The following is a 144179-nucleotide window of genomic DNA, read 5'->3' as shown; positions in this document are numbered from 1 at the left end:
AACATTTACCCACACCACCATCTTTAATCATTCCTGAGAGATATGGAATGTTGGGTGTTGACTCAGAGCAGCTGACCTTGAAATCTCTGTTATTCTGTGTGCCACAATGCAATGGAAAAAAAAGGCTTTTATGAATTGAGCTAGTGTTTATGCATAGTCATTTAACAATTGTGGCATGAGGTCAATTGTTTGGAAGAATAGAACTGTGTTAACTTTAATTCTTTGATCAAACTGGCCAAGAAGCAGTGTGAACTGACCATTTTGCTGGACAAATACATTAAATAAGTACACGTCAACAAGGTAATTTTTTGTCATTGAGTTAATTTCTAGTACAGGATTTTCAAAAGATGAGAGTCCTATCTCCTAGTGCTTTTGAGATTTTTTTGCTATTTCTGAAGTTTGAAATGTGTAGGGAACTGTCACAAAATAAACCTCAATGATACAACTTTGTCTTTGAATAGGCATGGTGAGATAGTCAAATAACTGACTGATCACTCCAATTCAGATGAAGTCCCCATTAGGACAGAAAATCAAATACAGGTCAATACATAATAAACCTGAGTTTACCATAGGTCAGAAGTCACAAGAGTTTCACTGCATCCTACTGGTGAGCCAGAATGAGAAAGATTAACAATGACAATGTGGTTCTCTCTCCTCAGGAAGTTTCAGCCTGTGATCTTATCCATGCCACACATTTTTTATTATTTTTGATAATTACAGAATACAGGGTTAGTAGAGAAAACCTCAAAAAAGATAGGTCAAAAGAAGAAAATAACATACTATAAGTCAGCATTTCACAAATAATCACTGTTAATGTTATAATGCACTTACTTTCATGCATGTATATTTTGGGTATATGCCTATGCATGTATTTTTTATAAATAGAGATAGTAGAGTTACATTTGAAACTGCTTTTGTTTATCATGCATATAAATATTTTGGCATTATTACATATTGTTATTACATAACTTAAATGCCAACAATATATTCCTTTCTATAGATTTAGTATTATTTAAACAACTCCTTATATTGTAAATGTAAGTTGTTTTCAATTTTTTTCTATAAAGAATATAGTGATGATGTCCATGAAGTTCATCTTCACATATGCATCTATAAATAATTCCTTAGACTAAATTCTTAAAATGGTAGTTTAAGATTAAAGGGTAAAAAAAATTCTAAGAGTGATGACAAATAATTGCTAAATTGTTTTTCCACAGAAGTTGTACATTTCATCTTTACCACAATGTATGAAAGTACCCTTTTCCTATATCTTCACCAAAATCACAATTTATTTTTATTATTTTTCCTTCTGATGATTAAAAATGCTACATTTCTTTCATTTCTATTTCTTTGTGCATAAATTAAAATTTTTATTAATGCATAAATTTATCAGTCATTTGAAATTCTTCGTGAATTTCCTATTCTATGTCTTTTGTCCAATTTTCTTGGGAAAGATCGGAGCTTTTCATATAGGAAGCATAAGAATACTTTTGTCTCTATGTTTTAAATATTTCCTCAACCTGGCATGCTAATAAATTTCAGGGTCGAAATTACTTCAATGTTTCTATTCTTATGACATTTATCTGTTATAAAACACACCCATTTGTTTTTTATCACCTATGGAATTAAGGCAATTCCTCAACTTATAGATGTTGTTAACAGTAATGATAATAGTGATTACTGGTATGATAAAATATTTGTACAACCCATGGAGTTTATAGTGCATTTACAAAGCACAAGTATAAAGCACTAAGCAGTGTGGTGCTCCCTATGTAAGTCGCTACATATTATAAGCGTTACCACAAACCACATTGTATTATACTTAAAAAAAAAACAGATTTATCTTATAACATTAATATGTTCCAGGTGAAGGAATTGAGACAAGAAAGCTACGTGGCTTGCTCAAATTCACAGAAAGCAATTAAAATAGTTTCTTCTGACTAATCCATTATTACTTTCCATTTTGTACCCTACCACATGATAGTCCACCAGTTAAACCCGCTCTATATTTCTAGTATTATTTCTAGTTCCTTTCAATAAGCAAGTCTGGTCTCCCTTCAGCAGGCCTAACGCTCAGGTGTGATTTTCATTTTAGCAACTTGCACTTGCTTAGGCAGCAGCCAACTCCCCAACTCCGTCCTTTCGCTGCCTCTCCACACACACAAATACTACCCACTTCCGAAACCGTCTCAAGTTCACCTGCTTTTATAAAAATGTCCTTCATTTCTTAGATCTAGAGTGACCTAGGACTTCTTCTTATTTCTGTTTTACATATGGTTGATAATAATGATAATAGCTAATACGCACTAACCATTTTCAGGTGAGGAAATGAAAGCACATCACATTCCATATGGTTCTTTTAGGCTCTGCATGTTCATTGGTATAAATCTTGACCTCCCCATTAGCTTGCAGGGACATATCAACTTATTTATATTTCTACCAGCAACAAGTACAGCAGTTTACATACTCCAGACACCTTATAAATAGCCACTGAGCAAACACTGTCTACACTGTCACCAGATTATTCATTTTGCAGCTCTTTTACCTGCATAAATGGTACATATACATTGTATGAATCAGTTAATGATTATAATGTGCCTTAGGTAATAAATGATAGTTAAAAATCCTTTACTTCATTAGCTACTATTATCTTATTACCAAAGATTAGATTTAACTATGTTTAAGATTGGGAAAATTTAGTTATATGACTAGCATAAATCTTGTCCACCCTTGCCCTTGCTTGAAAATTGATCACTATAAGCAATTGTTTGCTCACATTTGTTTTTGTGACTCATGAGCAAACTATTTCCCTCAGCTGATGATAACACATCATAACCGCCCCAGATATGTTGTTCAAAGGAAGTTATATCAGTTTAAGCTCCCATAGAGGATACACTAATCATATAAATAAATTATACATGGGTACAGGAAATTACATTATAGCAAATTGGACAAATTGAGTTTAACAGAAGAAAACATAATTGTGTAATTTAAGGAAGGAATAAATATTGACCAAAATGCACATTTTTACAAGTAATGTTATCTCTGATCAGCAATAAACATGTTTCTTGATCAATATTTGTAGTTTGATTCATTTCCTGCCATATAGAACTTGATGGGCTCGTCAATATACACAAAAGTTGTTGTTGTTTTTTTAAGGGAACTTTGTTTTAAACTAAGCCTTTCTAAAAGTTCTTTTTTTTCCCTTTCTTTTGTAAGTTACCTAAATATCTGCAGGAATAGTATTACAGTAGATGGAGGGATCTAATGAAAAAGAGAAATTTGCTTGAGATATGGAGAGAGGCAAGAAAGACTTCTAAGATTTTGAATCGTGAAGGATATTTTGGACTCAGCGAATAACATGAGAGTAAGACTGGAAGTGTACATGGTATTGTTGGAGTGATGAACCTGGTAAATTACTGACCCAGAGAGTATAAGGAAAGAGATATAATGAAGCACCACTGGCATCATGTTTTTAAGAGCCTTAAATGAAGTACTCTGGTGCAAAGACCTTATTTTTTATGAAATGGAAAGTAAAAAAAAAAAAGCAAGCAGAGGATCATTGACATCCCAACAGCCTGCGAAGTATATAAATTTGTCTTATCTGCAAATGTGAAAAGTACAATATGGATAGGCAATAGGCCAAAGGACAGTAAAAGAATGAAAATTACATAGAAACCCTCAAGTATCTGCCTTAGTACCTTTCTAAAGCACAATGATTCTCAATGATCTTTCCGGAATCCAGAATTTCAATGTTGTGGATGAACTTGACAAAATGCAAACATAATTAAGAAGCAATGACTTTCAGAAGTTGTCTCCAAGCATTGAACCAGGCACCCACTGAAGTCCTATCGTCTCCATCTGTGAGCCAAGATTTGTTAGGGTTGCTTTGATAGTGGAGGTTTCTTGATCAATATAATGTCTCTTTAAGAATGGAGCTCAGGGCCATAGTTGGAGTGCAAGGCAGAGACTGACCACTATTGCCATCAACACACATGTGGTGACCTCTGGATCCCACAAGCACAGACATTTCTGCTCAGAACAAGAAGCAAGAATGGAGACTGACTTAGAAATCAGACTAAAAAATAGATTGCTTCTTGTAGGAATACAAAAGTCAACAGAGATTATACAGAGGAGTAAATAGAATTATATAGGAATTTTTTTTAAAAAATAGTCCCAACTACATCCAACTCAAATGAGGTAACCATCCAGCTTAGGTGGCAAACCCCCAAGGCAGAGGTGGTTCAGTGAGAGTGGATTGAAGACAAAGCCCCGAGAGAGAATTCTACAGTATCTATCTTCGTCCCACTGAGTTTATGAACCCAAATCCGATTTGAGCAACTGAAGAACTCCTTGCTAGATGGGATACTATTTTCTGCAATAATCTGTCCTTCGTGCTAAGATTATCAAAAATATTAGACACATAGGTGTCCAATAAGGCAGCCCCAGGACACAGATGTGAAAAAGAAAGAATGAGAGGAAAGGGAAGAACCGTGAGGGATTTCAGTAAAAAGAGCTCCTTCTTAACTTGGGACTTCTTTGCACAAATATGTTCTTTTTATATGTATATACACATAACTTTATTGTAAGAAAAATAATTACAAAAATCCAACATCAGGAAATAAAAATGTTATCAATATTAAAGTGTTCATTAAAAGCAACGATCATCAAATATATAGATAATGCAGATGAGATTGAGAACTTTCTTGAAGAAGAATCTATTCCTCCTTAACATTGTATTTTAGTTTAAGATACCATCAATGAAAATTAATTTCTTTAATCTATTTTTTGATCAATAATTATTTGAAGATGATCAACAATTGATCTGGGTTCATCTCACATGAACCAATACTGCAACTGGCCATTCCTGAGAAAGGCACCGTCAATGTCACTCATTCTTCTTTAAATAGAGGATTTCATCTATAACAACCACTGTGTTATATGATGAAGTGTTTTCTGATAAACGTTAGAATGACCCAACACAATAGATATCGTTTCCATTTTACTGGAATGGGAACCGAGACTTAAATGAAAGTCACACAGCTAGTTAAGGGTGAGCGCCAGTCTCAGTTCAGTATTCTTCTTCAGGAGCTCTTGCTCTTCCTCCTCCTTGTTTTCATGTGACAATCTTCCTCAGGGAGAAAAATAATTTAATCAACTCTTATCAGATATACCAGAGCATAAACAAAGTTGTGTACTGTACTTCAAAGTGTTTACTTCAGGGGGCTAATTACCTGTTTCAACTTTGAACTCTTTTGTAGAAACTGCCTTCAGAGCCTGTTCACAAGCTGTAGAAGACAGTGGGTCTCGAGCTTGTGGTCAATCCCCCTCATAACTGGAATAAGCAGCTGCCTCCTTCTCCACGGGAGTCTGGGGGCGTGAAAAAGCCACAGCGTCTCCCTAGATGTCTCTCGCCCGCAGGGTGAGGGCTGAAATCCCCTACACATACATATTTCCAAAATAAACGTGCGATCTTTTGAGATGTGCTGGTTTTACAGATTGTAAAAGTGATTATGTTCATCATATAAAATTTTCAAAACACCAAAAAATGGGAAAATAGTTGTGAAGATAAATTATGATTTCATCACCCAGAAATAATCATGGTAAGTACTTCAAGATATTTTCTTCTATCCTGTTAATAATATAAATGTCTATAATTTCTAACAGATCATGAAATCTAGCTGCGTGTCTATTTTATTCATTTAATGATACAATGAGTCTTTTCCTTCATAATTAAACAAACTTCAAAATGTGAAAATAAAAACAGAGTTACATCTATGTTCATCAGTTGTAATGAACGTCCCACTCCGGTCAGAGATATTGATAATGAGGGAGGCTGTGCATGTGCAGGGGTGGGGTTACAGTGGGAAATCTCTGTACCTTTCCTTCAAGCATGCTGTGAAGCTAAAATTGCTCTAAAATATAGTTTTATTTTTAAAAAAAATAACAGAAAGGAAGGAAGGAAGGCACGAAGAAAGGAAAAAATCTTACCATAGTAAATATGAAGACATGATCACTATATAGTACAATGTGATAGTAATGTATCAATAAATATATAGAAGAGTTGAAAGAATAGACCATGCCTATTTGAAAACTTGATTTATAACATAATGAGCATTACAAATCAGTGGGAATGGATGAACTATTTAATGTGTTGTTCTAGGATAATTGGTTATCCAAGTGAAATCAAATCCCTACCTTAAACCACACACAAAAAATGAATTCCATATGTATTAAAAATGTATACATTAAGTGGCAAAAAAATATAAACCTTAAAAGAAGCTGTAAGAAAATATCTCTCACCCTGGCTGGTGTGGCTCAGTGGACTGAGTGCCGGCCTGTGAACCAAAAGGTCATCGGTTTGATTCCCAGTCAGGGCACATGCCTGGTTTGCAGGCCCTGTCCCCAGCTGGGGGCAGGCAAGAGGCAACTGATCAATGTCTGTTTCATACATCAGTGTTTTTCTCTCTCCCTTCCCTTCTGCCTAAAAATAAATAAATAAAATCTTTAAAAAAAGAGAAAATACCTCTAAGTAAGGGTTTTTTTTTTCCTTTTTAAAATAAGGCATCAAAAACAAATCCATAAAAAATATATTTAAAATTAGGCATGTGTTTTCATCAAAAAACAATAACATGTATGTGTTAAATTCTCACTTAATGTCGCCAATAATTTCTTGAAACTGCAGTGAAACAATGTATAACAAAACCAATTTTACCATAGGCTAATTGATATAATCAAGAGTTAAGTTCCTATAGCATCTCATCAACATTATAATGAAACAACACTAAACAAAAGAATGTTATTCGAGGACCTGCTATGTGTGTGTGTGTATATATATATACCTACTTATATATTTATGTACATAATATATGAGGATAGATGTGTTAAATATATACAGATATGTATTAAATATGTATATAGATTTAAAATAAATAAAGTTTGAGTCTGCTTTAGCGTACCATAACTGTTCTACCTTGGATACATTTTCCTCAAGTTAGTGATGCTGCCCACAGCTTGTGGGATCCGTGACATTGTGGATGGGGGAGAGACATTCACACTGAATACTGAGTCCTGTGGAGGAAACGGACTCTCAAGGGGAGCAAAAAGCCACGGCCTCTGCCAAGACCAGCCTTTATTTCTATCTCTGGTCACATTACAGGATGGTCCTCAGTTACTACGCACAGGTTCACTTTAGGCAGTTACCTTTCGCAGAAAACAAAGGAGCCAATGCCACTAATCACATCATAGAAAAGGCATATTTGCAAATGAAAAGGCAAAAGTAGTTGAACCTGTTACACTCCTCCTTGGAAGGTTTAACATGGATTTTAGAAAGTTACTTTGCAGTGAATATTTGCTGCAGTTCAGGGTGAGGGAGTTTTTAGCAAAAAGCAAGTCTCAAAGCTGCCTAGGCACATTGCAGGCCTGATTCCCCACAAGAGAACCTATCTGTGGGTGTGGGTCTTGTGCATCTCTGAATGGGAGCTGGGCCGACACCACACAGAAGGGTCTCCTACAAGTTAGTCTGATAAATTCCTGTACTACCTCTTATATATAGCTAACCCTTTAATTCTGAGGATGCTTGCCCGATGACTGCCTCCCACCTCACTTGGCCAAGCAAAGTCAGTCATCTATCCTTTGTGCCATGCCTATACTCTGCACATTCCTCCATTAGAACACCCACTCCATGATTCAGGATTCACCCTGACAGAGCCATAGTCCAAACTCCAGTCTGACCATTGCTAAGGTTCTATCATTCCTAGCTGCTATGCAATAGCATACATATTGTGAACTGCATTCATTACATCAAAATTGTTCTTTTTTAAAAAAGGCCATCTTGTTATCTATTGCTGCATAATGAATTACCCTGAAATATAATGGGTTAAAAGAACCCGGTTTATAATATTTCATGACTTTGTAGCTCTGGAGTTCAGGAAGGGCTCTGCTGAATTATTCTATTCCATGTTGCATTAACTGAACTTGCTTGGTGGTACTTAGCAGAGTACTCAGCAAGACAGCTTCATTAAATGCCTCCTGCTTGGGTAGACAGGGCTGCTAGGCTGGGGCCAGCTGGGACTGTTGACCAGAGCACCACCACGTGCCTCTGTAACTTGGCAGTTTTTAGAGTGCTCAGACTTTTTACACAGAGACTCAGGACTCCCAGAGAGAGTGTTTCAAGAGATAGAAATTAGAAACTGCCAGTTTTTTTAAGTCCTTCACTCAGAAAGTGGCATAGCATCGCTTCTACAATATTCTGTTTGTTACAGGGTGCAGCCAGGAGGACCCCAAATAGAGATTTGCAATGGGGTCCAGAACTCAAGGTATCTAGGAAATATTAGAAAGATATATAAGATGTCCTCACCCCTTCCGCCCAACAGGTATGGGTTGGGGGAAGGGACAAATGGAGCAGCGCCATTGAAAGCTGTTTTTGCATAGCAACAGCTTTGCAGCTAACCTCTGGTGTGGTCATTTAACATATCTATAACCTTTAACTGGTTACATAGATATGTTAAATAGCTGTGGCCATGCTCTGAGCCAGGGGAATGGCAGTAACTTCCCCACCAAGATGTAACTGAGGGGGCAGGTCCCCTGAGTTACAGCACCTGTGTGGGAGCCTAGAGAAGATTGGCTCCATGACATGGGGCCAGACCTGCCCAGACTCACGATGGCAACCCAGTAAAGCTGGAAGGATATGAGAGTGCTGGCAGGTGTAGCCTATTGTGGGAGGAGCCCAAAATGGGGCTGAAGAGGAAGATTGGTGTGGGGATTTAAACCCAGACTCAGCAGCCATTGCAGAGAGAGGACCACAGCCAGTGCAGAGGGAGAACCACGTGGCTTTGCCAGAGTGGGGACTCCCACGGCCATTGTGCAGAGAGGACTACGCAGCTGTGCCAGTTCAGAGAGAGGACCGCTCAGCTGTGGCACTGCAGAGAACCATGTGGCTGTGGCAATAGAAAGGAGAACCACACGGTTTTGCCAGAGTGGGGACCCCCACAGCTTTAGAAGGGGGAATCACCACCCGGCTTTAGCAGAGATCCCGGCGACACAGCTGAGGGTGCTGGGAACCCAGGGAGGCCTACCAGCTGAGCACAAATTACTGGGAAGAACTGGGGGCTGCCTGAACCACGAACTTCTATTTCTTTTCCTGAGATACGGTACCCCAGACTTCGTAAAAGGGGGAAGGAAGGACTGTGTGTGTTTGTGGGTGTTTTAAGGGACTTTAGGATTTTGATGAAAACATTAGGTCACTACTTTAAGTCTGCACAGCATTAAATAAACATTTCCTTTCCCTTTCATGAATCTCTGGCATTGAGAGATGTCTTTCCTCTGGCAGCGGGCAATTGAGCCTGGTAGGGGGGTCCTTTCGGTAATAGTATATCACCCCATGGCCCCCTATGTTCTGTAACATGTTGGTTAAAGGAGTCCCAGAATCAAGGAGAAGGGATATAGGTTATACTTGTCATTAAGAAAAGCATCAAAGAATGGGCAGCCATCTTCAATCTGTCATGTCATAGGAAATGTTGATGTAGATTTGAAGATTTTTTGGTAGGTTTTTAGCTATGTTTAAACAGACAAGGAACTAATATCTCTAGAAGGGCACCGTCCTCAACAACTTTCTATGATAATGGAAATATTTTCTGCATGGTCGAATATAGTAGCTATATGTTACATACATGTGACTATTGAGCATTTGAAATGTAGGTGTGACCAAGTAACTGAATTTTAATCTTAATTTTTAATTTAAATTCAAATAGTCCTAAGTGGCCAGTTGCTTCTGTATTTGGACAGCATCGCTCTATAACATAAAATACATTCCTGTAAATCAACAAGAAAAGGACAGAAAACCAAAATAAAAATGGCCAAAGGATATGGACAGATAATTCACAGAAATAAAAACTCAACTGCCTCTTAAATATATGAAAGGTATCCAAGCTCAAAAACAGTCAGGAAAATAAAAATCAAAATAGCAACACATGTTACAGTTATCTGAATAACAGAAGTTAGAAAACCGGAAAATGCCAAGTATTGGTTAGAAACATAAAGAATTACCCTCTTTCACTGTTAATGGGAAGACAGACTGGAATAGCTATTTCTGAGAGCAATCTGGCAATACCTGTTCCGATTAAGTAATCATATACTCTGTGATTCATCGTAATCTCTGAGACATGAACAAGGACATGCCTTGGAGCAGGAAGGTAGAGACAAGTTAGGTGTCCATTACTGGAGGAAGGGAAAAGTAAAATATGATCGATAAATATTTTGGAATATTACATAGTCCTAAGAAGCAATGGCTACAACCAAAGTACATATATCAAAATGAATGGATATTAAAAACAAAATGCTTAGTTTAAGAATCAAGAAACATTGTCAGCCCTATAGCACATTTTTGAAAAAATAAAATTGTATAAACATATGAATTAGCAATAAATATCCTATATATAGGTGTGTGTCAGGTTATATATATCCTATCAGGATACATCCAAGTTTAAGGGTACTTGATTTTTAAACACATTGTTTAAGAATGCAAATGCGGAGCTTCCTGGGGAAGATCTGAAACAGACACTGAACCAGGAAGGCGAGGACAGACCAGAGAAAGAAGCAGGCCACTCCAGATCGACAGGTGGCACTTTTATTAAGAAGGAAACTTACATACGAAGCTTGTCTTGACAACTGCAAGACGTGTAGATGTCCACATCCACCAGCCAGAATCTTAAAAGTTTGTATAGAGGCCTTAATGAGGTTGGGTCTCGGTGTACCATCTACATGGTACCAGCAACACACTGCTGTCTCAGGCTACATCTCTGAAAACAGGTCACGCTGTGGATATGGTGGGAAGAGAATTTATTGGAAGGACAGGAAGGGAATACCTAGGGAAGGCAGTGTAGAGAAAGGAGGGAGCCAGGAGGAAGCTTGCACCACTAATTGTTAACAATAGTTAACAATATACTAAGGACTATGATTATTGCAGTCTCCTGGATTTGAGGTTTCCCAAATTAATCTCTGTATCCCCATGCTTATACAACATCTTGAACATAGTCCTTGATAAATGCCTTCTGATGGGTTAATTAATAAATTAATTAACTAATACCGTTAGGAAGCCCAGATGAAGAGGATTATAAGAAATGAGATTAAAACCGCTGGTAAAAGAGGGTTTGCAGCCACTCTACACCGTTCTCTTTGTGGATACCACTCCAGTGCCGAGCAGAATTCAGGAGCTGCCCGACTATCCGTTCCACTCTGTGAGGCAGAACTGGAGAAAAAAGGTCCTAATCCCTGGAACCTGTGCATGTTATATGGCAAAGTCTTCACACATATGACTAAACTAAGGTCTTGAAATAGGGATACTATCCTATCTCAGCAGGACCGAAATACAGCCACGTGTATCCTTATATACGAAGAAGACAGAGAAACATCTGACACACACCCAGAGAGGAGGTGATGTGAAGACTGAGGAGAGAAAGAGTTGAAGGCAGTGAAGGCGGGAAGTAACAAGGAATGGATTCTCCGCCAGCCCTCCACAGGAGGAGCACAACCCTCCCAATGCTTTGATTTTGGTCCACTAGTACTGATTTTAGACTTCCGGTTTGCAGAATTGTAAGAAAATAAATTTTTATTGCTTTATAAGCCACCAAGTTGGTGATAACTTGGGACAGTAGCCACAGGAAACTATTCATAATAACTAATCACCAAAGGGGACATGAAAGATGCTGAGAGATTGAAGTATTTGCTCAAGTTCAAATATACCTCTCCGGACTGGTCTGAGGCTTACATGCATTATTCAAGGTGGCTTCCCCAGTGGGCAGAAACAGTGAAGAGAAATCACCCAGTGATGAGATTAGAAATTCAATATAGCCAGTGGTTTAGAAATTAGAACATTCTTAGTTTTTTATATCCTTTCTGCTCTGGACCAAGAGAGACAAAGTCCCTGCTCCCTTTTCTACAGGTCCCCGGTTCTTAATCCTAGTCTTAAATACCACCGCTTCCCCCAAGCATTTAGCACAGGAATGATATCACCTTTTAATATCTCTGCAGCCCCTGCACACAATCTCCCTGTAAGCCTCAGACATCCAAATGTATGACATTAAACACAAAACAATGACACTATGTCAGAGGATAGTTGCTGTTTTCTAAACTCTGCTTTTCTCTCTGGTTTATTGTTCTTGACTTGTCAGAATCACCTGGGATGTTCTAACGTTTACTGATGTGTGAGTCCCATCAGCTGAGGTTCTCATTTAGTTAGATGAGTCTGGGGGGCAGCCTGGGTGCAGGGAGTTTTAAGCACTTCCTGGATGGTCTCCCCTGCAGCCCAGGTTGAGGATTGCTGGTCCTTTCTTTTCCTTTCTTTCAAATCTGCTCTAGGGAAAAGAAGGGATATGATCTCAATTCAACACTCTTAAAAGTGGAAACAAATCACCATATTTCCCTAATGTTGGGAAATGTTGATAATTTAAACCTAACGTTTATTTGAAAGGTGAACAATGTCTAATCTTATGAAAGGATACACAGTCATTGAGTAGATACAGGAAGACAGGGCTATCCTTGAGCCTCCTGGTTAGACCATAACTGGCAGTAAACCCAGCTTCACCCACAGTTCCCTTGACCTGCCACACACTGCAATAGTGCTGAAAGCCCAGAGCCCAGGCTCTTGGTCCAGCTGAGGTCACTCACTCGACAGGAACCCCATGAACCTTTCTCTCCCAAACCAATTCCGGTCATAGCACAGCAGCCTGAGATTTCTGAAGGGGGTAAAAACAGCTTGCTACTCAGTTTGCCGTACCAATGACCTAAGTACATTTGTAAGGGTTGTGGAACTTAACATCTTCATTTTTCCTCCTATGTTCTAATTTCCTGCTTCTCCTCACTATTTATGTTCACCTGTTACCCAATTAGCACCCCAGTAAGCCGAACTCTGTAGTTGTTTTACCTCAGTAATTAACCCTCTCCAGACTCCTCCTCTGCAAAGAGCTCCTGATTAATGTAAACTGCTCAATTATTCACCTAACAACAGGAAGCTTCCCACAGCCCACCAGGAGGAGAACAATTTTTTTTCCTTACATTTCCAAACGTGCCCAGTATTGGCTGAGAAGAAAAATTTCCCTGAAATAATCTAGAGGACTTGGTTGAGATTTATGATAAGGGCATGCATTTATAAAATGCCATCACCTGCCTACTGGTTTGGAGATGGTCAGCATCTGTAGTCGAAGAAAATGCTAACTTGAACAAGGAAATTCAGTAGCTTTTAAAAAATTCTACAAATAGCTGACATGAATTTCTAATTAATGACCACAGTAACATATAGGAAAGATGTAAAGAAAGAAAGGGGGGAAAGAAAGAAGAAAAAAAGAGGGAAAAAAGGGAAGCCAGGAGAGTAGATACTGATACCCCATATCTTTAAGAGATGGATGGTTTAAGCAATATTTTCTTACAACTGAGTGTATTGTGACTCCTTGACATAGCTTTCCTGTTACTAAAAATATAGTGTAATATGTTTAACAAAGAAACTTCAATTAAACATTACTTTTCTAAAAATTTCTGAAAGCACTTCAGAATTTCAAGTTCTTAAATATACATTAATTACCATGAACAACAATTTTGCAAGGTAATAAAGTGGGAGGCAGTAGCAAGTTCATATCTATTTGTTTCTATGGTTCACATCTAAAAAATTGAAATTTATGGTAGGTCAGAGATGTGAGGACAACACCATTTTCCAGTAAGGTATATATCATTATGTAAATATCAAAGCAGGTCTTAGCCATATTTGTACCTGTTATAAAGAATTGCATGTAACTAACTGCCTACATATTCTAAATGTATATATTTAAGGGGGAAACATCACTTTCTAATCTAGACCAAAATTTATCGATCACTTTTTGTTGTATTTTTCCTTACACACACTTTATTCATAAGGTAATTACCCTACAACCGAAAAGAAAAAAGGCATACAGGACTACAGAAGCCGTGTGAATAATTGGATGGAAGACTATAAAGAAGGTGACTTTAATTTTATCTGGAAAGAAAATCAGTAAAAGTTAAAATTTCCGGTACAAAATTGCCTTTTGGACAACTGAGGCAGAGATGCTTCCAAGAGTCGAGTGAAAGTGGCCCTCCGCTTACAGGAGTTTCCCGAAATGTCCCCACTGCAGACAACCGCGGAAGCCAGGCATATTCGAAGTCTGCTGGACTCGGCTCTTCCTGTCATGGATAGCCTCCCTTTTCCAGAAGCCTTCTTTAACTGAGATTTTAATCCGACCTAAACTTGGACGAGGAACAAAATAGTGAAAGACCCTCCTGCATACTAAATGTCTAAACCCTGTAAAGCTATTTGCAGACAAGGGGTAGCGGCTAGTAGCTGGGACTTTCCTGCTCCGACGAAAGCAGTTTGCAAGCCGCAGCATCCAGGAGCAGAGAAGAGCAGTTACCTCTTCCGATGAAATTTTAACAATTCACTAACCGAAAAAGACTGCATAAAGGGATGCTGGCTCAGGAGCATCTAAGCAGCAACAAATTCTGGGAGAACGAAGGATTGAGAAAGGGGAGATGGGGCCACTCGGAGGGAATAAAAAGGGAAAAGGAAGAGGAGGGAGATTTGATAGAAACGGGAACAAAGAGAGGAGAGACAGGAAGGTAAAAGAGTTGAAGAGATTAGAGGACCAGAGAGAGGAAAGGGGAGAAAGGATTTGAATACAATTCAAATCTCTAATCTGGTTTTACTTTTAATCTCCTTTGCAGGGAAGGTTTGAATGTAAAATGCTGATGGTTCCACATTTTTTTTCTAAGCACCCCTAACTGACCAAACCGTGTGTTAAAAACAGTTTCCCTCCTGGAAGGGATTATGCCCTTTGACTTTCAAAGACATCTCTCCCCTTCCCAACATCAATAAGGTTTGATGGTGTGTGCGCGATGCTGTGGAGCGCAGCAGGGCGTCTGCAGAGCAGGGAATTTCGCAGGAGTCTGCCCGGCTGGCTGGCGCAGGGGAGGCATTGTTTTCGCAACACCCTCATCTCGGACAATGTAGGCATATTTGTTTGTAAATATACATCTGATGTATGTGCCCACATAAATAAATAAGCTTAAATATAATATCCAAATGAACAACGGGAGAAAAAGTGTCGATTTTTGAGTGTGTCAAATAATGTCTGCAAACAAAGTGTTTTGCAGCCGCCGCCGGCAGCCCCGGCCATCCCTGAGGCCACCCTGCCATCTAGTGGGATGCTGCCTGAACTCCGCCTGCAGCCTCAGTCGGCCTCATTTACCCTCACAGCTGGAGACAGGGAAGCGTCTTCTCCTAAACGTGTTAACTGAGCAGTGTCATGCACTAGAAACAAATTAATATATAATTCTTCTGTGTCTTAAGGTCATTATTGTCGAGGCATAAATTAATGGAGCTATTCCAGTTCATTCATTTCGGACTTTGCTTCTGCATGTCTGAGCACCTATGTGAAAATGGGCTTCCCCTCAATGCAGAGCAGGGAGACAGAAGGAGGCCTAAAAGTAGTTAAGACAGAAGAGATGAGCAGACACTATGGCCTAAAAGCCAGGCAAGAGTGAGGCCTTTCAGAGGCAGCTGCTTTACCCCTCAGTACCCTGAGCCTAGCTTCAACGAATTCTCACCCAGTGGAGCTGAAACAGGAGATGATGGTGGGCTGGCGAGGAGGCCACATCAGAAGGCAGTACTGTAAACTGACCTGGTTCAGCTTGGTATGAGGCACAATGTCCGGTTACAGGCAAACAAGGGCACCGCTTTCTGAGCACAGGTCTGACCAGCCTGGCTATTGAAGAGGCTATAAGGATGGTCATCTGTCCTTATCCCAGAGACAGGTACATTTTTATCACTGTGCCCCATACAGGTGAGTTTCCAGAACACGTACAGTGGTATTCCCCCACTGTGAAATACAATACCCACAGCAATAGAAAGGGAAGACCATGGGGTGGAGGTGGAGTGGGATGAAATCCTCTCCCACACCTAATTTCATTTCTTTTCAGGATGCATAAGGGCACAGGCACTTGAGCAAGGGGCTACACCTACTTCTTTTTCCTTTACTTTGGTATCTTCGGAGATTCTGATGACATTATAGAACTCTGTCCTTTCCTCAAGTAAAAAAAAAAAATTAAGATTTTATTTACTTATTTTTAGAGAGAGGTGAAGGGAGAGAGAAAGAGGGAGAGAAGCGTCAATGTGCGAGAGATACATCAGTTGGTCACCTCTCACACAGCCCCAACTGGGGACCTGGCTGGCAACCCAGGTATGTACCCTGACTGGGAATTGAACTGGCAACCTTTTGGTTTGCAGGCCGGCATTCAGTCCACTAAGCCACACCAGGCAGGGCCTTAAGTAAACTTTATAGCAGCCAGGGTTAGGTGTACATGATCATATCATGCCAAATTTGTGTTTTCATCAGGGGTTATTGTTATTCATATAAATTCAGGACTCTAAATCAAAAATATCTAAAAATGCCTTCAGGCTTCTATTCCTGGCAAAATAAACAGTGTTCTTTTGAAGTGTGTATGCCCTGTGAGGGCTCCTCTGGATGGGGGCCTTTGCGTGTGCATTATAATCAGAATTGTTTAATAACTGCCCTAGAAAAGCAGATCTTGGGTCAGAACCATGTCTTCTCCCAACCTCTCTGCCAAGTGATTTAACCAAAACCATATACTATACTATTGACAATGCAAATGCTGCAAGATAAAATACTCCAATGAAACTGCAGTGCCTCATAATTTAGTTACAAAGAAAAGATTTACTCACATAAAGTAAAAATAGGCTATGCAAAATATTAAATCAAAATTTCTGAACCATAACTATGCCTCTGCATCACCTACAGGACTTCATATAAATGCAGAGGATCAGGCCACCCAGAATTATAATCTCTGGATGCAGCCTCTTTGTTTTTGCAAAGTTCCATCGCTAATTCTGATGCAGAGCCAAGGTGAAAGCCAATGATTCAATATTTTTAAAAAGGAAGAAAGAAATCCTTGCATGGGAGATTCTGTTGAGCAACCGGAAATGAGAACAAGCATATGAAATGCAGTCCCAGGTGGTGCAGCATGGACTTGGCTGTGTGTGGCTGAGAGGTGAAATCAATGCAAGTGAGGGTTAGTATAGACACAGGAAGTGTCCTGGAGATGGCAGACCTTCAAGAATGGGTGGGAGATAAATAGAGCAAGAACAAAAGAGCAGGAATCTAGATGGATGCAGGCATCCTGAGCTCCTGCAGGAAAACAGCCTGTAAGTTCTAGGGGTCACAGAGAGCTGCCTGGAGAAACAGAAATGAGTGTATTTGAGAGCAGTGAGACCAGCCCACTTCTGGAGCAGAAAATGGCCAGAGGACAGCCATCAGAGTAAAAAGAAGAAAATACTAAACAGTCCAGAGCATGGCCCATATGCAATCTCAACAAGTGCACACATTTCGCTTTTGTCCAAGGCTTCCCTGATGGCCCTACTTCGGCATATTTTGAATCCCTGAGAAGTAGATGGTTGGTTTTTCCTATCATATTGCTACCTGGGAGCTAAAGATTTCCACTTCTGGGTAAGATAATGCACTCTGCTGCATTAAGCAGACAATTAATTTATCCTCCTCGCTGCCTACTACCCACCCTTAATGTACTTCAAAAGGAAAATAATGCTTACCTAGCTTTAACTTGCACAGTGCCTGGAAGTAAAAAAGGAATGCGAGAGATGAGACTAAGATTGCTGCACTGAGAATCACCCTGCTCATCATTGGATCATCATGTCAAATACAACTTCATAATATTGTTACAGAGATATCAGAGCAGATGGGTAAGAAGGATCTTCATGTGAGGGAGTAGAGTGTTATTACTTCATTTCATCTCTATATATCACAATTATAAAACGTGCTGAAATTCAGCTGGGTGACCAGTACATTGACTTCTGACAAATGGCAGGCTTTCAGGTGTCCGAGGTAATCAGAGTTATCCCATAAATGTGTCCAAGATGAACAAGACTAGGCTTGGATTTGTGAAAATCAGTTTGTCCACTTGGGATTGCAATGAGTCAACATCTTAACTGAAAGAACGTAGTGATCTACTTGGCGAGGGAGTTAGAATCTTCCACAAGAAATACTACCTGTCCAGGTTGGTATAATACTACCTGTCCAGGTTTGTTATATGAGAACATGGGCTAGAAGTTGATGGTCTCACAAGATTCCTGCCAGCTCTTAGATACATAATTCTGAAGCAATTTATTTTATTTAAAGAAACTTGAGTGGACTCCTCTGGCCTATATGGTTAAACTCCTTAACAGGCTACTCAAAGCCCTTCACCATTGAGCCCAAACCTGGTCAAATTTTTCTCATTGTCCTCCTATATAAATTCTGTTCTAATGATGTTGATCTATGTAATGCCTTCTTTATATGCATTATGTAATTGTGCTTTCACACACTGCCCCACATTGTTCCCTAGTTGTCAGCCACTACAAACCTCTCCACCAATCAAAAGCTGCCCCAAACTCCAGATCAGGCCCTACCTCTTCCAAGGAGTCTTCCTTGAAAGTCTCAATATGAAATGCCTTCATATGAGTATTGGTAGTGCTTGATACCTCCACCACCATATCACACATTACATTACATGGCTAATTATCTATGTATATAGACCTCTTCTCCCTTTCTAAATATAATTCCTCAAGATCAAGAGCTATGTTTTAAATAACCCATCCTCTTTTCAGCATCTAATGCAGTACTGTCCCTAGACTGTATGCATGGTAGGGTCCAGAATCAGCCATTTGTTCACTATATTTGTAGAATTTGACATAGCACCTGGAGATCTACACAAAGGCAAATGACACTTTTCCTTTTGAGTTTCTCAGATACAAAGAACACCTGCTCCTACCTACTCTGTAGAAGTACAGATCACATTAGACAAATGCAAGAAGAATGGAAATGTCTACAAGTTATTTTCAGTATGATAAAAGAATAAAACCACCTTGTTCACTCTTTAAAGAGAAAAAAGAACATTATATTTTCTCTTAGAGTGAATCTTTACATGGTTAATAATCTCCAATAAAATGTATAGATGAAAATTGAAAATGATATAGAAATATCAAATGAAAACAATTCAAGTTACAGGATTTGATCCATAATTGTTTTTGAACTTTGGGTAATTATTAAAAAAAAACAGTAGTTCATGCCCATTTAAAAAATTACTCCATTAACAAATATTTATTCATGGAACCTGCTCTATAGTGAAAGACAATTAGTAAATCCTTATTCTGTGTAGGGTACACTGAAAACTGCCTCCGCAGGAAAAAAAAATAGGGAACAGAGGTTTTCTATTAAAAAGTTAAAGGGAATACTACAACATTGGACTCAACCTTGGTCAAGTCACAAGTTGGGATGGACTTCTACACCTTTGAAATAGAACATATCAGCATGGATTTAGTTGAATCACTGGGAACTATGAAAATGGGAAATTTTATGTAAACCACGGTAAAAACAAAGCCATGGCATTTAAATAAGTAATATGCTTTTTACTGAATCCATCTTGGCCTCTTTCATTTCTAGAAATAATTTTCACAAAGAAGATCTGTAAAGCAAGACCTTGGCTGTGAAGGGCAGCAATACATGACAGGGGCAAGCCACACTAAAATCCGTAACTGGAGATCACTGTGGTGATCTCCCAACAAAACAAGAACACCTGCCTCTCACCCCTTCTTCTCTTCTCCACTCTCTTCCGGCCTCTGCTCATGGTAAAGAATTTGTAGTGTTGCCAGCCTTGCCACTTAATGACCTGAATGTATCTACATAATGGCCTCCCGATACTGGCCATTACGGATGAGGTTCACGTTATTTATAAATTAGCTCTTTTGTTCCTGCACATTTCTGAGTTTATCATCATTAAGAAGGAGAAATGTTTCTCAACAATAGGCCCAGGCACTATGGTGATAGACACAATAGTAATGCTTAGATACACGGATAGGCACGTTTCCATTTTGGCCTTTTGTATCCATCTTCACTTGCCCCAGATATGCCATTTTCTGATTCTCAGGACGAAGAATGTTTTGAAATGCATTTGCGTATTCATGGATTGTTGGCTGTATTCACATTTTTATATTCAGCTAATATTTAAATGTATTTAGGAAACAGGCCTCAATTTAGATTTGCAATGTGGTATGAAATGTCATAAAGGGAAATCACTTTCAGGCTGTTAGATCTGGTGCAGCTGGGGAGACAGAGAAGTTCAAAACATCTGTCAGCCCACAACATTTCCACACACCCTTTTCACACTCAACAACATTGAGTGATGTGGCTGCTAAACCAGAAAATATAAATACCTGTAGAAACACTAGAGCAAGGGAATAAATCTAATTTTCAGGTATTTTATTTAAATTCTTACCAGTTCACAGGCTAAGTTCTTCCTGAAAGACTAATATCTTCCAGATGTGGGCTTGTATCTGTGCCAGTTTTAAGACTGATTTAATGTATGGCTGAGAAAGGCCAAGAAGAACTTCCCATAGGAGGAAAAACATGAAGAAAAGTTTTGAGGGAAGCAGCTGTTTTGAGAAGACATTTAGTGCCTTCATAGGCACCTAATACATTAACTCTCACTTTCTTATTTGCCTGTAGGCAATTAGCCCAGTGGATTCTGTACAGAGTGAATAAGATCTAACCCATAAAGAAGTACAGGTCCTAACTTTACACGTGTTATATCTTGGGGCCTCAGGCTAAGCTCCATATCACAGTTAGTCATATTGCAAAGTCATCTGACCAAGAGCACAGTCTGATTCTATTACTTGAGAGAATAGTCTATTGATATGGAGATAATGGTGACATCTCTTGTCCATAAAGAACACTGATATATCTCTTTTATAGCGAATAAAATAGCCAAACACATCAGTGTATTTAGTAAAATGTTGATGATGAAGTTGACAACAATGCCATGATGATGAGGGTGATGGTTGTGATGTTAACGAAGAGGAAGTTCTTCCCGGAGAAGAACTGTCTTTGCCTGGAGAAGGGCAAAGACATTGCTTGCCCTTTAACCAGTAAAGGGCAAGCAATGTCTTTGGGGTCACCCCATCCAAAAAATAAATAAATAAGTAAATAAATAGACACATAGATAAATAAATAAATAAATGAAATGAAACAAGAAAAACACAAAACAAAAACAAAACTTATTTTACGTTTTATGTTGCCAATGATGTGTGTATATATGTATGCCTAACTGACAAGGAACTCAGCCAGAATGATCAGCTGAACCTGGTGTCAGCATCCAAACTCCAGTTGTGGCCTGAGATAAAGGATGCCCTATGGTGGTATGTCCTTTCTTCAGATATAGCTGCAGCTCAAAGTCAGACAATGAACAAGTCACGGCCCGTCTCTGGAAAAATTAACATTGATTAGAGAAAAGATCACTCAACAAACATCCCTGGCCCACTCATATGATCCCAGAGACACATAATCTATATTCATAAAGCATTTAGGATAATTAAATATCAGGTTCTAGGACAGTGCAATACACAATTACTCACTGAAATGAGGACTCTCCATTCAGCTAAATGCACTTCACAGTTGTGGGGAGAAGAGGGCCTTGGAAAATTTTCTTCATAACTCTGCCCAGGGTAGTGAGTTTGCAGCACTCATATTCACTATGCAATTTCCCTTCCACAGGCAGCATTTAGAGCCAGCTAACAGATTACAAAGAACAAAGACAACTTTGCAGCTATGGAAGATTCCAGATTCTACTCAGTGGAAACCAAAAAGTGTTACAAGTATCACTGTTTATCCAGAATTAATTGTAAAATAACTCTAATTAGTTATCCTCCTTTAAATATGGCATTTATTTCTTACCCAAAGTATAAGATCTTCAGATCAGGGATTATGTGATGTATTCATCTTGTATTCTCATCATCATTTAGCATAATACCTTGCAATGAGTAGATAATTCAACAAATATGTGTTGATTGATAGCTGAATTAATATTTCTGATGTGCAGTTCTGATTATAACATTATCATACACACACACACAAAATTGTCAGTGGCTTCCTGTGGGCTGTAGAATAAAGTATGAACCTCTTAAGTGATTTTGTATCTTGTAACTGAGCCCAAACTCACCTTTGCAACTTCTACCTTTGCAACTTTAACTTCCCAACATTGCCCTCTTAGAGTTCCTGGGGGGTTTTTTGTTTGTTTGTTTTGTTTTGTTTTGTTTTGTTTTGTTTTATGTGTTACACTTCCTTCAATATCTTGGTTCAATTTATTTCCTTCATATGAAGCATCCATTTTCTCAGTATCTCATAACTTCCCTGATCAAATGTTACTCCCTCCCTGTGCCCTTCCCTAATTCTCCCTGAGGCTTTTAGCTTGAAAAGATCATTGCTTTCCTTGAATCCCCATACAAGATTAGACATATCTCTCTCCTGGCTTCTCACATTCTACAGAGTCATCTTTATGTACGCTATATTTCCTCTATCATTCTGTCAATTGCTCAAGGGTAACACCTACCCAAAACATTTGGTTCATCTTCGAAAGTCCCAAGACTCTTAGTAACTTTGAATCCCTAAGGCTCTTAGACAGAGAGGTTCCTAGTAAGTATATGTTGAATTAATTTGCTATTGATTAGTTATAAAAGAGGTAAAAATTTGGGTAAACATTCTGATGGAGTAAATAAAAATGTTCTCTTCCTTTTGATACAGAATATTGGAATCATATTCTGAATTCTTCCCAATGGTGCGATTTAGCTCAGAAATCACTTATTAACTGCCATTCTTTGGAATTTTTAAGAATCAATTCAGTCATGGCTCACCCATATCCTAACACATGGTCCTCTACTCTATTTATGAAAGCCTCTACCTCACCTGCTACTGTATTAGAGTTTCTCCTTCTTTACTCCATTCACCCAGCTTCATGGCCAACTTAGTATTTATTCCATCTTTTTATTTTTGTCTTGCCCATGTGATTAAACAATTCAAAACCTGGTTAGCTGCCTGGCAACACTTTTGTCTCTCCAGTTTGGCCCAATACAGTGGCTGTTTGATTTACACAGAAAATAAGAAAAATCATGGGTTTACTCTCTAGGTACATGGATTATCAGTATTTTGCTTCCTAGAAGAGGAAGAAAAAAATAATAAATACAAAAGTCACTCTCAACATACAGGGTGGGGCAAAAGTAGGCTTACAGTTCTTCATAGATTTCTGAACAATGAAAGAGGTTCATAGATTTCTGTGATCAACTGTAAGCCTACTTTTGCCCCACTCTGTATGTGGTATGGTAAAGTCTATCCCTCTAAAGCAATACACACCCTCTGCTTACTAGGTCCCTATACAGTCTCCTGTAGGAGACGGTTCTGCGTGGCATGAGCTCAGCTCCCACTGGGAGATGTACAGGACCCACACCCACGGATAGGTTCTCCCATGGGGAATCAGGCCCACAATGAGCCTAGGCCGCTTTGAGACTTGCTTTTTGCTAAAAACTCCCTCACCCTGAACTGCAGCAAATATTTACTGCAAAGTAACTTTCTTTTTTTTTACTTTTATTTTAATCATTGTTCAAGTACAGTTTTCTCCCTTTTACTCCCATTCCAGCCCACCCACCCAACCCTCCCCACTTCCCTCCCATTACCACCCTCCCCCTAGTTTTTGTCCATGTGTCCTTTAAATTTGTTCCTGTAAATCCTTCCCATTCTCCCCTGAAATTCCCTCTTCTCTCCCCTCTGGTCACTGTCAGTCTGTCCCCTCTTTCAGTGTCTTTGGTTATATTTTGCTTGTTTCTTTGTTTTGTTGTTTAGGTTCCTGTTAAAGGTGAGATCATATGGTATTTGTCTTTCACTGCCTGGCTTGTTTCGCTTAGCATAATGCTTTCCAGCCTCATCCATGCTTGAAACAGCAGAAGGAGAAATCAAGAAAAAAATCCCATTTGAAATAGCAAAAAGAAAAATAAAATACCTAGGAATAAACCTAACCAAAGAGGTAAAAGACCTGTATTCAGAAAACTACATAACACTGAAGAAAGAAATCAAGGAAGACACAAACAAATGGAAACATATACTGTGTTCATGGATTGGAAGAATTAATATCATCAAAGTAACTTTCTAAAATCCATGTTAAACCTTCCAACGAGGAGTGTAACAGGTTCAACTACTTTTGCTTTTTCATTTGCAAATATCCCTCTTCTGTGATGTGATTAGTGGCATTGGCTCCTTTGTTTTCTGTGGAAGGTAACTGCCTAAAGTGAACCTGTGCATAGTAACTGAGGACCATCCTGTAATGTGACCAGAGATAGAAATAAAGGCCTGTCTTGGCAGAGGCCGTGGCTTTTGCTCCCCTTGAGAGAAAAGCCATGCTGTCCCTTTTCCTCCACCAGACTCGGTAGTCCGTGTGAATGTCTCATTCCATCCATAATGACTCGGACACTATGGGTCGGTATCTGCATCAGTCCCCCAAATTTCTGGACTTCTCTTAGAAAACATATGATAAATTTTTTTCTAGGAAGGCCTCCAAGAAAGCACTAGATTCTGACATCCTCAAGAGGATGACTGTGTATTATTTGTTGCCACATCCTAAGTATCTAGGACAGTGCCTATGATACACTGGACTCTCTATAGATACATAATAAATGAATAAGTTTATATATTAATGAATCAGCGGGTATTTTCTATAGTCCTTCACTTTAAAGAAGGTAGTCCATGTGGATTCATACTTTCCTTCTCCTGCTGAGCATGACACGTATAAGAGCTCTGCTATCTATTTGTACAAGATTCACTCCTCAAAATCAGACAGCTGTAGCCTGCAGATAAAGAGGGAAATGTTGAAAGCAGGAGAGAAGGCATAGGAGTAATGGGCTTAGAAAAGGGACTACAAACAAGGAAGAAATGTATAAAATTATAAAAATGCCTCTATTTGCACAGTAGTTTGCTATATTGTCCAATGTGCTTCTTGCATGCATTTTGCTAGAGTCTCATGATGATTGGCAATGCAGCCAGAATAGGTGTTATTCCCCCCACACCAGTGTTCTGCCACATACATATTGCCTATTATATTGCAGATGAGAAACCTGACATCTACTGAGTTGACCCAGCTAGTGGGTTGCAGATCTCCTAATTCCAGATTTCAACTCAGTGTTTATAATGACTCTTTTTCAGCTGGTAATCCGACAACAATCCATCGTGCTAACCTTCCATCTTGACAGCCCCTGGTCTCTTCTTTGTTTTGAGTTCAGCTGGAATGAGGGATCAAACAAGGACCACACATCCTCCCCTGAAATACTCTTAACTTTCCTTATATTCAAGAAGACTTTCATGCTATTTTCTTGACTGTCAGTTTCAAGGTGATAACCCCCCCCCCTCCTTGCTTCTATCCTATGTACTCCCAGTTACTCGGCTCATTTATTGAGAATGAATAATTGAGTCCAATTACTACACCCATGGCTAAGCAAGTTCTGAGGAATCCCAGTGAAGCGGAGATGGCAGCACCATTAAGGCTAAGAGCGTGTAGCATAGCAGTCAAGTGCTGTCTTTAGCACAGTGTGTCTGAAAAGTGTTTGGTTAAATCAGGCATGGAAAATGCCTGCTCTCCACAAGATTGCTACATTCTTCACTAAAAGAAATTTCTGAGGTTGTCTTCTTAAATCATTTTGAAAAGAAGAGCTTGTCACTTAGATTTTTGGAGTGTTTGTTTGTTTTGTTTGTTTGTTTTTGTATTTCAAGGTGCAGATCGTGATTAGGTAAGCCTATGAGATCTATCTGCCAAGATAAAGACCTCTCTCCCTCCAGGGCTGTAGTCCACCTTAGAGAGCTGAGAGTGCCTGGGAGTTCAACCTCATTAAGTCCCTTGCCAAGTACCTGTATTCAGGGAACAGAGATCCCACTACAGGACCGCTTTTGCCAAGCTGTCCTCTTATACTTTCAGGGACACCCAGCGGGCTCTCGGAACCTCCAGCATTGTGAAATTAATTTGCAAAAAGTCCTCTTGACCTCTCCTTTCTGCTTCTTCTCCCTCCTTTCTTTAGCAGCATGTTCTAGACCCCTTCAGCTTCACTCTCCCTCAACTCATCAAGCCCCTTTTGAACTTGGCATCCAGAAAGATGTGATTCCAGGCTGCCAAGTTTTACCCCAGCTTCCTTTGCAATATAAGATGCTACTTACCTCTCAAATAGCTGAGGATTCTTCCTACCAATGCTTGGTTAGGCTGCTGACCTCATTTGTTAAATGGGCATGTGCTGCACAGAAAAGTTATTGTGACGATACACATCAGATTGCAGCTATGGAGTTGTTTTGGCAAATACATGAACATATACAGTACAGGGAATTCCAGGCAGATAGAGCAATTCTCTAGAAAGGATTGAAAACCAGATGCCTAATTGCGGGTACAGGCTTCCAGGAGGGAGTGCTCAGATAGCCGCTGATCTCCTTGCCCCCATTTCCTTACCTGGAGAGTGAAACAAGCAAAGTTTGTGCTCTTTTCATTTGTTTCTACAAAACTCCCAAGGATAGTGCTCGACATAAAAAGAAAGAAATGAAATCAGACCTCATTTCTTCCCCCGCTTTTCCTTTCAGATCCCTGATTTATTTATTCCTTGAGATGAGTGGCATTTGAAATTAAAAACTCCAAACCCAGAGGAATAAAGGCTAGAAAGATGTGAAGATATGCCAACCAGAAAAGAGCAAGTTAGAAAAAGCAAAGGAGGGGGAAGCAAGGACAGAGAGAGAAGAAAATGAATGAGATGAGAGCAGGAGGGGTGGAGATGTGGAGGGAGAGATGGGAGGGGGGGGAGGAAAAGCAGTGGGGACAGTGAGTGATCAAGGGCAGATGACAGAGAGGGGCGAAGGAATGAAGGGAAGCCAAGAGGAGAAAATTGAGAGGGGGGAAACAGCAAAAGGGATGAAGGAGGGAGAAAGAGAGGGAAAATACAGGTTGGGTGACTGATGCTTAATTTTGACTCAAAGGTAAATTGTCATTTTAAAGCACATGATGTCTTCATTTTCCACAGCTAAGATTTAAAAGACAGAAATTCAATTTAGTTGCTCTTTTCTCTAATAAAAAATATGTTTTATCCCAATGGTAAAAATGTGTTTCTTTCTGCCGATAAGTGTCAGCAGCTAATTTGAAGACTTCAATGAAACAATGCCATTAAATAATTTAATCTGGAGAGAAGCCACTGATGTCTGTGAAATAATGTATAGATTTCAGATGAATCAAGTTTTAAAACGGAAAAAAAAGTGTAAGAAATAGGCTTTGGGGAACAAAGAGGCATCTGCCACCAAACGAAAAGGAAATACATTATGCCCAGGAAATTGAAAACAGCCCGACGAGCACCTACGCCAACACAGTGTTGGGTTAAAGCACACAGCAGGCTTCTCTAACCACCGGGAGACCATTGCTGAGGACAGAGCTCCTGTGAGATGAAATCTGGGTACCAAATCAGAGCCATTATTCTCTCCCCCAGTACAAATCTGTACATTCAGTAAGAGCTCCCAGAGGTGTTCATGAAGGGTGACCTCCCCATTGGGGTGGCCCTGAGGATCTCCAGAATAAATGAAACAGAATCTGGACCAAGTCTTATCAGATTAGAGTTCTAATTCAAGTTTTGCCACTAACTAAAACTATATTCTGTTTAATGCATTTATTCCCGAAGTGTTTTGGTTTTTCTTTTCACTAGTAAACTTGGATGATGCTACTTAAAAAACTATAAAAAGCATCATGGAAACAATAAAGTTACTCTCTACACATAACTTCTCTCTCGTTAGTCATTTACTTATCCTTTCACTCATCGGTGTCTCATCAAAAGCCAGGCAATTATTTCTACTAATTCTGAAGAGACCTATTTCTTTCAACATGCCATAAAATGGTCCATAGACCAAAAGGTTTGAGAACCACTCACTCTGGGGCTCTCTCTTCCCTCCCCTCCATTAGTACCACTATTAATCATCTAGGCCAGTAGTTTTCTACTCACGCTGAGCATTAAAATCACCTGGGGAGCCAAAAAACAAAACAAAACACAACAAAATAAAATACTGATGTCTGGGCTCTACTCCACACCAATTAAACCAGACTCTCTGGAGGTTGGCACAGGCCTTCATATTTTTTCAGGCTTCCAACATGATTCTAGTGTGTGTGTTGAGGACCCTGTACCAGGCACATCATGGAAGTTCATTAACAGAAATACATCTGACCAGTTCCTTTCAAGCAAGACCTGAATGAAAAGCTGACATGGAGAATCTCCTCAAGAGCAAAAACCATACACCTTCAAAATGAAGCAGCTAAGAACAGAGGACAAGGAGACATTCAAGTTATTAAAAACCTAATCTTTATCTTCTGCCTAATGGTTGAAGCAAGACACATCTCTTCTAGCTCCTGTTTCCACAATTCTTGGAGTTGGCACTTTACATTTTGACTCCAGATAATCATAACCCAAGGCTGAGTTAGAGTAAAAATTATCCCGAATTCATCCTCATAGTTTCAACCCAGATGGGACCTGGTAAGTAGACATTACAAAGTACAAATTCTCTCAAATGGCACAGGGAAGTCAACAGCAGCCTTCTGACAATAAACCAACCAAATAAGCAGACGTTGAAATACGCAGAATTGACTCTGAGTTTATCCGGCCACTTTCCAGCCATGTGTCCTTGAGCAAGTCACTTTACTTTTATCTGAGCCTCAGTTTCTCTATTTTTAAAAAATAAGGATAACAATGACTACTTTGAAGCATCATGAACATGAACATAAAGACTGCACATATCAAGGACAAAATAAATCTTGACAACTAGGAAGATGACCATGATCATGACTTAAGACAGACAGCTTTCTGTTAGAAAGATGGTCTGCTGAATAACTGGTTAGTATTTTGAAAGACATCTTATATTTGGAATTGAAATTGTGCACCAGAAAATAGAAAATTTGTGAATAATATTTATCAAGCTACTACAAATAACAAACCTTGGATAAAAGTTTAAAAATCCAGTTGGTTGTTATATACTATTAACATCTGAACACTAACCCATCACCACAGGCTTTGCTTGTATAGGTGTTTTCGCATTTAAAAAAATACACAAAGATTATAATCTGTAAATACCCAGACAAGTATTTGTGGCAACAAAAAACTGTTTCCATCCTCGTCTCCATTTCTGCCCCTCAATGAATTATCTGCAAAGCCAAGAACCCCCTTCCCTAGCTTCTCTGTGACTGAGAGAGGCTGAGTGACCCAGTTCGGGCCTTCTACTTTACTGTTTCTTTCTGTCTGGATTGTGGATATAATGGCTGGAGACACCGTAAGACAATATTGGAAAAGCTAAGACAATCACAGAGAATTCAGTCTCAACATCACTAAACCACTGACCCAATGCCTGGACCTGCTTACCTCTGGATGTTTTGTTGTGTGAAAAAATACAATAATGTTTGCATAATAAGCAGGGGTAATCAAGTTTGTGTAAGTTGCAGCTGAATGCAGTCCTTGTTGAAAAAAATATAATAGACTAAATCTAAAAAAATCATAAGAATTTGGAGTCTAAGTGGCCATCACCTACAGATCTCAAAACTGATGAAACTGAACACATAATACTAATCTATACATCCCAAAAAAATGAACTTTTCTATACCCAAAGCAGAAACAAATTAAAAATTATTTGGAAAATGCAAAGCAAACTGTACTAAGAAAACACAGGCTTCATAGCTTTTCATAGTGTCGAATCATAAGCCACTTTTATCTTATGTGCTTAGAGTACCTTTTATCCTGATATTTAAGGCCTTTCCTCATCTGAATCTATTTACTTTATTTTGAGATAAGCAGGGTATCTTAACTGTCTCTTGTACATGCCATGACTGTTTATGCCTTTGGGTATGTTCTCATCTTTGTCACCAGGAAACGTTGCACCTCATGCCTTTCCATTTATTCAAATCTTCCATATTATTCTCATGTTGCTCCTCTTCCCTGAAGATATCTCTGATTCTTAAGTCATTAGTGCCCTTTCCCTTTAGTTTTTAAGTCACTTAGTTAAACACAAACACACATACACATGCACACCCCGACCACCTTTGCCATATGTCTAGGTTTGTATTCCCCTGGCTGAAAATCTGCAAAGGCAGGGTGCATCACATAGTTGGCCCCTCACCCTCACTGTGCTAGGTTTATTGTTGGAACTGCACCTTCATGTTAAGAGGATACTTTTGTGGATTCTTAGATAAATAATGTGGATTTTTAAGGAATCTTTAGGAGACTTTGCTTCTGCTCTTATCTAATAACTCTGTTCAGAATTTCAGAAATTATGGTAGGTCTTTGGAAGACACCCTTAGAAGGTAGAAATGCCTGGCAGCATTCACCTACACATTGTCCTAAAGAACCCAGGCACCAGAAAAAGTGACATTGTCTGTGTGTGGCACATTGGCCAGGCAGCCACTCTGTGCCCAGGAGGGGTCCTGTGCCCCAGAGAGCTTTCCTACTAAAGAAACTTTTGCTTTTCATCTCTCTCTGCACCTCTCCTACCAAATCTCCTTTCTGTCAACTTGTTCTCTTTCTCTTTTGCCTCAGTGCAGTTTTTTTTCTGTTTACTTCTCCCTTTACATAGCATTTCCTACTCTGCCTTTCCTTTTGCTTTTCTCTACAAAGTTCCACTCACTGACCATTGCCTTGAATGTATTTTTTTTTTTTACTACCTGGCTTCTCATCCATTCATCATTCTCCAAGTTGGATTTTTCAATCTCCTTTCTACTTGTTAGGTAGCTTATGGATAACACCAGGTATTTTTAGGGTAAAGAAAACTAAGGTCCTGATAGGAAAGGTATTTGTTCAAGGCCACAGAAAGTTAGTACCAATGAGCACGGACACTCTGCCCCCATAAAGACCATGTCACTGACAGGTCCCACACACCAGCTCAGTTGTAACCATACATAGCAACCAGATATCACAAATTTTAGATGGTCGATCTGATAAAACCATTTTACAGATGAATGAAAATAAAAAGAGAAGAGGGAAAGGGAATTGAGGAACTTAGAAAGAAACAGGAATGCAGAAATGAAGAAGTTCCTCCTTTCTTAGAAATAGAGCTAGTAGGGTATTAGATTTACTAGTGAATTTGAACACCCTTTCCCACCCTACTCTACCATGCCTCTCTTTTAGCTGGGGATTTATTTCAAGGCCTTACCAATCATATGCTAAAGCCAGTACATCACTAAAACATCTTCTGGGAGGACAGGAAGAGATCCAATCTAGGACTGAAAGCTGCAACTGTCATAGATAAAAAATACCCTTCCGTAGGCTGCTATTGAGTCAGACAGTTGGAAGAATTACTGCAGAGTTGTCTGGGCTTCACGTGAGTTACTAGCTAGTACTTTGCCCAATGCCAGGTGTCCCCATTCTTAGGGATCCCCAAGAAGAATGCAATTGGGCTCCTCCCATAATCACTCCCTAATGACCCAACAATGCTATTAGTAGAGACCACCCCAGAAAGAACTGGCTAAATGATTTCTACTGGAAAAGACAGGAGCTATTAAGAACCAGATGTCTTTACTCCAAACTGTATATTAACCACACTCCCAGGATTATTGAGGGAAGCACTAGCCAGGGAAAAAATACCTTTTGAAGAAGAAAGCTATTCTCTACCCTGCCATGAAAAGGTGTGTATGGGATACATGACACCATTGCCATCAATAAGCTGTTATAAAAGTCCATGGCCAAATGCACATTCATTTGTACATTTATATCCTGCCCACAAGAAATTCCCGGTTTTGCCATGGCCAGATAGCTCATCGGTTAGAGTGTCATACTGCTATGCCAAGGTTGTGGGCTCAGTCTGAGGCTCATTGGTTGCTACTTGCATGGGCAGTAGAGGCACACGAAAGAAGCAACCAATGAATGAAATAATAAGTGAAGTGACAAATCAATGCATTCTCTCTCCCAAATCAATCAATAATTAAAAAAAAAGAAACTCCCAATTTTTAGTCAGAAAACCTCAACTGTCCTACTTAGAATTCCATGTGCCTACTGACAACCCCAGTACAAACAGTACCCCCTTGTGCCCTTAGCCTTGTCATGTCAGCATCTCATTCATGCATTCACATGTGTAAATACACATGCACATACCACAAGCATGTAGACATACTTCTGAGTAAATGTCCTGTGTTAAATCATCCAGGCCTCTCTGTTGCCTAGGATAATTTATCCTAGGATAAATTCAATGTTTGTGTCTTTCATTTATGTGGCACAGGTTTACTTTTTGTCAGTAAAAAATTATAATTTTATAATTTAGACAACAGACTGAGTGGATATTCACTTCCTGGGATAGTGCTGAGTCAGATTGCTCATTCAGGACATAATCTTTGTATCCTGTGACCCGGTATATAATTACAAACCTTTCTTTGGGAAATTACATTATAAAATGTAATTTATAATGTAATTTATGAAATGGCAACTCAGTAGGAATGAGGGCTTGTCAGAATGCCATCTTACATGATCAGGGTTATAGTTTTTTAAGCCACCCCTTACCTGTGTCTTCAGGTAAGGGGTGGCTTAACCAATCATTAGAAAGAAAGAGATGTTTTAGTGCCTTTAAAATCTAAAGAAATATGCAATGAGCTACATTTAAATCTTTAAACTGATGGCTCCAACTTCAATATTTGAAACATTAGTATTCTTAGCATAATGTCCTATGCCCCCAGGATGTTAAATACACAAGGACCGTTATGTACTTGCAACTGCAAGGTCTCTCTCACATACCTATACACCTTAAACTTCCTCCCTCTTTTTACTAACCTACAAATTCTGCAACCTTTCCTCTTCCTGCACAAAAGGATATCAAACAAATTGCAGGTCTTGATATATGTCGGTCCCTTCACTCAGGAAAAACGACATGGCTATTTTATTAGACGGGAGGTCTCAAGAGCTGAACCCCACAGACAATCTCGTAAATTACCAAGAGCCACACCACCGGAACAACAATAAACTTGAAATGGGTTAAGTGGTTTTGTTTCTGCCTCTCCCCACATCTCTCTGTAGATCGTCTTGTAACCATACAGCTCAGTGAATTTGTAATCACTGATACCTGAATAGCTGGGTCCCCAACTCAACACCAGTACAAGTCACCCTGATCTACAATCAATATTGATTGCATCTTTGAATAAGACTCACTAAAAAGAGTTCATAGTAACTATCTAAGGATTTATGTATCTGTAAATACATTTCACTCCTTGAAATTTTTCATATTTTCAACTTACAATGATGTAATCATTTTTTTAAAATCTTTAACTTCTCCATTTTTATGGGTAATAATATTTCCTTTTCTTTGAACTAAACTTGCAGCTTTAAGGAATGACCTCTGATATGAGTACTCCACATTGATCTTGTCGGGATCGATCAAGAAGACAGCTGGCCTCAGATCAGTGATGTTGCAGCCCAGTGTGCCTGCTGGGTACATCTACAACTCCAGCCTAAAGAGCAAGCAGAGGATTTAAAGAAAACTCACCTGCGAATGCCAAGCGATTCTAGCTCGTCTCCTTAGTTCACTCCCAAGTATGAAAGATGTGTCTGCATTCAGACTTTAACTGCATGTACAGCACAAGTTAGTCTGCTGGCTACAAAATGAGCAGCAATAATAAACTCTCTAAATAATAATCCAGTCCTCAAATCTAACAGTCTTTCCATTGCTTCAACATGTCCTCAGAAAAGACCAGGACTGCGTGACCCCAGGTTAGGCATGGGAATGGAGGTCCCATTCTCATCCTCTACAATCAAATGGCCTTCCCTTTGTTTGCAACAGATGTTACCTTACCTAAAGAACTTTCTCTGACCCCATGTATCCACCTCTACAAGACCAAAAAGCAAATCCTTCTGTGTCTCTGGAGCCTTATGGTTCTGGTCACACATATCACAAACAGGCTTTTCTGTTATTAAGCTTGAGATTTGCTTCTATGATTAGATGGTTCATCATGACAGCTATTCCACTCTTCCAGGAAAAACAAAATTGGAGAATGATTATCAGGTACAAGAGTACCCTGCCTGGGTTTCCAGCCAGTTTCCAACAATACTTTCCTAATAACTTTGGCAAGTCCTAACTCCCCATGCCTCAGTTTTCTCATCTGTAAAATGGGGATAGTATAATGGCCCTGACTCTAGAGAGCTGTCATGACATTCTCCACATAAAAAGCTTAGCACCACACTGGATATATGCTAACTGCTCCAAAAAAAAGTAAGAGCTTATTATTACTCACTGTAGAATTGGTTACCATGAGTCATGCTGGGAATAACACAAGGGACAAAAAAGACATTATTTCATATTTGCTATAGTACCTCACCACCTGTTTGCTGCACAAGAACTAGAAAACTAAAAACTTAAAAATATACTTATGCCTGACTGTGTTCAAAATCTCAAGCACAATACATTTAGTGAACTACTTATACACAGCTTTACCCAAATCACCTTCATCTTCAGGTTTCACTCTTGTAGAAAGTGATATAGGATTCCAGCCTATAGCAAACCGATGAATCCATTTTATTTGTTCCTAATTTGGGGCTTTGTAAGCCCAAACATTGGGCAAAATTAAGTGATTATATCATATTCAAGCTGGGAGTTGGGAAAACAGACAAAAGAGCAAGGAGGGAGCTTAGGAGTGGTCAAGAGTCTAATGAGGAGCAAATTCCAAACAAGTCACAGAATTGAAAGAACATGGCCTTTCATGGATGCCACAAAGGAATCATTTCGGTTTGAAATCTCTTTTTTTAAATACAATAATTTGGTGAAGATGGAGTCACAGGGCTTGGAGAGGAGCGTGAGGAGGCCTGCAGGAAACGCAGGTGGCTGGAGCCAAACGAAGTGGAAGACCCAGCCCCACGCAACCACTTCTCTGAAAGGCTACAATTGCCTTATGCAAAGTGTGATCAGACATGTCAGTGAGGAGAGCAGGAGGGCAGGAGGCAGCTGGAGGAGCCGAGATTAATGAACAAGCCCAAAATGAGAAAGTGCAACAACTGGAAACCCTTGTGGTGACATCAGGAACAGAGCCAGAGAAGACAACCTTGTTATCACATCTGCTCTGTCATTATAATTAAATGCTAATGTGCGCCTCTTGTTGGGTTACCAGGGTGGAATTCCAAGTGGGGGAGCCCCTCACCACTCACCCAGGCCCCCAGCCGCTGCCCTCCTCGTTGAAGCTGAGGAATCGTTCCGGGCCCTAATAGGCTGGGTGTCTGGAGCAAGTGTTAATTTTGGATTACATCTGAGCGGAAATAAGATGAAGGTCTGGGGAATGCTTTGCCTTCATTCAGATGTTTCATTTCCATTTACTAGCACTGCAGAATACCCAGGGAGATGTTTTCATTCCAATTTGGAAGATTTCATAAACCTCCAAACTTTTAGGTATTGATCCAAGCTCTTGAGCTTTGGAAGCATGCACACATGCTCTGTGGGAGGACCTGGAAGCTCCCAAGGAGAGGGTGGGTAGTGGACCACATCTAGGCAGACCTGCCCGCTCTCAGACAGCCATCTCTCTGCTCATGCCCAAGTTGGCTCTGCCCAACCGGGAGGCCCATTAGAGGCACTCAGAACCATTAGCTCCGATTGGCTCTGTGCTGAGTAAATACTCTTGTGTCCAACTAGAAACTAGGGCAGCTGCCTGGGTTGTTATTTTTTTTTCTTCTTTTAAAATCAGCAAAGCATAATTCTCAACCCCAAATGGCTCAAATGCGCCTCTTAATAAGTATACGGTGTTATGTATTCTGCTAGTGGAGGTCAGCATTAATTTGAATTGTGCTACACTCAGTCTCCTTTCATTTGGTTTTGAATATCTCAGATTTTGTTTGATTTTGGGCAGGGTCATTTGCAGGGAGGATGCCAGTAATCAGATTTCAATCATTAGAAAGTAAGATATCCATACCTGCAGGAAAAAGCCTCTGTTTATCATCTTTGGAATCTGTGAGTTAAATAGCAGTTGTTTGTGGAGCCTCCCTAAGGAGGTTTTGAAAAACAAAGCACTTCACTCAAAGAGAGCAGGGAGGGTAGGGAGTGACGCTCTGCTCATGCATTATTCAGCTCCGCTTCAGTCAGGGAGTATCTGGTGATCGTGGCGCCCCAGGACCTGGGCATTACATGGCTAGGTTTCCAGGGCAAGAAATAGATACAATGGACCTAAAAGGAATTTAACTAAGAAATAATATTTGCCTCTTCTCTTATATTTTTGGTTAATCGTGTAGTTAATTAGAGAATAGAGAATCTATGGGCAAGCGTCTCTTGTGATAAAAAAATTATCCTAACACCTTGCTAAGATTTATTTCTACACCCAGAACAAGAGAATAAATACCAAGTGGCACAATCCTGGGGTGCCTGGCATGTTTAGTTTGTAACTGACATTTAGAGATATCGCACTAGAAGAGGCTCAGTACAATCAAAAACTACCCAGACAAGAGTTAGGAACAAAGTGAGTGCTCAGTAAATGGTTGTGTTGAATTATGGGTGCTTCTGATTTAGGTTCTTTTTATTCAGTCTATACTTCTCACCCTACATTTGTTTTTCCTCAAGCTGCCCTCTACAGAAATGGATGGGACAAAACGATTCTTACCATAAATGATATAAGCAATTAGATCCCTGGCAGAGACCATTCTAGATGCTCACCAAATGCACTTCTTCTTTCTAGATAAAGCTAACCTGCATTTCCCAGTTTCCTTGGATCTCACTGGAGCCAGAGAAATGTCAAGAAAACATGGTTACTTGCAAACTGAGATGGCTAAGAACAGAGGGGTCTTCTCCCCTGCTTCACTGGTAAGCTTGGAGGTCCCCTGCTGAAAACGGCAGTGACAAAAAATGGAAGGATTTTGAGTTCCTGATTAACCATATGGAGCAGGGCCAGGTCCCTCCCATCTTCTGCCAATCATGAGTGAGGAATGAACTTCTAATGTGTTAATCCACTGAGAATTGAGAAGTTTTGTTACAACAGCTAGGATTAGTTATGCTAGTATGGAAATGGAAACTTTGAAATAAAGAGCTATTAAAACAAAAATAAAGTGGCTGGCATTAATGTAAAAGCTGAAGCTGGAAAGATGGTGATTCATGATATACAAGTGGCACACGTGCAATTACCTGGAAGGAAGATTTTATACCTACTGAGCCTGTAGCTCTAAGGAAAGTGCTTGAAAGGACAGTAGGCATTTGTACATTTTGCCATTATTGCTGAATTTGGTTAGCAATTATAATAAAATGAGGGGTTTAAGAGAAATTGGTCAGTTTATGAAAACAAGTAAAAGAATAGAGTCTGCAGTGAAAGACAAACACCATATGATCTCACCTTTAACAGGAACCTAAACAAAGAAACAAAACAAAGAAACAAGCAAAATATAACAAAAGACACTGAAATAAAGAACAGACTGACAGAGTTCAGAGGGGAGAGGAGAGGGAATTTCAGGGGAATTTCAGGGGGAAGGGGGAAGGGTTTACAGGAACGAGTATCAAGGACACATGGATAAAAACTAGGAGTGGGTGGAAATGGGAGGAAGGAGGGGAGAGCTGGGTGGGTGGATTGGGATGGGAGTAAAAGATAGAAAATTGTACTGCAACAACAATTTAAATAAAATTAAAAAAAAAGAGAATAGAGTCTGTAACCACACAGAAACTCCATTTCCTTAACACAAGCCCTTTTCTTTTCTGTCTAGCTACCGCCTTCCTTAATCATTAAGCCCTTAGGACATCAGATTCTGGTCACTATCAAAGTCTCTCAAGAACAAAGCCTCAGGTCTGTTGACCCCAGGAACACTTTCAAGTCAAACAAAAGATAGCATGTTGAGTTCAGCTGTGTTTCAGCTTCAGGCCGGGAAAGCAGAAATGACCCTACTGACCACACCCTCATGAAACCAGACAGAACAACGCCATGGCCTCAGGACCTGACACAATGATAAACCCCTGCCTACCCTGGCCCCAACCAATCAGTAGAGCCCAGGACCCCAGCTCCTTTAGCCACCATGATGAATGATTCTTTCTCTATATAACCCATCCCCTGGAAGCCTTTAGGGAGCCAAGTTTTTGAGCACTAGCTCATCTGTGACTCCAGGTTTGGTGCCATTTTCTCAACTAATAAACCTTTAGTTTCTTGGCTGCACACTCCTATTTGCATTTGATTGGGTTTCAAAATGTGCAGGCAAACAGACCCCTTTAGTTCAGTAACAAGTCCAGAAATACATGGACTTATATTAATTGACCACTTCTTGGGCCCCAGAAAGTAGGAAAAAAGACCAAATAAGTATTTGAGCAACAGAGTCTCACTAAGACCCAGCTTTGTGGAAAACATAAGATTAAAGATAACCCAGTAGCATCAAGGAGCTGCCATGAAACTGTGAGAGGAAAGTATGACATGGAGAAAACAAAGAAATAATGCAGGTCTGAACTCTATCTAGGGAGACACTTCGAGTGCCTCAGTTACTGGCCTGTCAGACTGACTTTAAGCAAAGAGATCAACAGCCTAAATTTTCAAGGGACTTGTGTTGCTAGAGAAGCCATAAACCAGGACTAAAATAACCCCTGGATTGTCCGAGATTTAAAACAATCCTTGTGACCTCTGCCTTCTAAATGGGCTCTGAAAGCTCCACATCTCCAAGGACATATATCCCAGTGCTTACACTGATGTTTTATGTGTCAACTTGACTGGATCAGGAGATGCCCAGCTATCTGGTTAAAAGTTATTTCTGGCTCTGACTGGTGTGGCTCAGTTGGTTGGGTGTCATCCCCCAAAGGGAAAGGTTGCCAGTTCGATTCCCAGTCAGGGCACATGCCTGGGTTATGTGTTGGCAACCAATCAATATTTCTCTCTCACATTAAGGTTTCTCTCTTTCTCCCTCCCTTCCCTTTCTCTCTCTAAAAAAAAAATAATAATAAACCTTTTCTAAAAAGTTATTTCTGGGTGTGTCTATGAGAGTGATTCTGGAGGAGATTAGCATTTGAACAGACTCAGTCAAGTTGAATGGTAAGCCTCATCCAGTCTGTCCAGGGCCTGGATAGAACAAAAGGGCTAAGGCAGGGGGAGTTTCTCCCCACTAACCCCAACCACCCTTTTTCCTGCCTCCTTGCTTGAGCTGGGACGTAACTCATCTTCTCCCCTCAGAATGGAATTTACTCGTATATCATCGACTGCCTGGTGTTCAGGCCTTCTGACTCTGACTGAATTACACCACCAGCTTTTCTGGGCCTCCAGCTTTCAGTCAGCAGATAATGGAACTTCTCAGCTCCGTAACTACAAGAGCCAATCCCTCATAATAAATCTCCTTTATATCTTATTTCTTCTTTCTCTGCAAAACTCTGATACACCTATCTCAGGTGTTACAGGGAGGATAAGGAACAGGAAGATGCCCTTCCCCCAGGGGTGGTGCCAGGAGCCAGGCAGGTAAAAGAACAATGGAAATACTCCCAGAAGACAGAACTAGAGTCTCATCAGGAATTCCCCCACAGCCACTGTGGAAAACTTCACAACTTTTGACCTGAAGAATTTCAATTTACTGTGGACCAATAAAATCTCTGTGTTTTGTGGTTTTTTTCCTTTCCCAAAGGGGAGTTTTAATTAACATAATCCTATCCTTATTCAACCACTGTGTATGGTTTTGATGTGAGAGGTGCACAGGTATGTTTGTCTCTTCCTGCAGAGCCAAAAGAGCCACATCGATGCTCAGTGGGCATAACTGGGTGGGCAGCTCTGCTTGCAGTGACTGGATGGAATCTATCTGAGTTACCTGTTTAAGAAGAGATGGCATGCAAACCAGGCACAAGGCCAGGCAATTCCCACAGCTGCACCCTGAAACAGCATTGACTAGTGAAAACTTCCAGAGACAGAGTCAGTACAAGGTGTATAGGTTCCCGTAGTCTCTTCAATATAGAACAGTGCACAGAGATCTAGAAGGGCCATAACTCAGGCACTGGGGAACACCAGACCTTCCCCCAGCCCAATCAGTGGATAGGAAACCATTATGATAGAAAATGAGAGAAACTTAACCCCATCCCTTTCCTGTTGGCTTGGCAGTTATGGTTAGGAAAACACTAGTGCCTTGCTTGGGGTGATTGTGTGTGGTGCTAGGTTCCAAGCCTTGGAATTTACCAAGTTTGATTGCATTAGGTCTACAGAGATTTATAAGAAGTCAACTCCTCTGCAGGGAGGCTGGTGTTATGGGTTTAATTGTGTCCCCCCAAAAGATATGTTCAAGTCCTCACGCCCAGTACCTATAAATGTAAACTTTTAAAAAAGAGGGTCTTTATAAATGTAATCAAGTTAAAATAAGGTTATATTGGATTAAGATGGGTCCTAATCCAATTTCTGCTGCCCTTATAAGAGGGACATTTAGACACAGAGACAAAGATACACAGGGTAAGTCCATGTACAGATGGAGGCTGAGGTTGGAATGATGCATCTACAAGCTAAGTAATACTAAGAACTGTCAACAACCACCAGAAGCTGGAAAAGGCAAGGAAGAATTCTTTCCTAGAAACTTAAGAGGGAGCACAGTCCAGCCAACAACTTTATTTTGGACTTCTAGCCTTCAGAACTGTCCAAGAATAAATTTCTCTTATTTTAAGCCACCCAGTGTGCAGCACTTTGTTATGGCAGATCTAAGACACTAATACAGTCAGCTGGCAGGGAATTCGTCTTGGACAGATTACCCCTACCTCTTAAGGCCAAGCATGTTTTAGTGCAGGAAAAAGTGAGACACGGGGGCAGACGAGTTACCAGAGGCCAGTCTCTGTCACGGACACTGCTCTATATCTCTTTACTGCTACACACACAGCCAGCCTACATTTCCCAGTCTCCCCCACAGTTATGTGGTTGTGTGATTGACTTCTAGTCAAAGAAACATGGGAGTACTGTTGCAAATTCCAGGCTTGGCATCCCACAGGTGCCATGATTGTTTATGCTGTCTCTTGCCCTGTGCCTCGCAGCAGATGTCAACACCCTCCATGGCCGAAAGAGCGACACAGTGAACATAGCAGAGCCTCTGTCAACCGGGACCCTTGAGTGACTGCAAGCAGCAGAGCCTCACTGGGCATCCCACTGCTCACACTGAACTGACACAGAAGTGAGAAATGAACTTGACTGAGTTAAGCTCAATGGTACATGAAGGATAGTTCCTACCAGCTCAGAAAAACCAGTGGTTAGTTAGCATCTCTTCCCAACCCCATATGCAGTGGCATAACATTGTTAACTTAAATCTTCACATCAGTCGTGATGGGAGCATTTGCTCCATAAAAACAGCAGCTGCTACAAATCAAGGCTTTTTTCCTCCTTTTTGTTTGAATAGCCAGTTGTTAAGTATTTACTGTCATACAACTGGTTAACCCTCTGAGAACTGAAGGTATTTGTTATAGCAACTAGCATTAATCACACTTACTAATAAACTTCAATAATTTTACTTCGGGTGGGTGACTTTGATACCTAAAAATACAAAGCATAGTGGAATTTTAGAATCTTGGAGCTAAAATAACTTAGAAATTACCTGGACCAATTCACTTATTTCACCAATGAAAAAAGTGAGAACAGGAAGTCCTTCCCCGTAGAATCTAGGTCTCCACATGTTGTCATGGATAGTCTACACGTAATCATGGTAGTCATAGATAGGTCTACAGCAAAGGGGCGATATGATTTGGTTTAAATGTTAAACTCGCATTCAGAACACTGGTGGGGAACATAGTGAACAGGACTGAAGTATAAGTGGGGGACTGGTGAGGAGGCTGCTGTAGAAGCTGAAAGGGGAGGTGATGGTGGCCCGGCCTTGGGTGGAAGAGTGGAGACGGAGAGAAGCAAACAAGCCTACAATATAATTTAAAGTCAAAATCAACATTGATAGTCTTGGCTCTCTGCACTTGCTGCTGGAGAGTGAGTTTCAGAAATTCAGGGACCATGTGGTGGGGCTCAACAAGCATCCTTATGCCCAGCATGAGTGCTATGATAATAAGAGATCGAAATTAAACCTACCAAGTAGCTAATATTTTTATTGCCTGCTATATTCCAGGCATTTTACATAATTAGTTCTAACTCTTACAGAAACCCAAACCATGGTATTAATATTTCCGTATTAGAGACTTGGTGAACCTCAATTGTTCAAGGTCACACAACTAATAAGTGGTGGAGCTAAGATTCAACCCAGGTCCACGTAACTCCTAAATTTCTTTGTACTTAGCACCTCCCTCTTTAGAGTGGGTTCTCATTTGACTCAAGACTAGAAGGGCACAAACCAACATAGGTAAGAAAAGTTTACCCAGACACTATGTCAAACAGTTGCAAAAAAATGAGAGTAACATTGTTTATTTTTTTTTTAAGATTTTATTTTATTTTATTTTTAGAGAGGGAAGGGAGGGAGAAAGAGAGAGAGAGAAACATAAATGTGCGGTTGCTGGGGGTTATGGCCTGCAACCCAAGAATGTACCCTGGCTGGGAATCGAACCTGGGACACTTTGGTTCCCAGCCCACTCTCAATCCACTGAACTACACCAGCCAGGGCTGTAACATTGTTAAAATGGGCTTACAAATTCACCTTTACAAAGATATCATTAATATTCCTAATTTCTTTTATGACAAAAGTGATAGTATACATAAAGCATTCTGTAAATTTGGGCTATTATCACAATTTTATCATTAAGGAAAGATAGAGAATACTAACTAGAAAAGTTGAGTATTCAAGATATTTAGCAATTAACAAAATACCTTTCTTTCTTCTTTTCTTACTCCATTCAAAACATGCACATCATCCAAAAAAATGTAACTGCCTAGGCAGTCTGCTGGGGCAGCTCCAGATTCATTAGCAGATGCACGTGTATACAGTAGCCTCTCACCCTGAAGTAATGAGCCATGTACCATCTCAATGTGCATGTAAACACATCTGTGACTATCCAACCTGGAACTGTCCAGTCCAGTTCTAACCCCATTTCTTAGCTACGATGCTGTTGTTTTCCTAGTTGAGCAAGGATATAGCAGACAGACCAGCTTGGCAACGAATTTAAAACCCAAGAATTCCTCAAACTTTGCAGAGTTTTCTTCCCTCTCCAAAGTTCTGGAAGCTACAGACTGCCCACTTTCTGTGTGTTCACACATAAGGTGTTTGAAATATATACGTGCTTTGGCACAGTAAAATCAGCCTGAGCTTCAGAAAACTGATGCCATATAATTTTTTTGAGTGCTCACAATAGGCTAGGCACTCTTCTAAATATATCATTTTGAGTATTTTATTTAATTATCACAATAGTTCAACCCAGTGGACACCATTATTAACTTTATTTTACAAAAGAAGAAACTGAGGGTTAGACAGGTGGGTCACTTTTCCCAGGTTTCACACCTAATGTCAGATGGAGACAGGATTAAGGTCCTGCTGTTTAGCATCCAGAGCCTGAGCTTTCATGCCTTGATCTCCTTTGCAGATCTAGGGCTTCAAGGATGCTAGGGGAAACCAACACGGTCCTCAGCTTAAATCTTGCCCGGGCTCTCTGTATTGTTGTCTGCCACATGCCCTCCCCTGTAGCCTGTTCGTTAAGGCTCTGACAAGATGATCTGTGGATACACAACCTAACCCATTGTCCTCCTCTTCATGTGGCCTGAAGAAGCTCCATCCTTTCTCCCTCCTCCTCTCAGGACTACACCCATCTTTTTGTGGTGTCTAGAAGATTTCGGACTTCTTGAATGCTAGAATTAAGTCTATGAAGTTCTTTTAGTACCATTATTACATTGCTGTATAGAAGTAGGCTTTATCAGCTCTCCCTTTGCTAAATTTCTCTATATTTTTTGGCTGAGACTTTTTCTTAGAAAGACAGCAGTAATATCCACTGCCCACCATGTTAATCATAAATGCATAATATTAGCATTAATCAGCCAGTGTTTACTATAATCTATAGCAAACACTACTTTACAGGAATAGGCAGCATCTACAAAGAGAATAAAACACATGTAAAAACACAAAGTACATACAAACAAAAAGTAAACAGCATTGGAAAGCATTGCATAATCAGGTTTATTTTTAATAGTGACTTGAGATATTTGCATTCTATGTATATTTTTGGAGAAATATATAATAAGGCAGCATTGTATTACCAACAAATTCAACAGGGTGAGGCTTAAGGTTGGGGAAAGAAAGCTGGAAAGAATATTTAGCCAAGCCAATCATGCTTGCTTTCCAGATCTTCTTCAAGTCCCACCATTTATCCAGGATGTCCCCCCAAATGTATAGCAGTCCTCACTCTTTCCTTTGTTGGAGGAGATAATTGGATATAGTTTTGAGCTACCCTAAAATTTATTTATTTTAATCTCCAGTGTCTTTGAAGAACACACAGGTAAAGGAGGATTTATACATAGTTACTCACAAAATACCTTTGATGATTCTTTCCAAATGAGAGACACTTTCTGAAATATCTTTCAAACCCAAACATGTCCCAGTCTCCCAAATTACCCAGGAATGATCCTTTTGTTGGCTCATCCTTGATCATGCACATTAAAGGCAAAAAGATAAAACATGCTCTCAAGCATTGCATAGTGGATAATTATATTTTTAAAGCGCTTCAGTTACATTATTTTAGCATCTGGGTAATTAAACTGAATGGCGATTCTCAATTAGCAGGTTTTCCTTTTGTCTCTTGGATGTAATATCTTCATGGATAGGCAAGTGTTTCCCCTCTTTGAGAAGCTATATTTATGCCTATTCAACTGAGAGAAGTGTGGTGTGGGCTTTAACAAAGAAGTCCATTCGTGAGGCTGTGATGTCGGGGTTGGGGGGGGATGTTTGAAGTTGCCCATCAGCCCCCGTGGAGCCCTGAAAAGTAATGCCTCTTTCTGAGGAGAGACTGACAGCAAATAGCAAAGGTGTGAAATGAGAGATGAGATTTTCTTTGGAGCTTGTCCAGATTTAGATACTCTTCTAACCTGCTTCTCCCTACCTGCTACTAGTTTTCCCCACCTGTAGACGCCAGCCTGGCCAGCCATCAGTGAGTGCTACTCCCAAAGGGCATCCCTGATGATTAAACACCTGTGGTGAGCAGCGCCTCCAGAGTTTCTGCCACACTTGACTGAAATTTCCTTGGGTTGTGTGGCAAAAACTTAAAGTTAAATTTCAGTATTAACCAATGATCCCCCATGATTATGGGAAACATAACATTACATTTTGATCAGCTTCTATCCTTTTGATCTGATACCTGTGCTTTTTATTTGGAAATTATTGCATTCAAGGTACAACTCTTCACTGATTGTTTTGAAGTGGCTTGAAGATATGGCTTATAAGAAATGTTACAGCATAGAGTTCAAAGAGTTATTGTCCCCAATCTTATCAATAACTAAACCAGTCATGATGCAGGCCAGGTGATTTTATTGCAAAGTTTCTTGCACACACCTATAATATATTCTTTCTTGTTTTGGTAAAGGGGAAGTAGTGTTCAACATTCTTGTAGTTTGAGATGAATAATGCTGTGTGAAATCTGAAATAGAAAAAAAATGAATCAGAAAATTATTCCATTTCAGCTTGTTTTCAGGATTGAGGCTTATAGCCCTCACTCTGTGAATAAGCACTGGGAGGTGGCTTATTACAATTTTTTTCAAAGATTTCTGCATAGAATGCTAAGCTCTCAAAACATTCTGCTAAAAAAAAAGTCATGTGGGAAAGTAACTTTGAGAGATGTGGAGATTCACACAGAACATTGTATATTAAAAGTGAAAATTGAGAATTCCAATCTGTTTAACTATGTTTGAGCCACTCCTTTCAAACCTATTTGAACCTAGAAAAAACATGTATGTATATATTTTTAAATTAATGATTAATCCCTTTGATTAATATTATCTTGAATTCTATTATTAAGCATGATATCCAGTACCAGAATGTGTTTCCTGATAATACCAAATTTTTCTGAAAAATAACACAATCTATATTCAATTATTAACACTACCATACCAATTAGGTCTTCAAATCTTCTCCAATAGGACAAAAGAAAAGAGTTGAGGAGATGTGAGAGGCTGGGGATGGGGTGAGGTATACAGTCACCCTGATGAATTCTGAGCAGAAGGAATTAGAGCCAGGAGCTGAGAGAGATATGGGAGAAAATTGGCAGCAGTCAAAAATCTACTCCCTTCTTTTTCCTACTTCCACATGGAAGAGCATCTGGGAAAAGAGAAACACAGACACGTTTTCCATTAGGCCTGTAGTTTACCTCTATCCACCTGACATACCTTCTGACACTGCTATCCTAATGCTTCCTCCTTATTTATTCAAAAAGAGCTTGTTGAAGACCTACCATATTCTAGACATCATGCTTGGCACTTGGATGCAAAAGCCAAGTGAGACAAGATCTCTTTACTTCAGAGAGAAATACAATTAAAATCTATAACTCAACTCTAGTCCATGATTCCTAGAGTTCCCTCACCTTCTAGGAAATAAAATGCTATTAGAGTAACATTAATTTAAAAAAAAATCCCCCCTCTGCTTATGGCTTTGTCCCTTTACCCCTCTGCTTATGCCTTTGGCCCTACCAACTATTTTAAAATCACTAAATTTCTTCACTGTTAGAGTATTCATTTCTAACAAAAAAAGACCAAAAATGATTTCTCCTGAGAACTGAATATAAACCTGTTGAATTATGCACTCAGATTAAAAGAACACTAAGTGCTATTCCCATAATTACAAGAGATCAAAGGGGACTAAGCAAATTGCCCAAGGATGCTGAATTTGTGTATTAATTTATTAACATATTCATTTATCAAAAAATGACGTATGAAGTCCCACTTTGTATAATCATGGACACTCTATGTTCTCAGTAACAAGGAGGACCATGAAGTTGGCGTCACCATTGCTGGTCCTGAATAGTCTCATAGCAGAGAATCAAAGGCAGATGGGCCGGGTCTGTTTAGTCATAAGCCAGTGTTCTTTTCACGAAACCAAGTTTGCATAATCTGAATTGTCAGCTCAAGTTTGTTTGGAGCGCTAACATAATGGGTTAGAAACCATTTGAAAGTTTAATGTAGCTAGAATTCCCTCACAGGCAAAACAGATAGGCAAAGGAATCTAAAAAGTAAATAGACATAGTCTTGTACACTGTGTGGATTTGGGGCTCACCACTGGTAAAAATTAGCAAACAGACTATGATGGTTTCAAACACCTACTCTCTGCAATGTGCCATGCAAGAGCCATGAGTAACTCCAAGAAGTATAACTATGAATTCACAAAATTAAACTTCTGTTGGAGAGCTAAGAAAGTAAACATGGCTATAAAAACATGTGAGCATACAAATGCCCTGGCCCAGCACCCAAAGGGCAGAGCAAAATCACAGGAACCTAAAGGAAGAAGAGACTTCTCAAGGGTTGGGAGGGTTGGAGAGAGTGGTGGTTGGATTGAAGCTGAAACATGAGAAATGAAGCCTGTTTAAAGAAGAAATTACAGCATTTGAATCAGAATATTTGACCGGCCATTCGAAAGTTGTCATTATCAAAGTGATTTGCATATCTAACCTGTAAGGAGTTTTGAGAAACTCTTGGGGCCTTTTTCACAGCCCCTTTGGAAACCACAGCCACAGTGCCTCAATTCCAAAGGCAGCCAAGTGAATCCCCAGGAAAGCCACCACTCTTTGTCCCCTTTATTTATCAGGACTGGTCATGTTGGGAATAAAAGCACCATGACTTCTTGCTAGCTTCTTTGCAGTCCCCACAGAAAAGCCTGACCAGGTGTCCCAGCAAATAGCAAATGGGTGGTGAGAAAAAAAAAAGCAAGAGAGAGAATTCTGTCTCACTCTCTCACCTTTTTTTGTTCAATGTTAGCATTTTTATCTATAAAGAAACTTTCCTTTAAGAGTGGCCTCAAAATTACTGCTAATTTTCTGCAAGTAAACTGTTCTTTGAAATACATCATATACCATTTTCTCCCCCACTCCCCACTTTTGTAATGTTGGCAATGCGTAAGCTGTGAACATGTAAGTATAGTGGCTTTTGAATTCTGCAAGGTAAATGCAGAAAATGACAACTTAAATGGAATCATTAAAGGAGAGGTAGGTAATGTCTGAATGCTACCAAGCCTTCTTTGCAAAGCAATAAAGTCTTTATTTTCAGTTCTGATGCTTTGCACCTTTTCAGGCAAGCTGACAACCTATCATTTCTTACTTTCCCCCCCGCATTTCCAGCATGAACTCAGGGGCCTCATTTCTATCTTAAGTTACAACCTGTTGATTGGTGGAAAGGGAAGAAATGTATACAGTTCCACCCTACATGGTTATTTCCTGGCAGTGCAGCAGCTCTGTCAGCTTATTCAAAGACATTACGTGTGAGAAAGTCACAACAAAATTGCTACCTGTCCATGTACTGGGTGAACTGCAAAGTGCAAGTTTCAGAGCAGTGCCGGGACGGACCCCGGAGACCACATCCTGGTTTTGAAGACTGCCAAATGTACATACAGAAGAATCATAGTAATAGTTTGCATTTCTTTACATTTCTATGACTCAGTTCAACTTTCTTTGTGCCCCCCTGGTCTTCTTATGAAGAACAAAGTTTGATGTTTTTATCTCCATGAGGATAAAAACACGACAGACTTTAATCTTCAGAAATACAATAAAAATAGATGATTGCAATGCTAGGTGTTCAGAACATGGTATTTGGTTTGGGTTTTGTTTCTGGCTTGTTTGTTTGTTTTTACTTTATTTTACCAACCATATATAGCACTATGTGCCACGTATTTTCTAAATTCTTTTCAAATATTAACACATTAATCCTTATAACAACTCCTGAAGTCACTACTATGATTATCTTTAATTTTATAAATGAGGGAACTGAGGCGGACGAAACAGTGGAGTTAGGACTCTGACCCAGACCCTCTGTTTCCAGAGCCCACGCTCTCAACACTTTCACTGTGTTTTTCAGCACAATGGGAGGCATGCTGCAAAAGAAAGAGAAACAAACCCAGCTCTTGCTCTTTGATTTTTCACTGTTGACTTATTCACTCACTCAACACATGACTGAACAAAGTTTTATTGAATAATCACTACTGGCAAGAAGCTGTATTCAGTGTTTGGGACATCTAAAGAAATCTAACAAATGCTCATTGATCCTCATTATTTATGGATTTCGTAATTGCAAATTGTCGTAGTTGCCTACCCACCTGCATTTCTCAGCTGAGGTCAATTAAAAAGATGCTTTGCCATCTTTTGATCATCATACAAAGATGACCAGTGGGTAGAGATACAACTCTGGCACCTGTTACTGGAGTCGCCTGAGGCAACTCATTTAACAATTCTGATATATTTTCCCTAGGAACAGTGATTCAGTATTTGCTAATTTAGGGGTTGGGTAACTTTATAGAATATAAATACCAAAATAAAAAGAATCTACTTACATCTCCTGCATTCAAGTAGCCCCCACCCTAAGTGAGAGGAAAAAGCAAAGATACTACCGAAGATCATTTAAATAAGTAGGGGTATGTTCAGTGTGTAAGAAAGGCATGCTTCTAAAAACTAAAACTGATGCACTGGAATGGTCAGTGAGGGCTTCCATGGAAGATGGAATTCAAGATCTGAAGCCACAAAAGCCCAGAAGTAAATAAAATCCTGGAGAGTCTCTCTGGCCTTGGTTTTTTTCCGTCTTCTTGTCTTGTATTAACAATGTAATCAGATCCCTTTTAGATGATGTAAGTTATTATACCATTGGCTAAACTAATTGAAGACTCAGATATAGAAATTTTAAAATTTCTATCACATTTTTATGATGAAGCAAGTGTTGCCTTAAATTTTTAATTGGAAAGACTTAGTTGTCAAAGAAGTGAAGCACCTGGGAACATCTGTTGGTAATTTGTAAAACTCACAGATACACCGTAAGAAGCTTCATAAATAGGCAGATGCTACGTCTCCTGTTCAGGACAGCTTGACTCTGGGCCTTTGTAACTGCAACCACAGGGACCCGCAGGGAGACGTGCTGCCTGTCCCTTGCCTGGAAGAAATGACCCAGAGACTTAGGAAAAAATAACCCATAGTCTTGAGAGACTCTGGAGATTGTAGGAAAGCCCCTCATTCCTTACTGTTGTTTTGATGGGTTACAGCTACCATCAAAGGGTTGAGGTTGGAGAGCAGGGAGAGAAACATCAATTGTTTGCCTCTCATACACTCCCAAACTAGGGATTGAACCCATGACCTAGGTATGGGCCTTGACTGGGAATTGAGTCTGCAGTCTTTTGGTGTACAGAACAACACTCCAACCAACTGAGCCATCTGGCCAGGGCAAATGTATTCTTTTGATGTAAAAATATGTTATAAGATATTTGTTTGACCTTGTTGCTAGGTATAACCAGTCATAAAAGAGCCATGTAGGAGAACCACCATGGGACCTCTGACCTATGAGATACCCCTAGGGATTTACAAATACAGAGAACAGGCGGGGTGTCCTAGATTGGAAAAGTAGATTGAGCAGGCTTGAAAGAATTAGCATGTTAGGGTCAAAGTAAGATGTAGCTAGTAAAAGCTTGAAACTGACGTGCCCTGTTCTGAGCCAGATTAGTAAATAAGGTGAAGCGGGAATGAGTTTGTGAGTATAAGGCCCATGGTGTTTGTAGGGCCCAGTTTCAAAGGCAGGTGTAGTTATTGTACCAAGCTGAAGATGATTTGCAAAGTTATTGTAAGGTATCCCTTCCTTCTCTTGACCCTTCTAATCTGCCCCAGATAGGAGATTAACTTCTACAATATTAACTTCTCAGTCTATAATAATTTATTACTCTTTATCTTTCTTGTTGAAACAAATGGACTACTTGGGTGTGATTATTCCCAAAAGGGTCAAAATATTGGGTTACAGTACTGATAATGCAAAGTACTCCCTAAATCACTTTGACCACAATGCCATGGATATTGCAAGCAAGAAATACATGCACACACACAAACACACACAACGAGAGGGAGAAAGAGTGAAAGATAGTGCTGTGTATGTGTGCACAGAGGTCATCTAACAAATTGTTTTAACTCTTCACTCACTTGGTTAACAAAAATCTTTTTTTTGCATAACTGATATTGAGTCCATAAAATAAAATATGCGCAAGGGAATATGGTCCTGACAGGGTAATCATAATAGAAAATGAGCTGATCTACTGGTAAAACAACACTGTGTCCGGAACAACAAATCAGAGTCACAGTGCAATTACTGTTTTCAGAACATGCACCGAGACCCATTCCCCAGCAACCCAGCGACAGCACGCATTATTATCTCCCCGCTCACTCAGTACCAGGTATTAGCATCATGTCTTACAACTCTGGAGACTAAACCAATTAAGGTACAATTTAAACAAGGCACTCATAAATATTGTACCAAGGTGGTATTGACACATTTAAATATGAAGGAAAAATAGAATAAGGCTTCTAAAAATAGGTAATCCATCTTAGGAGAAGAGGTTCCATGGAGCGACTTCAGCATTATGAATAAATATGCATAATCAAAGCAGTAGCCCAGCTCCCATCTCTCTCCTACTCATTTGATATACCTCTCCATGTCATATCCATTTTCATATAAACAACACAATAATATAACATCTGCATTGCTAAATAACACCACTATGTTCTAATTCCCTTGGAATGGCATGAATAAAATCTTTCTACTCCTGTTTATTAGAATTTATTGGTGACAATCCTTTGCAAAATAGCAGAAGGTATAATTATTTCTGGTACAACCCTAAGTTGGATATAGAAATTCAACAGGGTTTACTTTTGACTTCAAATGATCCATCACTTGATAACGCAGAGGGGAGGCAGCCAGGGGAGGATGTGAGCCTCCATAACTTCCCTCTAAACTGCTGCCAGGGTACCCCACGCAGTTAATGTTATATACACACACTGTCAGCTCTATAATACAATTGTGCTTTTCGTTATCCATGTAGATCTTTGAATACAATGTTCTGTAGGGAGGAAGAAACAAAGTGTTTCAAGGTTTGGGCAGGAATTTTACTGAAACAAATATCCGGAAATCTCTCTGACTCATCATGGGGCTCCTACCACTTGCTCCTACTATGTTCAATTATATTTGTTTGGGACATCTGCCAGATTTGGGTGAGAATGATTTCACAGTCATGCAAAATGAAAAGTAATGCATCGTTTCGGTAATTCCCTCACCTAAGCTGCTTATATATGCACAGTTCTCATCCTCAGAGGAAATAATCTATGTTAAAGGTATAGACAGTATTGGATGTACACGGAGCTTTTCTCACTCTTCAGTGTGGTTATTCAGAAGGAGGAAGAAGAGGGAAGTTGTTATTCTGGGCTTAGTTCTGAGCAATGAGAAAAATAAACTAATAACTTAGAAATAGTACAGAAAAGAAAGTGATTATATCAGCCTAGAATTCATGACATTAAAAGAGAGGAGTACTTGGAGGTGTGTATTTTGGGGGGAAATTTACTGTCAGGAAAAATAGAGATATGGTGCGCGGGTGAGCGTTTTTTAAAAGAATAAGGCTTGCAAGAGTTGGAAGTATTTTTACATTTCAATGTATTATGTCTTTGAAAATTATCTCAATTTTAAAAGTAGGCGAGAGGTAACATTCAAGAGCAATTTGTACCAGTAACGATTCCTCTGATGAGGGCATATCACAAAGACGGAAGGAGGGACGCATTTCAACTCCCTGAAAACTGAGCTATCAAAGAATAAAATGGGTTGTCTCAGAAAGTGTCAAGGGAAGAAAAGAGAAGTGGCCTACATTACGTTAGGTTTCCTTCAACTTAAAGATGCTATTATTTAAGTTACGCAGAAACAGATTTTTATTCAACATTTCAAAAGTGCTTTTAGACAGTGCCGTACAATAACTTACATATTGGAATGGTACCTTGTAATTTAGAAGTTTTTTGACATGGATTATCAGTTTTCACTACAACCATGAGAGCTCAGCATATAGATGAACAGACTGAGCCCTACAGAGATGAGTCTGTGGTCCCAGGGTACCACACTGGCAGGACCCAGGGCACAAGTACAACTGGAGACTCACGTACCTTATACCTAAATACTTAAAAGTTATAAGTCAAGAAACAAACAGTTAAATATGTCCAAGTCTCTTACTTGGGAAGTGTACCTTCAAACCACAATATAAAAAAAGTACTTTTTAATGACTGAAAGTTGGCAAAATATAAAATATGACTAAATTTAATTATTATTAATAATTACTATTATAAGTCTGTAATGTCCTATGCATGGACTCACAACATTTAAAAACATATTCATAATCATGTTATATATTTATTCCACAAAATGTATTTTCTTGACTTCATTTAATAAAATTGCCATGTCATTACTAATATTTTTACATAATTTGGATTCTATTGCACATAATGATTTAAATTTTAAAATGTAATTGGATTCAAAGTAAATACATTTTAATGCATTTGGATAGAATGCAAATTAATACAATGTAAAAAATTTAAAATATTTACATATTTTTAAGTTTATTTTCTTCTAAAATATCAAAAACTAAAAGTAAAATAGCAGTTATAATAGTGAATTAAATTTTTGAAGCTATTATTTTATAAGCTGAACTATTTGATAATTTGAAAATATAATATTAAACATTGCAAAAATATTTACTGTACCAATTCTCATCTAATTGTCATTATAAAGAATCAGTATCATTCTCCATATGTTATATCCAGCTAAAACTATCTACATGCACATTTGAAAAATATAGATTGTTTAATACTGCAAAAGTTTCCAGCCACCATGACAATTTTTGAGTACCTCCAGAATCACAAAGTGGAACCTAACAGCAATACAAAATAGACCCCGATTGTATTGCAGAAATTGATTATCCCCATGCCTTCTGAGAGAAAAGACTTAACATGCTAATTAGTTTGTCTTTTATCTGAACTACATGCTTTCTCCGCTCCAGTCTTTCCCATATTCTAAAGCACTGTCTGCCTCTGGCATCCAGTGTTCAACCTACAAGCTTTCATGGCACTCAAGAGTGCTCCGTGTATGCGGACACAGGGAGAGAGATGAGAGGACTTTCCACAAGGCCTGAACGGTGTTAGTCATGAAAGCAGATGCTCAGAGTCATGGATCACGCTACCAGTACCAGACCCCAAAACAGAGGCACCCACTTTAAAGTTACTTTACCGTGTTGCATGTGCTTGTGATTCGTAGGTTGCTCTGAAACACATAGCCCCTTTTTCCCTGCCTAAGGATTTGGTTGAGCCAGAATTAATCAAAGCAAATGCCCTTTAAATGGACCACTGCAATATTCAGTGCTGGTGAGATCCCTGTGAATAAAGATACCAAAGCAGAGATTTCATTTTTAAAATCTACACAAGCAGTGAAGTGATTTGTAATTTTGGTTGAACTATATGATGTCCAAGGTCCCCTGAAGTATTATAATCAAGGCACAGTTAAAAAATGCTTCTATGCCAATAGCAGAGTATATATGCTTATTTAACTCACATTGAAAGGTGACTTGGAGTAAAGTTCTATCAAGAAAATTTGGTGATCAGCCATAACCTAGCATAATGTCAAAATAAGGAAACCTATTATTTTAAGGGACTCAGTGGGGCTCATATATGGAGATGAGAAATTTTTCAATCAGAAGTCTGAATCAGGTCCTTTTTTGTGGAGACCCCTCTGATATCCTGTCCTTTCTCCATCTACAAGGAAATTCCTTTGAGATGAAAGTCGAGTTTCAGAGTGGGCTCATGCACTCATAGCAACCCTTATTTACACGGATAAAATACAGTTCACTGAGGACTTGACTCATTAGAGCAGAAATCAACTGAGTCATTTTAGAAAGATTTTAAGGACCATTTGTTGAAACAAAAAAGTTGTAATACTCTCAGTTACCCCAAATGCATACCCAAGCAAAACCTTCTCTTCCCCAGGCCCCATCATGAACCAGAGACTAGTGGAAGCAGCTGCACTCTGAGCCAGGCTGCCCGAGCTTGGAGCCCAGCATGCACGACCCACAGCAGTGTGAAGCTGGGCCAGTTACTTAACTTCTCTGCTTCTCCAGCTCTTCACCTTTGAAGTGGAGGTGCTAACAGTGCCGGGATAGCAGCACCACACAGATGCAGGGATGCTGCGTTGCTCACACTGCGTTTGTGCTAATGGTGCCCTGGAGGAGTGTCCCTGCTGCTTGGGGCTGTATGAGGACTATACCAGTTGATCCACTTAGACCAGAGCCTGACCCCTAATAAACACTGAGTGAGTATAAATTATTGTCATGGTAGATTTGGTTAAGACAATGGTCAAAAGGAGGAAGCAGAGAAGAGCAAGAAAAACAAAAACAGAGTCACCGTACTGATTGAATATCCAAAGAGAAGAAAATAAAGCTGCTAATTGCTTTTCTAATCTATAAGTGTCAATTGACACATGGAAAGGAATAAGTGCTCCATCGTGAGTCATCCACATCATCCTCTCAGAATACAAAAATGAAAATGACTAGGGAATCAGAGAGCCTCCTGCTCCAGTAGAAAATTAAATGACCAAATAGTGAAGCTTTTTCTTTAAAGCATAAGCACAGGAAGTGGCCCATCTGGAGCTCGAGGACTTGGGGAGGTGAGTGTGACTGTGACAGCTAATGGGGAACGATTTATGATCAGAGCCCATCGCCAGCATATTATTCACCAACTGCTGACAGGCCCAACCCTTGACAGTGAAATGAGTGGGGATGATATCAGTCACTCTCTGTCAGTCCAGTTGCAAATCTCGTAGTCAGCAGTGGAAATCTAGAAGCAGAAACGGGAAAGGGAGAGGTCGACAGGTTCAGCCATGGCTGGGGGTGCCCCTGATAGGAGGTCAGAAAAGTGAAATGAAGACGGCGATATTAATTGAGGCAGCAGTGAATGTGCAAGTCAGTACTGACCAGGACCTGTACCAGAGGATCTGAAGGGCAACACCAGGAGAAAAGCAAGGGCTAGCGTGTTAGAGAAAACTGGTTTTAAATCCCAGCTCTACTACTTAATAAATGGCCTTGGGCAAGCTACTTAATATCTCTAAGCCACCATTTACCCATCCATAAAATAAAGATAATAAAATCCCCCTCACAAGGAAGAGTTGTAGAGATTTATTAAGATAATGGATAAGACACGTCTGGTACGATGTCTGGCAAGTTGAAGATACGCAGTAAACCTTAATCCCTGTTCCAGGGGCTGCCCTAGGGGGCTCACAGCCAAGGGAGATGGGGGCGGGGGAGATGCAATTAAATACATGACAAAACAATGTGCTAGAGATGAGAACAGGACCTCAGGAGGACACCAAGGGACGTCCCTAGCCCAGCCTGGAGAAAGCAGGAAGCAGCAGAGGAAAGAGAGGCTCAGGGAAGGCTCAGGAGAAGGTGTGGGCTGGAGAGCTGAAGTCAGCCAGCAGGAAGGACCGAGAGCATAAGGCAAATGCCAAGGCCTGAGAACAAGAGAAATCTCAGGAGTAGCTGTCCTGGATCTCAGACCTGCCTCAAATTCTGGAAGTCACAGCTCCAAATCTACCTCCCCTTCTTGCCTTGATTGTCTGTCTGATTTTGTCTGTTGGCTAGTCACTGTTTAACCCACTGTTAAGAAATAATACCTATCTTTCTGTGACAGAATAGTAAGAAATGAGGTCCTCGGCAAGTGGAATAGGGAAACTGAGACAGATAGCTGAACACAACGGCTGAGCCCTTTACAGCCAGATACAAAAGGTCACCTCCCTAGAGATAACATCTAGGCCCCAGTTGTATTTCAGCTTCAGGCCCAGAAAAGCAGCAAAATCAAGTGGGCAACTCCAGGACAGACTGCCTTGCCACTGACCAATCAAAGGAGACCATAACCCTGAAAGGGCACACCTGAAAAACTGTTGAATATTCTGCGGAAACCCTTCCCTGAGACCTCCCCTAAGATTCCTTCCTGCAAGAAAGAGATGAAAATCTCAAGACAAAGGACAAAGCATACGGGCTGTCCCTCCAGGGAATAGCCATCACCATCTTCCTTTTTCCTCTTCCCCCACTTCTTTCCTCACAAGAACACACCTCCTAAACTCTAAGGCAATGGGCAGCTGGCAGCTTGCCCCAGGCTAATCCCCTGAACCCTTCCCTAAGTCCCTTTTTCTCTGACTTCCCAGTGAGCTAAGGTAGCCCAACCTAGGCTCTCCTGTTGTTTCTTCTATGCTAAATGTTTTTCACCACTCTCGGCAGGCCCATTCTCTCCCCTGAGGACACATTAATAAAACTCTTAGTCATCCATTTTCATCTCGCTGATCTGTAATTCTTTCCTGCATCAGTGAGAAGAACTGAGCTTCCAGTAACATCTCTACCACCGGTAACACAGTATTACAATGACATAAAAACAAGATTAGCCTATTTGACTATGTTCAAGGTCAGCACACTGGCTGATTTGGCGAATGCTGAACAGGAAAACCTGCATGGTTGCAGCTCACTGCGCTGTTGCACCTGAAGGGTCAGCACATAACCGCTGCTCTCCTGCCCCTACTCAAACAGTAACGAGGTGAAATAAATAAATGCAGGTTGCTCTGCAAGTTAACAGGGAAAAGCCAGGTGTCCTTCTCAGTGCTCCACTTTCGGATGGAGCCTCCAGTGAGTGCAGAGAGGACACTGAGTATTAGTGCTTACTATAAAATAAAAAACAACAACAAAAAAACCTCACCCAGACGTCTTCTTATCATCCCTCCTAATTTCCAACAAGAGACACTTTCAACCTGATTGATGAGTCTGAGATATAAAGCCATTTTCATTTTTCTTACTAGTGATCAAGGTCACTGTGTGTTACACATCAAAGCCCAAGTATAGAGGCAGCAAACCCAATTGCTGCCCCAGTGCTAGCACCCAGGGTAGGGCCTGTCCCTCTGTAGTCCATTCAGCCACCCTGCATCTCATTTGCCTTTCTAACTCTCGACATGGTTAATAAGCTAAGCAGATATATTCAGGGCCTCTAGTCTAGAAATGGCTCTTCCATTCTTCTCTAGCTTCCTTCACTGCATCTGCTACAATCGGAGCAAGGAAGGAACAGACTGGGAAACATTCTGGATCCAAAACCACCTTGGCAATGCTTGACTATTTGAGATTCAGAGGAGAGGATGGAAGAAGCAAGGACTTCCCTGGTTCAAGTCACATTCAACTTTCCTTAAAGCACTATACTACAAATTAAAATATAGTAGTCCAGATATCAGCAGATACTATTTTATCTTCCAGTTTTTACTGTGGTTAGTTGTGTATATCTTTCCCCATAGTGATTCCAGAGGGAGGTGAGTTTAGAAAATAAATGAGGCATGAAAGCCTCATCCTAAAATCCCTAACAGTGATAAGGACCGAAATGAGATGTTATAAAACACAAGACTAAAGTTAAAAATATAGAAACAAAGAAAGCAAATATGTTACCTATTTAAAGAGATTACCTGAAAATCAGAAAGAAGAGTGATTATAAACATTTTTTGTGATCAATAACAGGATATGTTAATTTTATAGATAGTCAGTATATGCATCTTAAATATTTATAATATCTGGGAATATTTGAAGGTTATGTAGAAAATCAATGAATGGATTAACCAATAATTGTTTGGGGAGGGCACCTATTTTTAGACTACTGGAATATTGGAGAATGCGGAAGTAGTCAACAAGAATGTTTGGATACTTCCTAAATGCAAAGCATTATCCTAAATCTAAGTAATTCAAAATAAAAGCCTCCACCTGGATGTAACATGGTTAGAAACAAGCTTATTTAGAAACAAGAGCATTTCCTTTGGAGTCAATAGACTCTAGTTCAAGTCAAAATGGCGATAGCCAAATTTCTCAAACTCTACTGAACTTTAAGTTTTCTCAGCTTAGAAAGGGATGAGACCCACCTTATGGGGCTATTATCAGAAGTGAAGAAGATAATCTATGTAAAGTTTCTAATGGTGCCTGGATTATGACAGAAGCTCAAAACCATGAAATAGCTTCCCCTTTTCTTCCCTAAGTAGATTAAATTTCACTCAGGAGGTAGTTGATGAATCATACAGTGCAGAATATGTCAAGGACCAAATAAGCAAAGCAGAGAAGTCAGGGTTGCAAAATTTTGAGAATGCCAGTCCATTCGGAGTGGTAAGGGAATGATTCTGCAGTACGGTGGAAATTGAACTAGAATTAAATCAGGGAGAGGGTTGGAAAACACTTGCTCTTCGGTCACAAACTCCTTGTGAAAGGGGTACTGACACAGTAGCAATTTGGAAGAGCTGACCCAATTTCCAACTGTTAGAAGAAGCAGGGAATTCAAATTATTTACCATGGCTTATGAGTGAAGACAGTCAAGGATGCCATGCCTGCCTGCTCTGTGTCCTGGCAGAGAAGGAGGAGGAAGAGGGAAGGGAGAAAGGAGGAAGAAAGAGGAAAATGAAGAGCAGAAGTAAAAGAGGAGAGCAAGAGGAGAGGAAGAAGAGGAGAAAGGTGATGGGTGTCATGGACAACACAGCTGTAGTTCAGAAGGGTACATGTTACAGGGGCCCATTAAATCCAGTTGTTTCATCATTGTGTCACCAGATTGAGCTGCTCTGGGGAACATTTTGTGATGATATATGAGCAGGGTGAGGCTAGATAACTAAACCTACATTATATAGCACACGAGAACTTGACAAAGCTTTAGTCACTTGAAAGGACACCATTGATCTGGGCCAAGAAATTTTAAAAATGAATATTTCATGTTGGAAAGACATGTTAAATATAATGTTAGAAGAAAATTTTGCTATAATTATTGCTCCATATGTTACTACCTTCGAGGGAAAATACATACATGTACAGTGAGAATGATCCCCATTATGGGTTTTCAGATTCATCTTTTAAAGTGAACAGAGGAGCTTTATTAAATGATTGTTAACTGCGGCCCTTTCAGGGGAACAGCCCCAGCACCACAGTCCACATGGAGAAGACCAGGGAGAGATGACCAGCTCTCCAGAACGACAGCGCATGGAAAGCGTCATGGATCACACAAGCTGGAAGGGGCATCCAGAGTTTACTAGGTCCATTCCCCTTTTCCTAGGCCACTTCACTTGCTCTTTCATGAAAAAATAATGTTTTACATGCAAGGTAGAGCTAAAGACAGAGTAAGTATTATTAGTAGGTGATAGAAGCAGGAGAGAAGAAAGCCCGACTGCATTAGTGTAGTCCATTCCTGCCTCCCCAGTACTCAGGAGAGCATCTGACACATGAGAAATACTCAGTGAATGTTTGTGGGGGGAAGGAATGCATCCCACACAGCTTGGGGTCTCTCTTCACTATTGATCTTGGAGTCCTCCCAGGAAATTTAGGATTCAACCACCATCTCTGTGGACCAGAATTTTGGCCATAGAGTTTCTCAATTTCCTTTTTTACAGTCTAGATTTTTTAATATTTCTTCTATAAAATCAGGATTTGTGTGTGTGATTACCACACACCCCAAAGGCCAGCTGAAAACGTAACAGCTTATCCTATTACGACTCACAGCCAATTTTAAATCAAAAGGCTGGCAGGATTTCCTGAAGAATAATTATCTTTGCAGTAAATACAATACAGATATCAAAGCTTTCTTAATAATTAATAATTTACCTCTTCCATTAAACCTTTCCTGAGAGAAGCAGCCCACATGGTTCTTTATTTCCTAAACTTCTATTGCAAATTTTATCTATAATGGCTAGGGAATGACTTGGCTAATTAGTGTCCTGTAATTTTTCTAAATGTTTACAAAGATATGTTTTGACTCCCAAACATGCATGGAAGCTCTTGGAGGAGGACTGTACATTCACTATGACTCACTTAAGCCACACAAAATTACTTGTGTAATTTTGACCAAGTATGTTATACTGGTCTGGTTGGACATCATCAATATGTATATAATAAAACTTCTGAAAATCAGTCAGTCATACAGATACTCCAGTGCCACTTGTTGCTAAACCCTGAGGAAGTACCTTGCCCACCTTCAGAGGGACCAACACACACAGGCTTCTCTGACCTACTGAGAAGTGAGCAGAATTCTAAAGGCCAAGGCCAGAGGAGCTTGGGGAAGGCAGGGTGAAAGTGGAAAGAGGGTGTAGCATTCACACAGACCCAAGAACAGGACCTATGAGTTCAGGCTGGGGCACGATAAAGTGGAGCAGGAGAGAAAACAAAAGCCTATCATGAAAGAAATAAAAATAAGACAAAAATAATTAGTTCTCTATAATTCAGAAAGATAGAGGCTTTTAAAAGGAGGGAAAACTCAAATCTTCCCTTAAAACATAATTTTAAATGATATGCAATGTAAATTGGTAAACAAAATATTATTCAATGTGGACTTTTTAAAAGAACACTTAGAAAATCCAGTGGGATCTCTGACAGATTTTTTACCCATTTGAACACTATTTGTTTGAGTACTAAGGAGAAACTTACCTACATGATTTTAAATTGCACCATTTTAGTTGATAGATTCTTTTTTAAATTTTGAAATAATACTGTCTCCTGAGTCCTATTAGTCCCAGCTCTGTCTCCAGGGAAAATTAAGTACAAATTCACAAAGTAAGAATTGCTGTGCACCTTGTGTAGGGAGGGCTCTCTTCGTACCTCAGTCAGAACCTTAAGGAGGCACTTATGGGTGAACCAGAATGCTATCAGTTTAATGCCATCATTTGATTCCACCATGTAAGGCTTTCGACCTAGTAAGAATTTTTGTTCCAAGAAATAACTAAATATTTCTAAAAAATCAACAAAGTTAAATTGAAAAAGGCTTACACTGCACACAGTAAAATTAATAGAAAAATTGACTGAAAAATCCCATCACATTAATACACTCCAAAACTGTAAAAATTGACCCAGGAAAATTAGACTTAGTAGAAATAATCATTGCAAAGTCAAACTGTCAGTGGTTGAAACTGCACTGTGAAAAAAAGGTGTTATCAACTAAAAATTGACAGAAAAATCTAATTTTCTTGCCCAAATTTTGATCTGGAGTATCTGACCCAGGGAAATTGGATCTGGTAGGAATAACTGCCATAAAAGAAAATTCAGACTGGCAGGGGCATTATTGCAAGGATTTTTATAGATGATTGATGAATCAAATCATTACTATAAATTTTATGCATGAAGAATTATTCTGAAGAAAACATTTTTAATTAAATAAAATAGAATTGGAAAAATAGTAAATGGTTTAACTGCATTCTATAGAAAATTGAACAAGGCGTTAAATTGGCTTGAGTTCATTCTCAAAAGCCTTTTTCAACAAAAATTCATTGATTAGAATCCATCATTGTTGGTATAATTCTGATTTATTAACACAAAGTTCAACTATCATCACTGTCTAAACATTGGGGTCAAACTAGCACTGGGTTATTCACATTGTTCTCCAAAGAACAAACACGGAAAAGTCATATCCCTATAAATAGGCTTCTAGCAATGTTTAGACCAATAAGTGACAAATCCAACATCCATATTAAGGAAATAGTATGGTCTCTCAAGTCAAATTCTGGTTTAGAAATAGAAGGTTATATTAAAGGGGCATTAATATTGCTCCAAGGTGGCCTCCATAATGTTCTTATATTTGAGTACCCCAAATTTAATAAAAAATTATTTATCATGCATCTCCTTGTGGCAGATCCTTTATTAAATGCTGAGACTAAGCCATGCGGGCTTGTCCCAGTCCCGGGATGGAGAAACTAAGAGAGCTACCCCTAGGATCATCTGAACTCGGGGCTGTTCTCAACCAAGTTTCACTGTGTGAGCTCCCTCCCACCAACTCTTTCCATAAGAATAAAAACCTGTGCAAATGAACACCAAGAATGTTGATAAGTGAGACTGTACTTGACAGACATCATTTAGGTAAAACCAGATATACTTAATATAGCAGTTAGTTATATGTGTCAATTTAACTGGGCTGAAGGATGCCCAGATGGCTAGTGAAATGTTACCTCTAGGTCTGTCTGTGAGGGTGTCTCCAGAAGAGATTAGCATTTAAATGGGTAGACTGAGCAAAGATTGCAGTCACCTGTGTGGGTAGGTATCATCCAATCCTTTGAGGGCCTCAATAGCAACAAAAAGGCAGAGAAAACGAATACTTGCTCTCTGTTTGAATAGGGCCATCCATCTTTTTCTGCCCTGGGACAGCTGTACTCCTGGTTCTTAGGCACTTGGACTTAGCCAGGACTTACACTATGGTCTCCTCTGGTCCTCAGGCCTTTGGGTTTAGACTGGAACTATCTCACCAGCTTTCCTGGCCGTCCAGCTTGCCAATAGAAGATCATGGGACTTCACAGCTTCCATAATCATGTGAGCCAATCCCTCATAAAATCTACCTAGCTGTCTGTCCATCTGTCCATCTATCTACCTACCTACCTATCCATCTATCTATGAATGACACAAAAGAAAGTAATCATGTTCAGGACCCAAATTACCAACTGGAAAATGGAAGTATAAGGCTTCAGACCCCCAAGTGATAGGATAGTGGACTATGAGTTGTGGCACCTGAGGGAATGAGAGCCCGATCAGACTCTCAATAGGAGCAGTTTGATCCAAAGAACCTGGATATTCCCAGAGACATCACCTGGGTCAGATACTCTCAGCAATCCTGGGCCATGCCTACACACTTTGACTACAGGATACAATACAGGACAAGGTCGACATTCAGACAGCTTTCTGGCATCTCTCTAAGACCCCATGACAGTATAGTCTGGTCCAAGTACATTTTGAAGTCAATACCATAGAGCCAGAACCAGGGTCAGTTGGACAGATATCTATACCATGCTAGCAGGCAGCTAGCAGGCCTGTCCTTGGAAGCAGTTTGTGATACAAAGTAAAAGAAAGAAATTACTCATCTCTCTTATTTATATAGAGTTTTATGAGGAAGACTTCCAATTACCCCTCATTATTCATCCTCTCTTTGTTACATGATAGTTGAATTATTGGCCAGGCAATTGACTACCCAGCTAGAAACACATTTCCCAACCACACAACTAAGTCCTGGTCAATGGAATATTAGTTCAATTGACGCTGGCAAATTTGGATTGTACCCTGAAGAAAAGGATAAAGCCCCTTCCTATAGAAGTAATAAAAATATAGATAGCTAGCTTGAAATATGTGGGTGAAGAAGATATCTTATTAGGAGGGGAGGGGACAACAAAAAAATACTTCTCAATAACATTCTCAACCACATGGACTTTCCCCAAACATTCTGGGCCCCTTATAGTTTTGTGGGCATTCAAAAATTCCAGATCGGCTTGAACCTTCACATGAGAGAGATATTGATGTCTATATTCATTGAATCAATGTTATTTGGGGCCCTTATTAGAACTAAATTTCTATCAAAACCAATTGAGCCATATGAATTTCTTAACAGCAATGGTTATACCTTAAGAAATTCTCTGTGTAAAAAAGAGTATAGTACAAGGTGTCCATACTGGCTGCATCTTGTCCATATGCCATCCCAAATATAGCTTTAGAATTTAATGAACTTCATTATTTGTGCAATTTGCTTGAAATGGGCTAGATTAATTCATCAAACTTTCTGGTTGACGGAATCATTTTGTGCTGTATAGGGATTAACAGTCTTCAGAAAAATAATGCAATTTAACCCATAGATTTTACTGGATATAACTTAATCTTTAACAAATCAGATAATACTTCACAGTCTTGTTATCACAGGGCTATGATTCTAAATACCAATAATTTTTAAAATTAGTAGGGTTATAATTAGTTAGGTTCTGCTTTTTGACAATGGAAGGATGATGAAGAACAGAGTTTATCCTACAGTATGCAGTTATTAAAATCCCTAGTTCATCAAGTACTTATTGAGCACCTGCTGGATTCCATGTCTGTCTTTACCATTTAACTGTTATACAAACTTGTACATCTTGTTGTCATTTTTTTTTGAACTTTTACGTTTTCTTTGAAAAAATGAGGGGGTTACAGAGAGTTCTGGGCTACAGCCATGCTAACTTTGAAAGGCTGGGATGCTAAGAACGGGGATGAGGCCACAGAGCCATGGTTCCTGCCATGGCCTTGACTCCCTCGTCTTCCACGGGCACTCATTTGGAAGCCAAGTGTCTACAGTTGGAGCTATTTCCTCAGCAGTAGCATCCTATAACTGCTCCTCCACAGCTTCTTTCATACACTGAACTAACAACCTTGCCCATGCTGAGGCTTAACATGGGGCATCAGAGCCAGTAGCCACGACCGGACATTACCTCCTTGTAATGTGTGCTCTTGGAAAGAAGAAACTTTTCAATTCCAACTTCCCTCCCTCTGTTAGAGAAATTGTTTGCTAATAATACTGCTGATCTCCAAACAAGGTCTTCCCAGGGTGCCCAGCCTCTTCCCCACATTCCAATAGGCCAGAGGTCATTCTCTGCTCTGCCAAGGCTGTGTTCATCTGGCCACAGTGAGAAGGCTAGGCAGGTTAATTAGATTCTTCAGGCAGGGTGAGAATCCTGTTGCTCAAGATGAAGCAGATTTGTGGGTGAGTTGGCCAGACTCCTCTGTTTACTTATGTTCAGAACTGAATAACCCACACATTGACAAGCTGGTTCCATCCAAGTCAGAATTCTTCCTCCAAGAGTAGCCCTTTGGAGGGATGGGGCAGTGTAACAGTTATGTGATGTGACAGTGTAGCCGCAAGATCAATGTCCCTGGAACAACAGTTACAAAGCTATAATTCATGAATTAACTCTTTAAAATAATTTATGGTTCTGGACATTATTACCTTTGGAATCCCAATCGGCCAATTATTAGCTAGCAAAATTTAGAGTAGCTACTTAATTTATGATTCTGCTCTGGAAATGGAGAATCGGTATCTCATGTGGTTATCTTATAAAGATTAAATAAATTATGGTATGTAAAAAGCTTAAAATGGTGTGTTAAGTATTACACATTGTTTTTATTTTATTAATGTGAGATAACAATTTTCAAGTACACGAGTACAAGAGGCAGCGTATGAAGAGTTCTTGATTCTCTATATGCTTCAAAAATAAAATCAACAATTTGGAGTAAGACAGACCTGACCTGGAGTCTTATCTCAGGTACTTTCCAATGACATGACTTATGTCACATTACTTAACCCTGCTGAGCCTTGATTGTTGGCCTGAAAATGTGCATATTAATGGCTATCTTAGCAAGCTGTTGAAAGTACATGTGAAATATCAGGCATGCAGTGTGTACTACAAGAGCCATAGCTGTAATTACCATTTAGCCCTCTATCTTCCCCCAGAGGAAGCAGTCTGGCTTCACTGTAGAATGAATGTGGCTTTTGAAGGTAGAACCCCCTTTCTTAGGATACAAGCACAATAACATTCTTGAGAAGATGCTTCTCAAAATAACAACACATACAACAAAATAGAGTTCTTGATTCTCTAACTGCAAACAATTTTAAGGATCCTAGAAGTAAATAGAGTTTAGCTCTTACTAGAGATTTTTTATGATTCTCTCAAGGGTCTTTTGATGTCAACAGAAAAACTGAAAGGTTAACTCAGAGCAGTGGGATGGGGCTATAGAATGGAAATTAAGATATTCTGCTTCTAGCACAAACCAGGTAAAAGGTAACCCAAACCTGGAGCATGTGGTTGAAGAGCAGAGGTATTACTGTAATGCTAGTACTTTCCTTACTTGGATACCATATCCTTTTCCAGGTAGCTCCTGATAAAGAACTACATGTTCTCACCCTGGCTGGTGTGGCTCAGTGGATTGAGCACTGGCCTGCGAACCAAAGGGTCACTGGTCCGATTTCCAGTCAGGGCATATGCTGGGTTGTGGGCCAGGGCCCCAGTAGGGGGCACCAAGAGGCAACACACATTGATGTTTTTCTCCTTCTCTTTCACTCTCCCTTTCCCTCTCTCCAAAAATAAATAAATAAAATCTTTAAAAAAAACCTACATGTTCTAAATAAGAATACTAACATCCCTAAACTTCAAAGATGTCAGCAAAAGCATTTCCCATTCTAACCATTAAATTTAATTTCCATGGAAAATAAAAATAGGCATTAAATGGCATGAACTCAGCTGTCCAAGGCACAAAGTTTTTAGACATGTAAGATGAAAGAAAACATGGACCAATATGTACAAGCTTAAGGTCTTTTCTGATTATGTACTTTCCCACTTATATATGATGTACATGTATTAAAGACAAAGTATACATATAAAAACAGAGCCATAAATAACACTGGAAGGCTATATAGAAGAATATTGGGCTAAGAAACATTTTCCTATGTAAACCTAAACCCAGAAAGCATAAAAGAGAACATTATAACTTACTACATCATACAACTTATAAACTTCCATAAGACCACTAAACACACAATGAGACAAGAAACATACTTGGACAACGTATAAAACAAAAAAAGAATTAATATCTGTAATATATAAAAATTGCTTCCAGTTTGTAAAAAAGAAAAGTAACCCAATAACAGCCAAAATATATTAATAGACAATTCACAAAATAAGCATAAACTCAGAGGTAAATACTCAATTTCTCTAGCAAGCAGGGAGGTACAAATTATAAACAACCACTAGAATCTATTTTGCACCTCATATATGCAAAAATCAAAAATATTTTCCTTGTAAGAAAGCAGGGAAACAGTCCATCTATATACTCTGGGATAGTTTCAAACATCATTTAAGGAGGGCAATTTTGCACCATCTGATATGTATACCTTTTTGCCCAGAATTTCTATTTCTAAGATGCAAATTTAGAGAAATACACAGGTGCTCAACATTACATAAACAAAGATATTTATTGGCATATTTTTATACTAAGAAATAAAATGAGACCATCTAAATGTCTACTAATATAGCTTCTGGCCAAGATGGAGGGGTAGGTAGACACACTTTGTTTCCTCGCATGACAAAAACAAGGATAACAAACAATTTTAAAAAAAAAACCAGAACTGCTAGAAAATTGAACTGCATGGAAGTCTGACAACCAAGGAGTTAAAGAAGAAATATTCATCAAGACTGTTAGGAGGAGTGGAGACAGGCAGCCAGGGCAGAGAGGAAGCACAACAAGGAAGCAGCTGGTGGACCAGGCACTCCCACATTCATCTGCAGATAAACCAGGAGGAACAACTGGGGAGCAAGACAGACTGCCCAACCTAGGGTTCCAGCACCAGGAAAAGAAAGTTTCAAAAACCTCTGGCTGTAAAAATCTGTGAGGGTTGAAGTGGTGGGAGAAATATCCAATCTCATAAGGAGCAGGAGGAGTGGGAATGGAAGAGTAGAAATAAGCAATAAGAAGCATAATTGGTAGGTAGAAAATAGAAAGGGGGAGATTAAGAATAGTATAGAAAATGGAGAAGCCAAAGAAGTTATATGTATGACCCAGGTACATGAGCTAAAGTGGGGGGAATGCTAGAGAGAAGGGAGTACAGGGCAGAAGGGGATAAAAGGAAAATAATGGGACAAGTGTAATAGCATAATCAATAAAATATAGTTTTAAAAAATAAATAAATATGTACTAATAGAGAGAAGGTCAAATAAATTATAGTACATGTGTAACAGAATACTATGTAGGACTCCATACTGATCTGGAAATAAATCTAAGCTTTTGTAGCAGTTTTTTTTCCTAAAACAGGTAAGAAGATCTCTGATCCCACATTTTTCTCGCAATGAAACTTTGTCTTTCTTCCTACCTAGAAATGGGGCTATGTTCCCTCTCTTTGAATTTGGGTAGACTTGTAACTATTCTGACTAACAGTGCATAGTGGAAGCAGTGCGACCTCCAAGGCCAGGTCATAAAAGAAGATGCAGCATACACCTGGCTCTCTCTCTTTTGGGGTATATTTACTCTGGAGGAAGCCACCACCATTCTGTGGGTGAGCCCAAATCATTCCATACAGAGAGACCAGGTGGAAAAGCCTACATTGAGAGGAACAGAGCCATACCATTCTTTAAACACATGAGGGGTTAACATTCAGATGATTTCAGCTTCCAGCTCTCAAGTCCTCCAAGCCCCACACACGGGGAAGTAAAGATATACCTTCTATATTGTGTTTTTTCCAAATTTCTGACACACCTATTCCATGAAAATAATAAATGGTTGTTTTCTGCCATTAAATTCTAGGCTAATTTACTATAGAGTCAAATAACTAGAACAGATATTTTATATGATCAACATCAAGTCTCATCTATATATGCAGTATAATTCCATTCATGAAAAAATATTAATCCAAATTATAAATGTATGTATAAGCATAGAAATATATGCATGTTCCTATATATCTGTATGTGTCTATGTGCTTTTGTATAGCTCTAAGTACACAGACAATTGTCTGGAAACACTCATGATAAGTTGCAAATTGTTACCTCAAGAGATAAAAGAATAGGGGCAAAAAGGTAAAATAAACTTAAAACTTTGGCTGTATAAGTTTCTATATTGTTCAAATTTTGTGCTACCTGCATGTAATTTAAAGGAAAGAGGAAAAGAGAAAGGGAGAAAGCAGGAAAAGAGAAAGGACAAACAGCTTAGTCCAAAAATTGAAACGTCTAGTTAAATTCATGAATAAATAAAATTTAGATCAAAGTTAGGGGAGAAAGGAGGACATGACTAAAACTTATAGAGAATAGGAATACCAATACTACCACTTATGAGCTATATAAACTTCAAGTCATTCAACCTTTTCTAAGCTACAAATTTCCTGACTATAAAATGAAGATAGCACTGTATTGTTTTTAGGGTTGCTAAAAGGATGAAATAACATGCAGCATTTAAAACTCTAAATATAATGCCTAAAATATGCCATGTTTTCAATAAGTGGAAAAGTTCTCTTCACTTTTCTGCTTGAAAAAAAAATAGAAAAAAAGGGGGCATTCAAGTGAGCAAAAGGGTAGAAGCGGTAATTCAAGTGACAGGAAGAATGTACAGATCAAGCTAAATAAAACGTGAGTCTGGTTTAAGGTGTAGGCAGAGTTTCATAAAGGAAAATATGAGCTAATCATATGCAAATGTGTACATGTTATTGTAACTAATCCTTTGTTCCCCGCAGCTCAGACGTGTTCAACCATCATACCTATTTGTGTCGCCCAAGGTGTAATTGTTAGTGTTGCAGGGTATGAGCACGTGGCTTTCTTGATTAAGGAAAAAATCAAATTTCTTCTCCCCTTATATACAAATCAGTATTTATGGCATCTTGGCTTCTGACCACCTAACAATAATTCAGCAAATTTCAAATCTAGGTGTTCTGAAAAAGACAGAGTCCAAAGGGAGAAGAATGCACTTGAAAACCCATTAGAAACATGAGCTGTGTCCTTTGAAGGCGCAGCTCCCCCACTCCCTGTTCTGCCCTGAGTATAAGACCTTCTTCCAAAAGGTTGAATAAAAAGGAAAGATAGACTAATGATTAAAAAAAAGTCAGTCACAGTCTTGCCCCGATAGCCCACCCATCATACTTTCAAATAAGCTGATCACTTACAGTAGAGGTTATTTAGAACAAAGTAGAGCTCCAGAGTCCATTTATTTGAATGTATTTCCATTTCAATCACTGCTTCAGAAGTCGCCTCTCCTTCCCGTCACATAAGGTGAACAGATGTGATTTTTAAGGACTTCCTTCACGAACTTCTGCTATGAAAAAAATAGAGCTGTCTGGGTAGGGGATTTTTTTTACCCCATTTGGGGCATAACATTCAAAAATTAGTTCTTTTCTGATCCTACTCTTTTGAGGGCATTGTATTTGAGTTGCCTATCAATAAATAGCCTCAGTCATAGGCTGTTAGATGAGTGAGTTTTCCTGTCCTCTGTGCATAAATAGATTAAAGCTGTCTGCTCAAGTGAGGAAGCAAAGAATTTTTGAAATTTTTTATTTCATTTGGCATAGTCATTTGTTTACAAAGGAATTCCTCTAACACAATTGGAACATCAATTAAAGTTCTTTTTTCCAGCAAATAAGAAAGTATGGACATATCTAAAGAGAACTAACTACACAGTTCCTTGTGCAATAGGTATTTTTGTGATAGCCTTCTATTTCAAATAATGAGCCTGGAGCAGAGTTGATGTCTGCCCTAAGACTAAACATGGATAGAGATATTGTACATTATGAACATTTAGCCATTCATCCATTATTTCTCATGTATTATGAAAACATCAATAGCAACATTGAAAAGCAAGCTACAAGAAAAAAATGTACCATAATTGTTAACCTTTTCTATGGCTAAGAAAGAACAATGACATTATCAACCAATGTCTCATTTTTGAGCATTTATTATCTTGTTATCCATTAGTATCACCCTGGACACCAAGAGAAGACAAGACTCCTACTTTCTCAATGAGAAGATAAAATTGACACACATGCACACAAAATAAATACATGCACACAAAATAAATACACGTACACACACACATGCACACACACACATATATAATTATTCCAAATAAATGAAAAATAAATGGAGTGCATTTATAGGGACAAGGGGTGTATGGCAATTCTTTGCACCTTCCGCTCAATTTTGTTACAAACCTAAAACTTCTCTAAAAATAGTCTACTTATATAAGTAGATATGATGATATATAGATACATGATAGATAGATAGATAGATAGATGATTTAAAAAATAAGGAGGTAGAGTTCATTTAGAATAAAGGTATGCAGACAGTCATAGAAGGCTTCCTGGAAGAGGTGCACCTTGATTTGGAACTTGAGCAGGAGGTATAATTGGTATAGACTTAGTGAAAGCAGAGCAATACAATGACTGAAAAAGCCCAGAATGCTTAGACTTCATAGAAATTATCCTCATACTATCAAAAAGAGCATATTCGAAAGTACTTGGAAATAAGTCGAAAAGCAGATTAACTAGAAGGTAAAGTTCTTGTTTCAAAATTATAACATCAATCATCTTACTAATTTATGCTGTAACATACCTACTCAATTAGGGTCAAAATGCAGGACTAATTAATAATGAGGTTGAAGCTCTCAGAGCCACGGCATGTGATTTCAGAAAATTTAGCAGGAGCCTTGAGCAATGTTCACCCCTAACACGAGGTGCTCCAGCCAGCCTGAAATACATCTAGCACAATACATTTGGAGATACTCAACAATCCAACTTCTATTCAGCGGGACTAAAGAAATGAGGTCGTTTTTCAGAAAAAAAAAGAAATATTCTTCAAAAATTTTTCTTGGAGGAAGGAGTTCAAGGAGAGAGGTGCCAGGAGCAATGGAAGCAAACAGAAAAAAAAAATAACCATGTAATGTAATTTGAAGGATAGGAAGGAGGTTTGTGCATTTAATTATGATAACACCCGTTTGTCAGAAAAGCTAAACTCAACAAGAAAGTCCTTAATCATTAAACACTGTCATCCCAGGAAAGTGCCTTCTCGAAAGTGCCTGTTTGATAGATTCTGGATGACAAAGAGAGCCTGCAGACAAGAACCTGTCAGTCCAGCTGCATGGAATATCAGAGAAACCCCCTGAATACGGTATGTGTGTGTATTTTCATTCCCCTTCTTGCTTCTCACCCTTTGTCCTTGAAAATTCTTTCCTCTTGTTATCTAAAACAAATTGGCAGTGCCCAGTTTGCTCCACTGCACATTTTCCTCCCAGTACCTTCTGCTTATTTCCCTGAAGGTTTTAGTCATCTTCACAGTCTGCTTCCAAGGGGGGCTGTGTTATTGAAAACCATTCTCAAGCTACCATCTCTTTCCAGAATGCCCCTCCATCCCCACCTTTATCTAGCCTCAGAATAGAAGCTTCTAAACTAGTTGCATAGGTTGAGAGGCAGTTAGAGGCCACCTGCCTGGCCCAGATACCTGCAGCCAGGACCTGTGCCGATAAGGAGGTCAGGCTCTAATTGGTCTCTTGTTGATTTCTGCCACTTCCCCCACTCTTCACCAGCTAAGCAACATGGCAAATAGTTCATCAGACATACACAGTGGTTTACTTCTACAGCTTGCAATCTGCTCCTCTAAATCAACAGCCTTTTCTTGTTCCCACCTGATTTCTCCCAGAACACAGTCTTTAAAAATACCCTAGTGATTTAGCATTTAAATTGGGAACATTTATACCAATAAGCTATTGAGCTAAGCTATTGAGATGGGGTGGCAGTGTGTGGGAGGGAACCATAGGCAAATACTGAAAAAGTCCCCAAAGAGGAAAAATAGTTCCATGTCACCCAAGAGGGTATTAGTCAGAACAATGAACTGAGACTGAGAGAAAATGAATATATGCCCTGTTGCAAGGGAAGAGTTCCTAACTGAGAGTCAGTGAGACCACAGGCTGGCTTCCACGGGGAAATGGCAAGAACGGCAGCAGCAGGTTCAGCGAAGACAGACGCAACAAAGTGCCTGAAACAAAGCAGAAGTGACATTCTATGCAAAGGGCCCTATTTTGTCAGCACATGGTAATGGCAGATTTCCCAGTCTGGACATCTGTCATTCTCATACTTTGATCGGGAGAAAAACTGCTATTCCTTTTCTGTACATTTGGTGAAGAACCTCTGAACCTGGGGTGGCTAGCTGCCATTTTCCTAAATACATTTCTATGATAAAGTCTTGGTATTTCACAGAATCATAGGTCTTTGCTGGGTCTTTGCCTTCTTTGAACTCGTATGCCATTTGACAGTTAATCATACCTTGTCTTGTACCACCTTTGCATGACATATTTTCCACACTTATATTGTTGCTGATTTGTATTTCTTACCTTCTTAGTGCTCTAGTAAGTTTTTTGAAGATACAGGACCCTTTATTCCTCAGAACTTTCAGTATTGGATTTTCTACATGGTAGCCAATCATAAATATGCCCCCAAATCACAATCACCAAATGTTATTATAAATAAAAATGGGCATAAATCACTGTCCATGCACAGTGTGTCAGGGAGAATGAGTATTAAGAAATTCATGTAATGTTCAGAACCATGCATTAGGTATCATTGTCCTCACAGAAGAGACTAGGGTTTAGAGAAATTAAAAAAATATATCAAACTTACCTAAATTCTCCCAGTTAGCAAGTGACAGAGTTGGCATTCCAACCCACATAATGCTGTTCTGGATCCAAAGGTCAGAGAATCCAAACTGTATTATTTTATAGCACATACAATAGCTAACTTTTTTTGAATGTCATGCAATACACATTGGGCTAAATGCTTCCTGTGTGTTAGCTAGCACATGATGCAAACACTGTTACTATGTGAACTATAGCCAGTTTGCAGATGAGGAACCAACACACAGAGACATCAAAGAACAAGGCCAGACAGCTAGTAAGGAGCAGGGCTGGGGTTTGTACCCAGTCTCAGTCCTCTGCCCATGATCTTCACCATTCAGAAGAAAGAACTGAAAATTCAAGAAAATCTAGGTCCTCAGGCATCTGGCCCCATGCCATTTCATCACAACATAATTTGCTGATTCAATAATGTTGGGAACCGCCCTGACTGGTATCAGAAGCTGAAACCCCCGGTAGGCTAAGGCTAAGGGAACGCCCTTGGAACCGTAAGCCAACAAGGAGACAAGGGCTTATCTCCCTGGCAGGAATGCTGCTTCTGCTGCTGAACCCCCAAAAGCTTGGTCGGTTAGCCAAAGACGGGTAAGATTCCCCACAGGGGGAACGACCTAAGGCAGGCACGATCACTTTGGGAGGCCCCCCAAAAGAAGGACTTTGGGGGCTGCAGCAAAAGAGGGTGATGGACCCTCGCTCCTTGGCTTTGACATAGCCTGAGTTCTCATCGTCTGGGAGAAAATCTTATTGCCTTAGTTCCCGTGCTAAGCCTGAAACAATGACAGGGTGGTGCAGCTCTGTGCTGAAAAGGGGCGGATTCCCTGGGTGATCAGGCCTAAGAAAGAACATGTAAATTACTGTGAAACCTTCCTTGTTTAAAATGCTCTCAGTTGAATAAGAAGGGTCCAAGGAGGAAGTTTGTTCCTCAAAGTCTTACAGCTCTTTGACCCCGACTCAATAGACCAGCAGAGTTCTTTGTTTTCTATAGTTCCTTACTCCCCCCTAATGAGTACTGTACTTTACCTGAATTATTATGCAAAATGAGCCCAATAAAAGCAGGTATGGACGATAAACCAGGGCCCTCCCCACTAGGGGGGGTGGCCATTTCTGTCCCTACTTCCCCACAGAAACTAGTCTTGTCTCTGTGCATGTGTGTGTTTTTTCTTGCGTGTTTTTTGGCGAGCCATCCACAGCGTTCCGTGGTCACTGCTGGTCGGTGACCCACGCGCAACACAATAATTATTTAGAAGTGCTTTTCCTTTGAGTTTCATTTAATGTCTATCCCTGCAAGTTTCAGCCAAGCTCATCAAGACAGTACAACACTGTTTCTCTACCTTTTTTGAATTCCAACATAGCAACACTGAACGTGACCTTTGGCAAAGAAAAGGAGTAACGCTATTGACAGCACACCCCTTACAGGGATTGGTGTTGAGCCGGAAGGAAGTTGTTCCTGAAGTCTCGGGCAGGGTGTTTGCAGGTTCCTGTGACAAACTGAATCCTAGGTTAAAAAACCTACAAAGCCTATTTTTCAATGTTTATTGCCATGTGTTGACCTATATCATTAATTACTATTGACTTCTTCCAGAAAAGAATTAAAATAATATACTATGGAAAGGATATCCACTGAGCAACAGCAATCAAGTCGCAAACTCCTCTGTCTCTTTGTGCCCATCTGAGTCTCAGCACAGCACTAAACTCGTAGGAAGTACTTGATCAGTGAAGGCTTAATTTAACTGAACATTTCTGGAGTCTGGTCCTGACTCCACCACTAGGTGAGAAGCCACTTATGAAACTCAGTGGAGGTGACAGGACTGGGCTATGGGAAGACACTCTCTTCTTCCAGTTATACAAAGTCACATATCCATTGGGTACTAGCAACGGCCATGCCTGAACAAGTAATATATTGTACACATACACTTTTATGCTGATTTTTCTTTGACATACTGTAGATGCAGAGATGAGTAAGATTCAGATTCACTTAACAGTGTCACTAAACTCACAGTTGCTTTTTGTGTAATCGTAAAACTCATACGTTTTTTAATCAGAGAATACAACTATTACATGAAGGCTCTGGGAAATTTTATGTCATTTTTAAGGGGTTCTCACATAAAAAAGTGTTTGGAAATATTAAATCAGAGGGCTATTATGGTTTCATCATACTGAAAGCTTTTGTGATTCTTTGTTGGCTTGAAGTTGGATAGATGACTAGACAATGCTTTTCAAAAGATGTTTGTTTTATTCTTAGAAATTGTCTTTTGGTGGTGACAATTTCCATAATTTACCTTTGAAAAATTAGGAATTTTCATATTTCTATATCTAGGTCTATGAATAATGTTTTCTAACATTTTCTGAATTAGAAAGATGATTATTAACTTTAACTGAATTACCTCGCCTTCTTCAAGATAGCTAGGTCTTTGCAATGAGCTTTGCAAAGGCGGGTATAGATTTCTCAGTTCCGTCTCTCATTGTATCCCCCTACGCATTATTTGCTCCGGTCACACAGACCAGTGTTGCTGTTTTTTCCCCCCCGAACTTGCCATACACCTACACACTCAAGCTGCTCCATAAAGTGGGGTGTTAGGGGTTGTCCTTCCATCAACCCACAGACCAATCTAACTGCTCTGGAGGTTTCTCCCCTTGCACCGCCACTGTTAGCCATTGCTTCCTACCACAGAGTGGCTGTGTGCCTAACCCAGGGCACCTCACGCTGCCTGAGGGTATAGTTCATGGTTTGTACAGCCATGCACGCTGATAGCCTGGAAGTGACTTGAGGCAATTATGACTGTTCCTCACTTATCTTCCTTCTCCTAGACAACCTAGCTGAGGTGATCTCTAAGTGTTCATTAAACGCCCTGAATGAGTGAAATGATAGATGAAGTAACCATAAAAGGTGAATACCTTTGATTATAAAAAACTACACTTGAATTCAAAAGTTTAAACTGGTTCCCAACTTGTACCTGACATGGTTTAAGATGAGTTTAAATGAAAAAAATAAAATAACATCTTACCCTCCTACTCCTAATTATCTGATGTTCTTTATTCTTTATCAAAAGGCAACTGAAAGGAAATAAATTCTTTCTGCAGCATTTCCTGGCGCTGCTTCTATACTCTACAGAAAGAATTAATAAACCAACATTATTCCTGGAACTGGGTAGATATAAATTGATGCCTCTAGTACTCAAACCAAGATGTGGTGGTAGGATAAGACTCTGAGAGCATAAATTTTTGTTAGAGGGAGAAACTACATTAATTCTATCACCACATACAACAAGCCTACAACTTAAAAAATAATAATAATAAAGAGAAAATTACATTTCCTCTGTGGGGAATGAGCATCAACAAGGAAAAAGAAAAAAAAATACATTTGTTCTTTTAAGCTATTTCTAAACCAAGGGGGAGAAATTAAAATGTACATGTAAGAATGACGATGCTTGGTAAAACAAAAGATATGGCATTAACTTTGTTCTCACTGCAAAATTGTTTCTTCTCCAAACTGCAGAGGGATAGTATACCATTTAGCACAGGACCCAAGACACAGAGCTGACAACTGCTAACATGGACAGATTACTTCATCCTGGTCAGGTACTGTGCTAAAGCTCTTTACCTGCTTATAGTATTTTATCCTTACAATAGCCCTCTGAACTGCGAATTGAGTACAGTACTGCTATTATCTCCACTTTTCAGATGAGGCTTAATAAGATTAAGTTACCCAAGACGACAGGGTTAGTCAGCAGTGAGACCAGGATTCAGACCCAGGCAGTCTAATTTCAAAGTCTTAATCACTCCCCATTCCTAGTATGGTTTGAGGTTAGGAAATCTGAGATTCAACCTCAGTTCTCTATTTGAGCTAGATTGCGAGCACGAGACAGAATTTTGACAAACCTGGACTGAGAATAAGATTTTCCAATTTAGGAGACTAACAACATCAACAGCGATGTGAAAATGAGAAGATAAGGTACCGCCAGGGGAGAGCAGTGACCCAGAGAGAAGCAAGCGCAACAGCCATGGAAAGGTCAAGGCCGGTAAACTGGCCTATCATGTGTTTTTGTACAGCTGGTGATTAGAGAGTGTTTTTTACATTTTTAAAAAGTTGAAAACTTGTTTCCAAAAGAATATTTTATGGCCTGTGAAAGTTATATGAAATGTATAAACTCATATGAAATTTCATCATCCATTTATAAAGTTCTACTGGAACACAGCCATGCTCATCCATTTTGTATTGTCTGTGGCTTCTTTCGGAGAACTGAGCAGTTACAGCATAGACTGTGGGGCCCACAAAGCCTAAAATGTTCACCATCTCACCTTTTATTTTCAAAAAAAAGCTTACTGACTTGTGATCTTGAGAACTAATAGAGGGATGTTTAGAAAGGTAGGTAAGTGACAGGCAGTTTTTAAAAACAGGGTTGATCATTCATAATTTGTGTTTTAATTTAAATTATTTTACTGTTGTTCAATTACAGTTGTCTGTATTTTCTCCCGACCCCTCCCCACAACCCTGATCATTCACAATTTGAAAGATACTAGATCCAGAACTCTGAAAGCTTTTGAGACATAAAATTACATAATCAGGACCCTAGGATTTTAAGACTACAAAGAAAAGACATTCTCAGATGCCTTATGTAATGATCATTTATTCAGTTCACAGAGAGAAGCAGAACAGCAAGGCAACTGGTTCAGTCAGGGTCCCTCAACTTCGAAGCTTCAAGGAAAGCGATTCATCTACTCCAGGACTCACCACAACCTCAGGGGAGCCACCAGCCCTCTGGCTTATAGCATTCGCTTCCCCGAGAGAGCCTATCTGTTGGACAGATTTATTACAACCTAATATGGAGCGTGCCTTATTCCACAAAGTACAGCGGCTAGCCTCCTGCATCCCAGCCTGTCTGCAGTTGCCCTGGGTTGAGACCATTCGATGGCCCAGGCAATGGCAGGACATCAGGGTCTACTGTTCTGGAACACTCAGAGCAGAAGCTGCAGCAAATACACAAGAACTGCTTGAGGGCACTTTCCTTTGAAGGGAGATGTGAAAGCAGTAGCCCCTAAGCACTGTAAGAATTCCTTCCCAGGGCACAAGTAAAAAAGGACGCCCAAGACCCAGGCTACCTCAAGCAATAGATCCACCTTGACTTCAAGGGAGCCTCCATCTCAGCGTCTGTGCTCTGGTTGCCCTGCTCTAGGCTTTGCAGCTGCACCAAGTATCTTGTTGACTCTAAGTATCCAAAGGAAGATTTAAGCTCCAGGTCTGAATTCTAATGTTGCACTCTAGAAGCCCAGTCCACTTTATCTGCTACTTTAACCACTTCTTTTCCCCAGAGCATCTGTGTCTTTTACTGCAATTATGTTGTTCTTTTCCAAAAGAAGGGAAGTAGATGGAAGGAGGGAGGGAGGGAGGGAGGGAAGGAATTGAGAGGAAATGCCCCTGAGAACATATTTCTCCATTAGTGATGACAAGTCAGTAGGCAGTCAGTCATTTATCCTCAGATCTTTATTTGTGTCATACTTACTTTGAATAAAAATAGCAAAAGATTATCTTTATAATGATAAAGATAGCTCCTATAGTTTTCAAATCTGAGTTTTTCAAAGGTCTTTGTCCTTCTCTCTTGTGAATTATTTAAACTATTTAAACAGAACGGCCCAAAACTAGTTTTGTAGGAAACCTTACCAAAGGAGAGAGACTAAAGTGAAACTGCAGAAATAAACCAGGAGAGAACCTGAGTCCTAATCCTCACCCTATCACTCACTAGCTGTCAGCTCTTGAGGAAACCAAAACCCTTTGGAGCTTCATATTGGCCAGATGTGAAATATGAATACTAATATTTCTGTGACATACATCACAGCTGACTCCAGTGAGCAAATGAAAAGATAATGCATTCCTTCAAGCTTCAGAAATTGTCAAATATAGGATACATGTGAATAAAGAATTATTATTCTTTATTATTATTATTATTATTATTATTATTGTACAGAATAAACACTACAGGGTTGCAGAAGAACAATGCCAGACAGATTGATAAGGGGTTGTTTTGTGAATAACTTGGAATTTCATCAGGATCTTGAAGAAAGAGAAAACATTCTAGGCTGGAAGAATAGCATGGCAAAAAGCGCGGAAGCCAAAGAGTTCATAGTATGTTTATGGAGCAATGAGAACTAGCAGGCCTGGAACAGACAAAGTGTGTCAGCAAAGTCAAGGGTGAAGAATGTGGACAGGGTGAGTTGAAGCCCACACTGGTGGAGACCTAGAATGCCAGGGTTAGAAGTTTGAAATTTATTCGGGAGACAAGGAAGGGTATTCTCAGACTAATGACTTGCCCATAGTATGCAGGACAGATCAGAGATAGGATGGGGAGCAGACAGAACCTATAAGAAGATACTGCTTTCATTCATCGAGGGTTGAGATAAGGAGCTACACCAAGCTGTGGCTGTGCTGGCTGCCCGGAAGGACGAGAGTGTAAAGGGAGAGTGAAGAACCTCTTCTGAGATGCTGTCTTAGGAAATGGTGAAGTCAGAAGAGGGAGCCAACCTGGGAGAAGAAATTAACTCACGTTTCAGCCTCAGCTTTTGAGGCAGTGGCACCTGGGGCATGAAAGCATTCTAAGATACCACACAGAAAAGGCTTTGAGAAAGAAAATGAACATGAACAGGCTTGGAGCCACGGAGAAAGACAAGCAGCAACCATTTCCCTAGGTTTTTCCATTGAGCAGGTTCTCCGAAACAGGCATGAGGGAGGCTTGGAGCGATCCAGCCGAAAGGGAGACAGCTCCCTGGGAGCCTGAGTAATAAAGAAACACAGAACTTTCGGATTAAGGTCCTTGAGAGTTTAAACCTGACCTTCTCCAGTGGTCTCCCACACAGAGAAAAACTGCAATTTAAGCCAAGTGGTTTTAAACTGGGCAAATGGGGAGCCAAACACCAAGGAGGGCTGATTTATATTTAAATACCACATTTTTATTACTTTTCTGGAAATTTGACACCGGCCCTCATTTGAAACTAGACAAAGCAGCATAAATTTTTTTCAAAATGATTGACACTCAAAAGGTAATACATTTTAAATTCCTCCAATTAAAGCAAATTTAATTTTAAGTTTAATTAAAGGAAACTTTAATTAGAAAGAAGATTAAATTTTAATTAAATTTCTCTAAAATCTTCATACCGGCCTTTACAGCTAATATTTGTCAGAAACCAAATCCCTTCTTAATATTCTTAAATTCTATTCTAGCATTTTCCTTCGTATTAGAACAGCATCTCACCAGCTGTACCTGCCACTGTGAAAATTATTCCCATCTTAAAATACTGGAAATGCAACTGAGGAACCAAAATCTCCCTAGGTAGAGAAGGGAAAACAACAGATTCTATTATTGATGAAATTTTTATTTTCAATCTCTTCCCCAGTCCTTTTGGAGGCAATTAGGTGTGGTGGGCCTGCTGGGAGCCAGTCACACTGCATCCCCAGCATCAGCATGTATTTATGGAGCACCTACTGTGTGCATGGCCCTGCACTAAATTCCCTGTCTAGCAGGGAAACGTTGTTAAAATACCAGCTCAACCTGAAACAGAGCCTGGACCAGCTTGCCCGCCTGGAGCCTGGGGTCTCGAGGCTTCTCCATTCCCAGAATCAGGAAGAGAAGCGGTCTCCTGAGTACTGACTCGTCCAGGGCTTTCCAACTGCCCCTCCCCACTCAGCCCTGACTCAGGGATGCCCGACTCAGCTCCTGAGCAGGAAGGGCTCTGGTTTTAGGTATGTAAGTCTCAGATCCTGAACCCAAATTGCTGCTAGAGAGCTACATTATCTTTAGGGGCAGCCTACACTCTCCATTTCTCACGTTTGTCTCTCGTCTGTAAAATGGGGGAATACAATCTGGCATGCCTGCTTCCCAAGGAAGTCACGGGGATCAAATGAAATAATGTAGCTAGAAAAGTTTCCGAAAACTGTGAAATGCTACCTACTTTACGTATAACCACCTCCTACTGCCACGTTGTGGGTCCTCATTCCGTCCCTGCCAGGACCCTGCTCTCCATCAACCCATAACCACACCCAGCTCCTGTGTTACCTCCTCCCCAAAGTCAGCCCTGAACTAAGCCCCTGACAGGGAACGTTCTCTTCACATGTGTACCCTGCCCTCGACTGCATTATATTTACAGACACTGCTTATTTATGGGCACTGAAATGGAGCAGAGCCTAGCCTTTGCCTGCAGACCCATGGACCAGGCCTCAAGACCCCTGCATAAGAGTGGTTAAAATAAAGTATGGGTGAACAATTTTATTAGGAGAAAGTTACCTTGAATTTGCTTATCAGACGAAAATTCTTCTGCAGGATACTAGGTCGAGTTTCCAACCACTGTGAAAAGGGCTGTGCTGACCTCGGTACCTGCTAGTCCATGAGTCAGTCACAGCCCCCATTTTCTGGAGTAGATAACAAGGTCAAGGGCCTAAGCTGCGTGCTACAGAAAGATGCTCTCTGACTTTACTTATCTGTCATCACCTCCTAACAATCCAAATCCCCCTGACCCCAGAGCACCTTTTGGTCCTGGACCTAAAACATCTATGTATCTTCTACTCACCCGGTCTCTAAAATTTCCACCAAGCGGAAGCTCATCCAAGAATCCTGTCCGACTCCCCACACCCTTCCTTCTAAATTCCTGTGCCCCCAGCAACGGGGCAACACACAACGAAGCCTCTGAGGCAGGGCCTGGCTCCTCGCCTTGTACACCCTGGGTCTAGGGCTGACAACTTCACCTGCCTGCAGCTTCTCCACGGAAGGGTCACTGGTCCCTACTTCCTCTCTATCCCCTGCCGCTCCCGGGGCCACTGCTGCAGACAGAAGGGGGAATCAAGAAATACTTATTCATTCATTAACTGTACTTTAAAAGAGAGCAGAAGCCCTATTGTAATTTGTTAAGTGCAGGTTATACCAGAAATGTAATAACTCTTATAAAGCAGCAGAGACGATGTTTAGATGATAAGAAACAAGCAGAAGAGAGGGATGGTCAGAAATGAAAAACAGAACATGAAAGAGAGGTTGAAGCAGTGGTTTTGGCGCAGGGTAAAGGTGAGAATGTGGAGGGTGGCTTATCCTAGGAGTGGGTGAGAGGTGGAGAGGCCCGGAAGTGAGAGGAAGCAGTCAAGGAGGGAAGACTCAGAGAAGACTGTCTCCCTGGCTACGTCTGGGCCTGTAATCATCTATTATTCAACTGTGAAATGGGTACAGCGTAACTTTTGTGTCCCTACCTTGAGACCTTTTGTGAGACTTAACCTGTTTGTGTAGGGCTTTGAACTCTCCAGGTGAAAGACGGCACCAGCAGTCCAGAGGATGACTCTGGACTGTTGCTAGCTATAGCTGGATTCAGAAAGAGAGGAGAGACAGGACCATTTTCAGTGTGCCTGTCAGCTCGGCCTTTTTTATCATTTGTAGGATTTCCACAGCTAAATTAAAATTGCTCTTCATTACTTTTTTCCACCGGCAATTAAAAAAAGCTATGGGACTTGTAACAAGGAGGCTGAATGCTAATTTTGCTCTCTGTAGAAAAGCAGAACATCCATCTCAGGAATCCTTTTCTCTTTATCCTTTCGGCCTGCAAGAACTTTAGAATTTTAGGGGATATGTGACTTTTCTTCTGCCTCAAAAACTGGGGCTAAGAGATCTCAGGAAAAACAGGTAAAACTCACTAAAGTTAAACGTGACTTTTACTTCTTTACACTAGTTGTCAGACTTCCAAACTGCTAAATGAGAGATTTTTTTTTTTGCTAAACCTCTGACTAGAACCATGGTTCTCATTATTAAAATGCAGCCAACAGTCCTGACCAGTGTAGTTCAGTGCTTTGGGGGTTGTCCTACAAAGGGAAAGGTCACCAGTTTGATTCCCCTCAGGGCACATGCCTGGGTTGTGGGCCAGGTCCCTGGTTGGGGGTGTGCAAAGGGCAACTGGTTGATGTCTCTCTTGCACATAGATATTTCACTTCCTCCCTTCCTCTCTCTCTAAAAATAAATACTTAAAAAAATACTGCAAACAATAAATCCTGACATTTTCTTTCTCCATCTCTGTCTTTTCCTCCTCATCTGTCTCCCTCCCCACCATAACCCTTGAATAGCACAGTCTTTGGGGGTGAGTTTCTCAAGGATCCAACGGGACTGGAGTTTAACAACTTTCCTTTCCTGTTCTGGCTGAAAAATTGTTTGGGGTCTTTTTTCCATCACGGACGGTTGCCCACTGGTCATGTCTGCCTCTTGCCCAGGCTCGCATTTGCCTCTGGCTCTCTCCTTCTTGCTCTTTTTGCTTCCAGAAATATGTTCACTGAGAATCAGCTTGCTCCAATATTTTTCTTCTTTTCTAGCTTTATTGAGGGATACTTGACAAATAATAATTATATATATTTAAGATATACAATGTGATGTATATACATACACATTATGAAATAAGTATCACAATCAAACTGATTAACAGATCCATCACCTCACATACTTACATTATTTTTGGGTGATGAGAATGCTTAAGATCAGCTCTCTTAGAAAATTTCAAGTATACAACACAGTATTATTAACTACCCACAAGAATTACATTAGATCTCCATAACTCATTTATACCATGCAGTTGAGAGGATCCCACATACTGTTATCCCTTCCCAAGGCAGGCGCTGTCTACAACAAATGGAGGTGAGGTAACCCACCCACATGGGCTGCTGGAGCAAAGGTCCACTTTGCCCTTTCCAGGAGAGTCATAGGACCATGAAGTGTGCTGTGGGCAATATTAGAAACTTTCCTTGCCCTTCCAAAGGCCTTTAGTCTGTCTTTAGTTATTCACAAGTATTCTATAAAGGGCTTTCCTTCCCGTAGCAGTACTTGCATACTGCATGACTACTCAATCTAAAATATTTTAGAAATCCAAGATGGAGGGGAAGTGAGCAGAAGCACCAACCTCCTCCCAGAACCAAACAGAATTACACCCAAATTGAAGAGAAATCGTGCTAAAATATCTTGCATGTGTGTTTAGTTGAGTTCTCTATTTTCATAAACTGTTTCTCCAAGAATACACACTTTTCTTTTTAATAATTGATGTTGCTTTTCTGTGGTTGTTTTTGTTGTTGATGTTGTTAGGGGATATATTATATAACATAAACAGTAAAGGCATCTGTTTAGAAAATTCCTTAAAAATATAGTAGTTCAGTAACAACAACAAAAACATGTTCATGGATAGGAACGATGAGATGGAAGTCTTCTTTTAGAAGATTCCACAACATTCTTACTTCTTTACTTACACTCTTCGAGATCTATTCCCAAGGGAATCTCCACCTAGATATTCCACTTTAAACACACACACACACACACACACACACACACTCCCTCCTCCACTTCCGCACTCTGTACACACATAATCATAGCACTTCTCATTAGCTTCATTTCCAAGGCTGTTCATTATTTTCAAATGTCCTCAGGCTTCTTTTGTTCCTTTACAAAAACCCCATAGTCATCTCTGACTTATCATCCATCACCAAACATTTGAATTAAAAAACTGAAAATAAAATTACTCAACCATTATATCAGGCATTAGAGTAGAAGACAGGTGACCTGTATTGTGATCCTAGCTTTACAAATAATTGCTTTTATGACCCAGAATAAATGACTTCATCTCCCTAAGTCTAATTTCTTCATCAGTAACAGGGAATATAACTGTCCTGCCTATTTTACAAGGTGTCCTGAGAAATATTTGAAAACTGAATATACACCTGAAGTTAAATGTTATTATTGTGCACATCTACCTTATAGTATCTCTGTCTCCCTCATCCTGTCTGATAGCAGTCTCTGGTGATCACCACTTCATTTTATGTCATTCATTCTTTCATTTATTCAACACACATTTATCATACACCAACTATGGGGCAGCCTCAGAAGCTCACGTCTTCATAGGGAGGGCAGACATCTTACCAAAATTGTACACCTGCGTGAGAGGTGTCCCCACAGCTCTGATTTGAGGCAGTTCATCTGTGGATATGTGGAGTAGACATGTGTCTTATTTTGCTTTTCTATCTCAGTCACTCACCAGTCATTCCCTTTACCGAATATGATGTTCTTTTGAGAAACCCAAGCTTTCCTCAACAGGCCAAGGAGAAAACTCAACCCGCGCTAATTTGGTGCCCCTTCCCTGGCATGTGAAACTGGTTCCTGGTGACATAGAGGTTTTAAATGTGTGATTTTACTGATTATAGCTGTGGCCTCTGACCCAGCTTTCCCTGCCACGAGACCGCTTCAGTCATTACCCTTTCTGTTCCTCCGAAACTGTCTCAGTGCCTTTTCCAAGCCTGGTTCTCCGACTTTTCTGTGAGTTAGTAATATCCTTCTATTAAATTTCACTTTTGCTTTAGTTAGCCAGAGTTGTCTGTAACAACATCAACAAAAAGAATTTAAAAAAACCTAGATAACAACAATGTGGCTATGCTCTATCTTGTGTGTCTTTGTGAAAGTGTCTGGAACATTCAGGCCTACCTAAGAGCTCAATCCATATTTATTTATTCAAAGAACATGTATCCACTAAGCATGAACTCTGTGCCAGGCATTGTACCCTCATGTGGCAAATACAACCAAAAAGGCTATGCAGGAAGCATGCGCACCAGGACTCCCGCCGAACCCCAGTGCTCTCTAGTGCACAGAAGGGCTCTCAGGGCTGCGGGAGCAGGAACTGTGGGGTATGTGAACCGCAGCTTTATTCCCACTGGTTTAGGTTCCCTGCTGCTCCTCCAGTGCACAAGGCATACCGCCATTGTTAAATCTTCTCCCAGACCATTCCAACGTCTTACAACTTCCTCTCCCTTTCTCCCCTCTTGTCTACATCCTACTCAGTAGATGTACCTTTGCTACTGTTGCTAAAGATGGTGATGCAGATAATGATGACACAAGATACTATGCTAAAAGTAGGGGTGACTTGTCCCAGGAACAGGACCATAGTGACCTTACCACCAAGAAGGATGAGTGGATTCTCTTGCTACAGGAACAGGATGAAGGGGCAGTGGGTATTGTTATATTTTAGTGTGAGGATTTAAGAGGTGGTAGTATCTATACTCATTTAGGAGATCATGTTTTAAGGGTGAGTAAGTTCTCACCCTTAAAACACCCGTAAAACATTCTGATGCTAGGTACTAGAGAATCCACAGTGAATAAAACACAGTATTTCCCCTCAAAAAGCTTATGGTCTAGTGGGGGGAGTGTGATACAGAAACAACTTAAAATGCAGCAGAGTGGAAGCAAGTGCTAGGTGTGAGCACAGGGAAGGTGATAACTCAATAAGCTTTTAAAGGAATTGAGACACTGATTCCTCCTAGTCAGAGATGGTGGTGGAGGATATTCCAAGCTGAGAGAAGATAAAGGTAATAAGGTAATACATTTGAAAAAGACTATAACTAATATGCCTTATGATCACACATAAGTTATTTATCTTCAGCTTCCTCATCCCCAGATAAATATAATAATAGTTTAGACATGTCCGATAAAGCTGGGACATAGAGTTTCTTGGGCAGGAAGGAGATACAGTTGGATGAGCTGCGGCCAGGTCACAAAGCTCTCGTGGATCCAGGAGCTATAAAGCAGCCTGGACTTTATCCCCCAGGATGATTTTAAGGAGAATGGCATGACCACATGTGTATTTTGAATGTTACTGAAGTTTATACTACACAGCTAATTTTATACAGACTTGCTTTTTTCCAGTGTTTTTTTTTTGCAGAGTATTAGTCTTGTCTTTCCAAACATATTGTAAATTGCATGAGGTCAAGATCAATATCTTGCATATCAATTAGCAACATACTGAGGCCATAGAATGTGCTCACTCTGTATTTCTTGATTAATTCTACTATGCCTATCTGGCTACCTTTTAGACATCTTAGTCAATAATATTTATAGCAACATTTAATATAATCATGCATTATAAAACAGAGATAAGAAAGCCTAGAGCACAGGATTTTATATTTTACACAAACATTTTAAAAAGAGAAAATCATTTTTATTTTTTCAAGAGACTTCCATTCACCCTGTACATGCATGTAGGTGGGTGGGTGCTTCTCTGATACATACAGAGAAATCTCTAAGCGATAAATTGTGAGGGTTGCTGAGTATAGAGGCCTAAGTAGAAATGGAGTAGAGGGACTACTTATATGAAAGAAAGCCCAGCAAAATACATTAGAGAGCAGGGAAAGAGAAATGTAATGAGGGACTAAAAGTAGGATAAAAGAAAAGAAGGAGAACAGACAGAGAAGACCAACTTAAAGATATATTTGGTTGGTGGGTCCAAATTCTTCTTGAGAGACCATTGGATTTAGTGGCTCTAAGGGAAAAAATATACACAAGTAAATTGAGGGAAATCAATGATGACTTTGTAGACTACTGAAAACTTGACTGAGTTACTTTGTTTTCTTTTATTAATCATTCCTGTAAGTATAAACACACAACACAAACAAACACCCTTTGATTCCAGTGTACCTCCGTCTCTCCCAGGACTCACACACCCGGGATACAGCCCTCTGGGCCACACAATTCTTCTTCTCCCTCACAAGATAAATTTCGTATCAGCCCAGCAGTCAGCCATCATCTATTCTCAGGGGGAGAGTGTATAGCATGACCTCCCTTGAAATATTACCTTTATTTACACGGGTTTGCATGGACCACATTACTTATGAGTCACCAAGGGGAAACGGAGCCTCTAGTAGATAAAGCGATCAGCACAAACCTCTGTAAATAAATCTGAAATTTCAATGAAGGTCATGCCAGGCCTGATTTATTCCTCAACACCCTATGAAATAATGTTGACCAGGTAAGTGGTTTTCATTTTTCTCTCCACCCACATAAGGGAGAACCTTTTAGCTCTAAGGAGCTTGTTGTATATGTAATAATGAGCATCTGGCTAGGGAGATAGTACACCCTGAAGGAAATAACCTTTTATTATTATATTAGATTCTCAATACTAAAAGGTCAGGTCATACAGAAACAATTTTGTTTTGTTTTTAAATTTAATCTGGTGGTAAAAGTTCTCATAACAGAACTTAATTGAGGAGCTATTGCTCAACAATAGAAAGTATTTTTATTCAATAAACAGAAATGAAGCATCTATCTATAGGAAGCACAGAGCACCAGGTTAATGAATAGAAGGAAGATAAAGATAAATATGTCAAGGTCCCTGAGAGCCTCCCTGTGTCTCCACAAGAGCCCCCAACTATTCCATGTCTATGGCAATTTAATAAACCAGTCAATTCGATAAAAAATAATTATTCAGTCAACTTATATTTATTAAGAATTTCCTGAGGGTAAGACTTTATGCTAAATATTGAGGTGGTGGGTAGAAATGAAATGAATGATGTAGAAATAAAATGAAAGCATAAGAAAATTTTGTCTATCCTCAGTACATTATAATGCAGTTGAATTTTATTATATAAATGGCTGTTCCAGAAAGAAAGAACAAGCCAGTTAAATTAGGTGTGTGTGTGTGTGTGTGTGTGTGTGTGTGTGTGTGTTGTAGTTTTGGAGCTCAAGAACCATATATCTTTTCTAAACTAAATTTTCTACTTTCCCATCTGTGTTATTATACATAGCCCATATGTAGAAAAGGGACTTTGGGAGCCTAAAGAATTATCCTTTAAGCAGGAAATAAACAACATGATATTGCTAGAAGATCTTTGAGAGAATTGTTGAGAAAGGGAGAGAGAAGGCTCAGGAAGTCAAAGATAAGAGCTAGACATTAATTAGTTCTTTAAAGAAGAAGATGCCAATAATGCAAGCAATATGCATCAAGAATTCTCACTCCCAATATTACTCTCCCAGGTTTGGTTGCATTTACAGAACTAATGGTGTCACCTCTGGCTTTCATTTCTATCTGGAATTATGATAAAAGATAATCTTCAGTGTGTGCGGGTGCCATTAGAAACTACAGCTTGGGAGATCAGGAAGTTGTCCCTTTGCCCAGTGTTAACAGAAACACTAATCTCACTCATTCTAAGAAAGGTTTCTCTAGTTCTCATTAAAAATATCACTTATATACAAATCATTCATAAGTTTTTTATGAGATACTTTCATCTGTTCATGAAAATTCCTCACTGTGTACCTAAAACCGAAAAATCTAGATTTTGTTACACAGACTCATTATTATTTAAACAGATTTCTTTATCTTCACCCTTTCTTACAATCTTCCAACTTTTTGCAGTTTCATCTAACAAATATCTCTCCTTTGAGGACCTGGCCTCGTGCCCGACTCAAGAGAAGGGCTCAAAGGGTTCAACTTTCTATCTGTAGCAACTCTGATCTCCAGTAAGGCATGAGCACCCATTCTGGATATGATAATTGGTGATTTTGTTGGATTTTCAGTCCTTACTTACTAAGGTTTCAGAACATTTTACCCGGTTGGGGCATTAGCAAAAACCTGAGGGTGGATCACTGTCATGCTGAGGCATTCGCCTGTACCTGTCGCCTTTCTTCCCATTCTGTCAGGCTTTCTGTGTGCTTTGATCCGGGCAAAACATAGCAAAGATATTTTTCAGTTGCAAACCTCCAACTATACATCCACCAAGAGCAAAGCTAAAACCGTCATTAGGCAATAGTGATGCTTTGAAATTCTGGCTGTAGAATTTTGTGGAGCATATTCTCCTACCCCTTTATGTGACTAAAACCCTTTATAATGTTTCATATTCAGGATGCCTCCTGGTTTCCCTGTAATGCAGTCCTGCTTTGTTATTTCCTTCTTGCTGCTAAAAAAAAAAAAAAAAAAAAAAACCCGGAGGACCAGACTGGCTAAGTAACTCTTCCAAAATTATTCACATAGATTAAACTAAGAATATCAAAACTATTGTAAAGAATGAAATCAATGTTCTCTGCAGTTGCAGGTTCTTCCTGTGGCAATGCTAATCCTTACTGGCTGAAAAGCACTCTCCCTCAATTACCACCTGCCAGTTCAAACCTTATCCCTTCTCTAAAGCTAGCTCAGGTCCCACCTCCGCAAGCTCCACTTCTTCCAAACCAGCCTTTGATGAATTTACCTCTGATTTACCAACTGAAAGCACAACCGAGCTCCTGAGTCCATGCAGATGAGCCTTCAGCAACAAGGGTTTGTACTGCTTGGGGTCAACTTACACACAGACTTTTTCACAATTAAAACATTCATTTGGTCTTGGCCCCTGTATCCGCAGTTTCGCATCTGCAGATTAAACCAAGTGCCGATTGACAACAGTATTTTTACATACCCAAATGCAGTTTCACAACCACAGGTGGAAAATTTTGTTTTCAGTTCTTGGTTGGCTGAATCCTCAACTGCAAAGGGCTGGCTGTACGGTCAAAAGTTATATGAAAATGTTTGACTATGTGTGGGTTTGCACCCTTAAATCTCACATTGTGTAAGGGTACTTAAGGTACTGCATTTTTTTTCTACACAATCCAAATAAGTAAAGTTTTTAAGATAGTAACCTGTTCCCTACTTCTTTTGTCCACAATAGTACTCATCTTACTTCATGGCATTTGTAAGTAGCACAATAATTATTCCCTTGGCTTACAAAAAGCACTTGATTTAGAATTAAAAAAAGTACAAACTTACATGGTCATTAAACTCTTGAAACATGGGCAAATCTCTTTCAGTTTTCCAATCTATAAAATAAGTGTTAATAATATGATTTCTGATAGTAATTCTAAAACTAATACCCTATGATTATATTGTTTTATTTGCACGTATCTTTTGGGAGGTTAGGAGGGGAACTTCCCTCGAATATCCTCACCCCTCCTTTCCTGCATCTAATTCTTATCTACATTTTCTTCAACCCTGACCCGAGCATTTCACCATCCCCAGAAGTGGGGTTTGAGAAAGGTGTTACTGAATGAGTCTACTACTAGTCTATTTAACTTATCTTTGTCTTAAAACATATATCTCAAACCACATTGCAACAAGGCTGATGACTCTAATCATGGACTCCTCAATTTGAATGTGTTATTCCCTGTCTCCAGTATAAATGTTATAAAAACTCCTCATTAAGATAAAAGATACATTTTTTTTAATCCGGAAAAATGCCTTTATGAAAAAGCGTGACTAAAATAGACTTACATCAGTAGTTTCAAATTAAGGGACAGATCTTGCATCTCTTATCTAAAGTTTTTTTTTTTATTATAGTTGCCACATTGCACAGGGATGGCCTGTCTTTCCTTTTTTCTTAAAGATTTTATTTATTGAGATCCAAGGTAGCAGAAGAGTAAGTAGAAGCTATACTAACTTCCTCCCAAGACCAATCTGGAATTACAACTAAATCGTAGAGAAATCATCCTGAATAACCACTGGACAACAGCTGGGAAGAAGACTTATAATCATGGACAGACAGGAGAAACCACTTCACCACAATAAGATTGGTAGGGAGTGTGGAGGAAGCGTGAGAAGGCTGGCTGTGTTCCCATGGGTGGCAGCTGAAGTTCTAGAGGGATATTTCAGTGACCAGGGGGTTCCCCCAGACAAATATTGGGCCCAAGCTGGGCTCCCCAGCCTACAGGACCAGAGCCAGGAAGGAACCTAGATAACATCCAGCTGTGGAGAGCATCAGAGTTTCTGTTTGCCAGGGAGTGACAGCTGGACAGAGAGCTTCTTAAAGGGCCAATGCACAAAATTTTGCTTGCAGCCACTTATCTGGGCTCCAGCAGAGGGAAGACAGAGTGGAATAGAAATGCTTGAAGAGAGCCTAGGGTTGGTGGCTCTAGGGAGAGAACTGAAGGAAGAGCCACCAGGATCCCTGTGCTGCATCATTCCCCACACTGCAGAAGCCATCTTTTATTTCTTATCTACACTCACCTCTACAGGATGTACTAGGATATTCTCTATGAAACCACTTCACTTCCACAGAGAAGATCATGAGTATGTTGAGGGCCTTACTGGTCCTCTGATTCTGTTCAGAGAGAGAAAGTATGTTCTCTAAAGCATGCAAATGTACCATGTCTAAACCAGGGAAGCAGTTCTGGACAGGAGATCATCTTGGTGTCCAGATACAGAACCATATATAAAAATGATTTGTTTTTTACTCATTAATGTTTACTTCACATCTGTTTTCTCATTACTCAGAATACTCTTACTCTGTTCTCTATTACTTAACATCCCTTTTCTACGGATCTTTTAGCCAGCATTAATAAACTCAAGTTTGTTCCACCGAGGTTCCTCCCTCTCTTTTACTTTACCACTCAGTACCTTGGAAGTGTTGTCTACAATCATTGTGTTCACTTCCTCTCACCTCCCAGCCCCTCTCCACCCTACAGCTCAGTGAATCTATTCAGCCCAAGGTCAGCGATGGTCTCTGCTGCTAAATCCAGTGGGCGTTTTACTCAGCAGATGTGACATGGTTTGTCTGTGGCAATGGGCACCATTTCCACTCCTTCATTAAAATGCTTGTGTTCTCTTTCCCTGGCTTCTCAGAAATCTGTCTTTTGTTTTTTCTTCTACCTCTTTAGCCATTTCTTCAGGGACTTATCTTCTTTTATGACACCTTAAATATTTGGTTTCTGTTTTCATTTCCTCTCTCATTTCACTTTGTCTTCCTGGGTGAATTCATCTACTTCCATGATTCAGAAGTTCCTATGCACTGATGGTTTTCACAATCTTCAGCTGTGTCTTTCTCCTAAGCTCCAGAACTAAAATACCACGCAGTGAAAACCTCCATTTGAACACCCTACAGGCATCTCAAATTCAACATGTCAAAAAATGCACTCATAATTCCACTCCCCCAAACATGTGCCTCTTTTGTATTATCTCTATGAATGCTAAGACAATCTAACCACTTACTAAGGTAGAAACCTGGTCACCACCCCCAATTGTTTCTTCTCTTTCTTCTTTTACACTCGCCCCACCCAACCAATCACCAAATCTTCTTGTTTTCTTTTATTCTAGATGTAAACTCCATGTATACCTCTCTATTCCCACTGCTGATACCCTAATTCAGCCTTAATAAATAAAGTAGAATTAAGACCTAAAATGCAGTCATTAATTTCTTCTTAGAGCCAAATTATTTCTATCAGCCTAAACATGTTACGGTTCTATGTGGTGACTTGACTTTGACTTTCAGATTGGTTACAGATTAAAAATGAGGATAGATACTCAAAAGCATCACAACAGTGTGTGCTAGCCTTAATGTTGTGTTAGGAATTTATCTTTTATCTAGTTCACAGTTTCACTTCTTGTATTAATCAGCCCATGCACAATAATACAGAAACTGTTATGAATGTAGGCTCTGAAGCCAATATGGTTGGTCAGGTTACAATACCTTCTGTGTCACTTGGGGTGAGACATTTAACATCCCTGGGCCTTCGTTAACTCATCAGTAAAATGAGGCTATGAGTAGCGTCTACCTCAAAAGACACTAATGTTGTGAGGACAACATTTGTTAATAGAAGTAAAGGACTTAGGTAAACACCTGGCATACCGCAAACTCTGTTGGCCTTTTCTATTATTATTATTTTAGCTGGTTTATTTCGTCCCCTTATAATTTTCTTGGGCCTACTATTATGCCCAACACCCAGTTGCCCTCCTTCTGTCACTAGAAGCAACTTTTCTGATGCGCCCCCCTTACCTTCCCCCGTAGCCAAACTCATACCTGTGTCCAAAAGCAGCCTTAATAACCTTCGTTTTAGAAATGAGGTATAAAGAGTTCGGACATGGAAGTGACTGCCACAGTTAAATGGTAAATGAATGGCAGAGATGGGACCAGATCCCAGTAGCTCATAACTTTGTATTCAGTGTTCTTCTCATCTCCTGGGAGAGATCTTTCTGTCATTATTGAACAGAAAATATTTCCATGTGCCCTGCACAAAGCATTATTTCCAGACAAGAGAAAAAGAATGGCTGTCAAATAATGACTTCATCCTGCCTACAGTTCTCAGCATTAAAAGACTCCCTAAAATATCCTGGGGAGACTTTCTGCAGGGAAGCCATTCCCACTATTCCCATTCCATGCCACTTCTTTCTTTTGTGTTGTCTCAGAGAACATTACTTATAGTATTTCTGTCATAACTTAGCATAATTCACTAAAATTAGGTGTTTCTGTGTCTCCTCCCACCCATCCCCACACCGAGTAGATTATGAGCTCTGTGAAGAAAAGGACATCTCATTAATCTTTAAATTTCCAGTGTCCAGCAGGGAGCCTCTCTCCTAGAAGATAATTCAATAAAAGTATATTTTATGAATGAGTAAATAGATGCTCTAACTGGGTTAAAGCACTAAATATTTGAAAAATGGCAGCATCCCAAGGGAATGTCAGATAATTCTGTACAAGCCAAAAATGTCAGTACTCTCATGAGATTAAGTCTAGAACAGCTGGTTTACATGGCAGGATACTTTTATCTGAAAATAACAAAGGCCCTACTACAAGGGGCTCAGATGTTTAAGGTACCATGATTGTTTATTGCACAAGAAGTTCAGAGATAGATAGTCCCTCAGCACCAGTAAACCAAAGGAGAGATGACAAGGGTGTAGAAAAATCCACTTTCTCTTCTCAGAAACACAACCCAGATTGCCATATCAGGTTCTTCTCCTCTCTTTTTAAAATTCCATGGGGCTTTCTCTTAATAAAACTTGTCTGTAATTTGCTTGTGTTTTATTCCTATAGATCACCTCCCGAAGTGGATGTTGAACTGGTCAAAGGGAAGAATAGTGTCTTATCCATATTTGTATCTGCCACTGAGACATTTATTATACCCTGGTAGGCATTTACAGCTTAGTCATCACTTCAGTAATGGATCCAAAGTTCCTCTCATATTCTTCACAGAGAAACAAGGTGCATCCCCTATTGTGGAACACAGGTTTGAGGTGAGGAAGGGAGTATATTCCCTTGCTTATCCAGCAGACTAACCCAAACCCATTTGCGTTGTATTGGTTCATGGAAGTGTTACTGCAGGAGCCTCTGGTGAAGATGCGTGCCAGGTGAGTTCCTGAGAGTCGCGCCCTTGCGCTGTCAACATCACCACAATATTTTCTGGACCTGTGTGAAGTCCTGTTGATTTAATCCAGAAATTTACTTCTGACAGGCAGCTGGGTAGCATTTGTCACTATGTTTTGAGTCCAGAGTCAAAGAGATTGAGAGTCAGTCTCATCAGTGTTTGGGTGGTAGTGAACCACAGACATGGTTTATTTTCACCATAAATTGGTATTTGTTGTTTTTACAATGTGCAGAAACTCATAGGCTAAACAACAGGAATACTTTATGCACTGTACAACTAAAGATATGAACACTCTGGAATGAGTACTATGTTTTGGTATCCAAGTTGGGATATTTCATTCAGAGGATTTGTTCTCTTTAATCTAGCCTTTTTCCTCACTTATATCAGTCAGTGGAGCAAAAATTAAATATATGTGCCATCAAACACTCCCTCAACTTCCCTTGGCACGTATTTAGTACAGGACACTGCTCTTGGCTTCACATCTCACAGTTCCCTGACAGCCTAGGCAGGAAAGATATGTGAGACAATCCATAAAAAATGTGGGGTTAGTGTAGATATTCTGTCAATGAACAGAAAAGTAATTTAGAGCTCCTGCCAGAATTCAGTTTTCTGTAATATTTACCAGCTGAAGTCAATTTGGAAGTAAATTCCCCATATGGGGAAGCCAGAAGCTCTAACCACATTACCACATGATTTTGCAAACCATTGGCTGTTTCCTAACCCATCACCATAACCACACACTATTTGGGTAAAGGCTAACCCAACCTATGTGTGTTCTAGCTTGTCTTAAAGATTAATGAACTTGCATGAAACAAGAAGGAGAATTGCAACTTCCTAATTCCCCAATACTCTACGAAGTTGACATCCATATGTAGGATTAAGCAACTGCTATGGTAAATGGACCTTAGCCCAATAAATTTAAGATTAATTCACTGGACAATTGCTTATTTGTTTTATACCTGATTGTACCTGAGAGTTTAAAGTAGAATTCAAAATATGCATAGTATAATACAGCAAATTTACTGGAAATGCAACACAAATTTGTCTTTAACTCTCGAAGGCAACTACAATACAAAGGAAAGCTAGCAGTCGTACCACTTAGAGTTGGAAGGTAAAACAGGTGCACAGTAGTTGCCTCTTTTGGTAACAAGAGCAGAGCCCTTTGAAAAAATCACTCTCAGGTAGTGAACAATGTCTTTTCTGTAAAAATAAATATTTTTACATTATGAAAGCAGTCATAATTTTCATAGGGCTCTTTCTTAAAAAGTCTCTTAGTGTAGCTATTGACACGGCACCAAAGTGCAACATAGTAACAGCATTTTCTGTGGTGCTGCTATTACCTGCCCAGATAAGCTGGGCAAGAGATGAGGAAATTAGCAGGTAACATGTATTCATCATCGGGGTGGCCTGCTGCATTGTTTGCACTGCAGCTCAGAGGTAAGCATAAAAACAGAAGAGTTTTTCTTTTTTAAAAAAATACTCAAAATTAAGGGACAGATGGGCTGTTACTTACAGTGCTCTGGCTTTTTGAAAAGCTTCCGAAGATTTCTTGGACCCAGAAGCTGTACTTATCAGAGTATCCTGAAGTGGGGATATAATTATTTAAAAACTTTGGCAGGGAAAAAATAACTTTTTTCACTAAAATGGCAGTTGTGTCTAAATTTATATAGTCTGGCTCTGTCATCAACCAAATCACTACATAGTTTCCTTACAGTTCTATCCTCTCTGCCAATACGTTATCTTCTCCCAGGGCATCAATTACTGCAAGCCACTTTTTGGAAGGTATTCAGCGACAACTATCCTAGCAGTTCAGTAAACTGTAGCCGTCACCCAAAGCAATCTGTTATTTCTATAACCCCTACTAAATTTCACTGAAATCTATCAAATATTACAGAAGATATGCCTATTTGATAAGTTTGCTCAGCTTGCATTTTGTCTCAAGATGAATGACTGTGTTAAAAATAAAAAATAGACATCCTGATATCCTATCATAAAGTACACGATTTTAGCAAAATAGGTCAATGTAGAACAAACCTATACTAAAACAAAAAGTTTCAGTAAAGTTGAAAGAGAGCAACTACTCCAGGAGAATGAAATACCACAGGAACTGCCTACTGATAGAATGGCACACCTTTTATTAAAACTCCAGTGAGATTGTGCACTCAGAGTGCTCTGGGCTCAACTTCCCTTACTGTGTAAGAGCACTTATTTCCCTCTCTTAAACCTGCACGCACTCCTTGCTATTTCTAGACAAGCAGGCTGCGGTAGAGCATATTTTCCACAGAGCTGCAGCGATGTCTCCTGTCTCACGTGCTCTGCAGTGTGGTTCTGACCCAGTCCAATGACAGGAACCTATTTCTCCACCCCGCTGAGTCTGGACGGGCCCTAGAGCAGCTTTGATTGATAAAACAGGACACAGAGATTCTGTAACCCTGCCTGGCATGGTCCTCAGTTGAGTTAGCATCTTCCAACTCCTGCTCTTGGAGCTCACGTCAGAAGTCCATGCTAATGTGATAGAGAAGGACTTGCAGAAGCACTGAGACCCCAGACGTGTGAGTGCGGCGCCAGTTTATCCTGGACATCCGGTTCAGGTGATCCAGCCCCAGCTGTTCTCTGAATCCAGCTGCCTGAGACACCCTTAGAGTCCTGACAGAAAATAATAAATTGCTTTAAAGCCATTGTTTTAAAACAATCATTTAAAAAAGATAATTTAGGTGACACCAACTTTAATATTTCTTGAAGCGTACAGCCTTCTTTCAAAGAATTGCAAAATGGGACATAAGGCAAGAAGCTTTTATAAGAAAGAAGAACAATGGAGTGACAAATAGAAAATATCTGATTGGCCCTGGCTGGTGTGGCTCAGTGGACTGAGTGCCAGCCTGCGAATCAAAGGGTCACCAGTTCAATTCCCAGTTAGGGCATATGCCTGGATTGTAGGCCAGGTCCCCAATAGGGGGCATGTGAGAGGCAACCACACACTGAGATTTCTCTTCCTCATTTTCTCCCTCCTACCCCCTTTTTCTAAAAAAAAAAAAAATCAAATCTTAAAAAAAATATATCTGATTGGCTGGGGCCACAGAGTCAAGCTTATTTTTGGTGAGAAGGAATAAGGAAATAAATATAGAGCCCAGAGCTGGCTTGGCATTGGGGAATTGATTGACTGGATATACTGTGTTTCTGGTTAAACAAAGCATTTACAGGGACAAAAAAGGTACCCCAGTTTGGTTTGCTGACAGTGTACTCCAATTAGATGTGGCGCCATCTAAAGCCAATAAATTTATTTCAACACCACTAAGTTTGAGGATGATCTAAAATAAGCCAAATTTTCTGATTCTATCCTTGTTCTCATCTCTATCCTAAATGCTTGGAACTATATTCCTCCCTATTACTGCCTTTTAAAATCTCACTCACTCACCAAAAGTTAACTAACTCAACCCCTCTAGCCAGCACTCACCTCTCTCTTCTTTCCAGGCCCATAATAATTTGCCCATATTTCTCTTCTGTGAGTTAGCACTATTATAAAACATACAACATACACAGTTCATTCATGGATTTATTCATTCCCAAATATTTATCAAGGGCCTTGTATGTTCCAAGCAAAAGTGAATGCAGTGCAGTGTCTGAACTCAAATAAATCACAGATTGGCAGGGGTGACAGATATAGACAAAATGAGGGTTTGGTGATTGGGGTGCACATGAGCTTCACAGAAAACCTGAGAAGGGATGGCAGGAAGGGAAGGCGTTAGGAGAGCCTCCAGGAAATCAGAGGGCCCAGCACAAAGAGACAAGGAAGAATGTTCGCTATTAAAGAAACTACAGGTACAAACAAATTTTCCAGAGGTGAGAGGTTAGTGTGGTGTTTCCAGGGAACTACAGGTATTTCAATATGATCCGGGGGAGTGGTTAGAAGACTAAAGAGGAAGAACATAGATTATAAAAAGCTTCCTATATCGAGTTAAAGAACTGGGATTTTGCCTTACAGAAATCTTAACAAGACCCTCAAGCATTGTAAAGAGAATGCCACGGCCAGATTAGAGCTGTAATTTATTTTCCTGGCATACACATGAAGGGTGCAGGTGAGGAGGGCAAGTCTAAGAGAAGAGGGAGTTCAACTAGGTATCCATGGCAACTTCATCCCAGAGATGGCAAGAATCCACCCAAGGGCAACAGCCATAGTGATGCCAAAGTGAATTAATTGAACCCAACTTGTGCATTTGTAAGAGGGAAAACTAAAACCTCAAAAGGATAAGAGCTATTCCCTATGCTCTGACAAGTCAGGGAAAAATTTGAAATAAAATTCAGGTTAACTCATTCTTTGCTCTCTCCATTCTATTATAATGATATTTCCAACCTTCTAGATTATTCACTCTTTAGTAAAATGATCAAGTAATATGGATCTTTATATTCTCAAACATGTTGTATAGACCCTTGTAAATAGTGGATGCTTGAAAGTATTTATTGACTTTGTTGCTTAACTCATATTCTGGTGGTAGTAATATAATAATGTATATACCATATTACTATTATTAATAATCTTTTCAAAAAGTTTTATGAATGTGTAGCAGTTTCAAAGATGTGATTGGTATTTAAAGAGTAGACATTTTGGTATTAACAATTGTCATGGTAATTTTAAGAAAAGTATTTAAACATGTTCCCCCTCCTCTGTAAATATGAATCGTATTTCTCCACTAAGGACCAGGCCGCGCCAACTCTAGAAAGACCTGCCCTGGTCCTCCAAGGTCACAGCAATCTGTCAGCCACCATGTCATCTCAAGATCCTATGACGTCAAGTGTCTAGGGCACTTTAGAACTGTATTCATGTTTTTCTCATATATTTTGTGATGGTTTATATATGTTGATCTTGTTTCCCCAGTGAAATCGTATCATTGTGGGTAAGAAGGGCAGTGAACTCAGTTCTTGCTCCTTTTCCTTGCACACAGTGAGAATATAGAACAGGGAGAGAAATGCTTGACCAGGCAGTTTATGAGTCTTGACCTTACCTTTGCCTTCAATGCATTTGTTTAAGAAAAACGATACACACATACACATGAAATCATCACAGAGTAAAATTTAAAGGGAATAAGCATGATGGCAAAAACTGGGAAAAAATATTGAACAAATTAATAGAGTGTTTTATTATATTTATATTCTAATGAACTAAATGATAGTAATAATAGTCTTATGTTTACAAGGTGCCATATGGTCTACATGGCCCTTTCATAACCATTATCTCATTTATCTTAGCAAAAGATATATTAAGGGACATGGAATAATTGAAAAACTGTTGAAGCTATATATTGAGGAATGGATCACCAACTTTATTCAGATCAGTCAAGGAAGGGTTCAGAAGGAATTGTGTGCTAAAGTGATGTTTTGTAGAGTGAAAATGATATCATTTTACTTTGTCTGTGCCTATGAGATCTATGAAGAACGATGACTCTCCAAGGGAATCAGCAGGATTTGAAGATGTTAGAAGATGATTGCAAGCCTGACATGGAATTCTGAAAGGCCACTAAAAGTAAAATGAAGCCAAAAAAGATTTTCTCCAATACCACTGTCCCGAATGTAGAAGAAAATCCTCTTCAACCAATAACTTAACTTGATTGCTTAGAAAGAGAGTATTGTTGAACATGTAAGAGTCAGCCAATTCCATTGTCTTTCTCCATATACACCCCCTTGTTGACTAAGCAAATGGGCCAGTAATTATTTTTCTCCTTTTAGGGCCTTCCCTGCATAGAATCTGGGAGCTCATCTAGCCAGCTGCTGGGAATGGCAAATCATATAGAGGTGGCAGAGGCCTAGATGGATCACAGAGACATGTCACACAGGCCTACATTGTAATAGTATTTTTAAATAATAGATCATGTTATAGTTCTTTGGGCCCCTTTGCTACCACAAAAACAAGGACTGCCTTTTGTGCACAGAATCCAATAAAAATCAGGTAGTAGACTTCCAGTATATGAAATATACTCTACTCTATTTTTCCATGTTTTTCAATTCAATTTTTATGAGCCTCTGTGGCTTAGAAAACTATGGCTAAAGGAACAGGGAGTTCTGGGTGTTTTAACAGCAGGCTGATATATGCTCATAGAATTAGAGGAATGGAATGGACCTTGGGAATCAACTTGCCCAATCCTCTCATTTCACAGGAAGTACTAGAGCATTACTTCCCAACCATGTTCGCGTCATGACAACATAGGAAGAGAACACATTTTAATGGCACAATGGGATGATCTATAAAGGCCACTCATGACCATCTGGGGAAACTGGCTGCCCTCAGCCCTGCTTGGCCACCACTACCTTGGGATCGATATCTGGGCACACATAGCCCATTCACAGTACCTCAGTGTGGCCAAAAGCACTCCAAGGAGGAACTCTGGTCTAGAGTCCACACATTCAAATGATAGATTTACATGAGTAGCATCTGAATTTCTGACTACTCATAAGGTAATTGTATTGTCTTGGCCAACTGCTCGGGGACAGTGGTGAGAGGAAAAGCTGGTCCTTTGCAGGGTTTATGGGATGCACATGGTGGTTCCTTAAGAGATTTCCAGTTGCCTTATGCATAACTATTTAATGGCTCTACTTTTTAGATCCTTCCAAGATCTCTAGCCTTCAAAATAGCAAATTTAAATCACTGCTTCATCCCACTCTCCCCTCCACATCCACTAACATCCACACTAACTAGACAAAATTCTGATCTTTTAAATAAAAAATATTAATGTGAATAACTGCTACAAATTCTATGCACATATACACAAGCACTCATGAAACTCTATCCTGAAATAATTAAAACCCTATGATGTTGAAAGCCTTCTACTTACTATAATTTTTGAAACTTTTTATTTCACTGTGCCATTTTGTTTAACACTCGGGCAGAGACCACACGCTTGCCGAGCCCATGGGTGGTCAGATCGAGTCTCAGTAGCCTTCCCTAGCTCGTCTCTGAAAACTCGAAAGGCATTTAAACTATTTATGAACTTTATGCTTCATCAGATTAAAACCTATAAGAACCATACTTCATTTTTATATGGGTCCTTGTGGCAGTGCCTGAATCAAAAACACCAAGGCAACTGGGCCCCGATGTTATTAACATTCTATTCATTAGCCTTTCTTCTCCATCATTACTGTTTCCACACTGAGTTCTTTTCTCGGCTCTGAAGGAGAGAGAAAATATGCCTGCTTATGAAACATTTTCTTATGTGCTGCACACTTGAAAATGTAACAAGAGCCTTCTCATTTCATTAAAAATTACTACTTTAGTAAATTCCAGGTTGAGAACAAATGACTGCAGAATAATTTTTTTTAACAGTAGGAAACTTTGCTTTTTAAACTTCCATTGAATAGGCAAAGCCTTGACTATTTATTCATTTTATTTGACTACTTTTTAATCTCCATTTTTATGAGGACACTAATGACCCTCACAGATTGTTACCCTCCAGTGAAATAATAGAGTTTTGGCAGCGGCTGGATTCCAGTTGAAGAGTTCTGAAACTCACTGTAAATCTTCCTGTTTTGTTGTTCTTCAAACTAGGCTTTGCCATCTGCCTTATGAATTGAATTTTTGTTGCACTATTTCGCATGATCTAAAATATGGTTATTGCATCCATAAACTGAGGTTCCTGGAGTGTATTAATTAAGTCCAAAATATTGCACCAATGTGCACAGTGAAATACAACACAAATGTCATGGCATGACCATCAGTATAACCCTCTTGCATTCCACGAAGGCTGTTCTCTCAAAACCTGGAGACAGTTTGGTTGTAGCCGCCAACGAAGTTAAACCTCAAAACTTAAATTCAGGTAGATGAGATAAATGGAAACAGATCTTATTGCTCCCAAACACTCTCTTGGAAATAATGGCATCTTGACATTTTATCAGTCACTCAAGCGGTCATTCTCAGCAGTATCAGCCAGAGCTTGAAGGATAGAGCAGTAAAGAAAGGACTGTCAGCCATAAACATTCCTCAAAACCATGAAAACCACAAATGAGAGCTTAAGTAATGGAGGATGCAATACCCTTGATATTTCAACAATTACCTGCAACAACAGGCTTTGTTCAGAATCGTGGTCATTTTTCCAACAGCCTTACTTGTCAGGCCCAGAATGGGGTAACAGGAGAGAGAAAAGAGGGGGGTGCGGGGGAGGCAGATGACACTCTTAAGTTGAAAAAGTGAACTTGAGTTGGCTGCATATTTAAGCCATGAAAATTTTTCAACAGCAACGAAATAAAAAAATAAAAATAAAAACCCACCTAACGATTGATCCGAGGACGCTGATATTATTAAGCTTGTAGTGAAGCTTTGAGATCATTAGAAACGCATTTACACTGCTTAGCTGTTTCCTGTGTGGCCGTTCCCGATGTCAAATTACGGAGGAGAAAAATAGCAGGGAATGCACTGCAGGGAAGAGAAGGTAGTAATGGATAAGAGTGTAAGTGTAGGAAGGCAAAATGAATTTAACTTCATTACACCTCAGGAACATATCACTGTGTTGTGGAAGGAGAAAGACTAATTTTAAATGGACTCAGTGCTATTATCTTGGCAATTGGGACCCAAGAAAACTAAATGAAATTGAGTGTACACCACAACCAAGTCACCCAAACTCAGGATACAGCGAACGTGGAAAGGTTAAATGCCCTAGAAATTGCATTTGTGGAGTTTCTCAACACCAGAGATTAATGGTTACTCAAAGCAATGGATAAATATTAGCTGAAGACCATTAGCCGAGGAAAACACATCAGTGCATCACAGTTCTCGGGGCTTATCAGATCAATTTTAAATAGGTTTATCTTGGACTTTTCTAACATTTAATGAGGAACAAATTGTTTTTTTTTTCTGTTTCCTCTACCCATGTTGACTTTTTGACATTACCTAGGAGAGAACAATTAAAATAAATGGGTCTGTGACAAAGTGTTCATGTGTTTGTCTCTGCAGCAATTGGAAAAGGATCATTTTATGATTGTTTCCTCCTATTACATAGTTTTTCATATGTATTTAGATTGAATAGTGGACTCTTTAGATGAGAGGAGTATTCGCATGGTCATTTGGCTCTTTCTGCAGGCTTCATGTAGCACCCACCTAAACAATCTCAGTTTCACATGCACCTCCCTTCTGGTTTATAGCTCTCAACCTATGCCAATCAGAATAAAACTGTCCATCAGTTCTCTTTATATTTAACAACAACAAGTGAAAGCAAACACAAAGTACATATTATTATCTATCTGGTGCCAGGGACTGTGCTAAATGTGGTAGGAAATTCACAAAACCAATCAAGATCAGGTCCTTAGCCTCAAGAAGCTGTTTAACCTATCTAACCTGTTTCACTCACCGGAAATGTGCCCATTTCTTCTGTCTCTGGGAAAAAAAAAAGGGGGAGGGGAAGGAATGCAATTATGTTATTCATAGCTTCTTGTTTGTATGCAGGGAATAGTGAGTACAGAGTTTCCTGATTAGGCATTAACAAACACTGGGAAGAAACCAGGGAACGGTCCCTGAAGACTGTAGGGATGGAACCTCAGCTTCATGGCTTCAGTCAGCCCTTCTTCGTCTCTAAGCCTCAATGTATTTCTAGGTTCCTTCACACACCGTGCGGCCTGCTTGACCATTCTTGAAATCACGGAGTTCGAGATGGAAATTTGCCTCTTGAAATTGGCTTTCTTTTCTTTCTTTCTTTTTTTAATTTTCTTTTTCTATGGTTACATTCTGCAGTTCACCTAAGAATTTGCAATACCTATCTAAGTCTTTTGAAAAGCAGCAAACAAAGCAACACAAATATTCAACCAAATGCTCCGATTTTGAAAGTAATAAGTGACATTTCTGCTTCCTTCAATGAACCATGCATTTCATCTTATTTAAAAGAATCACTCCTTTTATTCTATGTCAGTAACTCATAATAAGGCATCAGTAGAGTAGTGCTTATATGCGATGGCTTGGCTCACCTGTAAAGCAACTTTTCATGACCCCAATATTTCCTGTTGTGAATAGTACAGCACGAAACAGCCTGGTCCTACCCATTTCGAAGCCTTCAATGTCTCAACAAACAAAATAGCACAGAAGGCCCTTGAGGACTGTCCATAGATTTAAATCTGAGTACATTTGTGGTCTGAAAACACAGGTCATGAGTAAAGGAAGCTTTGAGAAGATTATTTCATGAGAATAAAAGACAAGTTCCCTCCAGTGATCAGAAAAAAAGAAGAAAGAAAGAAATGTATCCCTTCTAGTATCAAATGAATGGAATATTCTGAGTCTTAGCAATAGTGGCATTGTTGTTCACAATGGAGGGTTTATACAGGGGAATCTGATTGGGGGAGAAGTACACTGAGATGAAGAATTCTCTACCCCCCCCCAGCCCCAGTCTCTTCCCTCTCTCTCTCTCTCTCTCTCTCTGTCTCTCTCTCTCTCTCATGTGTGTGCACACACAATACACACATAAAAATTTTCTATCTATCTATTTATCTCTGTTTGGGGTTTTCACAATAACTATGCCTAATTTTGTATTTTAAAAAGTTAAGAAGGTAAAAGTCTCACACAGCTTCTAGTATATAGTTGGCTTTGAATAAACATTTTCAAATCTGTATTCTAGTAAAGGAAGGGTGACTAAAATCTATCCCACTGTGAGCCCTTTCAGCTAGATCATAAATGCCCTTTGTCCTGCTCATAACAACAGTAAAAAAAAAAACAACTATAGAAAGACAGTAAATGTTTTACAAATTACTTGGAGTCTACTTTTCCCTTCTACACGGATCATCAATTGGATTTTCTTATTTATCTCATTTTGGAATTCTCAACTACATATGCTGACTATAAAACTTGCTATGGTCCAGTTTGGTCCAGAAGACTCTCTGGCCTCAGCATGGATCTTCAGATTTGTGCTTTCCTATACTGTTTTGTTTCAATTGTATTTTTTTATTATTTAGGCCAGAACTCCTAGCCCCAGTCTCCAACTCTGAGAAACCTCATGATCAAATGTTCTACATCCTGAAATCATTCTCTTTTCTACCCAGAATAGTATCAGTTGAGTTAGCTAGAGAGCAGATTAGATACTCAAAATAATAATAATGGTTATTTATTTTCATTGTTTTAAAAGATAAAAAGAGAAGTTCAAATCTAAAGGGCAAAGCAACTAGTAGGAATGAGGAAAGGAGTTAACCTACAAAGGAAGGTTCCAACAAGAGAGGTAGAACATCAGAAGCAGTTTCAGTCAGAGAGAAGGGCCCACCAGAGTCACAAGTGAGGGGATAGGACCATCTTGTTTCTTTTATCTATTTCTTTCCCCCACTTTTTAAAAAGTATTTGTTTATCTAAATAGTCTATACATAAAAAGGTGCAGTAAAAATACAGTATGTGAAATCTATGCAGAAGGTATCCAGCCATGTAATATGAAAAATAGAGATATTTATTAAAGAAGATCAAAGATACAAGAAACACTGTGCATAAGACAATGACATCTCAGTCCCCTTTATAGTAATGACCTTCTTGAGAAAATCTGGTTCATTGGTAGCTGTGTCAATCAAATCATTAACAACTGCAGCACCATGTTCTAGGACTTGGCCTTCTAGAGCTTGGATCACTTTCAACAGATTCTTGACCATCTTTGAAGTGTTTGTGCTGCATTCATTGCATTGTCCCAGAAAGACTTTCTGAGTAATCCTAATAGTTTCTGCAGAGGGATGTTCAAGCTTAATGCAAAGTTTGATGCAGATTCATTGCTTTACTCGCTCAGTCATTTTGAATGTGACAACCACACAGTAAACAGGCTCACTCAACAGTATCTGCTGTCCTCCTGACTAGTAGAATGAAGTCGTCATTGTCCATCCATGTGCGTGCCAGTCCACTCTCCTTGGCTGCCAGGTTATATTGATGTTGTGCAAACCATTCTCATTATATTAACAATGGCTGGAATTTTTATGGACAGATCTCATAAATGGTTAAGAAAATAGTACACCTATGTAAGAAACGTAAGTATGAATGAGCTTGAAGGATGGGAAGTCGCTCTGGATGAGTCAGTGAGTGAGTGGCGGGTGACGGTGAAGGCCTGGGACACCACTGTCCACTACTGCAGACTTCATAACACTGTGCACTCAGGCTACACTCAATTTATTTTAAAAATGTTTTTATTCAATAATAAATTATTCTTAGTTTCCTGTAACCCTTTTACTTTATAAACTAATTTTTTGTTCTCTGTGTCTTTTGAACTAACATTTAGTGTACAGCACAAACACATTATACAGCTCTTTATATTCTTATTGTATGAGTTTTTTCTCTGTTTTTAATTTTTTAATTTAATATAATTTAATTTTTACTTTCATTTAGTTTAAACTTTTTTGTTAAAAAGTAAAGCACAAGCACACACACACTAGCCTAGCCCAACACAGGGGCAGGATCATCAATGTTACTGTCTAGCAGTTCCACATCTTCTACTGGAATGTCTTCAGGGGAATAACATGCATGCAGACGCCATCTATGATAGCAATGCCTTCTTCTCAAATACCTCCTGAAGGACCTGCCTTAGCATCTTAAAAACATATCACTCTTTTCAGAAATATGTCCATGGTGATTCACTTGGCTTGTTTCTTTTTTTCATCATCAATGTCCTTGTAAGCAGATAATGCCCCATGAGCATCCCTCTCTATTAATGAAAACCTTTCATCATTGGGGTCCATAATTTTAAACTTTAGAAAGTTTAAAACCTTTTAAACCTTAAAAGGAGCTTGTTGAGATGTGCAAAAACTTCTGCTAAACTCTTCATTGTGAATTCCCTTGGAGGTTCTTCTTTTTCTTTTGCTATAGCTTCCATTCCTCTTACTTCTTCAGCTCTGTGTTCCTGTTCCAGTTCCAACACGTCCTCATTAAAAAATTCCTCAGGAACAACCTCCAACAGCTCCTCAATGTCATCCTCATCCACACCCAGCTTATAGTCATTTGCCCTCTCATCCACAGCCTTGTTGAATTTTGCAACCTCCTTAGCCTTGGCAAATCCTTTGAAGACATGGAAGAGCATATTGAATGTCTTCTTCCAGGTACCATGTATACACTCCTTGGTGACAACACCCCAAGCCCAAACAAAGTTCTTGATGCAGTCACAGATGTTGTAATTCTTCCAGAATTGTAGCAGTGTCTTCTCAATGTCTTCCTGAGTTGCAGTAATATCTTGGGCAAAGGTCCTCCTCAAGTAGTAGGCCTTAGAAGCTGCTGTAATGCCTTGATTCATTGGTTGCATCAAAGAGGTGGTGGTTGGAGGGAGAAACACCACTTTGATATTGGGTTGAAGATCACCAATAAAGGACAATAATCGGGAGCATTATCAACTAAGCAAAATCTTGGAAAGTATGTTCTTCTCCAAACAGTACTCTGTGTCCTTGGCATAGCAATTCAGGAGGCCACCTTGGAAGTGGAGCTGTCATCCGTGCCTTTTTATTGCTCCTGTAGTGCCCTGGCACTGTGTGCTTGTTGATATACTATGGCAGACAACAGAATGTTTTAATTTGAAGCCTGCAACATTGCCCCCAATCAAGGCTGTTATCCTGTCCTTAAAAGCCTTGAGACCTGACGTTGCTTTGTCCTCTATATGGATGAAAATTCTTTCAGGCTTCTGTTACCAGAAGAGGGAATTTTCATCCATACTGAATATTTGCTCTGGCAAGGAATTTTCCTCCACAATTAGCTAATTCAGACTTTGCACAAATTCTGCAGTTGCATTTACATGGGCACTCACCATCTCACCACTCACTTTCACATTAGGTATGGCATACCTATTCTTGAGTCATTGAAACCACTCAGAGCTGGCAATAAATTTACCATCATAGTGGGGGCCAGCCTTTTCTTTCAACATCGACAACAAACTTTCACTTTGGCCATGATTGCAATGGTGCTGAGAGGGATACACTTCTGTGCCTGGTCTTCAAGTCATTAGAAGTTTCCGCATGTCTGATACAGGACCTTCGCAAACTGTTGTTAGTCTTGTTGTCTTCACTGAAGCTGAAGCTTTAACAATTCTGTCACTTTGTTCATGGTATGGAAGATTGTACCTCTGATAGGATGGAATATGCCTAACTGGCGAGCAAAAACCATTGGTGATTTTCTGCAGTGATAATCCTTAATCAATTTTAATTTTGTTTTCAGGTCAGTCACTCAATGTGGCCTCTTACTGGCAACATTGGTGGTAGATTTTGTATGCTCAGGGGCCATGATGAACAAAACAACAGAGAGATGAAATCAAGCACAGGAGAAAATGATGCAATCGAGAGATGCTATAAGCATGAGATGTATGAGGCTGCTGCAGGCATAACACAGCACACTGTTTTACAGAAAACCTCTTTTTATAAGTAGTAAGAAAACATGATAAAGTAATGGTAAATACTATAGTACATTAAATACATAAGCCAGTGATATAGTCATGTATTATCACTATCAAGTATTATGTACTCTACATAATCATATGTGCCAACTTTTACACAATGGGCAGCACATTTGGTTTGTTTGCACCAGTACCACCACAAACACATGAGTAATATATTGTGCTACAACTTTGTAGCTAAGACATCACTAGGCAATAGGAGTTTTTCAGCTTCATTGTAACATTGATCTGTCATTGACCAAAACATCATTATGTGGCACATGGCTCTGCCAAAGAAATAAATTCATGTATGAGACAATCATTTAATAATCCTCTCCCCTATAGTTTCCCCAAACTTTCCTTCTAATCAGTTTTTTCTCTTCCTAATAAGCAGCCTGGTCCTAATTCCTTTATTTTACTCCCTTTATTTCTTTATTCTTGCTGGAGGAACATGGATATTTGGTGAACAAGTAGTTGTTTCTCAAAGTTGTCTAACATGTCATACCCTCCTTAGGTCTTGCTGTGTTATCCCAACCTTAACCAAATCTTATCATCAGTATGCTACAGCTGGGATGGTGCTTGTGCTACATCTCATTCTTATTCTTTACTTTTTGTGTTTTGATCGAGTATGTTAGGACCAATCAATTTCAAATTGCTCAACGTATGTGGCTTCCCTTTTTTATTTCCTTTCAAAAAGCTGTGTCATGGCTGTAGAGAGGTGCTTCTAATGTTTTAATCAGTAGGACCTACCAGAGACCTTGTTAAAATGCAGATTCTGATTCACTCTGAAGTAGGGACTACTATTCCTATTTTACAGATGGGAAAACTGGGGCCTGGAGTGGATGACTCACTTGCTCAAGGTCACATCATCTATGTAATCCAAGGCAGAGACAGGAACTGACCAAAAGCAGTCTAACTTAGAGCCTAAACTCTTTATACTCAGCAACCTGTCTATTTTTATATTTTATTTACATAGCAAAAATATAACCATACTTAGTTTTAAGGCAATTGATTAATCTATTGTTCACCTAATGTTCTTACAACTGGAAATAGTTAAGAGTTCCCTCCCAGCCACTGAGAAAGGTTAAGACACAGGCAATTTGGAAAACTCCCTCCCACTTTGCCTCAGGGAATATCTACTATCTAAACTGCCAGACTTTGAGGTAGCTCCCTACCACCCACTAGCCATTAGCCATCATTGGTTGATTCTATTCTTGCTTCCCCTGCCCCTTGTACTTTTCACCCAGGAGCTGCCACAGGCTCTGAAATTGTTCCTTGGCTACATGCTGAGCAACTGAAGGCCAGTTCTGCCCGCTTCCCAGACCACTCCCTCCCTGACCTATCCAGTCACTTCCACCCTCCTCCCACCAATCAACTTCCAAAAAGAAGTTTGTGCACTGAGCCACATAGGAGCCATGAAAATAAATTCAGGCTTATGAATTTGTAGTGAAGAAAGGCTTTAAAAAATCAGGGAGCATTTTACTGAAGTGACCCCATCTCCTATTTGTATCTTTAATGGAGAAACTAAAATTGTCAAATCAGTGGAATATGTTGCCTCCTTTTGCACCCAAATAATTTATTTTAAGGCTTTTTATGCCTTCAGGGTTCTCTTTTCTGGGTCACAAATGATAAAGCGCACAAAATTTTATTCATTTCTATCATGGTCCTGGGGATGTTAAAAATCACATTCTGCTTTTAATAGCTTCTCTATCAATACAGGTAGTAACCTCTTACCCAGCCTCCCATCTCTAACTGCCATTCCTGCCTGTCTGTCTTCACTGTGGAAACAGCTCGCTTGTGTGAGCTCTCATTTATTAAGTGCAGACTACAGCTAAGTGCTTTGCAGAATATATTCAGCATTAGCACTTTGTGAGATTCACTCTGGTTTCGCAAATTGATGGCAATAATAATGCCTTACATTTTGTAGTTCTTTGTATTTTTAAAAGGGCTTTTTGTGTTCATTATCTCATTTGATCCAAAACAACCTTGAGGGAGAAGTAGAATAAGTATTATTCTGCCTATTTTATAAAATTCTTTAAAATGAGGGTCAGAGAGTTTGAGTGACATGTTCTGGGTTAAAAAATAAGTTTTGTCAGTGTCAGTTTGAAACTGAGGGTCCTCAAACTCATCGTACACTTTTTAAAAATTTTAATATAGAAAAATACAAACAAACAAAAACTATGTCCACCCACACACAATTAATAAATGTTGTTATTTTGCCATGAAAGAAAAGAGGAAAGGTGGGAAGGAGGGAGTGGTGTTTCTGGCTAGTTGGTTCACAAAGATGGAATTTAATCCTACTTTTGAAGGATAGCTGAAATGTTAATGGCTAATAGGAGAAGGGACTGTCATAAGCAACAGTATGGATCTATGACATCTATAAATACGCAAGCTGAGTTGTATGAAGCACTGGGTAAAAAGAGTTGACTAGAGCAGAAGACTCAAGTAGCAGAGCGAAAAAGAAGTATGTTGAGATCCGACGGTAGAAAGACTTAAACACCAGCCAAGGAGTTTAAGGTTATTCATATTTGTATAGTTGAATACTAACATGCAGATAGTACTTACTGCACTTTCAGTCAATCTATTAATCCCAGTAATAACTACCAGGTACAGTGCTGGGAAAAGTACACATGGTATTAGGCAGAATGGTCTTTATACCTGAGCTCCTACACTCACTATTAAATACCCCTTGCCCAACCTTTAACCTTGATCTCTATATTTTTACACACACAGTGCAAGTTTAGTGTCATGAGTTTTAATACGTGGCCACTCTTTCTTGAGAAATATTTTCAAGAAGCTTATGATGGTATTACCTCAAATAACAAAACTCCATTTCATTGGTTACATCAGTCAGATTTTTTTTATTGCAATCAAGCAACTGAACATAAGCATTAATTGAGGAAATACAAAACAATGAGAGTAAAATATATGTAGTCATGTGGTTCTTTAAAAAAAAATCACTGGGTTAGATGTATTGTGGGACCCATGCATTTAGCCCAACTCCAGCATCTTCTTGTTCTCTGTCTCCATCCTTGGCGAATTCCAGGCGAGAAAGAATGGTGGAATTCTGTAGAAAGTCCTTGTTAGAAAATTATTGCAGTATGTTCCCTGGAGCCTGCCGACTACATCAGGATTGCTCAGCCCTGACAATATCACTAGTTAAGGTCTAATACGTCTTTGCTGGGGTGGGATACCGGTGGTGAGGAAGCTGCTTTGTGCATCAGAGGATGGAGAGCAGCATCCATGGCTTCTACCCACTAGATGCCACTATCGTCCCCTAGTTATGACAATCAAATATATTTCCAGGCATTGCCAAATGTTCGTAGGTGGCAAAGTTGTCCCTGGTTGAGAACCACTGGACTACAGCACACACACACACACACCCCTCAAAAGGATCTGAACAATAGGTTTAAAACAAGACTAAGGGAAGTATTAACTAGCCTCCCTAAGCTTCCCAGGTCCTCAAGACTTTGCTGTATAATTTCACTTGCCTGGGTGTCCTATCTAAACCAATAATGGGGGGAAAGAGATTAAAAATAAATAAATCCCAGCTATGAACCTGTTAGCTAACATTCCACAGGATGTTACAGACAATTTCCCTCAAGAAGTTAAATTCCTTCATAAAAGTACTCTGAGGGCTTTAACATAAATAACTCTTCTTCCTTGAGATTATTTATCATTTTTAGGGCTTATAAATTATGCACTCCACCAACAATTTTATACACCAACAACCACAATAATCCAGACACACAGCAGAGCAGCTGAAGGGTGCGCTCCTCTAACAAAGAGAGAAAGGGATGATGGGGCGGGGGACAAGAAAGGGACTGGCAGTGCTCTCCTTCACAGCTCTCCTCTCAGGGACATAGCTTTTCTTCTCTGTCCTCACTGTCTTAATAGATTTCATCTTCCTTTAAAAGACAAGCCACTATCTGTCCCGGAAGACAGCCGTTATCATTAAAACGCTCCGCTGGGGGCAGCGGGGCAGCATTACTCAGTGTGAGACAGGACATGTGAGAAGACATGTGACGCTTTTCCTTCAGGCCAGCATTTTGGAGAATGGAGGGGTTAAGACAGGACTCCCAGAGGTCAGCTCTTGCACCCTCTTGCCTCCGGTTGAGGCTGCAATCTAAGCCATTCAAGAAGAAAAGCAGCCAACGTTCTCCATTTACATTTCTGGAATGGAGTAGTTTTTCATTTCACCGCAGTTAAAAGAGCGAGGGTTGCTGCTAAAGCAATGACGTTCCTCTCCCAGTTATATCCTATGCTCACCTTAGCTATCCTGATCCGAACATCACTTACAATGATCAAGATCAGATGTCAGATATTCACCTGTGCAGCACACAGAGAATACATCACTCCTGCCCCGCTGTGTTGGGGGTGAAAAGAAACCAGGTGAAGGACACCCACACGGTGGTCAGCTTTCATTGTGGTGCTTTTCATCTCCTTGTTCCTTTGAGTAGTAACCTACAAATCACAATTAAGCTGCTCACCCTCTACAAACCTCAGCAGACAGATAGTTAAGTAATTATCGTATTTAGAGCTGGAAGACAACTTGAAAAAAAGTCCCCATAGCCAAACTCATTTTACAAAAAGGGAAAGCCAGAACCAGGGAGGTAAAATGATGCTGTCCAAGGTCATTTAGCTCATCAGTGACCCATGAGGACCAAAGCCCCTATCTCCTGATTCATTCAGCCGAGTGCTCTGTCCATGACAGAAGCTGTGACGGAAAACCTAGCTCAGATTGGTACCAGGAACAAAAAAGAAAAAGAGAGGACGAGTATTTGCTGTTTTGAGGCTTTCCAGCAGCCATTCCAGTTCCTAGCAGGCCTCCAATGTCCTTGTCTCCCATTCTCAACCATTCACTTTTGAGTGGATTTGGCTTCACTGCCAGCATCATGCATCCTCCTTACAGATTCATTTGCAAACCCTTCAACGTAAATAAATTTATCAGACTGCTTTCCTCCCAGAGAAGAGAAATACTAACAACTGGAAGGCAACTTGAAGGTGGATTGGAACCCAGAACCCCAAATATATAGCTCCTTTTTGTTTGGAGCTGACCCTAAGCATAGATTCCATTCTTATCTCCTCAAAAGACTTGAGAGCTCAAGGCTTGAGAGGAGGCCCAAGGCTTCCCACCAGGTGTCACAAGGCAATAGCTGCAGAATATAGTCCAGTTTAGTAGCTCGGAGTCCTCTTGATCTAACCAGAAATCACCAGTAACAAGGTCTCAGAGAACTCTACTGCCCAAGAGGACATTGTGCTTATATTCTGAGCCACTTTGTATAAACCCTTCATGCTAAAATGAAATCTTACTTGTGCAGAATATCAATGCCTCTGTTTATTACCAGTTATGAGTGTATGCTGCTCTGGTTATTACCAAAAGGAGGAACAGGTCTCCTTTTTTACCTTTATTTTTAAAAATATTACCCAGGTAGTCCTGGCTTGTGTGGTTCAGTGAATTGAGTGCTGGCCTGCAAACCAATGAGTTGCCGGTTCTATTCCCAGTCAGGGCACAAGCCTGGTTTGTGGGCCAGGTCCCCAGTAGCGGGTGCATGAGAGGTAACCACACATTGATGTGTCTCACCCTCTCATTCTCCCTCCCTTTCCCTCTGTTTAAAATTAAATAAATAAAATCTTAAAAATATTACCCAAATAATAACAATTATATTTTTTATTTTTAATCATAAAGATCACATTTGACTAAAATTTCCATACTTTTCAAAACTTAACATATATTGTCTCATTTGATCCTCATAAGACATTAGTCCCATTTTTACAGATGAGCACAACTGAGTCACAGGTTCATAGTGATTACCCAGGATCCCACAGTAAAATAATGATAGACACAGGGTTCATGACATAGGATTAAGATATATTTATTTTCTATGATGCAAAGAGTAGGTCCTTTGTTTATTTTTCTTGAAATGGCTTCAAATATATCATTATCCTATATGTCTTCAAAGTTTTGAAGGTTTATGTAATCTCCATAAATTAAGACATAGGTAGATGCTAAAGCAAATGCAAAAGAAGTGCTTTTGAAAGAACGTAACATTATGAGAACTTCTGACAGGTTCATTCAGATTTCATAAGACTCTGTCTTGGTGCTCCTGTTGCTGATAGATGGTTTGAGAGAGAGAGAGAGAGAGAGGAGGAATGTGTGTATGCACATATCAATGTGAAATAACAGAAGGGCAACATGTGGTCATGCTATGATAATAAAGTCAAAATTGCAATTTTTTCATGTGGCACTATTGACTGGCTTACTCACTTACATAGTCACTACGTCACCTAAAGTTCACAATGACTTCTTGGCTATGAGATTTAAACTTAAATTCTTACCCCTTTTGTTACTAAAATAAACAAATAAGCAAATATTCTGAACAATGACAATGATCTTGTGTGTGAATCCAGAGGTGCTTTTTAAACCCCCATGACTTGGAAAGCAGCACTAAGTCAATCAGAAGTGTTTAACGTTGTTACCTAAATATTCATCATTTGTTCCCATGACCACCAGAAAAGATGAGAAAGTCTGGCCACTCTATTTACATTTCAGAATATTTGGCATGCAATTTTGAAAGAATTACCAATTCATGCTGGAAAGATGAAGCAAGGCAGCAGAGGTGAGCAGCTGCTCATGTTTCCTCGAACTTGGAAACAGAGCTGCCTCCGACATTGTCGTGGGAGGAAGGAGAGACGACAGAAGGAGAGAACGGGCTTGGAGAAGCCTAAACACCTCCTCCCAACCCGCCAGTGCTTCAAACAGGACAGCTCCACATCTGTTCAGATATTAGGATTTTGCTTAAGAAATAAGTTGTTAACTTCTGGTTCCACAGACACATCCTAAAAGGTCTGAAAAGTCTGAGGACCATTCAGGCAAAATGACTTGGCCCACGTCATCCAGTCACTGTGAAACAGAGACACCGACCCAAATTGCCTGTGTTCCAGCACATACGCCCTTCACCAGTCCACAGCCTCCTGACTTTCTACCTCTTATCTCAGTCAATCCTCTCAGCAACCAGGCAAAGTAGGTATCATCAGCCTTATTTTATGGATATGAAAACTGAAGCCCAGAACATCATAGCATTTTGGCTAAGGCTGGAATACCGATATCTTCTGACTATCAGCCCCCATGTACTACGTGTACCATGCCTCAGTGCAAAAGACAGTGTGCTTTTTGTAAACGTGTGAATCATGCTATCTTTCCTCACTATTGTATTTCAATTGAAATTGTCTTCTTTAGGCACCACCTTGTCTTTTCTGAAATGTTCTTTGTCCTTTAGCTTTGAGTCCGTTTCTTCTCTATTAAACTGTATCTGTGGCACCCTTCTGTGATGACCTCTGCCTGGCACAGAAGGCCATCCAACAAGCCATTTGTCACACCTCATCTCTTCTCTTTCATGAGAAGGACAAAAGGCTGTCTTTGAGCCCCCTTTGGAAGTGTTTTCATACTAATCCAAGAATTACCGTTGTGTTTGTTTTCTGGCTGGTGCAGTGTGAAGCCATTCATGAGACCGCATGGACCTTGTCTAGTCACATTCCAGGCCATTCTTGGAACATTTTGGGGAAATGCATCATCGCTCTGCTGGTGGGAGACAAGTCTGTTTCCCTGCCTGAGGCTGGCAGCCAATGCATCTATGTCCTTGATTGCCCATGAAAACGTCTCCTGCCATCTCTGCCAGGCAGCCCACTACACACACAGGGAGGGGGGAGAGCAGAGTTAACAGTTCATCAAAAAAAAAAAAAAAACCAAGACCAGGAAGAAAACAACTACCTTCTAAATGTGTCTCTCTCTGGAAAACAAGGAAAGAAAGTGAGCTGAGCACTTTAGTCAAGGAATGCAAGCTTTTCCCAAACAACCTGTCATTATGGGGTGACAGAAATAGACCCAGAATGGGTACCGGGAGACATGAAAACCAATTCTGATTCTGCCACTAACTAGCTGTGTGACTTAGAGCAGATTCCTTTATTTTGTCTCACATTATCCCTGATAAAATAAGGCCAATATTTTAAACCTCCTGAAACTCTGATAAGGATTAAAGGAAATTCTGTTCACAGATGCACTTGATAAAAAACAAAAACAAAAAAAACACTCATTGTTATTGCTACTGCTTCCTGAAAGATACGGGGATTAAACTGTGTCTCCAAAGTCAGCTGTGTATCAGAAGTATCTAGGGGGCAATTTAAAAATCGAAAGTAGGGGCCTCATTAAAATCTTAAGGGTTAGGGACCAAGGACACATGTTTGTTTTTATTTCCCAGGTTATCGGGATAGAGTCTGCCCAGCACTGGTTTTTAGGATTTTCTGGGTAATCCACTGAAGATCACTAGTTCAGTGTTTAGTGGTTCTCAAAGAAGACCAAATAGCTGATATAAACTGAGATTTCCTGTAATTTCACCATTAAACATTTCATACTTTGAGTTACAAAAACTGATTTTCTTTTTTAAATATGCTTTATTGATTATGCTACTATAGTTGTCCCATTTTCTTCTCCCCTCTATTTCCCTTGACCCTGTGCCAAATAGACAGGGGGAGGTTAAGAACAGTATGGGAAATGGAGAAGCCAGAGAACTTACATGTATGACAAAAAGATTATTTTCAAAATCCCTAATTAAAAGGTAAATATCCTTCATAGGGACAGTATCCTAGTCTACCACATTGTATTGGTTGACCCTTATCAACTATGCTAGTGATTAATAACATACTTAACATAGTGGAACACAGGAAGTGCCTCTGTATGTTTGAATATTTTTTAAAACAATATCTTTATTTTCAAATATGGTAACTGAATCCCGGTGAGTTTACAAGTAGAGTGATCATATAAATTTACCCTAAACAGAATACTTTGAGAGCAAAGAGGGATCACTGACAGTTATATTAGAAATAAACAAGGACATACAGGGATATATGTCCACCCCAGTTAAAAGGACTTGTTGGTATCATGAAAGTTTACATTGGAAAGAGATAGACTAGAAATATAGAAGAGGGGGACTAGAACTTCAGCCTGCAGCCTTCGTCTGGAGGGCCCATCTTGAGGCTCCAACTCCGTCACACCTGGGACCCTCAGTTCATCCAGAGAGTTCGGTAATGTGTTAAAGGTGCCTTTCCATCGGATGAGCAAAGACACCAGCTGTGTGGCCCATGTAAATCTCAGAGACCACACCAGGCCTCAGAGGAAGACAGGTGTCCTTGAGGTTGTTATCAGGCCCTCCCAGTCCTACAGTTAGCTGTCCAGAAACTCGGTGCTTCCTCCTCTAATTCTTATCATCACTGCCATAACTGAACCCAAGCTGCCAGTCTGCCAGTCCCCACTGGGCAGCAGGAACAACTTCTCTTCCCCCAAATTAGGTTTTCTAATATTGCTTGTCTGACAAAAGTTATTTCATTCTGGCTTTATTTCCAAGAGATAATTTCTGGGTTGGTAAGCCTCTACCTGTACCTCTATTCTCAGTCAGCCATATTGACAGGTACCAAACACCAGGTTTGGGATTTTAGAAAAAATAACCTGGTTTCCAGTCCTCTTTCATGCTTGAAAGGAAATGTGTAAATTGTCAACTTGACTTAATTTTTCCTCTGAACTCACACCTATTTGCTGTAATAAGAATCTCCCCCTGGGTTTCACTCATCTGCAGCATGTGGCAGTAAAAAAAGGGATTAGGATTGTATTTGTCAGCTTCTCGGAGCGGATTTTCTTTCAGCAAGTCTGCTATCAGTTCTGTCTGCCGAAACAGCATTTTAATGTGCTACCTGTCGGTCAAGTGCGTCCTGTTAAGCTAACTCCCGCCTCTGCTTTGTTTTCTGATGCTGTTTACCATTAATTTTTCTCATTGTCACCAAGCTTATTATTTTTAATACAAATGTGGATTAGGCTCTTTTGATCGTATTGCTATTCCTGCAATGCATTAGTTTCAAAGAAAATAGAGAAGAGTGTGGAAAGGGTAGGAAATTGGGCCTTCTCGTGCTGGAAAGACAGTTTTAATGAGTTTTATTCTGTAGTTGGGGAGATGCTCTTAACCTCCTTGGCCCAGTAAGATGTGATTTCTTGACACTGAGCGTATTGCAAATGCATTTTTTATCAGAGCTGCGTTAAGGTGGACACAGAGGGGATTTCTCCGGTATTTAACAAAGGCATCTATTTGCAACACATAGTAACACTTTGTTTATCTTTCCTCTTTGTCCTGGCCATGGTATTATTCCAGAGGCATTGCTTCTCCCTTGCAAACTGTCAGTGGCCTAGGGTACTTTTCAGCGTGGTTGGGATCATAATTGGCAAAAATGTCTTCTCAGTAGTGGAGAGGAGGTAAAGGTCAGACACAACCCGGTGGGGGCCATTCTGCAGTTTGCATGACACAGACACCAAAGTGGCTTGCCCATTCTCCAAAGTTCACAAACCCTTCTCCGTATTCCAGGGACACAGCCTTCCCTCCCTGCCAGATAATTAGCAGCAGCAGCAAGCCCAGTCGACTTGTCACCGGGCACTCAATGGTGCTCCTTTCCTCTAAGCTCATTTCCTTGGAAGGTGAGAGCCATTATCGTAAAGAGGGATATTGTAAATTCTGTTCCTTCTGCTAAACCACAGCTCTGAGCAGAGAAATTTGTGTTTGCTGCCAGGGAGAAGAATAACATTTATTTAATGGACGCTGAGCAAAAGGTATTCACATTTCATGCTTCAGGGCTTAAGCCGATCCTAGATCAGGAGGGAACTTTTCCAGGCTCCGAAATTGTACAACTGGGTAAGTGCTTAGTGCTAACAACCCTTCTGTCCCCACCCAGGCATAGTCTAAGGTCGCCATCACAGAGGTACCCCTATATCCTCTCAGCTCCTAAATTTGTTCACAAACCACGTTTTACAATGCCTTGCTCCAGCTTCCTATACGAACTTAAACCTAGTGGCGCTTCTTTCAGATGGCTCTGCTCCACTGAATTCCAGTTCTACTTCCCCAGCATCCCTGACTTTTCAAGAGAATCCCTCCATTGTTAGAGCTGTCAGTGTTTCCTCACTGGGCATTGGACACAGCAGAAAACCACGAGGACAGAGAGAGCCTGGGATAGGAGGAAGAGGACAGCTTTTGAGCCAGAAAGGTTGATCTGGGTTTGATCTATCTTTGCACTCTAAATGTTCCCACTCTCCTAGCTAAGGTTTGAGTCCATGTCTTTGATTCTACTGAGGGGATCCTGCTTCGTTCTTGGTTCCTGAGCTCTTTCTCATTAATGTCCAGGGAGCTTGCATTCCCTCTTTGGGAACTCTTTACTGCTTCCTATGTGACCTCAAATCTGCCAGAATGTAAGACTGCCGTGGTTGCAAATAACGAAACCCAACCCAATCCACTTTGTGAAGTTAAAATTACAGTGATACACTACAGGAACACAGGAGTGTCTCACAGAACCCAAGCCTTGAATTGTCCTGGCCTCCATGCCCCTGCCTCATTCTCGGCCTCTCTGCAGTGGGCCTCCTTGTTAAAGCATCCATGTGACCACTGTTCAGAGAGTACAAGACACAGATCAAACTACCAGGAGAGAATAAATCACTCCTTGGGGCCCAACTGTAAATTCATAGAGAGTGGTGACCAATTAGCCTGGCCTAGATCACATGCTTAGCATGGATTAAACAAAGTAAAAAAGGTCTAGGCCACTGGTGACTAAAATCTGGAGAACAGAGGAACAGTGTGAACTGGATTCCCCAAAGGTGTCCACTGCACTTGGTAGGGTGGTCTCCAGAATTGGCCCCCACTCCTGTTCCTGTCTCTTTAGGTGATGTCTTCCATGAGCCCTCCACAGCTTGCAAGATACCGTCAGGCCATGCCCAGTGGTATCTAGAACTTCTATTTCATTTTTGTGTCAGAGTCTATTAGTGGGTTTTATATCCAGGTTGCTCGTGCCCTCTGTTTTACACAGATTTAGGTGGAACCAACTTTTCTGTCTTCTATTTGTGGCCTGCAGCACCACTTCCAAACATAAGGCTTTATCAATGGGTCAAAATCATCAAAACCGGTTCCTTTGTCCCTTAACATGGGGTTTCTCCCAAGAGACCACTTAGCTTTCACGAAATTCTTCTGGCGAGCTCTCAAATCCAGTTGTTCTGTAGGCATAGACACATAGGAAGCTCGTCGTGAGCTGGCATCTTGTCACAATCAGAATTAAAGAGAAGTAACCGTGGGCTAGTGGTGAAGTTGTGAACTCAAAGGGTTTTCCTTACCCTAAGATGATCATAAGGACCATTTCTGATAAATCTTATTATCCAATCAACTAGGATTTTGTTTTTATCAAGAGCAGTCCCTTGCAAAGAAGTTGTCCCTAACAAATTAGTTTTCTTTTCATTAAACCATTCTTTGTATTGAAGTAGTATCATAATAGATCTGCCAGACACTGGAGTAATTTGAAACTGGTTATATCTGTAGTCGGGCCAAATGAATAGCTGGTTTACTGATAGTTTCCATGGCAAGGGAAGATGGTGATAGGTTGGGTGAGGCTGGGGCAGGGAAGGATGGAGAAAAGGGCTGCATTTGAAGAGCTGTAGTAAAACTGTAAAATGATGCTGAGGGCATTGTCCTGAGCTCCTTATGCCCGAATCCCCTGGAAGAACTGACAACTGCCTGGCCTTTAGAAAATGAAATTGACATTTGCAAGCTTAGGTTCAACAGAGACTGGAAAGGGAGGGGTGGAGGATGCTGCAGGCAAAGCCGGAGCCCAGTTCCCTGGATCCAGGGCAGCAGGTCCATAACTCTGCTGTGAATGATGGGTCAATATCCAATAACTCCGAATCAAAAGCCGAAGTCTTCTTGAGTCAGCAGAGCTGAAGCCCCCTTCAGGGGATAAGAGTACAGCACTGGCCCTTCTGACTGAGCTGGAGTTGCCACTAGCCTTTAATCTAAAAAAAAACCACAGGCAAAGTAAACTTGGCATATAACTTTTCCCACATTAATTAGCACCCTTAAGTTGAAAGGGGGGAAGTAATCATACTCTTGGGGGAGCAGCTAGAGCTCAGCCTCAACTCATTTGGATTCAGCACAGAAAGCCTAGGGAGGGCGCGACTGGGCAGGGAACAGAGCACAGGCAGGGAGCAGCAGGAGAGATTATTTTCAGGTCAGCTGAACAGTGGCTTTCAGAAGCGGGCCATTGTTTGAATTACCTTTCAGAGTATCGATTAGGAATCATCCTTAGTAGTTCTTCACCTTTTTGGTTGGTTTCTGCCTGTCCTATTGGAAATGGGATGTGATACATCCTAGAATTGTGCTAAATGTGTTCTTTTCTTAAATGCAATGAGCCTGCTGGGGGGACCAAATTGGACATGGTTTTAAAATGTATTTTTAATAGGTCATTGTCTAGTTAAAGAAAATTAGCTGAATTGTTTTATTTTGACTGATAAAACAAAACAGTGGGTGAAAAAATAACAGAATGACACGTACTCTTTACTATTTATGTGGATGTTAAAGATGTACCAAACACATTATTTTTAAGATGAACTGAGGATACACACAGCACACTCACGATAGAGATGCAGCATGGAAGATGGAAGATCAGAACTGAAAGTGACAGTCAATGAAGACAGTGCACTTTATCTTACTATCCTAATTTTTCTCTCTGAAAAGAAGAATTAAAATTCATAAATCACTTATATAATTATTTATATTAAACAAGAAATCAATGTAGCCTTCTATAATTTTTTAAATTCCCAAAATCAAAACAAAAAGTTTACATAGCTGGTTATTATTTCTGTTTGCTTTACATCTAAAGAAAATATTTCAAGAACTGTTCTTGGACAAAAGATATTGGACTCCTGACTCTGAGATAATTATCTAAATGCTTCCTGAGTTGTCAGTTATCTCTCAAGAGAGCAGGAATCAAACTCTGTGAAGGGGACTATTGCCCCTTCTTCAAATCCACCCTCAGTCAAAAAGCCCATCGACTTGAATATGTCTTCAGAATTCTACCTCCTTTTATTTTGATATGTTTTGTGTATCTTTATTGCACTGTTAGCACAATTTAAAACAGTGATTTAAAACTGTATTTTATTCTCCAGTTGCAAAGTACTTTTGCATACATTATATTATTTAATTACCATCATGTACTTTGGAAGATGTTTGGATTGGCATTGTTTTACTATTCTGCAAATAAGGGAACTGAGACACAAAAAGATTAAATGACTTCTTCTAAATCATACCAGCAGTACTAAGAACTAAATAGATTTCAAGTCTTTCAATTCTTAGCTGTCCTTCCACTTATTCATTCAACAAACATTATTAAGCTCTTAGTATACATAGATTCTTTTCTAGAATTATTTTCAATGGCTCTGGTAACTGTATTCCCCTAATTCTTTATTTTGTCCTATAAGATACCATTATAGACTCTATTATTTTTTTTAATTACTAATTACTGTTCCATTCTGCATGCTTAATCCTTCCTCAACTACCCAATAGATTGCAATGTCCTTGGGTAGTTCCATAGTGTAAACTTTGTTTTTTTCTTTTTATGTACTACAAGCCTTAGCACAGTTCTGGATATATGGAAAGAATTGGTGTTTATTGCTTAACCAATTTACTAATGATTATTCAATAGGTATGAAAGCCTGGATCTTAAAGATTAACCCACAGAGCTCTAATTATGATAAGGGGATAAAAGCACATTACACATGTACCATCTGTCCCAGACATGTGCAGATGTTAGAACCCAAGAGTAGGGCAGAAACTTCAGAGAACTTTCTCTGTGTCTTTGATACCCTAGAAACTATCTTAAGCTTCTTGGTTTAATTCTCACTTACAGTCCATGATATCACATTGAGAACATAATAAGACTAGACCTTTTGTTTAGGCCAAAAATAGTTAAAGAACACCTAATTGTCATCTATCAACTGCTTTTCATTGAGGTCCTTTTACATGTACAATATTTTGGATGATATTATGATTAAACAAAGTGAAGCACTTGGATACCTTCTTTCTCTTCAATGTGAATTGCACTTTACAGTTTATACGTTATCTCCTTTCCAACTTTATCGTTCGGAGTGGCAGTTGTGTGCTTGAGCTCTGAGTCAGACAGTCTAAATGAAATCCCGGCTCCTCCACTTTCCAGCTGTGTGACCTCAGGCAATTTGCTAATCTAGCCAAACCTCAATTTCCTCATTTGTACAATGATAATGGGGTTCTTGGGAAGATTAAAAGAGACAATTCATGTAAAGCACTTCGCACAGTGTCTGGCACTGAGTAAGCCATCAGTAAATGTTAGCTATTCCTATGACCATCTTTACAACTGCCCTCCAAGGTAGATAAGGCGCACATTATTTATACATTAAAGAGAAAACTGGGGCTGAGATAAATTATGTTAGTCACAAAGGGTGACGGAGCTAGTAGAGGCCATCAACTTCAGGCACTCCCACTCCAGGCCTGGGGCTAGCCCCACATCATACTGTCCCTGAGAGTGGGGTGAAGGAAAACCGCACAAACATGGGCAAAGGTACACATGTGCAAGACAATGGAAGGAAAAATGATTTTCCTTGCTGGCTGAGCTGTCCTCTGCTTCAGTCAACATCTGATCTGCTGCTTATCAACAGATGAACACATACTTAGTATTAAGAAGTTCTTCCCAATTAAGCTTATTTTCTTTAATTTAGGCCAGTTCTCTGCATTTCGATCTCAAGAAAAGGCATGTTGGCTTTTTGACAATATGTTCTGCCTTTGGATTTGAACTAAATAATACACACATATATTCAAGGGATAAACATTATTCACTGGTGTGTTCAGACGTATTATGAAGGAGGTGAAATTTATCCACAGTCCTCCCAAAGCCCCTAGACTAAGTTCTCATATGTTGGTTGGACCTAACATATGAACTTGTTGGACCTAACTCATAGATCCTAACTTAATAGGTGAATCCCAATAATTCGTATTACTCACAAATGCCTAGGTGCCACTGCTGGTCTGGAGTCTGTAATTTGAACACTTTCCTATATCACTAGAGTCTATCATTTGCATACTGTCCTATAACAGTGCACCCCAGTGATACCAATAGACAGCATGTCTAGATCACTGGGAGCAGGCTGAGGGTGGGGAATAAAAGGGGCTGCTGGGCAGATGGAGTTGGGCCATGGAATGGGACCTGAGCGCCCCTCAGGGACGGGGTTCAGAGGTTTAAACACTGAGGGTGCATTGTGCAGTGAGTCAATGCCTTCGCAAACTTCCCAGGGCCACTGGGAAGGACACTGAGTTTTGTTTCTGTAAGTGAGGCTGCAATGCCCGATGACCATGTGTTTGCCTCCATGACTCCACCCCTGGTGCAGAAGTCCTGCTCCTGGCTGTACAATGCACCCACCCTCCTCAGGCTCCCTGCCCTCCCCCCACCACTGCCCACTGGGACAGTCCTCACTGCCAGAGAGGCCATGCAGGGTTTCCAGGATCCCTTTAGTTAGACTTTTGGTTCCGTCGCTCTATGCCAGTGGGCCCCAAGTGTGGGAAACTTGCTTCAGACTGGGACTAGGGCATGGGAGGCATGGAGTTGACAGAGTACCATGAAAGTCTCCCCTATGGGCCATGATGGTGGTAAGGGGAGGTTCTTAACACTGAGGATGCACAAGGCTAGCAATATGATTGGAAAAAGCTCTCCTACCAACTTCTGGTATCAGATTGGGGGTGGGACTAGAGGAAGGCAAGCGTATGCACAATAGAAGTCAAAATGGCAACAGGGGGAGCTTCTGGATGAAAGAGGCCTGTCAGTCTATCCAGGGGGGAAAAGGGATTGGTTGAGAAGTGGACAGACTCAAAGTGCACAAAAGTTTAGAAAGTTAATTCATCTTTCTGAGAAAGCACCTGGTCTATCCCACACCCAAAACTAATATAAACCCAGGGGAACAAAGAAACTCTTGCTTGTAGCTCACTATTCAGGTTCTGTACTCAGGTAGCACACTGACCTGCCCTCTCCATAAGCCACGTGGTCTTAGCAGTCTTGTGGCCCATGACCTCCAAGAGGGGGTCTCTATCTCTATCTCTACCTCATCTCTATCTCTATCTCATCTCTATCTCTATCACTCTTGCTGACCTGGTGGAACATTCACTGGCACCTTCACATGCTCTAAGCCTAGGAGCATGGGACCTTGCAGCCCTAGAAGTGGCATGGCCAGTGGTGGCATGAGCTTCACACACAGCCTCCAGGAGGGACCCTAAAGCTGGACAGCAGCTGGGAACAAGCTAAGCTACCTGGATGATCCCTTAGCAACTGCCTCAGGCTCCAAAGAATGGTACTTTAAAATAGAGCAGGAACTCTGGGCACTGTTGTTTGTTTTGGTCTTGCCTAGCACAGCTGGGTTTTGTCTGGGTTTTGTCTGGGTTTTGTGGAGATGAGCTTTGAGACAGAGAGCCCCCATTCTCCCAGACCATTCAGCATCCAGATAAAAATTCCTTTCCTTTCTCAGCAGCATCTGCCTCTGGAGTCTGCCTTTTGTGGTAGCAGGCAGATGAACCCAAATTTTTGTTCAGCAACAAGTACACATAGTCCCCAGACAAGCCATTGTATAACCAGTCATTTTAGGCAATTGTCAAAATGCGGCTTCCTAAATCCCCATGCCAGACTTGCTGATATGATTCTACTTGGATGGGTCCTAGGAACTGTCAAAAGTATCCTCAGTGAATATTAAGCCCATAAAAGCTTGAGAACTACTAATTTAAAATCTGAGTCTTTCCATGACCTAAATCTTATTGTTTTATGCCCAGAACCTAGCAGAGTACTTGGCTTGTAGTAGCTACTAAATAAATGCTTTCAGTTCTGTATATCCTTTCTCTGTCTTCCTGTCTTCAAAGCCCTCCCAGATAAAGCTCTCTACTCTGCATTCCTGCCTTACTGCACCACCCACTCAATCAACATTTGCAATCAATTATCTTAAAACAGCACTCTTATTGTAATTTCCATCACTTGGTCACATTGTTACTAATCCTTATACAAACTCCTTATGCAGTGGGAGTATAGTCCCTGAGGAGAGGAACCCGAACCCTTGCTTATTCCATATACAGACCTTGAAGCCCAGTCCATGTGTTGTCATTTCACCCCAGAATAAAATATCCATTTTGTTTTATTAAATTGAAAACCTATGTTTTTATTCATTCAATAGTTTAGTCGAGCACTTAATAGGTGTCAGATACTTAGGAGAACACGAGGCTCTCAACACACACACACACACACACATACACATGCACACACATGATCAGTGAGTGTATACTCAGCAAATACTAATCCTCTCTCAATTTTTGTCTCCCATATTACAGCACGCACACACACACCCCGACTTCTAGGAAGCTGACAATATTCACTGGTAGCTGAAAGGGGCAAAGCTCTGATAACAAAGCGATTTCTCAGGAAAGACCAGGGAGTTAATCTCATTGAATATCTATGCAATTCTCATCCCTGCCTCACCCCAGAGAAAGAAGAAAGCTACTCTTTGAGCCCCCTCCAATCTGATGACAGACACTTTCATATTCCTCGTGTCCAATTCATGCTTTATCATATCACACTACATTGTTTTCACTGTGTGGCGGGGAAATGCTATAATCAGTTTTATGGAAGCCTCTCCCGGAATCAAGTAGCTGTAGGCAAGATTGGCTGGCAGCGCAAGTTGGACATTTACAGATGTGGGTCTAGCCCTGTGGGAGAAAAAAGCAATTTAAAGAGACATTGTCACATCTGAGAGGCCTAAATATTTCATCTGCAGTTTAGTAATTAGTAGCTTGAAAGTGTCCAATTAAAAATATTTTTATACATATTTTAAAGAGAGAAGTGAAGAACTAGTATTTTTTTTCATCCAGCAATAGCTGAAGGACAATTAATAACTGTTTTCAAATAACTGTAAGTTTATTGCCGGAAGAGGTCTTAAAGATCAACAATTCACCCCCTCTTATGATGAAGCTAAGACTCCCAAGGACAAGATTTACCAAAATTCACAAGCCTCTCTGGCCACCTCTTCCCATGTTAAACTAATTATATAAAATGTTAATGGCAGGGACTCGTAAAAACCTTAAAGAGACAGTGTACTTCACAGCAGAGAGCACTTGGGCAAAACAAAGATTCAGGATCACACAGTCACACCCAGGTCTTGCAGCCTCTTTTTCTCCTACTCCTCACTGCCTCCAGGGAGAAAATCTCCCTAAGATCCAGCTAACTTAAAAATAAAATAAAAAGGAGTCTATGCCCATAAAAGATTTCAATTCAATATGAAAACCCCATTTCCCATCGTGAGCTTGGTTGCAGGGAATGCCTCCTTCTACACCCTCCTATTCTTCTTGAAAAGGCAGGAACGACAGCAGGACCAAATTTGTACTTCAGCAGATGCCTGTGATGTGCAGTTTACAAGAACTAAAAAACTACTTTTATGCCTTGAAATCTCCCTGTCATTTGCTTATCATGGTGTCTAAAGTCTTCCCCATTAAAAAGCTGCTTTAGAAGCACTAAAATGTAAAGCATTTTGCCTTCAGAAAACTCCAGTATAATGCTGCTACTTGGAGGAAGGCTACCACGTGAATCAAACAGTGGTCACCAAAGCACTGGCCCAGCAGGACCCTGAGAGAATGGGACCGAGAGCCCATGCTTGAAGAGAAGGGTCTGAAGCCACGGGTGCTGCCTAGAGAGGGCTAACGCAAAGCAGAGTCCTAACAAAGCCAGACTGCAAGTTGAGGAGAGCAAGTAACTGAGTGGTTAAGGGAGGGAAATAAACAAATGGCAAAAATGAGCCACTTAATTTGAACTATGGTTGACTTCAGTTGGTCCCCAAGAAAAGCACAGGCTAACACAAGCTTAATGGCTCATTCAGTAAGTATGGACTGCACACCTACTCTGTGTTAAATTGTGTTAAGGAATACAGAAGGGGGTTTAAGGTATGTTTTTCTCTTTTGAAAGAGACAGCAAATGAGTAAAGAGACAAGACTGATAGAAATCTAACAACCAGAAAGACAATGGCTGTGGTTCAAAAGTGTGACCAATCAACATTCATTGACCCTTAGCAGGGCCAACGCTATGTGTTAGGTATGTGGGATGTCTTGATGCCTTCATAGCCTATTAAGAAAGATGGCCTGTGTGCACAAATAGCTTCAGCAGGGTGGGGGATGAGGTCCAGGCAGGAGGTACAAGCAAAACCTAAGCCATAAGTATGTCTGTTTGGGGATGGGGTGGGGGATGGGGGATATTACTCCTACTGCAGAAAGTCTTCATTGTAGATGTGTCCCTAAACTTGAGCCTAAACTTGAAGGAAAGGCAAACTTCAGTAGTTGAGGAGTAAGGGTAGAGCATTATAGAAGGCCACATCCGCAGTGTATGTTTGTAGACCTGCTGACTGGGATTAAGAAAAGTTGTGAGGATTTAGGAGGTGAGTTTTATGTGACTTTGGCAATCATGTCCTTTTTCCATTTTTCAGGTATCAAGGAATAGAAGGAAACCTTGAAAGGTCCTTGAAGCCTCTGCCTATTTCTCCAAAGTAACAGAGTGAATTAGGCCAATTTCAAAGCCTGGCTTCATCGCTTAACGTGTAAGTCACTTAGACAAATCATGTAACCTCCCTTAGGTTGTTTCTTCACCTGCAAAATAGGGGCATTTTTACTGCTGGATTGATAGTAAAGAACCACCATAAGAACAAAATAGGAAAAGGTTTTAAAAAATCCTAGACAGAGCTACACAAATACTCATTGTTACCATTGTTACGGAAGTGTGCCTAGCATGTCTGGTGGAAGACACCCAGCATCAGGACGGGACACAGAATTAAATCGGTTTGTCCTAAAAGGAACTTATAGTCTAGGAAAGTAGATGTCTGCCTAAAATTAGAAGTCAAGATAGTACATGTGTTAAGGGGCATCTGGCTTCTGGCGTAGGCACCCTCTCTGTGCCCCTTGCAAGCAGTGGAAATCAGTGCATAGGGCAGGCAGAGATAAAGGACTGTCGCTGCTACCCTTCTGGAAGTATTGAGTCGAACAAAAGTACTGCAAATGCTTTTAGAAAGAATACCGAGAAATACTCCTGACTGACTAAAACTCCCTTATGTGTCATTATAGTAATGGGATTATATGTCTTTCAATAGAACTGATGTATTTTCTAATGAGAACATAAATACAATGTACAATGTATCATATTTTTCTTTGCACATGTGTCAAAGACCTCAAAGGCATCGCTGAAGAGTCTTAGGGAATTTTAAGGCTAGCCAATGACCACTCCAAGGAAAGTAAAAAAAAAAAATTGACTGACTGGTAATAACTGGAGATTTTAAACTTATTACAAGGATATTCCAAAGGATCAAGCTACTAATATGTTTAGTTTTGATGTAAATGCCTCCTGTTTCCTCAATTAGCTGCATCCCAACTCTTCCTAATAAGCACAGTTATTTGCAGCCTTCCTATACACTATACATCTTTAAAATCAGCGAGAGGCCAGGGTTACAATCAGGCTTTATGGGCAGTCACACAGGGTCCCACATCCTGAAAGGTCCCACAATTACTTTAATATTCTTATTATCCTTCTTAATAATCTTATTTTGAACTTGTGTTTCGTAAGTATATCTGATGGGGCAATGGAGCATATGTGTGAGCAGAGGAGATAAACAATGGAAAAGAAAAAGCTTCATGGTTTAATACCTTTCAACACCATGTTTTGGCGTGAGTCGGCCAGTGGCTACATTTGCAGAGTAACTCTTCAGACAGGAGACATGGAAAACCAGGCTGACCTTGCGGGTGCTGTTTCTTCATCCCCCACTAGACCTTGTTCTTAAGGCCCTGCTATGTCTCCAGCTTATTTTACAGGAGCCATGATGATTTGCCACGCCGTAACCCCAGCTGTATCTTCTTTAGACCACAAAGCTACGCCACATTTTCAGATATATATGAGGACAGTGATACACAGGGTCTGGAACAAACAGCACCCCTTTTATTGCAAAATTTTTATCACAAAATTATAAGCATATAATTCTGTAACATAGTATCACACTCAAGCACAACTTAGGACATTTTAGGTGAAATGTTTAAATTAAAACTAAGCAACTTAGAAATTCAAAGTAAAAACAATGAGTTAAGATTAAAATTCCAAGTGCCAAATTGGCTCCTACTTTGGCTGCTGCTTACCTAATTTCTTTCATGGGAGTAAATTTGGATTTCTCTTTCACTTTCAGTACTTACTTTAGCACATTCTGATTCATTTTAAATGAGTGCAGGGACACACACACATACTTACATACACCTATTTGTCAACATACACATTTGTTAAGTTCAGAGTCTTTAGATATTGATGTTCTGTTTAGAACACAGTCAGACAATATATAAATGCTGTAAGGAAAAGTTTCTCTGCATAACAAAAAGAGCCAATGCATCAAGTTATGGTTTGTTAATGGCATTCAATTAACAAATAACTGTTGTTAGTTGATTAAAAATTAACTGGGAATAACCATTTAACATTTAGCACTTGCAAATGTTTCTTGATTTATTAAAATTGTGGGAGCTTAGGAGTCTGGGGAGAAACTAGAAATATTTGCTTAGATTCTTTTCATGGAAATTGTAGGCACATTGTGAAATATTTCTTCCTGGTAAATATACATTTGTAAATCAACCTTCATGTTCTAACTGCTCATGAAGAATTTTGCAGACCTCCTGTTTTAAGGGCACTTGAGAAATAAATATGTGCCAGGGAGAGAAATCCCATCAGTTTTCTTGCTGTTCCTATACAGATGGTGGACCACACTGTGAAATTCACTGTTCTTCAATTGCTCCATTCTACAGACGCCTCAAGGAATCTCAGAGTTGTAGAAACTAAAGATGTGATAGACTAAATAGGTCATCTATTCTGATAGAAATTTTACCAGATTTATACAAGATTCTTTTGAATTTACAATACAACTTACTTCCAAGGGGGTCCAAATGCTGAATAGAAAATTGGCTTTCTTTCCCAGTCACCCTAGCATCATATATTATATTCTACTATTATTCCTGTTTTTCCCTTGTGAAGATAATGTGCCCCCAGAATGTGCACATGAAATTGCTTTTCCAACAAAGGGACTAGACTTGCAGCAATCCATTTCTGGGCTCTCATCTGCACCACACCCCAATCCCTCCAGCCCAGTGGCTATACTGGCAAGACAGCTGTTTGAAGTCTCAGGAGTATTCCATAGTCCCAGAAAAAACTAATGTACAGGTCAGTGACCTTCGTGTGCATACTATTCAATAGTTTGATCTCTTTAAAACCATCCCCAAACTAACCAAAATAACCAGCTGCAGACATATTACATGATTACTCTGAAATTATTTTAATGCATTTTTAACATGAAGTATATGTAAAAAATGGGAACACAAAGGAATTTGAGACAAAGTCTCAAACCATAAAAATCTGCATTCTTGGGTAGAGAGAAAACCATGAACTACATGAGAGCTTTATGCTGTTAGTTGGTATTATGGATGTCTTTTGTTTTTGCCTGACTTCATTTTCATTCCTACATTGAATATTCTCTTTGATTCAGGTGGAACTGACCTCACAGTAACTCATACTTATAGCTATAGAAATTGATGCAGAAATGATCAGTGAGTAAAGTTTGCAAATTATGATCCTCCCAGAAATATTTTGCTAGAGATCTTTAAAGAAATTGCCCTCTATCCCTAAAAAGTCCAAAAGAAAAGTGCCAAAGGCAACTTACCCAACACATGTGGAGAGTCCATCTGAGAAAGAAGTGAGGATAAGAAAAGTAGAGACACTGTGAGAGTCCTGAGAATATCCTTGAAATGTTTAGATTCATCTGTTCCCAAAGCTACATACAAATTTTTAAATTCTCTGTTCTCTGACCTCCCACTAAAGATCTTCTTTTAGTTAAGATGTTTGAGTTGGGTTCCTATCATTTGTAACTGAAAGAGATCTAATGTATAGAGATACCTGACAGGTGAGATATGCAGACAGCAGGAGTTGTGGCAGTTCAGGGTAGAAGTTCAAGGGAAGACTTTCCAGAGACAATAGAGCTTGAGCTATGCTTTTAAGAACATGGGAAGATGGAAAGGAGAAAAGAGGCATTGCAAATAAAATGGTGTATTAAAAGGCTGCAAAGTACAAGCCAGTTTCAAGGGTCAGAGCAGATCAATTTTGGATGAAATGGAAGCTATACAGAGGATGAAAAGTTGGAGATAAGGCACAAAAATAGAAATATGCTTAATGAATGTGCAATGTAATTGATAATCTAAAAGAGAGAGAATGTTTTTAATAAGCTTTGAGAATAATAAAATGCTGGACAAATACAATTGTCATCATTGTTAAATGCCATCACAAACTAGTTTTCTTTGTTCTTGGATTCTCTTTCCCTGGAGAGCATCCTAGATACCAGCCCAGAGAACGCAGCCCAGTGGTTACCAGCATTGCATGGGCGGTCTCCCTCACCTACAGACTTGAGTATCCAGGGCCACCTACCCAACATTTGTCATGATGACATAATCCTTTTAGAAAGACCAATAGAATCGACTCTCTATATAGATTGCACTGTTTTGCTCCTCTCCTGGTCTCTTATCTGTGAAAAATAATGCAATCAGATACTCTTTCTTCTCATTTTCACCATCCTCAGCTTTTGCTTGTACACTCCATGCCTTAACTTTATGTTGGCCTAGTGCACTGTCACATGCATGATGCATAAGAGAAAAGCTTATAATGTTTTCTTGAGCTGCACCTGAAAAGTTTTTCTGTACTTATATAAAGCATGAAAACATGTGTCAAATGTCAAGAGAATGATCTAGCTATCCCAATTCTTTGGGAGGGAGTACAGGTGATGAGTTTGGAATAATTTATGGAAACAACTTTTGTTAAGTCCTGTTAGTAGGAATATATAGTCAGATACATAAGGATATGGATTTGTATATGCATATGGATTTAGATATATAGGTGTAAATGTAGATATAGCTGTAGGTGTAAGTACAGGTAGAGGTGAGGATAGGGATAGCAACAGAGACAGGGACAGAGATAGAGATGGAGATGACGGAGATGGAGATGGAGACGGACAGAGAGAACAAGACAATGTCTGCAATCTGAGACTCCCAAGGCCTTTTATACTCTCTTGCTCTGATCTCCCCTTTCCCAATAACTCCTGATCAAATTGTACTTCTTTTAGTTCTATATGGGCTGTTAAATAACCTGTGTCTTTCATTAGAATGAGCTCACCTATTTTATGGTACATTTTATATTTCTTGAACAACAGTGAGTGGAAAAGGCAACACAATTTGAACCACCTTTTGAATACTGGCTGGGGAAGAGCAAAGGTTGAGCTATTTCTGACTGAGATAAAGAAGTTAGGCCAAACCTCTTTCCACAAGTGTCACTTCCATCTACTCATTTAGAGGTCGCACTTATACACACATACCTAATTAGCCAGAGAGAAATGAATCTGCAGTACATGAGGTTGGGGGCGGGTGGAGGGAATGAAAAATGGAAGCCAGTTTTACAATTTCTAAATAATGGTGTTATACTAATAATCTTTCTAACACACATTGATGACTTACTTTGTTCTTTGGCACCAAATAAGTTGCATCCTATGGCACATAGTTTTGTCTCTAAGTTCTTACCAGTGGTCCCCAACCTTTTTGTCACCAGGGACTGGTTTAGTGGAAGATAAGTTTTCCATGAACCAGGGGGGTGGGAAATAGTTTGGGATGATTTGAGTGAATTGCATTCAAGCTCACCTCTTTCTGTGCAGCCTGTTCCTAACAGGCACGGGCTGGTAGCCGTCTGTGGCCCAGGGGTTAGGGACTCCTGTTCTAGACCATAAGCTTGCTGAATGATCTAGCTTGTGTCTTTCCATTTTTGTATTATAAAGCCAAAAGCAATGCCAGATGTGTGATAGACAGTCAATATTTGTTCAACAGATTAATGGCTTGATGATTACATGATATCATGCATGTAAATTATAGAATGAGTGTTCTATCAATCTTACTATTCTTATTATTATAACATTTAAAGAGCAGGAAGATGAAGAAGAACCTGCAAAGACTGAAAAGAGATTGATAAGAAGGGTATCAGGAAACAGTGTTGTCACATAAACCATGCCTCTGCCCATATCTTTCCTCAGTGAATTGCCCTCATAACACCTTCTGCTGAACAGACTTCTACTTCTCTACCAAGGCTCAGTTTCAGTGCCAGGAACCACCAGTTGGGGTTGGGTTAAGTGCTCTTCTCTTCTAGTGTGCTAGACTCCACACCCATTCCCTCACCACATCCAGTAATTATCCTGGAAACCACCAGAGCTAAGATCATGAAAGCAGAAGTCTGATGAATTTCATTATTATTTAGATTCTCCATTGAACTCATATTTTTTCACTGAATATTTATTGACAACCTACTATGTGATGTACACCAACATCTACAGAATAAGCAATATCGTATCTCAAGATCATCCCAAATAACAGGCTTTTAAAAATTTATATAAAGTAGGCCTGAAACAGTTTTGGCAAGCCACTTCTCCTACTATAAGATCCCAAATTCCTAATCTTCAACTTTATAAGGAAATGGATGAAATCTGGTCATCTGTCCTCAAGCATATTCAATAAAGTTAAACATTTCTGAGAAGTCAGGTAACATGGGGATGGGGCCTGAAAAGTCCATAGGTTGAGTGTTGGCTGTTCCTTCATGCTGTCTGCCAGAAACAGTGAAGGGAAGCACAGGAGTGAAAATCAGAGGCAGGGGTGAGGCCTGAATGTGAGGTCAAGAAGCTTGATTCTCCTCCAAAGGAGAGAAAGAAGTGGTTTCTAAAGGAAGGTGTGGAATATAGAGCAAATTTTTTAGGATTTTTTGTCTTTTAAGGTTTAAAAGTTTTGACCTTATTTGTATGATAGAGAAAAAGAAACATTAAAGAGGTAGAGGTTGAAATTGAGGAGAGAGGCAGAAAATGACATCTTAAGGGACCAGTGTGGGGATGGACCATGAGCAGCTCCGGAGAAGTTCTCTTGTTCCTCAGGAAAGAGGAGCCTAGGTGAAGGTGAAAGGCAAGGTCGCCTGATATGACATGGGCAGATGGACAGATTTGGGGCTAGGACTTTGGGAACCAGAAGCATGCTTCACAGAATAGAAGAGCTTTGCAAATGCTAGGACTAGGCCTTAACTTTGTAGAGATGTGGACCCTCACCATGGAGCCTAGTTAGCTAGGGAAGGGGGTGAGCTCATGCCGGGTAGTAGCCTGGAAAAAAATGAGGGAACTGGAAATCCATCACATTAGGAAGGATAGAGAAGGGTGAGAGACCACAGAAAAGCTTCAAATTTTAGTTGATTAAAAAGACAAAAGCCCATGTGGAGATTGCAAGGGGTGAGTGGGGAGGGAGGTGGATGGAGGTGGAAGAGGGTATAGTGGGGATAAATGGTAACTAAAAATAAAAATTGAAAAGAAAACAACATATCATCTTGGAATTATGAGCCTGCAGTAGTAGGGACAAATACTGTTTTCAGTTTTAGGGCTGGAGCAAGAAGGTCAAATATGTTTTCTCTCATAAAGTTCTGTGTTAACAAGGATCCCAGTGGTTCATCTAGGCTTACTAGGAAAGAATGCCATAGTCAATAGTAATATCTGCTCTAAAGAAGTAAAAGTAGGAACATATGGCAAAGTTTTACCACTTCTTGCCTAGGCCGTCTATAAGGGTAGTGAAGTCACCTAGGACTTAGGAGAACAATAAGGTAAGGTGGGAACTGAACTCCTAAATGAAGAGAGGTGGTAAAGGGTAGCCACCAGCTGCATAAGCCTAAGAAAAGAGGGACTTTTTTCCATGACAGTGTAAGAGTAATAATCTGAAGGCAGCAACAGATATTAACAAAATAAAATGAGGAATTAATAAAATAGAAGATAATCAGCTCTGCCAGAGTAAGGGAGATTAAGTCAGGTTTCCATTAAGAACATTGTTGCTTTGTTTATGAATGACCATTCTCAATGGTGTGAGGTGGTATATAATTGTGGGAGAGGTTGTGGAGAAAAGGGAACCCTAGTGCACTGTTGGTGGGATTGCAGACTGGTGCAACCACCATGGAAAACAGTATGGAATTTGCTCAAAAAACTAAAAATAGAACTGCTTTTTTGACCCAGCAATTCCACTGGGTCAAAAAGTTTTGTGGGATTATATTCTAAGAACCCTGAAACACCAATCCAAAAGAACCTATGCACCCCAATGTTCATAGCAACACAATTTACAATAGTCAAGTTCTGGAAGCAACCTAAGTGCCCATCAGTAAATTAATGGATCAAAAAACTACACTACAGCCCTGGCTGGCGTAGCTCAGTGGATTGAGCGTGGGCTGGGAACCAAAGTGTCCCAGGTTCGATTCCCAGCCAGGGTACATTCCTGGGTTGCAGGCCAGAACCCCCAGCAACCGCACATTGATGACTCTCTCTCTCTCTCTCTCTCTCTCTCTCTCTCTCTCTCTCTCTCTCTCTCTCTCTCTCCCCCCCCTTCCCTCTCTAAAAATAAATAAATAAATAAAATATTTAAAAAAAAAGATAAAAAAAAAAACCTACACTACATTTATACAATGGAATGCTATGCAGCAGAAAGAAAGAAGGAGCTCCTACCCTTTGCAACAGCATGGATGGACCTGGAATAAGCCAGGCAGTGGAAGACAAATACCATATGAGCTCACCTTTAACAGGAACCTAAACAACAAAACAAACAAACAAGCAAAATATAACCAAAGACACTGAAATTGAGAACAGGCTAACAGTGACCAGAGGGGAGAGGATAGGGGATTATAGGGAGAAAGGGTGAAGGGTTTGCAGGAACTAGTATAAAGGACATATGGACAATAACAAGAGGGGGCATAGAAACAGGGGAGGGAGGTGGGGAGGGCTGGGGTGGTGGGGGGCAAAGGCAGAAAACTGTACTTGAACAACAATAAAAAATGTTGAAAAATAAAATAAAATAAAATAGAAAGAACATTGTTTGATGCCTCAAGAAAAAGTGTCCTAACCAAACCATAGAATTGTTCTCTATAACATGTTTTTCTTGGCTTGCCATGGAGAAAGTCTGGTTTAGATTTGTGCACAAGTCATTGAGGTAATCAGAGCACTGAATTTGATCTTACATGAAGAAGTGGATAAAAATCTGAAACATCACTCCAAAATGGCGCTCTGACTCAAACTCCAGCCCCCAACCGTGGCAAAAGCCCATATTCCTTAGCCTGGCTTCAATCCAGTTTTTCATTTTCTCCCACCGCTCCCTTAATTTTCTGCTGTAAATAGGCTGATGTGTGCCCTCTTTCCACCTTTTCCTCTTTCTTCCCCCTTTCATCATCATCACCACCTCAGGCGCCCTCTTTGTGCCTTTCTGGCTATTAAAATTTCATGTCTTTTCCAGCCCAGTATATTACCCATCATTTCATGAAGTCTTCCTTTGATATCAGAAAATGATGAAACCATCCTCCTCTGTAATCATCTGCACCCACTTGTACATTCAGGTGTGACTTTTTATCACCAACAACCCTAATAGATCCTTGTGTGCATGTAGGATCTCTTACATTTTTCACCCCCCACAATTCCCTGCATATACTAGATACTCAGTAAAATAACTGATAGACAGATGAGTGGATGAATTAAGAAAAAATTCCTGCATTAATTTTACCTTACAATTTTTACCTTCTAGAGCAGTGGGGGGGGGGGGGGGGGGCTCTGGTGATAGAATGAACCTAAGACCCAGAGAGGGACTGCAGCATAATTCTAATAGGGAGAGGGGGGCAGAAATTCAACTTTAATCCAGACACCTGCAGTCAGGTTGGCAGTGAGAAGGTAGGAGTTACAACCACCTGAAGGACAGGGGTGAGGAGAGGTGCACCCTCTCTCCCCTAGGCTTGAAGGGTGTCTCCACGTCACTCACCAGAGAGTGTAGCATTTCTGGCAAGCCCCCATTATCCCATCACTCTCTCAGATGGTGGGCACCGGGATCGATATTCCCAAGGCTTTAAAAAGCTCCCAAATGTTGTGCTGACATTCATTCAACAACAGGGGGAGGAATAAGGGAGGAAAAAAACTGGTGTTGGCTTCTTATTTTGCTTATGTTGTTAAAAGCCGCTCCGATGCTGCTGTTCTGGAATAGGTCCCCTCTTTCTTTGAAAGCATGCTGTGTGATAGACTGTCATTTGTCCCCTGCCTCCAGAAGAGCCAGCTGGCAGCTAAGTGCTAAAGCCAGTGACTTGCATGTGTTTTTCTGACATTTAACAAATGGGAACAGCTTGCAAATCTGCATTAACTCACTCTGTCTCACAAATAATCAGGGCCTACGCAGTGTAGACGCTGGGAACATTAGCTCCTACACAAAAGAGTGAGAGGCTGGGGGGGTGCAGGGGGGTACAGAAAACAAGTCAGCAAATAACGGATGTTTTAACGAAGAGATGAATGTAACATTCTGGTTCAGGGGGAAGAGTTTTGGAGTCATTTTTGTTTTTCAACAAGCCACTGCTAATGGTGCTAAATCCGTCTGTCAGGGTGCAGCTTTGCAGCTTGGAGTCATCTTGCCGGCACCTCACAAATGCTGATCTGTTGGTTCCTTCCATCTTGCAAATACCATTTCCAATTCTTTATGCTTTAAGATTAAGGAACTCTTGAGGGGCTGTGTTTGGCCACACGTGGACTTCTGCAAAGCTATACCACACAATTAGATTGCCATCCTACTCAAATGTTGGATCAGAGAAAGAAAAGGTATCAGTTAAAATGGCACAAAAAAACATACATTAGCAGGAAAAGTGCCACACGCACATGTGGTTGTGCTTGGCTGCACAAAAGTGCCTCCCCATAAGTTGGGGTCCATACCTATCTCATGTTAGCATTGTGGGTTTGGAATAAATTTAGAAGCCTTTCTCACTAAGAGTGATTTGGCATTTGAGGGTAAGCATTATCAATCCCTAAATGTTTCATTCCATTTAGAAGATGGCTGTGTTTGTGATGTTCTAACTTCCAGCCCCAAATATCCAAAGAAAATAAGTCCCTAGGCATGAATAAAGAGACAAATAGATACACTGGGGAATGCATTTGGCACAGGGCTTGGAAATTCTGTCTTCTAGGAGACGCAAAATAAACTTGTACTTTCTAAAAACTTTTAGAAAGGGTCATGGTGCAGCAGCGTAATCGCCATCCTCCTATTGGATGTTTTTGAGACGCAGAGATAGGTCCTCAGACACTCTAGAGAGAGCCATGAAGAGGAGATGAGGTCTCATAATGAGGTCACTGAACCACAGACCTAAGACACTATTACCGAAAGGAGGGATACAAATGTCCTCAACTACAAGCATGAATGCATAGGAAGGCAGCCACCTGGGCCAAGAGCAGAAGATGTTAGAAGGTCTGGCCCTGCCTTGGGTCACAGATGAAATTCTTGAGGTGACCTCTCTCTGCTTTACCCCAGGTCACAAGGAGAGGTTATCACAAAGACCTCCTTCTTTCCTAGGTGCCTTCACAGAGGGAGCAACAAACCTGAAAAACAGAACCAACTTTCAGGGATTGAAAGGGCAGGAATCAGATTTCTAGTTGACTACTCCTGGGAAAAAACTGTCACACTCAGAGGCAAAGTAGCAACTGTTAGATAGTGATCCGCAGCCCTGCAACTGCGGCTGAGCTATTTTGGCAAGAGTTCCGGCTTAGCAAGGAAGCAGACGAGAGCGCCGACAGAGACTGGAGATTCAGCAGCATGAGGCAGGTGTCGGGCTGAGGGGCCCAGCGGCACTGAGACTCCTCAGCTTGTTCTACAACCTTAATTGAGCTGTTTGCATCGTTGGGAAGAAAGGAAAGAGGAAACGGTGGCCCATTCCTCTAGCACAGGGAGTCGCGCACAGGACCGCCACAGGACTAAACACAATCCAGAAGACTCCCCGCACATCCCATGAATCTGGATTTCTCCCATGGCAGGGGCCTGGGGAAACCAAGAGTTACAGACAGCATTTAACACAAAAAAATATTAGCAAATTATTTGTCTGAAATATGAGACAGCTAAGGAATATAACCATGCTCCTGAACCGACCAGAGTTTACTACAATCTATGTTTCAAAAACATTATTTCCTAATGAAATTAATTTTGGGTTCCAATCCTCTATTTTCTCTGCTCTTGTCCTAGCCCCAAACTGTGTTTTGATTTTTTTCTCTTAAATAATATTGACACATACTTCTGCATTTCTAGTAACACTACACTAGACTAAGCTACTATCATTTTACCTTCTCTACTGTAAGAGCTTCTGAGTTCATCACCCCTAATCCCAGTTTTGATTCCAGTCAATCCATGAGCCAAAGTGGTTTTTTCAAACACAGGGTAGTCATGCGAAGACCCTGCTTAAAACCCTTCAATTAATAGTGCTCAAAATGTATGCTACTAAAAAGTCATGAGGATGTTCTGGAATTTTCTTTTAATTTTCAGAAGAAATAGCAACCTTCCACATCAACTTCAACATTCAATTATATACATTTTTTTCCAATGACACCATGATGCTGTTTGCAGGAATCGCTGTGATAGGACAGCCAATATCATGTGAAAGTCCATGTGGGCCAAGAAATAAGGGTGAAGAAATGTAATGAGATCCCCAGGTTTGAGAAGTTGTGTGGTATCCAACAGACAAACACATCCAGCCCATAAGTCAGGATATAGACAGCAGCCCACATCCAGGGTCTTGTTGTAAAACATGGCAATGTCTACTATACGTATGATACTGTAGTTTCCATTAGTTAACACTCACTGCGTGCAGACAATTCCTTGTCTTTAATTTTTAAATGTATTTATTGATTTTTAAAGAGAGAGAAAAGGGAGAGGGAGAGAGAAACATCAATTTGTTGTCCTACTTATTTATGCATTCATTGGTTGATTCTCATATATGCCCTGACTGGGGACTGAACTACAACTCTGGTGTATCTGGATGATGCTCTAACCAACTGAGTTACCCAGCCAGGGCCTGCCAATTCTTTATCCATCTGCTTAGACTTCTGGTCTAGTTTCTTGCTTGTATTCTGGCCTTCACCCAGAATGAAGCCTTGCTATAAACTCCCAGGATGTTAGCTGGGGTCCTGAGTGCCTCTTCCCCACTCTGCCTGGCCCTATATCCCAGGACTGGCCCCTGTATCTAGTATCCCCTTTTCCAACTTGGACAGTCCTCTTCGAATGATAGCCCTGGGCCAGAAACTGCAATCTGCTGCCACTGAAAGCCCTCACTTTCCTCCATACCTCCCATCTTTCCACAACAATAAAAAAATTATTGATCACTACTGTATGCCAGTCACTGAGGAACTGTGATATTCACACAAACAAAATTTAATATGCATAGTGGGAGAGGCAGACAATAAACAAGTACACAAAGAAATAATGTCATTTTTCAGCTGGTATGAAATGATCTCGTTTGTGTATTGACATCGGCTTGTATTGAACTTGAGCTAACTCTGCCTTTTGTCTGGTATTTTCTATCCCTGGCTCCCCCTGAAGAGATGGAAGCCACTGCAGTGACAATAGTCAGCTTGCTCCGAGTGTCTACTGGACCCGTCTGCCACATTTCTCCCTGCTGAGAGCTCCCAACATCCCACAAACTTGAGTTAAAACTATTTTAGAGCACTCTTGTGATGGTTAAGTTTATATGGCAACTTGGCTGGACCACAGAGTGACCAGATATTTGGTCAAACATTATTTTGCGTATTTCTGTGAGACTGTTTGTGGATAAGATGATCTTTTAGATCAGTGAGCTTTGATTGCCCTCCACGATGTGGATAGCTCATCCAATCACTTGAATGTCTGAAAAGAACAATAACAAAAAAAAACCAGCCTCCACCCACCCCTCACCCCAAGCAAGAGAGAATTCTCCAGCAGACTGCCTTTGAACTTCATCTGTAACATTGGCTGATCCTGGTTCGAAAGCAGATGGCCTTCAGACTTGAGCTGGAACATTGTCTCTCCTGAGTCTCCAGTTTTTTGGGCCACTCTGCAAATCTTGCGACGTGCCAGCCTCTATAACCTGTGTGAGCCAGTTCCTTATGTCAAATCTCTTCATACACACACACACACACACACACACTCTCATGCACATGTACACACACTCGGTAAGTTTCATTTCTCTGGAAACTCCTGACAAATGCAACTCCCTATGACCACTTGGAAATTAAAAGTAACTTTTCCCCCTAAACAAAAACAAAACAAAACTTAAGTTATCTCCAGTCAAGACAGAGGTCAAATGGTTTGTACCAATCCAATAAAGACTTGCTGATTGATTAACTGACCAACCAGAGAGGGCAGCAATGATACTAATCACTAGACGTAGGAT

General features: G+C 40.0%; 1 long non-coding RNA gene across 1 annotated transcript; it reads right to left on the bottom strand.

Annotated features, from left to right (window-relative positions):
- Positions 1-45225: 45225 nt before the first annotated feature.
- LOC118496884 lies at positions 45226-104980 on the bottom strand. Its single transcript, XR_004899446.1, has 3 exons — positions 104955-104980; positions 103879-104023; positions 45226-45350 (listed from the first exon to the last, which is right to left on the bottom strand). It is a non-coding gene; the product is annotated as an uncharacterized LOC118496884 (long non-coding RNA).
- Between the last annotated feature and the right edge of the window lie 39199 nt (positions 104981-144179).

This window comes from Phyllostomus discolor, chromosome 9 (genome assembly GCF_004126475.2).
Source record: "Phyllostomus discolor isolate MPI-MPIP mPhyDis1 chromosome 9, mPhyDis1.pri.v3, whole genome shotgun sequence".
Taxonomy (NCBI): domain Eukaryota; kingdom Metazoa; phylum Chordata; class Mammalia; order Chiroptera; family Phyllostomidae; genus Phyllostomus; species Phyllostomus discolor.
Note: the sequence above shows the minus strand (reverse complement) of the source record. Positions and strands in the feature narration are given on the sequence as shown.